The sequence below is a fragment of the Saccopteryx leptura genome, chromosome 4 (genome assembly GCF_036850995.1).
Source record: "Saccopteryx leptura isolate mSacLep1 chromosome 4, mSacLep1_pri_phased_curated, whole genome shotgun sequence".
Lineage (NCBI taxonomy): Eukaryota > Metazoa > Chordata > Mammalia > Chiroptera > Emballonuridae > Saccopteryx > Saccopteryx leptura.
The window spans coordinates 63,668,330-63,812,508 of record NC_089506.1 but is presented as its reverse complement, the minus strand read 5'-3'; the positions used below and the strand labels follow the sequence as shown (position 1 = coordinate 63,812,508).

The following is a 144,179-nucleotide window of genomic DNA, read 5'->3' as shown; positions in this document are numbered from 1 at the left end:
AGTGTTTTTTACGTTTGCTTGGTTGTATTTTGCATTGGCGCAGGGCAGCACCATGTGTGTGTGGTCTATGGAAGGCTTCAGGTCCTTCTCCTAGCGGCAGATTGCAAATTGCAGATTGCTTTCCTGCTTGGAAATGGGCATTGTTTGCTGGAGAAGGTATTTTTCCCCCCAGCTGGAGAGTCCAGAAAGAGAGTGCTGAGGTGTTTGGGAGCCCTGCTGAGGCTAGTAGGGGCCTGCAAGTCTGGAGTGACCCTGGAAGGAATCACAGCTTGGGAGTCCAGAAAGAAAAGCTGTTTTTCCTGCTTGTTGGCTCATCCGCCATTACAAGACTCTAAAAAACGGAATGGCCCACCATTTTCTGGCTCCACAGTTCCTTTACCATCTGCTCAAATCCAGTGAGAACCTACATGGCCATGGCAGTGACTCCTGGCTTTACAGGTGTGTTATGACTTACACCAAAAATCAGATTACATCACTGTCATAGGAATAGAATTGTGTCATAACCTGAGGATCCCCTGTGCATGTATTTATCCAAATATTCTCTTTTTCTTGTTATATGGACAAGCCATTATTTAAATATTATAGGTTTTCAAGCTGTGAAGTATTCCTAGCTTATTTTTTGCACAAATATATATTTAATGTCATTAAAGCATTATGACAATATTACAAGCGCTAATAAGAAAAAAAAAATCTCCTTTCTAAATGATTGACACTAAACCAAGAGTGATAACTTACCTTAAATATAGACTAAGAATCTCCTGAGATTTTTTTTAGCCTTCATATGTCTTTTCTTTCTCCAATAGAATTGTACTTTTCATACACTTGCCTGACAAATATTCCCTGTAGAATTATTTCCACTGGAATAAATAGCATATAATTCTTAGGTATGTTGAGCCATTAAAGGCTCAGAATCACTGTTCTATGCATAGTAATTGCAGAGGCCCTGAATATAAAAATAAAACAGGGATAGAGTTCAGTGGCCTAAGGCAAAGGCCACAGTGACTTTACTGACAAAAGTACTGAACACAGTACTGTGCTGAATATAGCACAATAGGGGTAGAAATAACAATTCCGATTAATCAATAGTTGGGAACATTTTAGCTACATTGCTTGCCCTTTAATCTACTCTAAAGAAGTTCCCCTTCCTGACTTCCTCATTCTCTTCTCCTCAGTCTCTTCTCTGTTTTTGACTTACTCATTCTTGTCCCGGCTTTGTATCAATAAATATCTATAAAGACTGGGAGTCAGGGCCGTCTTGTGAAACCTGTAAGGGGATTGTGTAGCGGCCTCCTCTAGCTCCCTCAGTGCATGCCATGTGGTCTCCAAAAGTCATTGTCTTCCTGACAGTAACCTTGCTTTATCTTTAAATTATTTAATTTTTAATTTTGATACTTTTATTTTAATTTTAAATTTACATATGCTTCATAATTAAAATTTATACATTATATAAACATTTACATAAGACTGATAAATTTAATTTAAATTTAAGAATTTAAGTAATAAATTATAAGTTCTTTAAATTATTTATTATTGGTTACTGGTAGCCATTAAAAATATTAAAATAATTATAATAATATTTAAATAATATTTTTGCCTCATGTGCAATAAATGAATATATAAATATAATACATACTAAGTCTATAGACCTCTTCTGAAAACTATCAGGTATTTTTATGATCATTTATGCAGCATATGACATTGCTATTTATTTTCAGCCAAATAGACCAGTTATTAGAGGGTTATCTAAGGGCACAACTAACTCTACACATGCTGGTGGTTAATGCAATGAATTAACCTGTTGAACAGTGTTGTCTATTATAAAAGAAAATGGATGTTTTTATTATATTCTTAGTATAGGCAATTTTGAAATATATGACAGAGAAAAAAAATTGTCAAGCATAGATGCACACTAAAGGAAGCTTGTAAGTAGAAACCACAATGCAATAGAAACCATGGACATGCTATCCTTACAAGGAAAACAGAAAGACAGTAAATCATATTTCAAAGACTATTTAGGAAAGATTTTGAAGTTGTTGCTGAGATACCTGCAACACAACATAATGTCTATTTTTTTTTTCTTTACATGGAAACATAATATTTTATCACCATTTTTCCTTAGAAATTAACCCATTGTCATTGGACATTTTTCCCCTAAGTAATAGTATCATATTAGAGAAGTTTGTTATGTCTGCATTTCCCAACTTAAAAATCCATTCTATACAAATTTAATTGGCTTATACTCCTTTATATTTGTATTCTGATAGATAGTTTAGTTGTGTCTATTGATTTGATACATTAGGCAAAAGGAAGTAGTAAAATGGATTTAACCAGAACCCAAAAGTTCTGTCCCAGGGACACACTTCCTCTTGCCAAAACGGTTGCCCAATCATTCTCGCTTGGGTTGTAGTGCAGATATGGGGCCAAGTTCTCTCTACCAGCTGTTCTCCAGTGACCCAGTTGGCAACTCCAGTTTGAGAACCTAGTCTCTCAGATTATTTGTACCTTGCACCATTTTGCAGAGCAGTAGAGGCATTGTATTTGGTATCAAATATTGTTTTGGTCATTATATTTAAGAGGGTTTAAAGACATTTTACTGGTCTCTGTTCCTTAATGTATTATAATTTTTCAAACACAGTAATTCTATATTTTTAATGCATATTGTAAATGAAATGTCAACTCCAATACTATCCTATGAATGTACTTATATTAATCAAATCTAGGAAAATAGTGCTCACATGAAACAGAAGTCAGAAGAGAGAAGATGTTGAAAATTATGTATTAAGTGTCTGTAATTTTGAAAGAAATTTAAAGTTTAAGATATGTTTGACAGATTGAAGATTTGAAATTTATAGGATAAAATGAAGGTATATTTTTAGGCTGGATTGACTTTATATAGTGAAAATTTTATATCTTTCCTTAACATATAAATTTTCAGGATAACTTTAAGTCAGTGTTTCTGGAATTTTATCTTCATTAAAATGGAATAATTAGGTAATTGAATGATTTAAATATAAATATTTTTAAAAAATATTTTAAAGATGAATGCAAATTGACCTTTGGAATTTCAGTTCTACAAAGTGGCATAAAATGATTTCATGATGGGATATTATTTTTTTAACTTTTAAAAATTATTTTCGGCCCTGGCCAGTTGCTTAGTGGATAGAGCATCAGCCTGGTGTATGGACATCCTCACCTTGTTTCCTAGTCATGGAACAGAGGAGAAATGACTGTCTTCTTCTCCCCTCCACCACTCCCTTTCCTCCCTCTTTTTTTCCTCCCTCAGTGACTTGATTGGTTTGAACATGGCCTCCGGCACTAAGAATAGCCCAGTTGGAGCTTAAGTTTCAGTCACTAAAAATATCTTGATACTTGAATATCAGCCCTTGATGGGTTGCAGGTGGATCCCAGTCAGGATGCATGTGGGAATCTGCCTCACTGTCTTCTCTCCTTTAACCTAAAAAAAAAAAAAAAAAAAAAAAAAAAAATCATTTCCTTGAAATTTCAGTGCTAACAAAATACTTCTCATCACATCCATTTTATAATCGTAAAAATTAGTGAGCAAGCTGTGCATTTCTTCTAATGTCTGAACTTAATTAGTAGATGTTAATTAAGATATATATCCTTCAGCCAAGGAAGAAAAGTTGTTACTTCAATGATTCATTACTAACAGGGACAAAACTGATTTTATGCCACTTCAGAATTTACTGTGAACTTTATTAGCATGGCTTATATTTAGTCTTTTTGATAATTGGTACAGCTTGGTGATGGTTTTATAAAACCAATTTAACTGTACATTTATATGATAATTTAACATTTTAGTGTTTAGACATTGGCAGATGTGAGTATAGCCAGAGAAAGACATTAAACTTTTATTTGGCACTATATTTACTTTCCTTAATAAGAAAATAGCTATTACAAAATGTTTTTAAAACCACCTTTGCAAAAGGTTTTATTATATAATATAAGTTTGAAAATGTGGTTACAGATTGAGAAATATTTTGCATGCTCTTTGATAATAAAACCTACAATAAAACAGGTGAAGCTAGTTTTACTTTTGTTTTTTGAATGATTTATTCTTTCTTATTTCTATTGAGTTTGTTTGCTGTTCTCTAGCCAATAATTCATCTCTACTGCATACAGAGAACTCATAATAATGAAAAGTTGCATAAAGAAAAAGCATACTAGTTAAATCTTAAGTAATTTGAGATGTTATGTAGGTTGATCAAACTACTTCCAAAGAGAAATATTACAGTAATAGTGACTGTCTTCATTTCACAGGTACTACATTAAGTGTGTCTGATGTGGAAAAAAAATGAAATCTCTTAGTTTGACTGTGTTGAAGGTGGAGGGATAAATAGTAATGGACAGAAGCTAGGATTTGGGAGTGAACACAGAATATAGTGTATTTTATTGTGTTGTAGAATTTTGCACCTGAAACCTGTAAAAAATAGTAAGTGCTTTATTTTTAAAACTACATATTGATTGATTTTAACAAGAGGAGAAGGGAGGGAGAAAGAGAGAGACAGGAATATCCATCTGTTTCTGAGTGTGCCCTGACCAGGGATGGCTCTGGCAACCTCTGCACTTCCTGACAATGCTCTAACCAACTGAGCTACCCAGCCAGGCCGATAAGTGCTTTCTTTTTTTTTTTTTTTTTTTTTTATAAAATGAGACTTGTGGAATAAAGTAGTTGAGAAACTTTTCTGTCCTTATAAATTCAGAAACAAAAGAAAAGTTAAAAATTAGAACTAATACTAATTCTTTGAACATATGTAGTACATAGAATGATAATACAATTCCTGGGCTATGAACAGGGCTTGGATAAGTTGGATAAGGGTTTAGGAATTTGATACAAGAATGTCTTTGAGATAACTAGAAGGAAGTCTGGAGAGTTATGAAAAAATATTTGTTCAATAAATTCAATAAATAATATGTAATTACCTATCTGTTTCCCAAGAACTGTTTTAGGTATATGTGTAAAGAATTATACAGAGTATGAGTTTGCAGGCATATATATTTCATTTTAGTTTACTCTGATTTCAAAAACAGAATAGCCCCGGGGCTCTAAAGATCATTCTTCACTGAGAGCTATTAAGAGATACACAGCATACGTGAGCAGTTACTCAAACAAGGAACTTAACCAGCCTGATCTTGTAATTGTAAAAAAAAAAAAAAAAAAAAAAAAATTTATTTTCACCACAGTTGGCAAATGGCATGCATTTTTGTTTATATTTTACTTAGAATGCACTTGTTTCTTCAAGTATTTCTATTAATTTATATCTTTCCTATGAAAGGGAATATTATATATGATATGTTAGTAGTATAGTGGGATGAATTAAATTCATTTATTGATGGTCTATCAGGGCTAAGGAAGTAAAAAAATATATATAATGTAAGCATTGATAGGGTAGAGAGGAAACAGGGATTATTTAAAAGCATGGAAAAAAACTGTGATTTTTGGACTCAAGCAGACTTGATTTTGAACACTTGCCCTTTATTTCCAGGGCTGTTTGTTACCCATAAACAAGTTACTTAGTATTTCTTAAATTTAACTCTATCATTTTTAAAGTGGAATTAATGTTTCTTTTTGATTAATAAATTTTAACATCTTGATACTGAATAAACTCAAAACTTAAAAGTGTTTTTTAAACATTAGATTATTATAATAATATTATTAAATTAAAAATGGCACCCTGGCCTGATAATTTGGTTGTTTGAAGTGTTGTTTCCATTTGCAAATGCTGTGGGTTCCTCCCTGGTCAGGGCACATACAAGAACAGATTGTGTTTCTGTTTGTCTCTCTCTCTTATCCTGTCTCTCTAAAGGTCAATAAATAAAACTTTTTAAAAAGCAATGGAGATATTTTTGCAGCAAATGAAAGGAGTTGAGGATGAGCAGGGAGGTTGAAAAAGGACAAATATGCAAAATGGGACACTACTAACAACTTTCTTTTGGCAAAAACAAAACAAAATCACATTTATTCTCCAAACAATGCTACAGTTTTGTCTTTGAATGTTTGTGATGCACTGCAAATTTGATCTCTTGGTACCTGTCACTGGACTCTAGTTGGGCTATTTTCACTGCTAAAATATGATATCATACCACCTGTATTCTTTCATCTTTTCTTCCACTTCCCCTAAAGTGATAAAACTTTGAAAAGGAGAGCACAGTAAGGCAGGAACATTCACACTGCTAATCTGCTGGTGGTGTGATTTGTCTTCCTTTGAATCATTCCACAGCTGTGACAGCTTAACCTGAACATTTCTGCAGAGCACAATGGTTTTCCTGAGCAGGCCTTAAGCACATCTTCTTCCTGGAGGTGGAGGCTGTTAGACTGCTTTTAACGTTATCTAGATCTAAGTTTTAGAGTGACCTAAAGTCCTTGTTATGTAAGATATTTGATCAAATAAGAACGTTAACAAACTAGTGGACCTTTGAAATGTTTATTTTCCCTGGTTTCTATTTCATTTTGCCAAATTGACATTCATCTCTTTGATGTGCCATTTTTAAATTCAGGTTCTATAAACCAAAAAAGAAACAATTCTTGTCTTTCTCTTTGCTTTTCTGTAGTGCTTTATCTTCTCTCATTGTGCTTCTTTGTCACTTCTCAGGTGGTGTTCTAAAGATTGCTTTGTGTTTGTTACATTATAGTTTTTATGTCTAATAATCTAAACTAATGTAATATTCTTGAAGTTTTTATTTGAAATATGTTTTTTGTTCTGACTCTTTCCCTGATAATCTTTTATTTTTATACTGCATTGCACATGTGGCAACTTATTTTCCTCTTAAGGATTAGTAGAGTTAAATACATGAATTCTGTGGCTTCTATACATTCAATTTAGAACAAACAGATGTTCTTCTGTCAATACACCCTCCCAATAAAGTTGTTAACCCTAAGTTGCATAACGCTGTATTTTTTATTTAATATTTTTTCTTGACCATTCTGTGAAAACAATAGATCTTAAAAAAAGCATTAAAATATTTTAATACATTAATAAATCCCCACAATAGTTTATTTTTAATTAACATAACTATAGTTTGATAATTGGTAAATTTCAAGTGATAGATACATTTATATTCCCTACAGATGGTTGTATTATTAGAATTAGAATATTTTTTTCCAAGGTTACACAGGAAGTGTAAGAGAACTTTAATATTAGCAGTGGATTTATACATCAGGTTTTTTTTCTAATTGAAACTATTTTGCTAATGAAACAAATAACCAAACTACAATAAATATATATGAGGATAAATCATATTATTGAGTTTGCCTTGTAATTATTATTCAGGACCTCAATTCATGGAGAGTAATGGGTTGTTATGAGAAAAAAATACTGTTCTTATGGAAACATCATTATTCCATTCTCACACCCTTTATTGCCAAGATTTTGAAAATTGAATCAGAAAATAAAGGCAAAAATGCTTACTCAGTATGATGTTTCAAAGTGAATTAGCAACTTTATGACCTTGAATGAAGGTCAGAATGATTGTAACCTCAGTGGATTATGAGACATTTCTTAGAGCTGACTGAAATATTCATCCATCATTGGGTATTTAAAAGGTTCCCATTCTGTGGCAAGCCTGGGGCTAGCTATATAAAAGTGAATGATGAACAATGTTATTGAATGTAAAGTTTACAAGAATATATATAAATATATATGTATATACACATATATAGTAGTTTAATATAATTTTTAGATGTCCGCTTTAAGCTTAACCAATTATTTAGTAATGAAAATAGTAATTTCCTCCTGTTTTATACATCTCTAGAACTAGCAAATGTGAATATATATTGAAATTGTAGGTTCTTTTTTAGGTTGTATCTCTACATTTTAGTTGTATTTCTTCAGATGAAAATGATAGTTACCATTTTTCAGAAGTTATATGTGTGTCTATTGCAGTATAATTCAAAGTTTTTATACTTAAGTTAAGATGGAAATAGTATCAATAGAAATAGGATCCAAAGCAAGAGTTTAAAATCACATTGGATTTTTGAAAATCTCTAATGAAAGACAAAACCCTTACTTCTGAGAGTTGATGTGTAAACAATTAGCTCAGAATTTATTATACTTCTAAAAATGTGTATCTTATTAGCTGTTATTTTTATACTAAAATTATACAAATATAATTATACAGTCTTGGTATTAAGAGTAGGCCCTGGCCAGCTAACTCAGTGGTAGAGCGTTCGGCCCAGTGTGTGGATGTCCCCAGATTGATTCCCGATTTTCTCTCTCTCTCTCTTCCCCTACTGCAGCCATGGCCCAATTGGTTTGAGTGAGTTGGCTTCCCACACTGAGGATGGCTTTCTGGCCTGTGCTTCAGGCGCTGAAAAAAAAAAATGGCTCAGTAGCTAAGCAATTGTGCAATGGCCCCAGATGGCAGAGCATCTCCTCTTACTGGGCTCTCCAGGTGGATCTCAATGGGGCATATGTGGGAATCTTATAGATCTCCCTTCCTTTCACTAAAGAGAGTAGAGATTTGTTTTTTAAATAGATTAATATTTGGAGAAATTTTAGACATAGAGAAAAATTGGGCAGAGGATAAAATTTCTCATATCCTTTCTTCTCTTTCCCCACACATTTATCTATTATTTACATATTACCTTAGTGTGATGCATTTGTTACAATTGCTACACCAATACTGATACCTGATTTTAATTTAAGTCTATAGTTGATATTAGGGTTTTCTCTTTGTATTGTAAAATTTTTGTTTTGACCAATACATTATGTCATTTATTCATCATTACAGTATAATACAGAATAATGTCAATGTCCTAAAAATGTCTCATGCACCAACTCTTTATCCTGAAACACTGGTGATCTTTGATCTTTTCACTGTCTTTACAGGCTTGCCTTTTCCATAATGTCATGTACTTGGAGCCATACAGTTTGTAACCTTTTCACACTGCCTTCTTTCTCTTAGTGGTATGCATTTAAGGTTCCTCCATGCCCTTTTCTGACTTAATAGTTAATGCTGAATAACTTTATTGCTGAATAATATTCATGTGTGCAGGGACTATAGTTTGTTAATCCATTCAGTTATTTACAGAAACCTTGTCTGCCTTCAATTTCTGTCAATTAAAAATGGAGTTTACAAATTTTATTTTATACCTGAGCAATGAAGAAAATTAACATATGTTCAATAAGTTATTATTGGTAATTTAAGTTCCTTATGGTTATGCCTTTTTAGATGGAGAAAACACTCATCTTTTTTCAGAAGCTGTATGTGTGTGCATTTGTGAATAAAGCTGCTGTAAACATTTATGCGGACATAAATTATCACTTCATTTGAATAAATATTAAAGAGCATGATTGCTGTATTGTACAGTAAGCTTATATTTAGCTTTTTATGAAACTGCCAAAATGTTATCTAAAGTGCTTCTACCATTTTTCTTTCTATCTGCAATGTATGAAAGTTTCTTTTGTTCCACATCCTCACTAGCATTTGGCACTGTTAGTGTTTGGGATTTCAGCCATAATAGGTTTATAGTGACATATCAATGTTGTTTTAATTTGCAAATTCCTAATATATGATGCTGAAAGTTTTTATATGCTTATTGGCATTTATATAGCTTTGGTAAAGTATTTGTTTAGAACTTTGTCCATTAATTTTTTTTTATTATTGTTGTTTTAAGAGTTAATTACATTATTCTGAATAAGTCCTTATCAGATATCTGTTTTGCAAGGATTTCTCTCAATCTGTGTCTTCTCTCTTTATTTTATTAACAATATCTTCTGCAATACAAAATATTTTAATTTCAGTGCAGTTTAGATTGTCGTTTTTTTCAAATGGATTGTGATGGTTTTAGTTTTGTGGGTTTTTTTTTTCATTTTTTCTGTTTTACTTGTGTTTTAATTACCAAACCCAAGATGACTGGAATTTTATTCTATCTTTCTTCTAGAAGTTTTATAGTTTTGCATTGTACATTTATGTCTATGATCCATTTTGAGTTTATTTGGTGAAGAGTGTAAAGTTTGTGCCTAGTATTTTACATTTGGATGCACCGTATTGTGGTTCCACGAGATTTGTTGAAAAGATGACCTCTTTTTATAGAATTACTTTTAGTCCTCTGTCAAACATAGTTGACTATGCTTGTGTGAATTATTTCTGGGTTCTACTGTCTCTTCAATTGGTTTGTTTTTACTCATTCTTTTATGAATACTACACTGTGGTTATGATTATTTTAACTTTATATCAAGTTTTGAGTCAATTAGTGTCAGTCCTATATTTTTTTAAAGGCTCATTTGTTTTTCTCTATACTTTAAAATTGTTGATAATCAACAAAATACCATATTTCCCCATGTATAAAATTCACCCTTTTTCAAAAAATTTGGGCTCTAAAAATTGGGTTCATCTTATACAGTGGTTGAAGATAGATTATTTCACTTGCATTTCCCATTTTTTTTGCACTTGTTTTTGTGCTCACTGTTGAAGACAGTGATTCGTCATCAGACACTGCTGAGGACAACTAATGGATGGAAATTTTGACAGTGATGAGAAGCTGTATGAATTTTATGATGAATAAAACTTGAGTTCAGTAATTTTCTGTAATACATTTTTTTTAATTTCAGGCCCTCAAATTAAGGTGTGTCTTATACTTACTGTTATTTTGATTTGGATTACATTAGATTGATATATCAGGTATAAAAATCTGACATATTAATGATATTGACTTTTCTTATCCATGTGTTTATTTAGGTTTAGTTTGACTACACTTTTTAGTTTTTCTTTTTCTTCATATAGGCTTGGCATATATATTGTTAAATTTATACTTAGGTATTTGTTTGCTTTTCTCCTTTTTTATGTTAATGTAAATTATGTTGTGTTTAATTTCAAATTTCTATTGTTCATTGTTTGTATACAAAAAGCAATTAACTTTGGTATGTTATCCTTAAATTCTTCAATCTTGCTGTAATTGCTAATTAGTTCCAGTAGATTTTTTGTGTGTTTGTTTTTGTTTTCATTTACTTGGAGTTTTCTAAAGAGACAAACATATCTTCTGTGAACAAAGAATTTTATTTATTTCTACATCTAGTATAAATATAATAAAAGCTGTAGGTTTAGTTGTTCTTATCAAGTTAGGATAGTTCTCATTCCTGGTTTTCTGAGAGTGTTTATCATAAATGGATGCTGGATCTTTTCAAATAATATATTTTTACTTTTTGATATGATCGTATGATTTTTTTTTCTTCTTTGGCTATTGATACGTTAGAGTTACTTTAATTGATTTCTGAACGGTTAACCAGCTGTGCATAGCTGAAAAAAAATTACACTTAGTAAAAAGTGGTTTTCCAAAAGTAATAAATACCATTATTATGATTTAAATTTTTTTATTGTTAGCTTATTATTTTTGATATTTAAAACATGTTAAAATTGTGTGTCTGTTTGTGCAGTGTGCGTTTATGTGTGTTTATAAATGCTCTCAATAAAATTTCTCACAATATTAAATGAAAGGGAAGTAGTGAGTAGTTAATCTGTAGTGTTTTTATGTGTAAAAAAAAAAGCATTCATACTGAATTTATTTCCCCCCAAAATTATTATTTAAATGCTGAAGACACTGTAATGAGTCACATACATGTAGCACCTCTCTAAAAATGAAAGTTAAAAATAATAGTGTTAATATATCACTGTCTTATAACATGTTAAGAAATCATTACCAAAGCAAAAATCTTGGAAGCTTCTGGAATGAAATGTTAAATGCTTTCCTTCATACTTATTTGTCAGATATTTACTTGCTTTTCTGCTTCACTTTCTTGAAAGTATGTTCCCACTCTTCACATGCATCTTGTAATCACAGAGGATCTGCCATTTATGTGAATAGTCTCTCTTCCAGGTGATTAATGAAAAGCCATAAATCCTCTTAGCGGCCTCTGATTAAGAGTAACAGATGTTTCACATCTTGTAACATCAGATCATTAGAGCAGATGTCTAGCTGAAAGAAACTGGACTTTTAACAAATGTGCGTGCACACAGAAACATGTATTATAAAATATACTGATCCTTAAGATGCTTAACTCTGAGATATATATTGTTATTCTTTAATGCTTCTATATTGATGAAATGCTTTTGAAGAAAACTGCACAGTAGAAAGTCAATAAAAATAAATAGAAGCCACATTTTTTTATGCTAGAAGTGGGAGACCTATAATTCAAGCATGTAGTTGTTGTATATAAAGCAGCACTCACCGTAGCTCAATGTGAAATGAGGATTCTAGACAAGGTGATGAGTCAATTAGGTGATATTTTGTGAGGTCCATCCAATGACCAAACATAATTTTGTGAAGCATTTGCCCTGGTTATTTTCAGACTGTTTCCTAGAAAGCCACGAGTCTGAATTTTAGCCTTCTAAAATATTCATTGAAAAGTAACAAAAAATAACAAGATGCTAGTTAGCAAGGATGAAAAGTTGGCAATCTCATTAGTTAATCTTTATCCTATAGGTGTCAGGTAAGTATTTCTAAATCAATTAAAAGACATTGTATTTTTAGAGGAATATATTAATATACTAGTAGATTTAATTTATTACTAGTGTGAGTGAGTTAAGGTGTCTTCTAATAGTCCAGTATGTGAATACATTGAATTGTGTGTAATACAAAGCAAGCATCCACTTCTGTGCCTTATTTTATCAACTTCAATTTCTTGTATAATAACTAATAATACACTGCTCACAAAAATTAGGGGATCAGCAAAAGTACTAGGATACTCCAGTACTTTTAGCATTTTGTATAGTGCATTTTCACCAATGAAATAAAAGTTGGTTTTGTATCTTATTTGCATAATCGAACAACTTTCTTTGACTTGTTTGCTTTTCTGATATTCTTGTTTAATAAAAAAAAAAATCAAATGTTTTTTTTTATTGTTTCATATTCATTTTGAAATGCCCCCTAATTTTTGTGAGCAGTATATATGACCAGTCTTTTTGATAGTGGTCACCTACTGAGGGTATTTTTTTTTACAAACAGGAAATACATTTAACTTATATAATTCTGAATAAATTGTGGAAAAGAATTTGATATTAAGAATTTAAGCTTATCAAATATGTATACAAAGAAACACATTGTTTATCTTACTCTTTATGTTAAAATAATTCACAGCATCTCATTTTATAAGGTACTTTTAGTAGACTGAATTCAAAGTGTCTAATAATATATCTATAATTGCTTTTAGTTATAGCTGTAGTTGCTAAAGGATCCCAGGTTCTAGTGACTTCCACTGATCACTGCTTCCAGTTATTGATACCCTATGCATTCTTCTTACATAATATATAGAGATAACTTGTGTAACTAATAGAGTGTTGAGATAATGACAGATTATGGTTTCTGAGGTTATAAAAGACACTGTAGTATAAACATTTCTTTCCTGGGTCACTATACTGGAGAATACAGCTGCCATGGCATGAGGACCATCTGATGGTGCCGGCAGGAGGTACAAGACCTCCTGCCCCTATCCAAAAGGGTGAGCCATGTAGGAAGCAGATGGTCTAGATGCAATCAGACCTTCAAAGCACTGCACACTAGTCAATATCTTGACTATGACCTAGTGAGAAACCCAGAGACAAAGCTGTTTTTGAATACTTGACCCATAGAAATGTTGAGTAATAAGTCATTATTATTTTAAACCTCTAAGTTTTGGGATAACTTGTTTTTCAACAATAAAAAAAAGAACCCTAATACCCCAAGACCTGCCATGTAAACCAGATAGTTACTGTTTTATTAATTTGTGTTGATTTGGGGGCGGCGGTGGTGAACATATAATGTAATTTTTAGATGATATATAATAGAATTGTACACCTGAAATCCATATAATTCTATTAACCATTGTCACACACAAAAAAAAAATCAATAAAAAATATACAGGTACAAAACCAAATATTTCAAGAGCATTTTTTCTTCATTTGAAATTGTCATCTTGATTCTGTGACAGAATAGACCCACTTTATATAAATATTTAATCATTTATAGATTTTCAGTTTTGTGATATGATTAAAGAAACAACCTCATGTTTTAGAAAGCAATAGGAAATATCCAGTAATCCATTAATTAGTGGAAACCACAATATACTGGTGTTTTTTTTTTTTCTCTCCTGGTAATATACTTCTATCTAGGGAAAGGTGAATGAGAGGCAATGTGCAAGTTAAGGGGGAAGATTTTAAGCAATCGTCTGTCTCTTTCTTAGTGAGAGAGAGAGAGACAGAGACAGACAGGGACAGACAGACAGAAAGGGAGAGAGATTAGAAAGCATCAACTCATATTTGCGGCACTTTAGTTGTTCACTGATTGCTATCTCCTATGTGCCTTGACTTGGGGGCTCTAGCTTAGCCAGGGACCCCTTGCTCAAGCCAACAACCTTGGGCTCAAGCCAGTGACCTTTGGTCTAGAGCCAATGACTATGGGGTCATTTCTATGCCCATACTCAGGCCAGTGACCTTGGAGTTTCAAACCTCGTTCCTCAGCATCTTAGGCCAACACTATATCACTGTGCCACTGCCTGGACAAGGTTAACCGATCTCCCAAAGAGAGTTTATGCCATCATAATGTAAATGCCAGAGGTAGATCATTGCAAATTAGAGCCATAGCTGACAGTGATTCAAACACTTACATGAATAAAAAATCAAGCCCTTAGAAAGAGAGTAAAGTGTTCCCTGTAGGAGTGTCTGTTTTCCTCTTCCTGCCATTGTCACAAATGTGGATAGCACCTTACCAGGTGAGACATGGAAAGAAGAGAAACCATTAATGCCTCTTGGAGTTATTTAGAATAAATCTAAATAATAAATACATGAGAAATAAGATAATTTAAGAACTTATCACCTAAATTCGTGACTACTGTACATTATACCAGTGATAATTATCTTTATAATTTAACTTTCCTTTCATGATCAGATGATAGTATAAACACTTCTGATCGTCCTCTATCCTGTTTGAGTAGTTAATGTCTAATACTTATAAAAGAGAAATTCCCGTAAGTATACGGCATGGTATTTGGGGATCTTTTTCTTACTCTGAAATGGTGAAAAAATATTTCTCTAATAAAATTTGCTTTAGTTTTCTGGCGTAAAAACATTTTTTTTGGTATGTGATTTTCCTAATAATACTGCACATCTCCATAAAGCTTTAATTATTTTTCAGTGTGTTTCACACACCTCGTTCCTCATGTGACCCTCATGACAGCTCTGTGAGGTAACCATGGCAGGCATCAGTACCCCACTTCACAGATAAATTTGAGAATCAGGAAGGTAGCTCAACTAAGGGTCACATGTCTGTTAGAAATTAAGAAAAGAACTAGAAACCATCCTAATCTTAAACTTTTTCCCACACTGAGGAGTGGGAATTGCTTCAATTAACTTGTGCACTTCAGTGTTGACATTTTTTTAAACTGTTTATGCTGACTATATATTTTTAGGATAATATAAAAAACATTAGATTTTATGTTCAGTTCTTGATAATAACATCTACATTGTTTACCATGGTGAAATGACATTTAGGCTCAGTTCATTTAACAACACTTTTTTTCCCCTCATAATTATTTCCTTAAAATACCTTTGTTTTACCTATGCATAGAATCCTGCTAATTTTTGGTACCTGAACCTACCTACCTATTTTACTCTTTAAAGAAAATATATGTGGTATTTATTCATTAAATTCTTTACTGACTCTCCATGATAGAGTAAAATAGGTTTATATTACTTTAAAAAAAAAACAGGTTTATATTATATTTATTTATAATTCTGTTCTTATTTAACAATTCATTAAAGTATATTTTTATCATTAAAGTAAAAATCAAGAGTTCATTATTATCCATATAACTTATGATTGACACTTGACTGATATTGATAACAATACTAAGTGCTATTAGTTAAGCTCTATACAGAGGACATGATGTTAAGTTCTTATGTACATTATCCATATAATAATCATAATAGCCTGCTTCTCAACAATGAGTATGTTTATTTAACCAATCTAAGAGATAAGAAAGCTAAAGTGTTTATCTAATAACCCATTACTCAGAATTAATTTTTCAACTAGTAAACAGGAAACATGAATTCATCTCAGCCATAAATTGTGTTCTAAAGCTACCTATTTAGAAATATAAAAAATTGGGTCTTTTTATTGGTGTATTTTGAAATTGGAACATCTTTTTTCTCTAAATTTTTATGCCTAATGAAAATCATTCTCTTAAAATTACAATTTCTGCCTGACCTGTGGTGGCGCAGTGGATAAAGCGTAGACCTGGAATGCTGAGGTCGCCGGTTCAAAACCTGCACTTGTCTGGTCAAGGCACACATGGGAGTTGATGCTTCCTGCTCTACCCCCCTTTCTCTCTCTCTCTCCTCTCTAAAATGAATAAATAAATAAAAAATTAAAATTTCATTTGTGTATTCATTCTTTACATGTTGACTTAGGGTCTATTATATCTCATAGTTTGTTTTGGCTTCTGGATATATAAGGTGAGAAAGAAAAGAAATGATCTGATGTCGAGCTCATAGTGAACTGGAGAAAAAAGGATTTAATCAAGCAACTGAATAGATAAGTATAAATATCTTAGTACTTAAAAAGAGGTATATGATATTATGTATAGATGATAGATAGATAGATAGATAGATAGATAGATAGATAGATAGATGATAGATAGATAGATAATGTTTAATAATTTTTGTCCAGGATGGAACATCATACAAGGCTAAACTTAAGAGTAATAAATGAGTTAGTACTTTCAAGTTATTTCTGACAGAAAGAGCATCATGTGTAAAATATCTGAAGATTATAGATCAAGATCTCTGGTGAGACTAAAAGGGAGGAGGAGGCTTTGTTTATTGTGATTCATTATACCTTGGAAAGAAATATTAGTTAACTTTTGGAGCCATTATTGTCAAACAAAATTTTTGAAAAGTTTACTGGCAATATTGTGTAGAAACACCAGTGATAGAGATAAAGCAATCAGGAGGCCTGTGTTATGGTACAGAAAAAAGCAGAAAGTAAAAACAGAACAAAACAAAACACAAGAAAATAGACATAATGGTTTTTCAAACAAAGTCCAACTCCAGAAATTCATCCTTGAGCATATTTAACAGCTTGTGCTAGAATACTAATGATGCCTTATTTTGATAGAATAATTGTTTTCAATAAAAAACCAAACATTTATTTAAGATGATTCATTTTAATACATTTCAAAGAAACTGTTTACAATTATATTTTAAAGGCAAATATTTTAGAGATTTTAATTGAGAATTTAAAAATTGTGCTGAATCTATGCTTCCATCGAAAATATAAGTAATTTGGAAACATCACAATTTTTTATTTAATAGCTTTTTAAACTGCTGTCAGTTTCATATATAAGGACTACCGAAAAGTTCTGTCCATTTTTGGAATAAAACAAAATACAAATTTTTCTTACCGTCAATAAACTTTATTAAATAATATAATGGCCATTATTATTAATGATTTCTTGCCAGCGTGAGGGAAATTTGTATATCCCATTTTTGAAAAATGTTTTTATCTTTTGATGCGAAAAATTGAACCAGTGCTTGTTTGATATCTTCTTCGTTTTTGAATTTTTTGCCCTTCAAAAAATTTTGTAAGGACAAAAACAAGTGATAGTCAGAGGGTGCTAAGTCCGGGGAATGTGGTGGATGCTACAGACATGCTTCTGTAGCATTTCTTCCTTGTTGAAATTTGTAAAAATTACAGTGGCGTAAATGAACTTTATCAGTAGCCATGGGTACACTATCGCTTCACACATAAGACTAACGTGAATCAACTTTGTTTTAGTTAATTTGCTACGTCAGTATGTATACATTAAGTGATAAAAATAGAGAGGCACACATACACCAAATAAACGTGCTTATGTGTCGAAACTTGTTGTGATAGAAACGGACATAACTTTCCGGTAGATTATATATATATATATATATATATATATATATATATATATATATATATCCATCCTATTCAAATCTTAAATGATCACTCATAAATGGTGAAAAGCCAGATATGAATTGTCAGTTTAATGTGCAAAAAAAACTAGAAATTATAAAAAGTCCAAATTTTAAATATTGAATACACTAAGAATTTAATCAAATAAATCTTGAAAATAGACTTCCTATGAAAGAACACAATTCACAGACAATGAACTACCACTATTAAAATTTTAATTTGAGAACTAAAAGCTACTCTGATTTTCTTTAAAGCCATTATTACCCTACTAGATCATTGATGATATTGCAAGATTGATATCAACACTGTTAATCTATGATGAAATAATAAATGCAAGTAACAGTTTTCATTTATCACTGAATATGGTCATTTTATTGGCTACTTAAGCAAAAAAGGAAATTGTGACAAGTTTAGCAGAAAACAGTAATAAACTTCAGAAAAAAGCACTAAGCTCATAAAGTAATTCTCATAATATTTATTGAGTAAAGTACTTCTTAGCATCTTTCTACACTCACTGTCACATTTGACAGTCTTACAAATATGTATATATATATATATATTTTGTGTGTGTGTGTGTGTGTCTGTGTGTGTATTTTTCCGAAGCTAGAAACGAGGAGAGACAGTCAGACAGACTCCCGCATGCGCCCGACCGGGATCCACCTGGCACGCCCACCAGGGGGTGATGCTCTGCCCACCAGAGGGCAATGCTCTGCCCCTCAGGGCGTCGCTCTGCCGCAACCAGAGCCACTCTAGCGGCTGGGGCAGAGGCCAAGGAGCCATCCCCAGCGTCCGGGGCCATCTTTGCTCCAATGGAGCCTCGGCTGCGGGAGGGGAAGAGAGAGACAGAGAGGAAGGAGAGGGGGAGGGGTGGAGAAGCAGATGGGTGCCTCTCCTGTGTGCCCTGGCTGGGAATCGAACCCAGGACTACTGCACGCCAGGCCAACGCTCTACCACTGAGCCAACCGGCCAGGGCCACAAATATGTATATTAATTCAAGTTACTTTATGAAGATTTTATATTTTATTATTTATTTATTTATTATTACATGAGAGGAGGGGAGGAAAAGAGACAGACTCTCATACGTGCCCCAACTGGGATCCACCTGGTAAAGCCCCAATGGGACAATGCTCTGCCCAGATCTAGGGTCATTGCTTTGCTAGACAACTGAGCAAAGTGGCTGAGGCAGACACCATGGAACCATCCTCAGAACCTGGGGCCAACTGTCGCAGAACAATCGAGCCATGGCTGTTGTGGGGGGTGGAAGAGAAAGAGAGAAAATAAAAATATGGGGAGCAGAGAAGAAGTAGATAGTCTCTTTTCCTCTGTGTCCCTACTGGGAATTGAACCTGGGACATCCACATGCTGCTCAACATTACATCTGAGCCATCCAACCAGGGCCAAAATTTTCTATTTTCTTTCTGACAGAACATATAACATTTATGTTTTAAAATGTTTTTATTAAAATTTTCAAATTTATTGTGTTAACAGTGGTTCAAGTGTCCCACTCAGTATAACACCCTCAATCCCCAACAATGTTCCCCCCATTACACCCCTCTGACCCTTTCCCTGTTCTTTCTTCCCGCTTATCTCCGCATCTTCTCTTGAACTTGCTGTCCTGTTATTTGTATCTATGTGCATCCCCCGTCCCTCTGACAGCTGTCCCTATGCTCCCAAGATCTCTAATTCTATTCTGTTCCTCAGTTCATTGTGTTCATAAGATTCCAAATGTAAGTGAGGTCATAAGATATTTTTTTCCCTCTGTCTGGCTTTTTTCACTTAGCATAATAATATCCAGGTCCATCTATGACATCACAAAAGATAAGATTTCCTTATTTTTTCATGTCCTCATAGTATTTCATTGTGTATTCATATCACAGCTTTTTTATCTACTCATCCACTGTGAGACACTTGGGCTGTGTCTACGTCTTGGCTATTGTAAAAAATGCTGCAGTAAACATAGGGGTGAATATCTTCCTTTGAATTTGTGTTTTGAGATTTTTAGGTTATATTCCCAAAAGTGGGATAGCTGGGTCAAAAGGCAATTAAATTTTTAATTTTTGGAAGACATGCCATACTGTTTTCCACAGTGGCTGCAGAAGTCTGCATTCCCACCAGCAGTGCAGGAAGGTTCCCTTTTCTCCAAACCATCAGCAGCACTTATGTGTTGATTTGTTAATGAGCACCATTCTGACTGGTGTGAGGTGGTATCTCTCATTATGGTTTAAATTTTCACTTATCTGATGATTAGTGATGTTGAACATTTTTTCATATGCCTAATGGTCATCTGCATGTCCTATTTGGAGAGGTGTCTATTCAATTCTTTTGCTCATTTTTAAATTAGATTGTTTATCTTCTTGGTGTTAAGTTTTAGAAGTTCTTCATAAATTTTGGTTATTAATCCCTTATCAGATATATTGGCGAATATATTCTACTATTGTATGGGTTGTCTTTTTATTTTGTTAGTGGTGTCTTCTCTGTGAAAAAGCTTTTCAGTTTGATATAGTTCCATTTGTTTATTTTGTCCTTTATTTCACTTGCCTATGGAGATATATCGGCAAAAATATTGCTACCAGAAATATTGGAGAAAAATTTATTGCCTATATCAGCGGTTCTCAACCTGTGGGCCGCGACCCTGGCGGGGGTCGAATGACCAAAACACAGGGGTCGCCTAAAGCCACGATGGTGTTTTGGTCGTTTGACCCCCGCCGCGGTCGCAACCCACAGGTTGAGAACCGCTGGCTTATGTTTTCTTCCAAGATTTTATGGTTCCATGCCTTACGTTTAAGTCGTATCCATTTTGAGTTTATTTTTGTGAATGGTGTAAGTTGGTGGTCTTGTTTCATTTTTTTTGCTTTTATTTGTCCAATTTTCCCTACACCTTTATTAAAGAGACTATCTTTTCTCCATTGTATGCTCTTACCTCCTTTGTCAAATATCATTTCACCATAAAGACATGGGTTTATTTCTGGTTTCTCTGTTCTGTTCCATTGATTTGTATACCTGTGCTTATGCCATTAACAAGTGATTTTGATTGCAAAAGCCTTGTAGTATAATATGATATCAGGAAGGATGATACTTCTCATTTTGTTGTTTATTTTCAAGATTGCTGAGACTATTTAACTTTTTTGGTTCCATATAAATTTTTGGAATATTTGTTCTAGAGTTGTAAACGATTTCATTAATATTTCTATAGGTATTGCATTGAATCTGTATGTTGCTTTGGGTGGAATGGACATTTCAATGAGCTTAATTCTTCCTATCCATGAACACGATATACGCTTCTACTTTTTTGTATCTTCCTTAATTTCTTTTTTCAGTGTCATATAATTTTCTAACCACAAGTCTTTTACCTCCTTAGTTAAATTTATTCATAGGTACTTTACTTTTTTGTTGCAATAGTGAATTGGATTGTTTCCTTAATTTGTTTCTGACAGTTTATTGTTGGTGTATAAAAATGCCACTGATTTCTGAGTATTAATTATATATCCTGCCACCTTGCCAAACTCATTTATCAGGTCTAGTAATTTTTTGAGTGAGACTTTATGATTTTCTATGTACAGTATTATGTCATCAGCAAATAATGACAGTTTTACTTCTTCTTTTCAAATTTGGATGTCTTTTATTTCTTCTGTCTGATTGTTGTGGCTAGTACTTCCAGAACTATGTTGAATAAGCCTGGTGAAAGAGAGCACTGCTCTCTTTTAGCTGATCATAAAAGGGTTGCTTTTACTTTTTGCCCATTGAATATAATATTGGATGTTGGTTTGTTATTATGTTGAGATATGTTTCCTGTATTTCCAATTTGCTGTGAATTTTCATTGTAATTGGGTGCTAGATTTTATCAAATGTTTTTCTGCTTCAATTAATATGATCATGTGATTTTTATCCTTCCTTTTGTTTATGTGATGAATCTTTATTGATTTGTGAATATTGTATCAGCTTTGCCTCTTTGGAATAAACCCCACTTGATCATGATATATGACCTTTTTAATGTATTGCTGGATCTGGTTTGCTAATATTTTGTTGATAATTTAAGCATTTATATTTATCTGAAACATTGGCCTATTTTTTTTTTTGTAGTCTTTACCTGATTTTGGAATGAGGACAATGCTTGCCTCATAAAATGAGTGTATGGCAAGTGGCCGCCACCATCGTGGCCAAGCAGGTTCACATTGGATTTGGGAAGGTGGTAAAGAAACTGGAGCCAAAAAATGTTTGGCCATTCCATTTAGTAAAGTCTCGCACCGGTGAGCAAGCAAACAGGGAAGACCACTTCCCCTTCATTCAGGGATCGAACAGCCCTGATGCATTCTCCGGTTTCTGCTGGAATCAGACCTCCAGGAGCCTCAGTAGAGCTCACCAAAGCCACATTAGCACTTTGCATCTGCACTCCTTCTACTCCTCTGCAAAATCTGACTGGGCAACCAAAACCACTCCTCCAACAAACATTAGTAAAACAATAGCCCTTCCCAAGCAAGAAGGTAATTTGCAATTTGCAATCTGCTGTAAATTTCACAGACTACATACACATGGCACTGCCCAGGCCAATGCAAAATATAAGAGAGCAAACTTGCCCTGGCTGGTTGGCTCAGTGGTAGAGTGTCGGCCTGGCGTGCAGGAGTTTCGGGTTCGATTCCCAGCCAGGGCACACAGGAGAGGCACCCATCTGCTTCTCCAGCCCTCCCCTTCTCCTTCCTCTCTGTCTCTCTCTTCCCCTCCCGTAGCCAGGGCTCCATTGGAGCAAAGTTGGCCCCGGGCGCTGGGGGTGGCTCTACAGCCTCTGCCTCAGGCACTAGAATGGCTCTGGTCACAGCAGAGCGATGCCCCAGTCAGGCACATGCGGGAATCTGTCTGACTGCCTCCCCCGTTTCCAACTTCAGAAAAATACCAAAAAAAGAAAAAAAAAAAGAGAGAGAGAGAGAGAGAGAGAGAGAGAAAGCAAACTTGAAAAAACATTTTTAAAAACTTATTTGCCAACAATAAGCTTGGAAGTTATATTTTTTCTTGAACTTTTTGGTATAGCTTGAGAAGGATAGATGTTAGTTTTTCTTTGAATGTTTGGTAAAATTTGCCTCTGATACCATCTATCTGGTCCAGGATTTGTTGTTTGCTGGGTTTTTTTTGTTTGTTTGTTTGTTTTTTGGGTTTTTTTTTATAATTTTCAATTTCATTCATTGTAATCAGTCTATTTAACTTATTATTCCAGATTTATTTTTGGAAGTTTGTATGTTTCTAGGAATTTATCCATTTCACTTAGGTTATCTAACTTTTTGGCATATAGACATTCATAGTATTTTCTTACCATCCTTTATATTTCTGTGATGCCAGTTGTTACTTCTCCACTTTCATTTTTAATTTTATTTATTTGTGTCCTCTATCTTTTTTTCTTAATGAGTCTGCTTTAAGGTACGTCAATGTTGTTTATCTTTCCAAAAATCCAGTTCTTGGTTTCATTGATCTTTGGTTATCTGCCTTTTAACCTCTATGTCCTTTATTCCACTCTGATCTTTATCATTTCTTCTCTTCTACTTCATCTGGGCTTTTTTGTAATTTTTTTTTTCTAGTTCTTTTAGGTGCAGGGTTAGGTTGTTTATTTGAGCTTTTAATGCTTCTTAATCATACCTATTTAAACATTCTAAATAAAGAATAAAATAATTACTATAATCTGGGGAGGGGACAAACAAACAAAACACCAAGCAGAAATAAACCAACAGGTAATCTGTAAAAGATAATTTGCTGATTAAAAATATGACATAATTATTTACTATAAGTTAGTACTTAGAAACATGCAAAATATTTATGTTCAGGTATAAAATTGAAATAGTTCATCTTTTTCAAAAAGAACATTTATCACAAAACAAATAGGTTAAAGTTAGGACTCTCTGTACTAACAGAAACAAAATCTAACAAGTTTAATAAAGATAAATACAATTCATACGTCGTAGTTTTTGAACTGAAATGTCCTTCAAATACAGAAAAGCTATATAATAAAATTATATGAAACTAAAACAATTGTATGTTTCTATGATTCAATAGCAAGGTAATTCAATTACTGTTAATAATATCATATTTTATAATATATTAGAATAGAATTAGTTTCATTTTTATTTATATAAATAACTTTGTAACTAAACCATTTATCAAATTAGATATTTCCCTTAGCATTTCTCTAATTGTGACCTGATTCAATTGGTTTATGATCACTGTATCAAAATGTCTATTCACTCTTTGCAATAGTTATTTTTTTTAAAAAAAAAGAACATTTAATGGTCTATTGTGCCTAACCCTATAATTTGCTTTCAGTAAAGTGAGTGGACATATTGAACTGATAAGCTCCAATTATATTTTGTGATCAAGTTTTAAAACAATTGGAAATGCTTAAATGTCAAGAAATGTCTATTCAAAAAAATAAGTTTAATTTTATAAACATTCTTTCAGTTTCCAGAATTTTTTTTCTCTAGTTACAGTCTATGATTGACAGAACTTATTGTTTTATAAAGACATGTGTTTTCCAAGGTAAATTGTTGCATTTGCTTTTATTATCTCAATTTAGTCATGATCTAGGAACATGTAAGAAGGTTCTCATGTTCTTCTTAATAGATTTCTGATCATTCAAGTTATAAAGATGTACTTGAATGGGTGTTGATGGTGAAAATCATGTCAGGAAATCCAACTCTTCCTGTGATGGCAATCCTTCCATAACCCAGGCTTCTCAGCAATGCTTCCCAGGCTTCCTTTTTACCCACATTGGACACATAAGGTTCTAAATCTCAGGAGAAAATAACTTCAGTATAGGTGTGAGGACTATCTCAATAAGTAAGGACATGCACAATCATTTATTAATACTATTAATGCCAATGATGCTATTTATTTGATGCCATCACAAGCCTGCATATTTTTAATTTTAATTTTTAAATTAATTTATTTTTATAGAAAGAGAGGAAAGGAGGGAGATAGAGATTGAGAGAGAAAGAGAGCAAGAGAGACATTGATTTGCTGTTCCACTTATTTATGCATTCATTGTTTGCTATGTGCCCTGACGGGAAGTGGAATCCAAAACCTCAGCGTATCTGCACCACACTCTAACCTACTGAACTACTCCATACGGGCAAAGCCTGCATTCTTAAATGCTCATAGTTCAGTCATTATTAACATAACCTGTCCAAGCAAGTACAAGAAATAATGAAGAAAATATTGCTTAAGGGAAATGAAAATAAGATTAGCATAGTTTGCACAAGAGGCATATATTACATAAGAGTTTTTCTTTGATTTCAAAATTTGAAAAAATAAAACAGAAGCAGCAAATTGTGTTGTTTACTACATTAGCAGTTATAGTCAAAATGGCAATTTCTTCATAAGCTTCCCTTCAATTAATGGTATTCTAATTTTTAATTTTTCTTTACTATTAAATCAGAATGTTTTTTCTTATTTTATGAAAATTTGTAGCATTTTTAAAGTTATATAAACAGTACAAATTATTTTTTATTTCAAAGAAGCATAACATATTTCTTGTATTTCATAAGTATAAATTCTCCTTAGATACATTACAAACTTTCCATTTTACCACTCTGTATTTCTAAATTCTGTTTTCTTAAACTAGCCAGATAGCTTGACAGAACTATTTAGAAAAAGATAATTCATTTAAAAATTGTTACAGGCAATTATCTGTATGTTTATTCTTCTTTTCTGCCAACATACTTTTATCTTTATAACACACTCAACTCTGGATAAGAGGAGAAATGAGAGGATAGCCAACATAAAACAGTCAATGGAAGTTTTATTAGCAGCTATGATTTTCCTGTGTTTATAAAATTGATGCAATGAACTAAAATTAACTTTGTGAAAATAGATTTGTTTAATCTAAAAATGTTATTTCTTGTCAAAATAATGAAAGATTAGAGTTTATTTATACCATAGATCAGTCCCCAACCCCTGGCCATGGACCGGTACCGGTCTGTGGGCCATTTGGTACTGGTCCACAGAGAAAGAATAAATAATTTACATTATTTCTGTTTTATTTATATTTAAGTCTGAACGATGTTTTATTTTTAAAAAATGACCAGATTCCCTCTGTTACATCCATCTAAGACTCACTCTTGACGCTTGTCTCGGTCATGTGATACATGTATCCATCCCACCCTAAAGGCCGGTCCATGAAAATATTTTCTGACATTAAACCGGTCCGTGACCCAAAAAAGGTTGGGACCACTGCTATAAATTACTTAACAATCAATTTGTGACGTTGCTGTATTACATTATTTAAATATTTAGTGAATTAGATTTTGGCTCCAAGACCTGACCTGGGGTGGTGTAATGGATCAAACGTCGACCTGGAATGCTGAGGTCTCCAGTTTGAAACCCGGGGCTTGACTGTTCAAGGCACATATGAAAGTTGATGCTTCCTGCTCTTCCATGCTTTCTCTTTCTCTTTCTTTCTGTCTCACTCTCTCTCCTCTCTAAAATGAATAAATTAAAAAAAAAAAATTTAAATTTTGGCTCCAAATGGTGATTTATGAAAAGTTAATGAAAAATATTTAATGTTCCATAGACCTCAGTGAAGAAAATTTTTAGTATCATATTTATGTTTTCTGAGTCTTTCTGTGCAATTTAAGCAATATATATTATCATCATTTTATTTCTTTTAATTTTTAAATTTCCCATCTCATATTAGTGTGGTCATACTGATGGAGAAAAAAAGTATTATTAAAAACCTATACCCTCTGTGAATTACATGCATGTCACTCTTCTCAGCCAAGACACTGGATTATATTTATTTAAACTTCTTTAACCAATAATAGTTCTCTGAATAAAATCTACAAATAAGATCATCATGACTTTACATATCAGTTAATAGTTTCTTTTATAACTAAGTCACAAAAGGTTGAGTCTTTGATAAATTTTGAGAGCTTCAGCAATTAAATGCTTTCATTTTTAGTCTGTTTGATGTTTTATTGTTGTAAGTATGTGTGACTAATGCAACCAGAAAAAGGGTAACAAAAAATGCTTTTGAAAAGACTAAATACCCTGGAATGAAACACTAGCCCTAGATCAATTCAAGTTCCCTTTGAATTTAATACCAATTACACAATTATGTGTCATTGCATTATTATTTTACAAAATTCCAAAGAAAAAAGACTGATTATCAAAAGTTAATTTTCAAGTGAAAAGGTCAAGGTCATTTGTAATTATTTTTCTTTAGAATTATATTACTCTGGACTTTAAAAAATGTATTATAGAAGGAAAAAAAATCAGCTAAAAGAACTTAAATATAGTGCGCCACTTTAAACTGGAACTTTGCAGAGAAGGGCGGAAGAAATAAAGAAAAGGCAGTGTTAACTTTAACAAAGACAATAGGAAATTGTTTAGTGAACTAAAACCCTATAGTAAAATTAAAGTCTTATTATCAGGATAAGTTATAAGATTTAAAGTCGGACAAAACCTCATCTTTAGCCACCAATGGTAATATGTTTAGGTGTTTTTGAACTGCATAAATATAATTTTGAAACTTTATCCTAAGATTATTTTACATATCTTTATACATTAACACATATATGCATGTGTATTATTACTGTATGCTCAATTTTTAAATATCTCTAGAAAATTTGAGGTTAGTATTTTGCCAAATATGGGCTCTGAGAATCTTTGCATTTCCTATTTTGATGAATTCTGTATTCCACAATTATGTAACAATATGAGAATTAAGAAAAAAATTATTTTTTGATAAAAAATAGTTATTTTTTATCTTTCTGGTATCACGTACAGAAACATCATATGACACTTTAACCATTTTCAGTGCTAGGCTCTTTCTATCAAAGAGCAAACACTTTCTAATTCACTACATATAGCATTCCTGAAGAGTGATTTTTTCTCTCATTATATTCACCTTATTCTCATATATTTCTTATATTTTTCCATATTTTGAATTTTTGTCTGAATTTATACAAAAAAACATGAATCATAAAGAAAGATATTTGTCATATGATCTAGAAAAAACAAAACTAAATTTTATATAAAATAATGTAATTTTAAAAGTTTATATACTAATTTAAAATTAGATGATAAATGGCAAAATTATGTTGTCTTTTTCTTCTGAGTAGAAAGGGAGTAATAATTGCATCATTGTCTTTTAATTTTTTATAAACTTTGTGTATTTTTTTTTACCTTACGTCCATTTCAGTATTTAAAACTTTATATATTTCATAAAGATATATCTGTTTAACACTAAATCTCACTGTTGTATGTGGTAGAGAATTTCATTTAATTTAAGTGTGTGGTGGTGCAGGGAATAAAGCATCAACCTGGAGGTTGCCGGTTCGAAACACCAGGCTTGCCCTGTCAAAACGCATAAGAGAAGGAACTACTAGGAGTTAATGCTTCCTGCTCCTCTCCCCTCTCTAAATCAGTCAATAATTTTTTTATAAAGTATGCCATTTAAAAAATGTACATACCAACTGAGTTGCAGATGATTAATTAAAAAATTTTGCAGTTATAAAATATCATTTGAAAAGTCTATTTCTTTAAATTATCCTTTAGTATTCTATTCAGTTAAATTGTAAAAAATATTTACTTTCTACCCTGCCGGGTAAATCAGTTGGTTAGATCATTGTCTAGATGCACAATGTTTGCAGGTTTCATCTCTGGTCGGAACACATACAAGAATCTATCAAAGAATGTATAAGCCAGTAGAAAAACTAATAGAAGTCTCTCTCTCAAATAAATTTAAAAATTATCTTTAAGAAAATATTTATCTTCTGATAACTCTATTTTCTACACATCATTGTCTTTTTTGCTTATATAACTCTTATGTATCTAAATCTTAATGCAACATAGAAAGATAATAGTATAAGCAAGACTCTCAAAACTGAAGTGTAAAAGAAATTATTTGTAAAAAACAAAATTTTAAAGCAGTTATATTATCACACTTTTAATGATACAAAAATATTATTCTTGGGTAGTTGATGTGTCACTCCCATTTCTGACTCTGTAGTTACATAGGGTTTCTCTTCTATCTCTGCGTGTCTATACATGGCCTTATTCTGAAGAAAGTAGTTCCTGGATTTTGGATTTACTGTAATTCAGTATGAACTCAACCAATTAACTCTGCAAATATCTTATTCCTAAAGATCAGATTCTGATGTTCTGGATGGGCATGAATTTTGGAGGACACTATTCAATTCACTAAAATAATCATACAAATAATTTATTAATAAAACAATGAAAATCAAATAATTTTATTTAAAATTATATATAAATTATTTAGCACAGTGGTGTATATAAATATTTACATATAAACATATGTTTTATGTAATTATATATTATAAAATTTTGGCTTTTTTATGATAGATTTATGAAAATAAAATGATAAAAATTTATTTTTATTTTTTGCATGATTTTTATTGTTATTTGAATGTTTTTCTAGTTGGTAATTGCCCAGTTAACCTAAGTTAGATTTTTTTTTCTGACCAAGAGTTGTATTTTATTTTTTTACTTTAACTATTTTTTTATTATTATTAGGTAATAGTTTCCCTGGCCAGATAGCTTGATTGGTTAGAGCATTGTCCTGAAGCACAGAGGTTGCCGGTTTCATCCCTAATCAGGGTACATACAAGGACAGATTTGTGTTTTTGTTTCTTTCTCTCTATCCCATCCCCTTTCACTAAAATTAATAACTAAAAAATTAAAAAGAAAAAGAAATAGTGAATTCTCTTGATTAAGAATAGAAATTCTTGAGCCCAATACATTTCAGGTGAAATCTAAGATTTATCACTTTCTAGAAGAACAAGTTTGTCTCAACATTTCTCAGTCTGCAAGATGGTACTACTAACATTTTTTTTCTTATTGGTTTTAGAGAGACAGAGAGAAAGTGAGCTGAGAGAGAGAAGAACATTCATTTGTTTTTTCTACTTAGTTGTGCATTCACTGGTCGCTTCCTGTCTGTTCCTTGAATGGGGATTGAACCGGAAACCTTGGTGTTTATAGACCATGCTCTGAGCTAACTGGCCAGGAATCTAAAATTAATTAATTCATAACATAATTGTATGGCTGAAATTACTTAACACATATAAGTCCTTAAAATGTTACCTGTAATCAAAAGTCCAAAAATGTTAACTGCTGTTATTACTGTTAATAAGAAATCTTACATCCAAGCTCCATTTATTGATTCATACTCCACAGATTAATTTTTAAATGTAGTAAAACAAAAAAAAATTGTGAAAAATACACAAAACCAATATAAAAACTGATGGCACACACCATGTTATTCTCAAATTATTTAAAGGAAAACAACAAGCAGATTTTTGCAACCAAAGCTATGTGTTTTTTTTTTAATCTAATACAAATGCAATGCTAATACACAGAAGAGTGATAAGATGTACTGCCACATGTTCTTCTAAACTTATCCATTGGTACTGAAAGGGTAGTACAATTCTGTTGAAGAAGGAATATTCCAATACTATATAAAAATAAGAGCATCAGCCTTGCAATATGAACTAAAATGTGACATTTCCCTGACAACGAATCAATGCCTAGTAAGTAGAAAAAGGTGTTTCAAACGATATGTGATAAACCAAAAAATTCATAATGTTTTTTGTCATATTTCATAAACTCTTAGTAATAAAAGGGTCTGTAGAACATATTCAACTTTATACTACCAATTAAATAGATGCTCTATAGTAGTTTGCCCTGTTGTTTACCAGTATTTGATTATTTCCAGCAAAGAGGAGCATTCTGTCAATTGCATGGTAGGAAATTATATATGATTATCAGACACTATATTGTTTTCAGGGATTTTGCCAATAATTATAGAATGTCCCCTGTGGTGGGAATCAGCAGGTTCACACTGGTTTGGCAAAAGTGATACCTAATTTTTTGTTGAGTTTGGCAAACCATTTGTTAACATAGCACTTGTAATCAGGGTTCTCTTTAAGGTGGGCACCTGGGCATCCATCCGCCCAATGTGGAAATCACAAATTTACATGCCTTACTCTTTTTTAATATTCATCTGCGCAACAGCGTATTTTAAGCACCCGTAGTAATGTTCATTCCATCCATATGTAAAAAATATTGCAAGTGACGACACCAATCAAGAAGCAAAATGGAGCCCTGTTCAGTTGGGGCTCAGTGGTTGATTGGCCTGTCATGTGGAAGTCTTGGGTGTGATTCCTGATCAGGCCACACAGGAGAAGTGACCATCTGCTCCTCCATTCTTCTCCCTCCCCTTGTTTCTCTCTCTCTCTCTCTTTCTCTCTCTTCTCTTTCCACAGCCATGGCACAAATTGTTTGAGTAAGTTGGCCCCAGGGGCTGAAGATAGTTCCACGGTCTGCCTCAGGTGCTAAAATAGCTCTGTTGCTGAACAGTGGAGCAGTGGCCACAGTAGGGGGCTTGCTGGGTGGATTCTGGACAGGATGCATGTGGAAATCTGTCTCTCTGCCTCCCCAATTCTTACTTTAAAAAAAAGAAGAAATAATGTGGAAATATCTTAAATTAACAGTTTTATTATGTTTTGTCAGGTATTATTTAATATTTTAAAACTCCTACACATTTTGTTACTCTTTTATTGTTCCTATTGAAATATTAAATACATGAAATAAACTACCTTTCAGTATATCATATTTTTATACTTACAATGGTCATTAGAGCAGAAAACAAGTTGTTAAAATATCTTAATCCCACCACTAAATGTCCCCTGAGCCCGTTATATTAAATATGTTAAGGTTAATACAAATTCTCTAATAAAAAGTCTTGCTTTCAGTTGAGTTACAAGTTTAGCAACTGATATGACATTTAACAAAAATAAACATACATTTTACCTTTTTTTTCATGTATGAGATTAAATAAATCAGACCTAGAATTTTTTGTTGTGGTTGTTGTTAAGAAGTATTTGAGAAATTTAAATGACTAGACATGATAAAAGTAAGTGAGCATATTTGATGTATTTGCAGAATCATAGCTTGCTAGTGAAGAGTACCTGTATTTGGCAATAACCAATTAAAAGTCAGAGTACATTGTTAATAGGTACATTTCAAGAAATACATTATCAAATTGCAGTATTTACAGAAAACAGCAGTATGAATCAGTAATACATGTATATATGAAATACACATATATCTATTATACCAATAATAAGTATATCTTGTGTAAGACAAAAAGTTGTCATTTTTATTAGGTAAATGAAACAATGTGGATAAGTAAAGACAGATAAAATGGTCTTCTTTAAAATATGAGCTACTATGTTGAAAACAAAATGAGTTAGATGTATTAAGGATAAATATTGGAGTTGAAAACAAGATAGGACTTTTTAATATTCAGAGCAATTGATTTCATAATAGGAGTTAATATTTATATGTTGCTGGAATATTTATAAAAGCTCTTCATATAGAATGTCTCAATTGTTCTTCAAAAATCTTAAAATTATTGAAAGATTTTTTTTATTTCAAAAGCAAGAGAATTTACACTAAATTTACCCAAATCACTTCTCTATTTCACTACTACAGTACAATATTATCTGTAAATTTTCCTGAAATGTACAAGCAGAGGAATTTATTTTATACAAGTTAATAAACCATAAAGTAAACTCTAAAAGTAAATTATAATTACCTTTATAAAACAACTGTGACTCACATAGTTTAAATAAATCTTTCAAGGTCACAGAGTAGACAGCAGAGATTAAATAGAAACTTATTTTGTTCTTATCTTGAAGCAGATATGTTTTTCATATAACCCAAGTATCAATCACATTATATAGTTGTATGGAGAGAAATAATTTACTTAGACAGTCAATTTGTTCTTTGAATGACCATTCACTCATACTTCCAGAAATATCATTTTTAAATTGTCTACAGTTTAGGAATACTGAATGGAATTACTGAGTTTATTGGATTATCATTGATCCAGACAAATGACAAAGGGAATCATTTTAGTTTATGGATCTTAGCAACAAATAGTTCTTTGATTGAAAATTGGTTGATGTAGTTAAGTACAAGAGCAGGATTCAGAAAGATTTCGATCTTTGATGGACCAAGGTCCTTTACTCTCTTTTAGGCTGTACAGGCACATGCTTCCTAAATGAATTATGTGAAAAAATATATTTTAAAAGACTATGCCAAGTGTGATTTAGAGATTGAGTTTATGATATGACTAAAAACAACCAATGGCATGTTCTTTCTGAAGTATCTTCTTTATCCTGCTAAAATGGCTCCTTAATTATTTAATATTACAGTCCATGTATTAAAGCTTCAGACCATTTTTCAATTGATAAACCTCCTAACATACACAGCTTAATATGGCCATAACCAAGAGAACTTTGGTTCTTTTTTGTTTGGTTTTATTGAAAAATTACAATAGCATTGTTAAGAGAGATAATCCAATTAAAGAGAAAATAAAAAGTAAGATTTATGACTCAAGTTTCTGCAGAGGAGGATTCATGTAGTATGATTGTGAGGGGCAGGTAAAAAAGATGAAAGAGTCAATAATATCAAGAGGCAGGAAATTAGAAATCATCTTTTTATTTTATAAATGGTTTCCTTTGCTGTGCAAAATCTTTTAATTTTAATGTAGTCCCATTTGTTTCTTGTTTCTTGTGTTTCACTTGCTTGAGGTGACATATCAGAAAAAATATGGCCTGACCTGTGGTGGCGCAGTGGATAAAGCGTCGACCTGGAAATGCTGAGGTCGCCAGTTCGAGACCCTGGGCTTGCCTGGTCAAGGCACATATGGGAGTTGATGCTTCCAGCTCCTCCCCACTGTCTCTCTCTCCTCTCTCTCCCCCTCTCTCTCCTCTCTAAAATGAATAAATAAAATAAAATTTAAAAAAACTGTAAAAAAAAAGAAAAAAAATATGGCTAAAAGAAATGTCTGAGAGTTTATTGCCTATGTTCTTCTAATAATTTTATGGTCTCCAGCCTAACACTTAATACTTTAATCTTTCTTAGTTTATTCTTATTTATGGTGTAAGAAGATGGTCTAGTTTCTTTCTTTTTTCTTTTTTTGCATGTGTCTGTTCAATTTTTCAAACACTATTTATTGGAAATATTATATTTGTCCAATTGTATGTTCTTTCATCCTTTATCAAATAATAATTGACTGTAAAGGTATGTGTTTCTTTCTGGGCTCTCTATTGTGTATTTGCCAATACATCTGATAGGGGTTTAATATCAAAAATTTATAAAGAATTTATAAAACTTAAAATAAAAAAACAATCTAATTAATAAATGGACCAACAATCTAAATAGACACTTTTCCAAAGAAGACATACAGATGCCAATAGATATATAAAATCATGCTTAACATCACTAATCATCAGAAAAATGTATATTAAAACAACAATGCAATAAATCAAAAAATAAAAGTGTTGTTGAGGATAATAAAAAAAATGAAACTCTCATGCACTTTTGTTTGGAATGCAAATTGGTATAGCCACTGTATATAGTTACCACAAAATAATTAAAAATAGAACTTCTTTATGATCCTACAATTTCACTTTTGAGAATTTATCTGAAAAACAAAACACTAATCCAAACAAATATATGCACCCCTTGTTCATTGCAATGTTATTAACAATTGCCAAGATTTAGAAGCAGCCCATGTGCCCATCAGTAAATGAGTGGATAAAAAAGTGGTGGTAGTTTACACAATAGAATACTACTCAACCATTAAAAAGAAGGGAATTTTACCTTTTTGTAAAATCTTGGATGGACCTGAAGAGTATTATGCTAAAGGAAATAAGCAAATCAGAGAAAGACAAATGCCACATGATTTCACTCATATGTGGAATCTAATGAACATAATAAACTAAAAAACAAAATAGAAACAGAATCATACACACAGAGAACAGACTGACAGCTGTCAGAGGGGATGACAGTTACGGGAGCTGGGTGAAAAAGGTGAAGGGATTAAGCAAAGAAAAAATCTTAAAGACACAGACAACAGGGTGGTGATTATCAGAAGGCAAGAGGGGTGGAGGAAGGTAGAAGAGCGTAAACGTGGGAGAAGTGATGATGAAATGGGACTGGACTTAAGATTGTGAACACACATTGCAATATACAGATGGCATAGAATTGTACACCTGAAACCTATATGCACACAGAAAACAGTGTGATGACTGCCTGGGGGAGAGGGGAAAGGTGAAGAAGGGTATAGGAACGATAAATGGTGATGGAAGGAGACTTGACTTGGGTTGGTAAACACACAGTATGTAGTAAGATACAGATTATATATCATATAATTATACACCTAAAACATATAATTTTATTAACCTATATCACTCCAATAAAATTAATTAAAAAGAGAGCATCTTTATTTACTAGCAACCTCCATCTTCTCATTTTCTAATTATAGCTTTTTTCTACTCCATATTTCTGGTTTTAATACCATTTAGAAATTGTTCCACAAAGATTGCTGAATCATTCATGAGAGAGTAAGCAGATATATTTTAACCTTTTTGTCTTCAAAGGCATATGAGAAATGAAAAAAATAAGCTTTAATGTAACAGAAAGTCTTTGTTTGCAGTTTGTGTGTGAGAAATGTGCAGGTGGAGATTGACCTGCATACCCTTATAATCAGCACCTGTGTTTGCATGACTTGCTTGCAATTGTGTGCCAAGCCACTCTATAAAAGACAGAATAATGCTGTAATTATTTGTATGCATAATGAGAGGCAGTCTGAGAAAAACCTGTCCTCCTTCTTAATGATGGTTCATAAGTATTGCCTAGTGTAGGATTTATCAATGTATTTCTGCATAAAAAGGGTACAGGCATCTGAGTTAAAAATCCAAAGAATTAAGAAAATAAATACTAAAAAGAAGCCCAAGCTGCTTATCATAAAGCAAACTACATTGATCAGATTTTAAAATTATTAAATTTACTACTTTGTTATTATTGATATATCTATCATCTATCTATCTATGTATCTATCTATCCACCTATCATTTTTCTACCTATCAATTATCTATCTATCATCTATCTATCTGGGTAATTAAAACAATATTTAAAGTTTATATTTGGAAGATAGTCATTATTGAAACACTTTACTATGTCTAAAATGCACGTTTCTCAATAAATATTTTTTAATAATGAATAAAGAATAAACAAATATATGAAGACACCAGACCTCCCAATTATTAAAGATTACTACTTATATTGTTGATACTTTAAAGGAATGACTAGAAGCTAAACAAACACATTAAAAACTATACCAATATGAGGAAAATAATAAAAAGTACAATGTTTGAAAATATAAGTGACACATGAGTAACTACAATAAAATAAAATAGTATCAGCACTTTAAAATATTTTTCTAAAATTATTATGAAATGAAACATAATAAGGTAGCTGAACAGGAATTTTCCAAGTCAGAGACATTTGAGCTCAAACACTATTTTGTGTGTGATTTTAGGCAACTTAATTTTTTTATTGTCATTGCCTTCTTAAGTAAAATAAGAATAATAGTAATATTTGAAGGTTTGACATAAGGATTAAATTGAGTGTATACAAAGAACCTGTAATTGATATAGGTGTTTGATATGCAAACACTAAATTTCAGTTATCTTTATATTTTATCTAAACTTGTAAATATAATGTAATCTTAATCAAAACCACAATTAAATAATCTTGCTAAGCTTAATGTTCTATTTACTTTCAACATTTTTGTGGCTTCAGGTAATTCAGACACAATGATACAAATATTTATAACTTTATATTTTTATATCACATATTATGCTTTCTTATATATGTAATAATACATAGTATTAATGGTAATCATGTATTAAATATAAAGACTAAAATGCAAAATATTATAAATAAGGAAAATCAATTTCAATTGGGTGTAATTTTTTTTAAAATTCATTATGTTATTGGTTTAACAAACTAATACTTTTATGGTAAAACATTAATATACTATATTTAGATCTTCTATCATTCACAAAAACTAACTAAAAATGGGTCTTAGGCTTAAGTATAATGTGCAAAAGTATAAAACTGCTACAAGATAACACAAAAGTAATTCTAGGTGACTTGGCATGACAAGTACTTTATAGATACCAGCAAAGGCATGATTTATAAAAGAAATGATTGATAAGCTGGGTTTCATTAAAATTAGAAACTTCTACTCTGTAAAATACACTGAGAAAATAATAGTCAAGACAAAGACTAGGATAAAATATTTATAAAGATATATCTAATGGAGGAATGTTATACAAAATATACAAAGAACTTTGAAAACTCAACAAAAAGAAAAAAAAACTTGTTAAAATGCCCATATTTTTTAATACTGACAATACCAAATGTTGACAAGAATGTAGAGCAACAAGAATTCTCTTTCATTGCCAATGGAAATAAAAAATAGTACAGCAACTTTAGAAGATAGCTTGGCAGTTTCTTACAAAACTAAATAAATCTTACCATATGACTTATCAGTTGCTCTTCTTAGTATTTACTTAAATGAGTTGAAAACTTATGTGCACATAAAATCTTGCACAGAAGTATTTATAGCAGCTTTGTTTATAATAGCTGAAACTTGGAAGCAACCATAATGTTCTTCAGTAGGGAAATTAATAAATAAATATGGTACCTTCAGACAGTAAAATAGTATTCAGTGATAAAAACAAATGAGTAATTGGGTCATAAAAAGGAATAGAGGATTTTTTTTTTAGAGAGAAAAGTAGGGTGACAAGAACATGAGTTGTTCTTTACTGGGGATCAAACCAGAAACCTCTGCATTTCGGACAACTGCCCAACCGAGATATACAACCATGGTGTGGCATAGAAGAATTTTAAATGCTTATTTGTAAGTAAAATAAACCAATTCGAAGAAGCTACATGTTGTATATTTCAACTAATGATATTCTGGAAAAGGCAAAGCAATTGATACTGTAAAGAAATCAATGGTTGTTAAAGGGTTGAATTACACAAAGTATGGAGAATTTTTAGTGAAGTGAGACTGTGCTGTATAATAAAATTACCATGTTGAATACATATCATTATACTTTTGTCAAAACCCATAGCATGTAAAGCATCCACAGTCAATTCTAATGTAAACTATAAACTTATGTTGATGATATGTATTAATAAAAGTATTAATGTATTATTCATCAATTATAATAACCATACCACTACAGTGGGGATAGGGGTAATGGAAGTGTCTGGATTTGTTGGGGCCAGCAGATTATATGGGTAGTCTATATTCTGCCTATTTTTGCTGTGAACCGAAAACTATTTTAAAAGTAAAGTTTAGTTAAAAAGAAAAAAAAATCTCTTCTTTTATAATACTGAGTTTTTAGGATCAAAATGATATATTTACAGGCCCTGGCCGGTTGGTTCAGTGGTAGAGCATCGGCCTGGCGTGCGGGAGTCCCGGGTTCGATTCCCGGCCAGGGCACACAGGAGAGGCGCCTATCTGCTTCTCCACCCTTCCCCCTCTCCTTCCTCTCTGTCTCTCTCTTCCCCTCCCGTCCCGCAGCTGAGGCTCCACTGAAGCAAAGTTTGCCCTGGTGCCGAGGATGGCTCTGTGGCCTCTGCCTCAGGTGTTGGAATGGCTCTGATTGCGGCAGAGCGATGCCCCAGATGGTCAGGGCATGCCGGGTGGATCCGGGTCGGGTGCATGCGGGAGTCTGTCTGACTGCATCCCCGTTTCCAACTTCGGAAGGATACCAAAAAAAAAAAAAAAGATATATTTACAAAAATAATGATTTTTATTTTAGCTAACAAGCAATACTATGGACATAAAGTTACTTTAGAGAAAGGTTTTAAAAAGTGAAGTATTGACAGTATCTGATATCACAATCTATATGTATGCTAATTCTAACAATGCTTAAATTACATATTGCTTCTAAAATAAATTTGAAATCAGTGCAATTTCATGAGAATTATCTGTACTGTATTTTCTTTGCTGATGTTTGATTATATGATTAGATTCTTAATAGATTGTGTTTGTAATTAAATTCTTAATAAATTATGTTTGAAAAATATAGAGTATTGATAAGTAATACCTAATTAATTATTCTGGCTGATTTAAAAACCCTGCACAATGAGTTTCTGTCTGCCATATGTTTATGTTCCCCAATACACTAAGTCAGTCAACATTTTTTCTAGCTGGATCAACAATGTGCTTATATATAATTTTGAGTAAGCTAGAATTATGTAATCCATGTCTAAAGTAACTCAAATGTCTGATTCTTTTTTCCAGAGAAATAATAAAAGCAGAGCCTTTTACTAAAATACAGAAGCAAAGTATAGTAACAGCAAAACATACATTTTCCTGTGCTTATTTGACTTGATCATATTTATGGTTATGACAAGAGGTCTGGTAATGAAAAGAAAAAAGAATAAAACTCAACAAAATAAAACAACAACAATAAAACAGGATCCAATTCTGGTTTTGTTCCTCTCACTAGTTATATAAGGCAGATCTCTTAACTAATTTTTTTGTAAACTGAGAAATCAGAGTGTATAAACTCTAGAAAATTATGATGTGCAGATATATGAAATTGTGTTTGCTGTACTGGAAAATTTTCAAATATATATTTTCTAAGCCAAAGTACTTTAGAATGCTAGAAATAGGCCTCAAATTGTCTAGGAAACCCTCAATTGATGAAATCATATGTAGCATTCTAGAATTATGATTCCTCTAACTATCATTATTTTTCCAATTTTACCATGCATTGCTATATTCTCATTTGACAGTATAAATCATAAGAACATAGTAACAGAAGCTTATGTGTTTGGATTACTCACAGCACCAAGAGTATGGAAATACATTTAACATGCATTCACTAACTGTAATTTCATTACTGATAACATTAATAATTTAAAGTTAAGAGTTTTTTGGCCACCAAAATGATTCATTTTGTATGTAGCACTATTCAAGACCTCTATTACACCAAATATGATGACATACAGTTAAATGCCCAGAAATTTTATAAGAAGGCTAGAAGTTAAAAATGCCTTAATCATTCTTAGTCAATTTTGTCACTAGTATAACCAAAGAGATGTAAGAAGCAAAATGTTACTTGTGAAAGTTCAGACATTCTGTTTCTATGTTTTTAAATTATAAAATAAAAGTAATTTATTTAAAAGTCCAACAATTTGAAATCATTTTCACTGGGAATGAAAATGCTTGTGTGTATGTGTGTGTGAATTTTGTTGTTTTGAACTGTTTCCTTTCTTCATTCACTATTCTGCTGAAAGACATTTACTAACAGAAGAGTGTCTGTTTGATTATGCTTTCAAAGACGCTAGAAGAGGTTTTAACATCTGTCTGTCTCCTCCACGTTACATATACATAAGTATATATATATATGTAAACAATATAAATTCATCTTGAAAAAAACTAAATAATTTAATCTTCTATCATAGTTAGTAGAAAAGTTTTTGCTGTTAATAAAACTTTAGAAAAAAAAATATTTCAGATTCATAGCTCACCACTAGTGCTATCATATAAAATCTTAGAGTTGTCTAGTCACCTTCACTTACAAGCTATGCAATTTGAACAAAATTCCACAAAGTATACACTTAAAAAAATACTTATGTTTAATAAAACAAACAATGATTATTTTTGAGACAAAATCTGGTAAACAATATAATTTTTATAATATATTAATCTGATAATTCAATAATAAATAGCTATTCTATTTTATTTTATATTTGAGACATCAATATTATTATAAACCTCAGGTAATATTTGAGAAAATATGTTCCAGGATATATGGAATTAAGGAGGCCAAATATATTTTATTTTTGATCACTTGTCTATTCCTTATTGATCATTTTTATATGTCTGCTAAGATATAAGATTATTCCACCTGAGGACTTGTAATTATCTCCTTTTGTATCAGAAAACAGTGTCCTTTTTTATGATACCCCAGCTTCTCAAAAAAAAAAAAAAAACTCCAGCCATTTATATGTATATTATAAAAGTAGGAAAAGAAATAGAAAACTTCAAACTCATTGTAAAATCATTTTCTAATTCCCAGTAGATCCAAGCTTCTCAAATTTTCAGCGTTTCTATGCACATAGATAATTTTCTATGTAGAGAACAGTCTCCAATTAGAAGTTAGTAGTAAGTCTTATATTTGTTGGACATTGAGGAGCTTTCTTTATATATTTGTGTGTATGTTTATATTCAGAAAATAAGTTTACTCTCAAATAATTCTGCAAGTTAGAGGCCAATTTCCTTCTTTTAAAAGTGACTTTGATTATACAACTATTAGTTATTAATGAAAAATAATACAAAAAAATTACATGTTATTAAGACTATACCTAGCTATTTATCTCATCTTTATTAGTTCTCTCCTACAAAAATATGTACATTTATTTATTTGGGAGTTCTCCAAATGTGTGTGTGTATGTTTCTGTCCTCCATGATATGAAATTAATTAAATAAGAACCATAATTATTGTTATAATCCTTTTATATAAGATTGTAATATTTCTACCCAGTAAAGAAATCAATGGAAGATATCTAAAAAACACTCAAAAATTTATAGTAGGTATTCTCATGGTTATTTAGTACAAAATTATTTATTACATTGAGATTAACACAATCTATGACTAACAGATTAACAGAATTTAATAAATCTAATCTAATATGATTATACACTAGTATACCTATGTAACAAAATTTTTAAATTGCGGCATAAATGAAAACTTACACTGATGTGCAATGAGCAAATTACAAATTCTGTTTAAATCAAGAAAAACACAGGATGATTAAAAGTCTAATTTATTTTTAGAATGCCAAGATATGTAAATAAGGTTGAGGATACTGAATTAGAATTTAAGACTCTATCAATTATGGAAGAAACAAATCACATTGATTGCTTAAATAAGTAATCAGGTAATATAACACACAAGCTTTCTCAACTCTCAACTACTTGTAGGGAACCAAATCACATAAGAAAAATACCATTATGAATGAAACTAACCCTTTAAAATATCTTACCTTTTGGAAATCATAATGATTTGTACATTATTATAAGATATATTCTGACTCCACAGGCTTTTAATCTTGGGATTGTATTAAATTTAGGGAATAAATATATATAAATTTTTAAACAACTTTGTTCTGTCCTAATTATAAATTGAAGAATGAACATTACTACTAAAGGTAATTAACAAAAAATAAAGATTTTTTCAAAAACATACTTTCCCCACCCAGAAGGAACAATGTTCTGGAAGACATGTCTCTGTCTGCATTCAGGGAATACTTACAAGGCTGCTCCAGGCATGGGAAATTAAGTCTTCCTAATACCTTGATGCACTTGATTGGAATCAGAAAAAATTGGCACAACCTCCAACTGGGTAGAAGTGCAAAAACATGAAGCTGCTATTACTTTGTTTTTCTCCGTATAGTGTAACTTTTAAAATCATACTTTGGACAGTTTACTATTCTTTTCTGTGCTGAATATTTTTTAGTGAATAAAATCTATCAAGCATTTCATATGCACATGGATTTCTCCTTGGTGTTATTTACAAAAAGAATTTTCATCAATGTCCTTTCCAAGCTAGTTATTTAATGGAGAAATTTAGGTTTACAATAAACCTTTTAACACATAATTCTTGATAGTTTTCTATTAAAAATTAAATGATTTAAAAGAAAGCCTCAATGATATGACATTGTAATAGCTTTATAGTCAGTCTTCATACCTTGCAGCAAAGGCTCCTGCTGTTTTCATCAACAAGAAGTCTTCTCACTTAAAATCAAATAAATAATGTATGTTCTTCTAGTAGAGCAAACATTTGAGTGTTAGAACCCAAAACATTTAATAGGATATTCAAAAATTACTAAAATAGAGCTAACTAAATGAAATAAACATTTTTTCTTAGTAAGAAATAGTTTCCTTTCTAACCTTTTGCATGGATTGGCATGGTATTCAAAAGACAGAAGTAGATTACCTTGATTAACCTCATTTTGCTTTGTGAAAATCTGCTGCATGGCTGATTGTATAATCACAAAAAATAAAAATAAATCATTTCCATTTGTGTCGAGTGGGAATGTGGTTGGCTGGAAAAGGAGAACTACTGGTCAGACTTTAAGTCTGGCTCTGTGTCAATCACACCCAGATATTGAAGATCCTTTTGCAGATGGTGAACAACATGGTTCTGTGTGTGTAACAAGCAGAAATCCTGTTTTACATTTGTATGTGTGCATATGTGAGTGTATGTGTTAATCCTGACTTGATTAAACTACAGATCAGACTAATTGAAGAAAGTACATGTAAAAAGAGAGTTTTCATTTTAGTTTTATTGTAGTGAGTGGTATTTTTAATTTTTTTAAAAGGCACCCAAGAATAATTACCTTTGTGAACCAAAAATATACAAAACTGTACAGAATAAATAGTTCATAGAAATCTAGCTATAATTTCTTGTAAAATAAAGCTACATTGTGCCACTCTTGAGACAACTTAAACCACTTACCTTCAGAAGTGCCTTTAGCTACTAATTTATGGCAACTATCATTATACAGCAATAAAAATATAACATTTTTTTCTATTTGTTTTACACTTGTGTATATTTTGCCACAAAACAAAACAAAACATATTTCTATAGTGGTCATTCACATTTACAAAGGAATAATGCTATGAAAAATCAAACAATAGATGTACTATCATATTTACAATTGAATATCAGTAGCATTTTTAAAATATTCCCCAAAATAAGAATTAAACTTTGAGCACAAGTAACATACTTTAGTTTACAGCAGCATTGACAATAAGAGTGTCCACAGAAAATGTGCAGAAAACCCACAAAATTTTCTTATTTATTCCACTTGAACTACTAACCATTCTTAATTTTAAACTCAGAAAGCATAGCAGGAACATTTATTTTAATTCTTAAAAGTTCAGAGTTTTGGCTCACTCATATCCTATGTATTTCAATCTTTCATTTCTTCCTTACTATTATTATTTGTAATTTTAAAGGTCCAGTTCATTTCACTCTTACTGTAAGAAAATTAGATGCATTTGAGTATGTACATTATTTCAGTACATATACTGGTTATATAAGTGATATATTTCTTACATATTATAACTACATATACAGTTATAATTTTTAAATTACAAAATCCAATTCTATTTAATCCATAGGTAAAGTAATTCAAGAAAAAATAGGGCTAAATAGTCAACCCTTTTAGATGTGCAAGAGGACTTCTGTGAAACACTTTTATGTATATGGAGAAATATTACTATCATCCTTGAATTATTTATATGCAAGGATTTATCTTATTGGGGCAAAGTTGCCAAAAGAAATGCAATGGCTTCTCCCAGTGATCCCTGAGTTTCTTTCCTTTTACCCATAGGAATACTGCTGTGCTTAAATTCTGATTGATGACACACTCATGTAAGGCACTTATTTACAAGATTTTGACTTAAGACGGAATCACAGCATTTCTGCAAATGCCCTCAAATTCTCTCTATGTTTGCTGCTCCAGGACTTCTAAATAGTCAGGTTCAGCATGTAAATTAGCTTTGAGTTCAAAATATTCATTTTTAGTCTGTTCCACTAGTACTTTCCTTGGCCTTGTGTACATTAATGTCTCCATTAATTTTAACTCTTCGTGGGCTCGTGGATAATGTACCTCCATATCAGGCTTGAGTTGAGCAATATTTTTCTTTAGGTATTCTGTGATTCCCAGCTGCTGAAGTTCTCTTTCTTTCTCTAAAATGTTCCTATATAATGAACTGGCATCTTGGAATGATAAAAATTCAGTTGATTGGTCTGTGGTTTTGTACTTCATATTTGACCCTGTGAGGGGTGAATGATTTTCTCGTTCTAAAAGACTTCTTTGGAGATGTTTTGCATCACTTCCTTCTTTCTCATTATTTTCTTCTTCCTTTTCCAAATGCTTTGGGCCAAAGGATGGACTTCTATAGACATGAACCATGGGGCTCACCATGTGCTTGTCATAGAGTGATGCAGTGGGTCTTTCAGTGGTGTGGTGAGTTGTTTTATGGCCATACATACTATATTGAAGATGGACAGGACTGCTGTCTCTGATCTGCTCATCTGCTTGTTTCTTTTTGTATCTTCTTCTGCGATGAAGAACAAGAACCACTATCCCTGCAGCACAGAATACAATGGTTATGAACACAATCAACAGTCCTAATATTAAAACAGATAGTGGTACAGCATCAGTAAGTGATCTTAAAATAGTATCGGCTGTAGTTGTGGTTGTAGGAGTATTGACAATTATGTAACTTGTCTGAGTTGGCAGGGATGGGTTATTGACCAAACCTGGGCAAAGAGCTTCACTAGTTAATGCTTTTAATTCTTTCTTGTCCAGGTGCTCTGGAGAAGTGCAGAGGATGTCATCTGTCACTGTGTTCTTATTTAATTTTTGTATCCATTGTTGCAATCCAACCAGGTCACAGGAGCAATCCCAGGGGTTATCCTCAAGGTCAATCTGGGTCAATAAATCAAGGCCTTCTAAGATATTACTTACAGGTAGATGAGTAAACTGGTTTGTTTTAAGGTTTATCCTTGTTAGTGGAACTCCTGAAAAAATATGTGGTGGTAAAACTTGTAACAAATTATTATTTAAATACAGAATTCTAAGTTTAGGCATTGGGTTAAAAGTTCCTGGTAATATTTCCTTAATTGAATTATATTCAAGATATAAGTACTCAAGATTGTGGAGACCAAGGAACATGGCTCTACTTAATTTGGTCAGATGGTTACCATTTAAATAGAGCTTCTGTAATCTTGTTAGATTCATAAATGATCCTTCTTCAAGAACCTCAATATGATTGTTTCCCAAGTGCAGCATTTCCAAAGTGAAGTATTCCACTAAATCAGATTTCATTAGCGTGTGAATAATATTTCCTGCTAGAATAAGTTTTCTAGGATTTGGAGGAGGAGGTTTTAGATCTGATAAGCTTTCAATATTGCATTCTTGACAATGTATTAGAAGTCCTGATGGGGATAGTACTTTGCAGGTACAAGGAATAGGACAGTAGTGTCCAGGAAGTTGAGTGGATGGCTTTGTAATATAAGGTGTCAAACCTGGTGTTTTGGTGGGTGATTTTAAAGGGGAAATAGTCTTGATTGACATGCGACTATCACTTATTGAAGATGTTACTGCCAGATGTAATGACCCTGAAGGATCTTCATGTTCTTCATACACTGGTGGAGTGGGGCAAATTGATTCTTTTTTCAGTCGGCTTAGTATGCTTCCTTTGAAAACTGGAGGGCTGTTGCATACAACATCACCAATTATAGACTGTGGAGGCATGTTTTCTAACCAAATTTTTAGCTGTAGTAAGTCACAATTGCAGGCCCATTTATTGTCTTCCAGCTGAAGATCCAATATTCTGCCAATGTGTTCTAAAAAACCAACATAAGGCAATGTTTGCAACTGATTTCCACGAAGATCTAGATGAGTTAAAGGAACAAATCGAAATATGTTTGGAGGAAGACTCTCAATAGCATTGTCATTTAAAATTAGCACTTTAAGTCTGTGGAGCCTGCTAAAGGCACTTGGTTCAATCACTGTAATAAAATTGTTATCTGCTTGTAGGAATTCCAGGTTTTCCAGTCCATGAAAGGTATCCTCTTTAAGAATTTCTAAAGAATTATGATTGATTTGAAGTTGTTTTAAAAGACCAAGGCCATTAAATGCACCAGACTCAATATCTGCAATGTTGTTAAATCCAAGGTGTATTGAGATAGCATTGCTAAGCTCAGAAAAGTCATTTGTGTGAAGTGTTGTTAAGCCATTATTTAATAAACTTAAGTGGAAAGGTCGTGACGGTGGCACACTTATTTGTGATAATGTCTTGATACCTTTTTCTTCACAGTTTATTAGAATTGTGCCGTCTTTATCCTCACAACTGCAGAGAGAATCGCAGGAACTTCTGCCTGAGGATGTTGGAGACAGAGACTGTGAGGATATACAGGCAAGGAGAGATGAGTAGAAGAGATGAATCCACAGCTTCATGTTGTCAAGTGATGGAATCTGATCCTACAAAATAGAATGCAATAACAGTGAGCTTTAGTGGGCAGGAGCAGGGAGGAAATGAATCTAATGTTTTCAAAATGAAAGGTTTTTCCTTTGCAAAGAAAAACATTGATTTCTGTGAAAATAGGAATACTTTGCTACATCTACAGCAAAGGTAGATAAAAGGTATGTTTTTAAAATATATTTTTATTGATTGATTGATTGATGATTATAGAGAGACAGAGAGAAAAAGGAAGAGAGAGAGAAAAAGAGAGAGGTATTTACCTGTTGCTCACTTAGTTGTGCATTCATTGGTCACTTTCTGTCTATGCCCTGACCAGGAATTGAACACACAACCTTGGTGTTTTGGGATGACACTCTAACCAACTAATCGGTCAGACCTGACAGGTGTGTTTGATTTACTTTTAACTTGCATTTTGATTAAATTATAAATTTAGGTCAAAGAGATTTTAAATTATTATATCATTAATGTGTTCACATCTGCCAAATAAACTGCATTTCAGTAGATGAAGACAGAGGTGTTGGCTAAATGGACCATTAATTCTTTGATATGATGTAAAGGTGTATATCTGAAATGACCCTAATAATTTTTTAACCACAAAGTACATGAATCTAAGACTGAAGAAGTGAAATGTATGACAAATATTTAAGTATTAACCAGAAGCAGAGAGAACTGTAGGAAATAAAAAAAATAATAGGAAAAAAAGTGTATGTATGCAGGTGTATGCATGCATTATGCATTTCTTTATATTTTTTAAGTTGATGTCATAATATAATATCTCGTAATGTGTTCGTGTTTTAACCTGGTTTGATTTTGGCTCAATATACTTATTAATTATATTATTTATTTAAAATCTTGAGGAAAATGTCTCAGACTATATAATAAAAACAGTATAAAAAGAATTTTGTTTTAACTGTACTGTCTAAGGTACTTTGTATCAGCCTAATAGTATGAGATATATAGGACTAAGAGTGCCCATTCAAATTTTACTCGTTAAATTTTACATTGAATTTCTACATGTATGGTACTGTCTAGTAATTTTAAATTATTTTAAGAATAAGATTAATATCATAAAATTAAAGGAGAAAAACTGATCTTTAACACACACTTCTGGCTATTATAAAAGAATAAACAATGCCTTATAGAAACTTCCAACCAAAATCTTCTTAATGAGGTCCTGAAACAGGCTTTAGGGCACTGAATATCATCCAGTAATTAAGCCCTTGATCTCTTTTATTATAAGTGTATAAGTCACAAACAAAGAACTCTGCAACACTCTGCACTATGCTAAAACATTTGAGAATACCTCTAATTATTTTTTAAATACAGTAGGACAGTTCAGGAAAGCAACATCACACATTCTAGATCCATAAATTTTAGACATGTATCCAAAACAGCAATTTTTAATAAAGATTCTAACTCTGAAATGACACTAGTGGCAAGGAAAATGCACAAATCTAATAGTATTTAATTTAATTTAATTTCTTTACATATTATACCATAAATTTATATAAATTAAATTGAAAGGTAAACAAATACCACAACTTATAACTATCCAAATTTTCAAAAGGTTAACTACTTTATTTTTCTGGATGAAATGTATACAGTGACTTTGAATCTAATTACAATTCACAATCAGATAAAACATCCCAGAACCCAATCAATAAGCCTGAAAACAGACTTTTATTCATGAAAATGCATTGTTTTATTGCAAACATGTATGTTAGGAAGTTTCTGAAAGATAAATTGTAGCCAAAGAAATAAATCAACAAAGTGCCTTTCCACACAAAAGAAAAGTTAGCAGACTCAATTCCATTGGGAAATAGTTTAATTTTAAGCAATTCTGAGAACTGTGTTTAGAATCAAGCAGCTTGCAGTTGGAGTCTTTAACTTGTGGACTGGCTTTTACAAACACTAAAAGTACTTCTCCACAGATTACCATGAAATAATGTTATTCCTTTCACTAAGCACAGCATCTTGAGAAAATAAGAAATAATTTCCAGATGATCATCTCTCATGATGTTTTAAACTTACATGCATTTTATGCTTTTCAAAATATCCTAGAAAACAAATTCTAATCTTTTCTGAATACCTACAGATTTGATGAGTGGCTCTATATTGACAATATCTGATTCAATGGTAAAGTAGTCAAAAATCTCCATTCGCATATTTTTAGAAGACACTGTCAAGAAATAATAAAAGTAGTATACTAAATACAAGGAATCCTTTAATATTCTGCTTATGTTTTAAGTTTAACACTGGCATTTGGAAGCGATTTTTTTCCAGAAAGCACATATTTAATTTCCAATAACAAACTACACACTGTAAAATTATAGTGGCATATTATTTTATTTGTTCTCCTCTACAGCCAGCTGTTGGACTAAATGCTGCTCGGAGAAAATAGGCATCTGCTACAGCATTAGTTGTGCCAATGAGCAAGATTGAAACTGGATATCCTTTAATTCCAAGATTTTTTTTAAGTGGCAAACATATATTCAATCATTGTAGGACAATGTAAAAATAGATATCACAAAAGCCTAGAAACATTCATCTTACCTGTAAAGCAGAGACTCTTCCTGATGTTATCTGCAATGCACAGCTGGAAGAGATGGTCAAAGTAAATTCAGTTTCCTTATTAAAAAAGAAAACACTAACCACCGTGTGCTTTCTTCTCAAATATCACTTTTTGTCAAGTCCCATCACTTTATAAAGTAAAACCCTCTGGTAAAAGACCAAGTGCTGAGCCTTTCATTGAAAATATTTCGAGCAGGGTGCTTGCTAGATTATCTTGAAGCAGTTGTCTTTTTCTTCCCCAATTAAAATTCATGGCGTACTTCACAGCTATGCTGACTTTTTTGCATATAGTTAACCATTTGCAAGCTGCTGAATGCAGTCAATAAACAAGATGTTTCACAGAGCTGGGACTGATCACTCTTGCTTTCTGAGGTTGTAGATGCAAGCTGCAGCAGTGTTCTCTTTCCTCCCTTTCTAGTCTTTCTTGTTAGCTCAGTTTGTTATTAGTCAGCTTGCCAAGGGCTGGGAGGTAGGCGTAAATAAAGAGACTTCTTGGCTTTTGATTCAGCCTTTAAGCCCTTCCCCATCAGAGCGCTTTAATCTGCCAGTGTCATGTAACACAAGACACAGCTCCACCTTGGGACTGCTCAACTCCTCCTCTTTCTGCAAATGGTCTTTTCACTCCCTTTTCATACTAAATATAGTACAAGGAAATTTTGATGCAAATAATTAAATGTCATTTTGAATGTTTAAATTGGTTTTGTGTTATATAGAAAGCTACATAATACATTATGTTAAATTACATCTGGTACAGTATTGTGCTGTTTGCACACACGTGTGCAGAAAACCTAAATGCATGCTGCCTGGAGAATAGTGGCTTCAGTTTTATTTTGAAATTGTGCATGAAATAAATTTTCAAATATTCTCATAAACAGCTTTTCTGCAATATTTGCATTTTTGTACTATCCTTTTAACATTTTTTAAAAGCCTCATGCCAGAGACGCTAAGTTTTATACTTATTATTTCTTTCCCTACAGCTAAAATTCAATGATGAGACTAGAAATGAGGTTTGCAGTTAAGATAATATTTATGTTGAATGGAAATATGATTCTTATACATTACATTCAAGACTCTTCATTACAAATGGTTGTCATTAATCAAACACTGCTATTCTGCTCAGAAATATAAAATTATATCTTTTTGGATAATATTGAACAAGTTAAATGAGTACATAGAAATGAAAATGTCTTAATTTTTTATGGTAGTAGATCAGAGAGCATTTTTTTCCTTAAATGTTTATATTTTAAAAGTTACTTATTTTCTCAACTCCTAAAACATTTCTGAATCATCACTAATAAAACTCTCAACTGCCAAATTCTTTATTTCCCCCAAATTCTTGTATTTTAAAAATCATTCCACTTTACCATCATGCCAAGTACCTGAACATTTTTCATCTAAAATGAATATACTGAATGCTATGATTCATTTTGAAACATTCTATGTTTATAAACACTCTGTATATAGGAGGTGGAGCTACCTATATAATATTAGATCTTGTTGTAGAAAAAAAGCACTTTTAAGAAAGAAGATTTATGCAGGTTAAATCAACAAAATGAGAGAAAATTAGCTTTAATTATTATATAGTGATAGTTTATACATATGTATGCATTCAAATTCACAAAGTTTTCACATCCTTAGTCTGAAATAGTTGTTTTAAAATAGAATTTTAAGGCAATTTTTAACATTTCATCTTTCCCTTATATATATTGTCACTCATTAACTTTTCATTTGTTTTAAAGACATTGTGTGCTCTAAAATGGAATAGCAATTAAAACACAGATGATGTAGAAAATAAAATAAAGACGAGGAATAAAAGAATAAAGGGAATAAGAAAGAATAAAGGCAAAGAATCAATCTTAGGCACAGTTGCTGCCAACTGATGACCATGTCAACTAAAACTAACCTATTAAGTCAGGTACGTGGTGACAAAAGAGAATCAATGAAAAAATAAGAAACTAGAATAAGTTTCTTTCCAACAGTGTTTCCTCTCCAAATGTATTTCTTTAGGTTTCAAAGGCAAAGTCACAGGAGAAATGTTCTTGAATGATAGTTTTGGGTGGTATGCTGTTCAAAGAGAAATGTTGGTGAAAAGAAACTACACACCTTATAGATTTATGCAATTTCTTTCAATTTCTCCAATTTGAGCATATGTCCATTTTATCCATGATTTACACCTAGCAGGTGTTTAAAGTTATTTATCTTGAATCCCTTGCTTATATATTGTGTGTTGTCTCTTTGGGCATAAATTACACAATGGGAAGGGAAAGAACTGACTAACAAGCAATTTCTTTTATTCCTAATGTTTCTGTTAGTTTTGAATGGGAACATAAAAAAAGAGTAGGTGCAGAATCAAAATTATTATGACTACATCTACTATTCTTCATGTTTTGTTACCTATATATTTTTTTATTTGCTCTATTAAATCAATAATGCCACCATTCTTTCCAAATGCTTATAGCATAAAGATAAAGATTTGGATTATTAAATAACATTTATTGTAACATTGTTTTTAATTTTCAATTATTATATTAAAATATATCTCCTTTGTAGCATTCTCAAAGTTTTGATAATAAATTTAATAAGCTACTATAATAAATACTACTATCCACATAATTTACCTCCAATGACTCCGTATTTGATGTTAAAAATCAATCAATTATTTTTAATCACACCCACTAATTATGTTATTATAACTTTTCCCTTTTTGGGGGAGTGTGCATCTTAAAGGGAAAACATTAAAATATTCTAATTATATTGAAGAATAGCAAGCAGTCAGAAGAAATAAACCTTTCTCTGTTAGTCATTTTATAGGAGCAGCATACTAAAGGAAGCATATCTCCAAACTCCTCAGATAGGATTTAGGAAGATTTAGGAGACTGTCATCCCTTTCCCTGCTTATGTAGATGAGGGGAAGGCAATCATTACCTATCCAATGGCAACAAAGTGCTGGATGGAATACTGTTTTATGCACCTTGTTTTACTTATAATGCATATGTAACAAATAGTACAAAAAGATCAAGACTAAGCATAGAAAAAAGAAAAACAGAACAAAATAAAACAATAAAATGGCCCTGGGGCAGGTAGCTCAGTTTGTTAGAGCATCATCTTAATGCATCAAGGTTGTGGGTTGAACCCCCCTGTTAGGGTAAACACAAGATCCAACCAATAAAGGTGTGAATGAGTGGAATAACAAATTGATGTTTCTCCATTTTTCCTTCTCTAAAAAATCAATCAATACATTAAAAAAGTTATACTGAGAGATTTGTTTATTCTCTGTAGAGCAAGTTTTACGTCAAAGCATCAACCCAACTTTTTCAATGCCACATTTAGGTGGGAAATTGAAGACATATGTCGGATTGCTTTTAATTTAAGAATCTGAAAGGCTTGAAGAGAGAAGTTTTTGTGGCATCTGTTGTATATAGACTGAGGAATATTTAAATACTCTGAAAATAGAAAGTATAACATAGTGACCCTCTAGGATCATCATAGTACTGTAGATGGATTTGAAATATTCACTGGTGATTTTATTCTTTGAAAAAAAATTTAAACAGAAAAAATCCAAAAATCAATATCACTTTTTCAGTGTTTATCTAATTATTTAAAATCAATACTCAATGCAAATCATTGGGAACTAACTATTATTATGGGCTCTGTCTCCTCCATAATGTTAAGGGATTACAATGAAATGCATGATTATACTATTCAAATTGAATATCACAGATATCTGAAAATAATGTCTAAATTTACAATTACATAGAGACCTTGTGTACTATTTGTTTAAACATTACTATAGGTATATTTCATTTTCTTATTTCAAACTAAAAGTTTTCTTTAAAATTATATATACTTATTAAAAAGTATATGTTTCATTATAAATTTCTAAATAGAATTGAAAAATATATAAGAAAAATAAAATTCACACACAATCCCACAGCTTAAATTCAACTCAAATATTTATTTTGTTTTCCCATCTTGTCATATACAAAAGTAATAACTCATATAAAATACTTTAAAAAAAATATTTGAACAAATAATGGAATAAAATCTGATTGTAATACATTATTTGATTTCCATAAATTTCTTACATAGACAATGATAATAAAATAATGCTTTTTTTAATCTTTCAAAATTCCATACTAAACAATAAATTTTAAATTTGATCCTCAAATCTGGAATGTAGGGTTATCATTCATGTTTCACTGGGAGAGGAGCCCAAATCACTTTATTACCACTTCCTTTTTGGGGGGTGTTGGGGAAGTATGGGTATTTTATTTTTTATTTTTTCCTTTTTATTGAATTTATTGAAGTGATTCTGGTTAACAAAAATACACAGGTTTCGAATGCACAATTCTACAACATGTCACCTGTACACAGTATTGTGTGTTCTCCACCTCAAGTCAAATCTCTTTTCATCACCATTTATTTTCCCTATATGCTCCTCCACTTTCCCTCTAACCCCCCAGTTCTCCTAGAGTCAGAAAATAATCATTATGATTAACTTGACTTCTGACAATAACATGCAACTTAATAAGGGATCTTTACTTGTCTATGTGGAAGAAAGGAAGATGTTCTAACCTTTTAACAATAACATCTCTGTACATGAGAACATCTGAACATGTTCATCATGAATAACTTTCATTGAAGTTTTTGCATCTTAAAAGGAATTTATATGGCAGATATATTTTATAAAGTCACACATGAATGGGTGTTTAAGAAACTTGTCTTTTACATTGAACCTTTAATGAAATGGTTGTATTTAAATCTTAAGTTTTATTCATGCTTAATTTGATCTCAGATCAAAGGTATAAAGCCTTATTCTGAAAGTGATCTTGCAATAAAACTTTCTGTTTTAATTTAAAAATCTGTTGACAAAGAAATTCTTTGATACCATTGTTTGTCCTGGCAAACCCTAAAACAAAACAAAACAAAAACTTTCACCTGGAAGGCTAGATTATGAACTGTCTGTCTTCATATAAAACATATTTGAAATTTTATAAAATCTTCTACTTCAAATAGATGCTTAAGAAAACTCTTAAAAATTACAAAAAAGGCCTGACCTGTGGTGGCGCAGTGGGATAAAGCGTCGAGGTCGCCGGGTCAAAACCCTGGGCTTGCCTGGTCAAGGCACATATGGGAGTTGATGCTTCCAGCTCCTCCCCCTTCTCTCTCTCTGTCTCTTCTCTCTCTCTCTCTCTCTCTGTCTCCCCCTCTCCTCTCTAAAAAAAAAAATGAATAAAAAAAAGTTAGCCTTTTAAATAAAAAAAAAATTACAAAAAAAACCCTATCTACAAAATGTTGATGAATATTTTTATAGTGAATAATTAGAATGTGCAAGACAACAAGGTCAAGTAGAATAATGTTAGACTAAGTTATTTTGATTGTAAAAGGACTCCTTGAGCGAAAGCTCTTATCTACTTTGCATTTCCCCCCCCCCTATAGGACAACATAGTGAGTTGCCCATGGAAACATTAAATAAGTAATTATTTAGGATGAGTGGTTTCTTTGTATATTCGCACTACCATGTAAACTTAAGACATTTACTTACTAACTCTTAGTAATGTATAGAGATTTATTTAAAAATAAGATTCATAGTGCTAAAAACCAATATTAAAACTAAAAATTAAATACTGATCCCGCAGGACCATTTCAAATGTTATTATTTAAGAGTTATTATAACACCATCTGTGCCACTGAATTATTTTGTATAGACATAATTAACAATAGTGATAAGAAAATGCTATTGAATTAAACATCAGGTTGGTGGATCATCTGCAGGCGATTTTAAGTCCCTGATTCCTTCCTATTGTTAATCACAATTTGAACATCCCTGCCTCTGCCTATCACTAAAGCTGTGTCACTGAGAGATATAACCTTTATTTTAAAATAGTGTTAATCTTCTGATTGGGATATTTAGTCATTCTTACAAAACGTCAGTTGAATTAAATATATTGTTTTGATGAGATAAAGTTGGAAATATCATGACCAAACTATTATATATGTGTGTATGTAGACATATGAACATATATAATATTTTTAAAGTCATTTATATGGAGATAATCTCCACATAGCGAAATGAAAGCAATAACTGTTCAAGCTAACATTGATTAGTGGCATAGAAATGGAAGTACTAAACACCCATTTAGATAAATATAAAATTATTTGGTAACATTGGATCTATATTCTGTAAATAAAAAAATAATAATAATTAGCAAGGTACACATATTTGTTGAGAAATATAAGTGAATTGCTCAACAGAAAATTCAGTTATTTCTCATTTTGCATTTTTGAATTGAAAATAATAGGGTTAATATAAAAATTCATGTATTGAATTGTATTACTGTCAACACTAAAATATTAATATTAACCAAAAAAATGAATAAATTTTAGCGACAAATTTCACTTAGTGATGTTGGCTTTTTTGTTAATAGTAATCTTGCTAAAAATCTCCAAAATAAAATAAGAAATACTACATTTTGGAATATAATATTTTAAAGTGTTATGTTTTGAGTTGTGAATAATCACTTACATACCCAGAAAAAGATATTCCTTGAGAATTAATTTGTATACAACATGCAAAAATTCATTTATACCTTACCTATACACCATTGATTTAAATATTTTTGTAATGTAATCTGCACTTTGATACTTTTACTCTAAGCGTCTTATCTATATTATTTTCCAATAACTTTTCTGGAGCAAGTAAGCTTCTTTATGACATATTTCAAAAATGTATATTACCCACATATTATTTTGTATATTGTGTGTTTAAAAAAATAAAGAATATATAATCTATATTTTTTTATGTCTCCTAATATTGAAATAGGACACAGGTCATTGTAATATAAAATAAATAATAAATACTAATAAAATACTAACAAAAATTTTCTAACAAAAACTACCATGATGGCAATAAGTTATTCTTGTTTAAATGGACAGATGTCCTTTGTTAACATTTTCTGGAGGGTAGAGAAAGGGAAGTCCATAGGAGGAAGTATCAAATTATGAATACCATATCAGATTTTACTGGGCAATAAAAAATACAATTAAATCCTCATAAAATACCTATTTGAACTAAAAAGTACTTGTAATATCTTCATCCTCAAACAGTATTAAATTTAAAGTTACATGACTACAGTCAAACAAATACTCCTCAAACCATTTTTCATTTTTTTTTAATAATTGTATGTAATGAAGTATTTCTAAAAAGCAGTTTGTCATTGTTATTTGTAACTCAAAGTAAAATAAAGAAACATTGATTCTTAGGAATTTCACAAATTTAAATAATTATTTAACAGTTAAATAAATAACAGCTCATCTGTCTTAAAATACAAAATAATCAAAATTTATCTTACCTGCTTTTTCTTCTATACAGATACACATGGTTTCTACAAAAATTGCAAATTGTTGCTACTAGTATAAATTATTGTTTAACAGTTAACATTTTGGGGGTAATAAAAAATAAAAAAAGAATTTTCAATCTAAAACTATCCTTGAATATTAGTATAATATTAATAAGAGAATCACTCCCTAAAACCATCCTTCATTTAAAGCTTTTTCACGCTTTTACCACCCTCTAGTGGATATTTTATAAAGTTCTTCCCAACTGAAAAAGCTGTGGGGTTTGCGAAGTGCCCAAATTTTGATCTAAATATGTAGATTATGTGTGTTGTTTTACCACTGACATAATTATTTTTACGGTTTGTTAAAAGTTTATTTTGAGAAGAAACTAACCAAATTTGAACATGATTATAAGCAAAGTATTTCAGATTATGTTACATATTTGTAAGAATAACTGAAAATATCCACTATTATTATCTATAATGTTCTTTCAAAGGATTATAAAGACTTTTCCAATTCAAAAAGAGCATTCTGAAGTTATTCATTAGAATAAATCAATTTTAGGTTTTTTTTTAATTTATCTTAGATGTTTATTTAATAATATTAATAAAAAGTAAATGTTTATATATAACTGTTAGCATTCTGATGTTTATGACTACTATAATCACTCTAGACATAGTAACACATTTATTTTTGAAACACACCTATGCAACAAGAACTATAACATTCAGAAAATTGAAGCATAAATATAATATATCTTTTCTGACCAGGCAGCTCATTTATAAAGGGCATCGTCTTTATATGTCAAGGTTGCTAGTTCGATCCCCAGTCAGGGCACATACAAAAATCAACCAGTGAATGTATAAATAAGTGAAACAACAAATCTCTGTTTCTCTTTCTCTCTCTCCCTCCCTCTCTCTAAAATCAATAAATTAAAAAATATAGTATAACCAATATTACAAAACTAATACTGAATTGAATAATTCTGGCTTTAGAATTTGTTTATTGAGCAGATAAAATTGTCACTCAGAACAAATATTTTAATAAATGAACAGAATTTATAATATACCAGATTTCAGTTCTAGATAAAGAGGAATATATTTAAAACATAACTTTTGGTTGTCTTTTTGTAAAAAATATGCTTTCTTAAAACATATTTCATTCAATATGTAGCCATTAATAAAAATTGTTGGAAAATCATTGAATCACTTGATAACACGAAAGTAAATTATTTATATTTATGCACACATAAAATTACATAAAATACAGGTTTCCCCCAATATCTGAAAGTAGAGTTTTCTTAGGAAATCTTTCATAAGCCAAAATGTATAAAGCAAAAAAGTGATTATCTTTATTTATATGGAAAACTTTTGTACATTCTCAAAACAAAAAACAAACAAAAAAACACCTCTACTAAGCTTTTCTTATACCTTAGGACACATCTTGCAAATTTACACACAAAATAAATTGAGATAAAGCACAGGTTCTCACATACACAGTTCAAAGCTATGGTGCTTGGTTCTTAGATACTTTGTGTAGTTCTAGGGAAGGATCTGGGCAAGGCTTTTAGGGATACACACTGCCTTTATGAAGACCTGCTGCAAAACAAATGCTGAATGTTCTTTCTTTTAGTTAGAAAGAATACAAATATCTAATACATTTTGTTTAAAAATAACTTGGAAATACATCACCCCTTTGGTGTGATTTTGTGGGTTATGTTAGTGATGTTTTAATAGATAGAACATTTGAAATAAAAGAGTAACATTCAAATGTTGCCTTTAGCTTTGTAATTGAAATATGTGTGGACAAGTCCTGCCAGGGATGAGGACGATGGAGACACAAAGACCGGACTCCGGGAACCAGGTTCAGTGACGCAGATCCACTTTTTTCAGGAAATAAGCTACCTTATATACATGGGTTCAGCCAGTAGGATGTTAGAGCGTGTCCTTTGTAGCCAATGGATGAACAGATCAGGGAGCTGTCTGGTTGACGCTAAGTCATTTCCTTATAGTGGTTGAGCTTCCTTCCTGGGTATGGCCAGGAGGCTTCTGGGAACTGGAGTATTCTCACAGCATTGCATTAGCCACAGCTGCTAGGAATGTGCTCTGCACTCCACCCACAATATGCATCTTTACAAATATTTATGCATGTGTTCAGAAAGAAACCCATCATCATCTTCCAGAAGACTGCTCATTATCTGATGTTCCTGTGTTGTCACTGGCAATCAGACTATCTTCTCAGTAACCTCAATCTCAATCCTTAGAATCTCTGTATATTGCACAACTACAATATTCAACTGTTTACAAATCTTATTGTTTTCACCTAAATATTTATTCTTTGTCACACTAGTTTTGTATTTTAACAGAATTGCTTATTCAGTAGTCTTAATATTTCTACTTGCATATCCTCGCTGCTATATTTCTTAATCAAAATTTTTTCCACTAATAGATGCTACACATTGCTACATTTAAAAAAAAATGTTCTGCCAGGCCTGTGGTGGCACTGTGGATAAAGGATCGACCTGGAACGCTGAGGTCACCAGTACGGGACCCTGGGCTTGCCTGGTCAAGGCACATATGGAAGTTGATGCTTTCTACTCCTCCCCCTTTCTCTCTCTCTCTCCTCTCTAAAAAATGAATAAAGAATTTAAAAAATACTTTAATAAAAACATTTTTATGAGCTCATTTATCTATTGCTCACAAATTTCCAATTGAAGAATTGAATTCTTTTTTTTTAAGTCTTGACTCTTATTGTTCAGAAACAAACTTTCTATAACACTTATTTCTTCATTTCCTTCAATCTTGCTATGATAATACTCACCTATCTAGGCATTAAATATAGCCTCTAGGAAGCATCTCTGTAAATCCTCAGAAAATATCAATTTCTCTTTCTTCCCTATCCTATAGCTTTTATACAATTATGCTTACTATTCTAGTCTTCTATCATATTATACGCTTCTGTTGTTCAGAGATTGTCTTCTCTTTTAGGTTGTTCAGGTAAATTTACTTCTAACATTTCTTACTTGTCTACTCTCCAGTAGAATTTTGAAATACTTATAGTAAATTCAAAGGAAAAAAAGAAAAGAAAGGAAAAAAAAAGAAGCTATTGGAACATTGGTAAGTTGAAGCTTACAAAAGAGTGTTTTAATTAAATGTTTAGATATAGTGGAATTCACATGTCTTTGTGACATTAATTCACATTTGATTACAGATTGGCTAATGAGAATGTGTGCAGAAGATTGATACCCAAGTAGAATTAAAAATGGGTTTATATTTTCCAATAATCTCTTGCAAAAATTAAATATACTATGAGTTTGAATAAATGTTCAATAAAGTATAAAATATGTCTGATTTTTTCCTTTTATTAAAATATATCACAATGACTTATCAAAAGTGAAAGTTATACTTTTCATTTTTCTTCTTTAAAGGCATGTAATATAGGCAAATGAGTCATAGATTGACTATTCATCAAGCCCTTTATCAGCACAGAAAATGGATATGTGATTTACATTCATAACACATTGTTTTTTTCTAACATGTTGGTCATAGTTCTGTTATTGCAAAATATGATAAGATGTACCAGAAAGTTCTAATATAATTCTATCTACCTACTTCTTTATAAATATTGTTGGTACATGATTCTAAATAATAAACTTTGATTTCTAAGTATTGTGTAATATAATAAATACATATGGATTAAACCTCATGCATATGTTGATGTGATCAATTTTTCATTTACTTTAGTGTTCAAAAGTCTATCGAAAATACCTTTAGTTATTTTGACCTTCACTTTCAGGACTTCATTCTCAGGTTTTCTTGCCTCAGATAATCTCTATATCATCAAATGCTCAGCCCTCTGATAGTGACTAACTTTCCTCTCAAGATTTGTCTTATCATCCTTAGATTTACCAGCTAACATTTGGCAAGTTAATGCATGACTCTTCTTAGTGACTGAAAAGACATTTCTATCCCTTTATTACTCTAGTATTTAATATGTCTTTCAACATTCTACATAATCTGACCCCTAGTTAAATTCTAGTGTATTTGTTACATGCCTTCACATCACATATTAGTAGAAGATAATACCTACAATTAATTCCCTAATATCCTCTGTCTCTTTCATTCCTTAAACAGCCTTGCATAAGTTGTTTTCTCTCGCTGAAATATGTATTACTTTTTGTTTCTCATCTTACCTATCAAACTCTTATCTGTTCATATAGATCAATTTCAAATCCAACATTTACCAAGAATATTTTGATTCTTATTTACCTATATCACTTGAATTAAATGGTAAAAATGGTAGAGCCTGTTAGTAGAGAAATAGTGTTCAATATTGGTAGCTTGGTAGAATTTTTTATTATTTATATAGCAACATAATAAAAGAAGTCATAAAATGGGTTACTCAATTTAGCAAGAGCCAATGTTTAATTGTTCTATATAGAATAATGTTCTGTCTTAGTTAAAGCAATAGCAGCTTTCAAATGATACAAACTCAAAAGAAAACCACAGCTGTTACTAATTTTAATATAATTAAATTCAGTGTGATATTTTTATTGGAAGTCATTAAAGAAACATTTTTCTGAGATTATAGCTATGTGTATAACTATTCTTTCATTTTTTGCCTTTTATTTTTTAATACCATCTTAAAGAAATTTATATAATTGGCATGGAATACATTCTGATGAACTTTATTAAAATTTTAAAATAATCAGCTAGAATAAAAAATCTAAAACATAATAGAGAAATTTAATATTTCTAGTTATACTAAGATGATTATATTGTACAGGACAGAAATAAATAATTGCATATTTACCATTTAAAGTGATGCCTGACCAGGTGGTGGCGCTGTGGATAGAGTGTCAGAGTGGGATGCCCAGGACTCAGGTTAGAAACTCGGAGGTTGCAGGCTTGAGCGTGGATTCATCTGGTTTGAGCAAGGCTCATCAGCTTGAGCCCAAGCTCACTGGCTTGAGCAAGGGGTCTCTCAGTCTGCTGAAGGCCTGCGGTCAAGGCACATATGAGAAAGCAATCAATGAACAACTAAGGAGCTGCAACTAACAATTGATGCTCTCATCTCTTTCTCTTCCTGCCTGTCTGTCCCTATCTATCCCTCTGTCTCTGTCTCTGTCATACACACACAAAAAAGTCATATCAGATGTATTTTATTCTATCATTCACAAAGTATTACAATGTACAATGTATAATATCAGTATTGTGTTATATAATCTAAATTATATATGGCTAGTAATTGAATATGCATGTATTTTTTAAGTATTCAATCATTCAATAATTATTTATTTAAATCTACAAGTAGTAATAATATTAAAAGCATTAATAAATATACAGTAACAATTTTAATCGGAAATTAGTATGCTAGGCAATTACTGTATTTCAATTTTAAAAATTTTACCAACAAATCTGTAAAGAACATATTACTGTTATCTTCATTTTATAGAACTAAAGTGAAAATTAAGAAAAACATCTTGACCCTGGTTGTTGGCTCAGTGGTAGAGCATCAGCCCAGCATATGGAAGTCCTGGGTTCGATTTCTGACCAGGGCACACAGGAGAAGTAAACATCTGTTTCTCCACCCCTTTCTGTCCATAGCCATAGCTCAAAAGAGCAAGTTGGCTCTGGGAACTGAAGTTGGTTCCATGGCCTCTACTCAGGTGCTGAAATGGCTTGTTTGCCTAGCAAAAGAGCAGCAGCCCCAAATGGGCAGAACAGCCCCAGATGGGAGTTACCAGGTGGATCCCAGTTAGGATGCATACAGGAGTCTGTCTCTCCACCTCCCTGCTTCTCACTTGATTATAAAAAGGAAAGAAAGGAATACATCATATGACATATTAACACAATGTAAATACATTAATTTTCAGATAACACATCTTGCTGGTTGTAAAATATACGTTGAAAAAATACTTTTTATAAAGCACTCCTTTAGAAAGTGTACTTTAAAAAAATAACTTCAAAATCAAAAGTCTAGTTAACTAAAAACCATTCTCCAATAGTTGTGTACTGAAAAATGTTTAATTTCTAGTTCAATATCTCCCTCTGCTGTTAGAAAACACTAATGAAAATTGTCTAAGATATGTGTTACATGATAGAAAGTCTATACATTAAAACACAAAAATATATTAAAATTTTTACCATCTTTTTTCTTGTTTTTTAATTTATCAACTCTGTATTATATTTAAGAAAATATTCTATATTCTGGAAACATGTAAAAAAGTAACTTGTACTTATTAAACTTAAAGTGAATAAGATATAATTAATTAACTCCCCTAAATATTATTTGTCATATAGTTGTTTCAGTTATTTATTCTATATAGTATTACAAATAAAATTATACACAAAAACTTTTTCTATGTTATCCCAAATAATGAATATTTATATGACCTATTAATTATTACAGGAATATTGACTATTTTTTATGAAACTTAAATATAAGAAAACATATTTCCAAGAAATAACAATGTAATTAAATCTATAATTTTTTAAGAGCTACATTAGTCAATTCATAGAACCTAAATACAGTAAAACAACCTCCTAATAATAAAGATTAAAAACCACAAACACAGTCATATATCATGTAAATAGAAAATTACAAACAACTTTTTTTTAAAACATAGCATGACTATTAAAAATAATATAACATTTTTGTATTTGGTAAGAGGAGTAAAGGGTGTATAAGCTATCTCCTAAAATTATATTTAGGTAGTAGTACTCAAAAAAATTTAATAATCTCTTGTTTATGAAAAGAGAAATAGAAACTTGAAGATTAAAATAAGTTGAAAATAAGTACTTTGGTAAAAGAAAGAGACTCACAGAGTTAAATTAATTTAAACAAACCTGGGGTAAGGGAAGCAATAAAAAATTTCACAATGAAATTAATACCTTACTTATAGGAATATCAAGTTTAATGGTTTAACAAAATACAGACTGAAACTTCCAGTCTTTGCTCCTGTTTTTACACTTGGTTATTTCATTCCTGACCTGTTTGTAAAAACATTTTTTTCCTTGAGGCAAAAGGCCAATGTTGGGCAGATAAAATATATTATGCTCACTTTGTTAAAGATGGCGCTGCCCACGTGGAGGCCGTCACCCAGGTGACATTAATGTGTGTCTCTGTGGGCTGTGGGCAGGCAGAATCCTTGTAGCCTGGGGCTTGTTTTTGCGACTAAGCCTTTCTCACCCTTTTTAATGTGGGATAGTACAATCCCATCATGCCCCAGATAAGTGACTTTGTATTAGAGACTTCCCTATTTTGTATATTGGATTAAAGGTCTGGATTTCTACACTATAAAATGGGGGCAGAACGGGATCTTGCTCTCTCGGTTCCTGAGATTATCATTAGAGGAGAGAGCAGAGAGTAGAGGGGAGACAGGCCCAGTGGAGGAGGCCAGAAAAGCAGCCAAGATGGCGGAGTGTTAAAACATAGCATGACTATTAAAAAAATATAACATTTTTGTATTTGGTAAGAGGAGTAAAGGGTGTATAAGCTATCTCCTAAAATTATATTTAGGTAGTAGTACTCAAAAAAATTTAATAATCTCTTGTTTATGAAAAGAAAGAAATAGAAACTTGAAGATTAAAATAAGTTGAAAATAAGTACTTTGGAAAAAGAAAGAGACAGGAGAGTTTGTGCAGAGTTTGTGCAGGGAGAAGGAAGGAGATGGGGAACAGAGGTGAATAAATCTGTTGAGCTAGAAACCTTTGATTCTAGGAAACTCAGATAAGTCAGTAGCTTTGTGAGCACTGAATGTGAGTGGGTTTTGAAGCCTAGTGTGTGTTTTTACTTGCCCGCCTGGTGCAAGCTACGATTAAAAATGATGGCTCATCTGTTTTTGGCTCCATTGTTTCTTTACTGACTGTCTGAATCCAATGGGAACCTGCATGGGCCAGGCTGCTGTGATGTTGGCCCTGGCTACTGGCTTTACAGCCAATAACTAAACAAGCTCTTTCTTAAATCTTTTCAGCATTGTAACTATCTCTCAGGAATTCACCGTGGTTTTCTTTTTCACTTCAAATCAATATTCTGATGTCTATTGCTATCATTCCAAAATGCTGACTTCTAATGCTTTTCTGTAATTGATCCTTCAGTTTTTACCTCCCTGATCACATTTTGTTTGTATGTCATAATGTCCAAATCTTCCATCTTTGATTAATAAATTCAAATTCAATAGTTTTCAGTGGTTTGATGGTAAATGTTTAACACTCAGATTCCTGAGATGTAAAAAAAAAAAAAAAAAAAAAAAAAAAAATTACTATATGTCTGTTGGTCAAATAAGTTTTTAAATATGATATATGTTTGCTCGCTTATATTTTGTGTTGTGTGTGGGGGACAGGCTCTAAGCAGGGCCGGTTGTTATAGCCTCTAAGGCTTAGTTTTAAGACTAAGCTTTTCCCCACACTCTTGACTGGTTGCATGATGCGGGGTGGTGCACTCTCATGAGGAATCCCATTATGCCTCAGATAAGTGACTTTGTATCAGACACTTCATTGTTTGTATATTGGATTAAAGGTTTTGATTTCTACACTATAAAGTGGGGCAGACCTGGAGCTTGCTCTATCTCCGTTCCTGAGATTAGCATTAGAGAGGAGAGGTTCCTGCAATTAGCATTAGAAGCTGAGAAAAGCCACGTGGAGGAGACCAGGAGAAGCAGCCAAGATGGTGGAGTGCTGAGAGAGCTGCAGGCAGGAGATGGAAAACAGGTGAATAAGGCTAGTGAGCTAGAAACCTTTGATTCTAGGAAATTCAGATATGTCAGTAGCTTTGTGAGCACTGAATGAGTGGATTTTGGAGCCCAGTGTATGTTTTTACTTGCCCACTGGGTGCGAGCTAGGATTAAAGATGATGACCCACCAGGTCTTGGCTCCGTTCTTTTATTACCAACTGTCCAAATTAAATGCAAACGTTCATGGGCCATGTGGCAGTGATGATGGCCATGGCTACTGGCTTTACATTGTCATTTGCTAGTTTCTGTAGTGTAAATACTCTCACAACCGCAAATTGCAAAAAGATAATGTATTATAATATCATGTAGCATAGAGTTGTGAAAAGAAGCACACAGACCAGCTCCAGCACAAGACTGATCCCTCTGACCACAATTATAATCCAAGCTCCCTGTTTCTTCAAATATTCTCACTATGTGTAAAGCCAGTAGCCAGGGCTACCATCACAGCCACCTGGCCCATGCAGGTTCGCATTGGATTCGGACAGTCGGTAAAGAAACAATGGAGCCAAAAACTGGTGGGCCATCATCTTTAATCCTAGCTTGCACCTGGAGGGCAAGTAAAAGCACACACTGGGCTCCAAAACCCACTCACATTCAGTGCTCACAAAGCTACTGACTTATCCGAGTTTCCTAGAATCAAAGGTTTCTAGCTCACCAGACTTATTCACCTCTGTTCTCCATCTCCTTCCTTCTCCCTGCACAAACTCTGCACATCTCACTCAATACTCCGCCATCTTGGCTGCTTCTCCTGGCCTCTTCCACGTGGCCTCTCTCTGCTCTCTGCTCTCTACTCTCTAATATTAATCTCAGGAACCGAGAGAGAGCAAGCTCCCATTCTGCCCCCATTTTATAGTGTAGAAATCCAGACCTTTAATCCAATATACAAAATAGGGAAGTTTCTAATACAAAGTCACTTCTCTGAGACATGATTGGATTGTACCACCCCACATCAAAAAGGGTAGGAAAGGCTTAGTCCCAAAACCAAGCCCCAGGCTACAAGGATTCTGCCTGCCCACAGCCTGCCCCGAACACACATTAATATCATCTGGGTGAAGGCCTCCACGTGGGCAGCGCCATCTTTAACAAAGTGAGTGTAATATATTTTATCTGCCCAACATTATGACTATTTGTTCACTTTATATAAATTTCTAGTTAATTTTAATAGTCTCATTTATCTTAGCTTCATACAGCAAACATGGATTCCTTGCTTGCAAATACTCCAGTGCAGTTATTTCTGGTGAGGAATCTGTCTTCTTCTCAGAGTTTAGAGTCCCATTTCTTAACACTTGTCATGCTCACAAAATTTAGAGCCTTCAAGTCTTATATTTTTAGTTTTTAGTTATAATGATGAAGGAAAAAAGAGGTATGAAGGTGTGTGCCAGACCATTATAAGTCTAGACATACAAGTGCTGTATTCTCTTTTTACTACATTAAGTTGGAGTGCTGGATGAACAAGATACTGATAAAAAGTAAAGTCTCTAGTACCCTTTCTTTGTTGTATTTGCCTCTAATCAATTCTTAAATGGCAACAGTTTCAACATTGTGTATTATCCTTGATTACTAAGCATGTTTTAGGTTCCTTTTTGGTAAACTATGTCATGTTCCTATTTCACTTCTATTTGAAAAATGATAAGGTTAAATAATTTGTCTTTTTTTTTTTTGTGAAGAAGTATCGGAAGAGAAAAATAGGACAAAAAGCTGGAAATTAAGATTATAGGTATCTGTTACCTTACTCCTCTCTGCTTAATCCTTATCTTAACTTTGAAGAAGGTTATAGTATATACCAAATTGGTAAAAGTAACATGAGAACATGAACTCAAATAGTGATATGCTTCAATGGATGTGACCTGGAAGAGGTCACAAATGACTAAGACTCATATTGTGGTAAGGTGCCAGAGCACTGTAAAACTTTGTATTGGCAACGCCATTTTAAAGAGCAAAAGTCAGGCTTTCTGTCCCGTCTTTCCTTTGGAAAATGGAGGTAGAAAGATATGAAAGTCTCCTGACATACAAGGAGAACTGGGTCATTTTAGTTTTAGTTCTCTGAAAGGATTAAGGTTATCTGAGGAACTTTCATTCCCTTTCAATAAGAGACAAATTTTACATACCACCATACAATGATTTTAGCTATCCTTCCCTACCTGGAATCCTGAGATTAACGTGAAATTCTAGGCAAAGGAGGAAAGATAGACACTAAAACGTTCATGAATGTATTTTAACATGTAAAATGACATCACCATTGTGTTACCTTGAAAGTTTAACTTTTAAATCCCCTAGAAAAATGTTATAAGCTTGTCAATGATTATGTCATGCTGTCATGCCCCCCTGTAAAGCCAGTAGCCATGGCCACAATCACAGCCACTTGGCCCATGCAAGTTTGCATTTGATTTGGACAGACGGTAATGAAACAATGGAGCCAAGAATTGGTGGGCCATAAGCTATAATGCTAGCTTGCCCCCGGTGGGCAAGAAATACACACAGTGGAAAAACACTTCCCTTTCCATTCAGGGCTCCCAAAGCCACTGACTTATTCGAGTTTACTAGAATCAAAGGAATCTGCCTCACAAGCCTTATTGACCACTGTTCCCCATCTCCTTTTCTCTGCACAAACTCTGAACATTCTGGCTTCTCCTTCAGCACTCCGCCATCTTGGCTGCTTCTCCTCTCTTCCACATGGCCTTTCTCTGCTGTCCTTTCTCTGCTCTCTCCTCTAATGCTGTCAGTTAAATAAGTTTATAAATAATGATATATAAATATATGTTTGCTCAGTTATAATTTGCATCAGATGTGGGGGGATAAGCTGTAAGCAGGCAGGATTCTTATAGCCTAAGGCTTAGTTTTAAGACTAAGCCTTTTGTACCCTTTTTGATGTAGGGTGGTGCACTCTCATGAGGAATCTCATTATGCCTCAGATAAGTGACTTTGTATCAGAGACTTTCTTGTTTGTGTATTGAATTAAAGGTTTGATTTCTATACTATAAAGTGGGGAGACCGAGAGCTTGCTCTCTCTTGTTCCTGAGATTAGTATTAGAAGAGAGAACAGAGAAAGGCAACACGGAGGAGAGGAGAGCTGAGAAAGGTCATGTGGAGGAGGCCAGGAGAAACAGCTAAGATGGTGGAGTGCTGAGGGAGGAGCCAGTTTGTGTAGAGAGAAGAGATGGGGAACAGAGGTGAATAAGTCTGGTGAGCTAGGAACCTTTGATTCTAGGAAACTCGGACAAGTCACTAGCTTTGTGAGCACTGAATGAGTGGGTTTTGGAGCTCAGTGCGTGTTTTTACTTGCCCACTGGGTGTAAGCTAGGATTAAATCTATGGCCCACCAGTACTTGGCTCCATTGTTTCATTACCGACTGTCCAAATCAAATGCAAACCTGTATGGGCCATTTGGCTGTGATTGTGGCCATGGATACTGGCTTGACAAATGCTAATCTCAGGAATCAAGAGAGAGAAAGCTCCTGGTCTTCCTCTTTTTATAGTGTAGAAATCAAAACCTTTAATCCAATGTACAAACAAGGAAGTCTCTCATACAAAGTCACTTAGGTTGGGAGAGGCTTAGTCTTAAAACTAAGCCTTAGGGTATAACAACCCTGCCTGCTTACAGCCTGCCCCCACACCCAATGCAAACCTATATATGTCATATGTAAAAACTTATTTGACCAACACCCCCCAACCTGTATGTGGTCAAAATGTATATAACCAGCTTCTGAGATATATTTGGGCTGCACGATATGGGTCAGACATGCCCCGTGTTAGTCATATGTAGCCAGCATATTATTAAATCTCCTCCTTTTAAAAAAACCCTTCAAAATTTATCTGGACTTGGTTTCTCTATGTAAACCTGTGGAAGTGAGGTATGGATATTTTACAACAATATCTTTACAAGTAACTATGTCCATCTCTTTGGGATTGTAATAGATATATGAGACTACATAAATGCTCATGTCTGCACACTTGCTTGTGATTTTTAGGAGATACTAAAGTTCTCATGAAACCTTGGGAATTAATTCATATATGTAAGTCCAGTAGCCACTGCCGCCATCACAGCCGCCTGGTCCATGCAGGTTCGCATTTGATTCGGACAAACGGTAATGAAACAACAGAGCCAAGAACTGATGGGCCATTAGCTTTAATCCTAGCTTGCACCTGACAGGCAAGAAATACACACAGTGGGAAACACTTCCCTTTCCATTCAGGGCCCCTAAAGCCACTGAATTATCTCAGTTTTCCTAGGATAAAAGGTTTCTACCTCACCAGCCTTATTCACTTCTGTTCCCCATATCCTTCTCTCTGCACAAACTCTGCACAAACTGGCTTTTCACTCAGCACTCCGCTATCTTGGCTACTTCTCCTCTCCTCCACGTGGCCTTTCTCTGCTCTCCTCCAGCATGGACTCCTCTGCCCCATTTTATATTGTAGAAATCAAAACCTTTAATCTAATATACAAACTAGAAAGTCTCTGATACAAAGTCACAGGGTGGGAAAAGCTTAGTCTTAAAAGTAAGCCTTAGGGTATAATGACCTTACAGCCTGTCCCCAACACCCAATGCAAACTATAAACGAGCAAACCTGTATATCATATTTACAAACTTATTTGACCAACAATGACAATAATTTTTTTTTTTTGTGACAGAGTCAGAGAAAGACAGAGAGAGGAACAGATAGGAACAGACAGACCAGAAGGGAGAGAGATGAGAAGCATCAATTCCTCCTCGTTGCAACTTTAATTTCTCATTGACTGCCTTTGCTCATGTGCACTGATGGGGGGGGGCACAGCAGATTTAGTGACCCCCTGCTCAAGCCAGCAACCTTGGGTTCAAGCTGGTGAGACTTGCTCAAACCGAATGAGCTTGTGCTCACACTGGCAACCCTGGGGCCTTGAACCTGGGTCCTTCACACCCCAGTCCAACACTCTGTTCACTGCGCCACCACCTGGCCAGGCTATGACCATCATTTCTGAAGAACTAACTGCCAACTAACTTTCTTTTTTATATCTATACATGTGTAAAAATTAACATTAAAGCATCTGTAATTAGATAAATACTAACTGATTTAATATGTTCAACAAAAGGCATCTTTGGAAGAGACATATGCTGTATTAGCGATAATGGGAAGATCAAAAACATATTTAGTATTCTGCCCTTCACATATGCAAAACAGTCAATTTAGTTTATTCAAAGGAAATCAGGTTACTGAAAAACATAACAATTTGTCCATCTGTTTCTTTATTTAATGGAGAGTTTTATCAAAATCTCCCAGATAGATAAGTCTGAGTAATTTTAAGTAATTCTAGCTTAGTGGCTTATTCCAACACTTGAATGAATTTATCCATAAGGCAGTGATAAATAAAGCTTCCTTGGTTAAAAAAAATTTCTTTCGCAAGCTAAGCAATGTCTAAATTAACATAATCTCTGAACAATTTTGCAATCGTAAACAGGAGTAGCAAATAAACTCAAACATTTTTTGTCTAAATATTTAAGAATAAATAACAGAATAAAATTTTGTAATAGTGGTTCAAAGTCAATGTAAAAATTATTTAGTGTTCAACATCTGTAGGGCCAGGGGCCAGCACTGTCCTGGCCATGCATTTGCAGTTTCTCATTGAATTCGGGCAGATGGTGAAGAAACAGTGGAACCAAAAATAGTGGCCCATTCATTTATTAAAGTCTCGTGCCGGCTGACAAAGCAACACACAGGAAAAACAGTTTCCTTTCACTCATTCAGAGCTATCAAAGCCCTGATACATTCTGTGGTTCCACAACCAGAAGAATCTTCTCCGGTTTCTCCTAGAATCAAAGGCATCACCAGTCTCAGTAGGGCTCCCAAAGCCACTCAGCTCTCGTTCCCTATCTGCACACCTTCTCTTTACCTGCCAACATGGCTTCTGCTTCAGCACTCTGCATTTCTTCTTCTCTCTCTGCAAACATGGCTTCTTTCTCCTCCTTCTGCTCTCTCTTTTCAAAACTTTCTGGTGGCCTGACCAGGCAGTGTCACAGTGGGTAGAGCATCAAACTGGGATGCAGAGGACCCAGGTTTGAGACCCCAAGGTCGCCAGCTTGAGCGCGGGCTCATCTGTTTTGAGCAAAAGCTCACCAGCTTGGACCCTAGGTTGCTGGCTCGATGTTGGGCAGATAAAATATATTATGCTCACTTTGTTAAAGATGGTGCTGCCCACCTGATGCCATTGCCCAGGTGATGTTAATGTGTGTCACTGTGGGCTGTGGGCAGGCTGGATCCTTGTAGCATGGGGCTTGGTTTTGGGATTAAGCCTTTCCCACCCTTTTTGATGTGGGGTGGTACAATCCTATCATGCCCCAGATAAGTGACTTTGTATTAGACTTCTCTATTTTGTATATTGGATTAAAGGTTATGAATCTACACTGTAAAGGGGCAGAAAGGGAGCTTGCACTCTCGGTTCCTGAGATTAGCATTAGAGAGCAGAGAGCAGAGAGAGGCCACGTGAAGGAGGCCAGGAGAAGCAGCCAAGGTGGCGGAGTGTTGAGTGAAAAGCCAGTTTGTGCAGAGTTTGTGCAGGGAGAAGTAAGGAGATGGGGAACTGAGGTGAGTAAGTCTGGTGAGAAAGAAACCTTTGATTCTAGCAAACTCGGATAAGTCAGTAGCTTTATGAGCACTGAATATGAGTGGGTTTTGGAGCCCAGAGTGTGTTTTTACTTGCCCGCCGGGTGCAAGCTAGGATTAAAGATGATGGCCCACCAGTTTTTGGTTCCATTGTTTCTTTCCTGACTGTCCGAATCCAATGCGAACCTTCATGGGCCAGGCTACTGTGATGGTAGCGCTGGCTACTGGCTTCACACTCGAGCAAGTGGTTACTCGGTCTGCTGAAGGCCTGCGGTCAAGGCACATATGAGAAAGCAATCAATGAACAACTAAGGTGTCGCAACAAAAAACTGATGATTGATGCTACTCATCTCTCTCTGTTTCTGTCTGTCCGTCCCTGTTTATCCCTCTCTCTGACTCTTTATCCTTTTAATAAAAAAAAAAAAATCTAGCCTGAAATAAAAAATAAAAAAAAATTCTGGCATAAAAACCTCTCCTTCAACAAACATTAGCAAAACAATAACCTTTCATAAGCAGGAAGGTAATTTGCAATTTCACAGACCACATATTGATAGGGTTGCAGGTGGGGGCCATGATCACCTCCTCCCTTAAGTGGACGAAGGGACATTGACAAACTGGATGTTCCAGATCAGCTTCCCCCAGGCATCCCGGTGACTAATCCAGGTGTGGAAGGTCCCTTAGCTTACTTATGGTTAATCTTACATAAATCACTGAAAGCTACATTTTTCCTTAATGACTACCAGCTCCCACCCTCAAATCCCCTATTTAACCCTACCTGTTAGAGAACCGGGGCTGCTCTCCATTACAAGACAGCCCGGCAGGTTTCCTTTCATTTAAGCCCCTTACACTGGTCTTTCAGACTTCGATTGATTCTATCATTTGTTGCAGAAACCTGGGACGGGGCTCTGATTGCCTGGACGATCCCCCAGTTCTCACCCAAGCTTACTACCAGGGAAGCAGAGGACAGCAGCTGCTTTTTCCAGGCTTACTCCCTGATTCTTCTTGGTCCTGGGAGCTGGGATAGATTGGCCAGCTCCATGACCTTGTTTCGAACCCCTGCCAGACCAGGATTAGGGATCTTTCTCCACCTTCCCTTTTTCTGGTAGGCACTCTTCCAAATTATTTACCACTAAAAATCTGGGGAGGTAGACCCCGGGGTTTCTTGTTTATTCTGACTACAGTTTCAGAAGGCTCCGTGGCTCCTGGCCAAGAAACCTCCTACTCCTACTTACTGGGACTAAGGTCTCATGGGTGATGAGGCTGACAATTCTTCCCTTTAATTACTATGGTTGGAAGAGATGGTCCTCCTTCCTCCCCAACTCCTCTATACCTCCTTTACCTATCATGGGGCCCTACCACACGGGCGCGATGCGTGCTCTGTACTCAATAAAGCCTTTTCTTATTCCACACTTCGTGGCTATGGCCCCTTCCTTCATTCTCAGCGGGAACAAATACCTTACAGGTCTGTGATTTTGGGACATATTGGTGGATGTTATCATGCTCTCTGGAGCAGAAATGAGAATGCTGACTGCCATTGCCACGTGCTCTCAATAATTTTTGCCACCAGACAGGGAAGGTCTCAGAAATTCCCTATGTACAGTGTTGGTCAAATAAGTTTGTAAATAATAATACATATGTTTTCTCGCTTATAGTTTGCTTTGGATGTGGTGGGACAGGCTGTAAGCAGGCAGGATTCTTATAGCCTAAAGCGTAGTTTTAAGACTAAACCTTTCCCACCCTTTTTGATGTAGGGTGGTGCACTCTTATGAGGAATCCCATTATGCCTCAGATAAATGACTTTGTATCAGAAACTTCCTTGTTTGTATATTGGATTAAAGGTTTTGGTTTCTACACTATAAAATAGGGCAGACCAGGAGCTTGCTCTCTTGGTTCCTGAGATTAGCATTAGAAGAGAGAGCAGAGAAAGGGGAGCAGAGAGAGACCACGTGGAAAAGACCAGGAGAAGCAGCCAAGATGGTGGAGTGCAAAGGAAGAAGCCAGTTTATGCAGAGTTTGTGCAGAGAGAAGGAGATGGGGAACAGAGGTGAATAAGGCTAGTGAGGAGGGAAACTTTGATTCTAGGAAACTCGGATAAATCAGTAGCTTTGTGAGCACTGAATGAGTGGGTTTTGGAGCCCAGTGTGTGTTTTCCTTGCCCACCAGGTGCAAGCTAGGATTAAAGATGATGGCCCACCAGTTCTTGGCTCCATTGTTTCATTACTGTCTGTCTGAATCTAATGTGAACCTGCACTGGCCAGGTGGCTGTGATGGTGGCTGTGGCTACTGGTCTCACATTTGGCGTAGTCTGTGGCAGGATTCAATATAGATAAGTATGGAGCCACCACCACCTTTGAGTGGTGGAGTATAGGACTGGCTGCTGTTACGGTTTCCCATGGCTGTCCTTTTGGGGACCGTAGGCTGGCTGACTTTTACAGCCATGCATAAAGAAACCTAGAGCTCTGTGAAAGAGGCTGCCTGGGACCTGCATATTGAGCAGTGCAAGGAGCTGGAGCAAATGTGGGAGAAACAGATGCTGACCCTGGATCTGGAGGAAGCACTAGAAGAGGAGGCCAACCGGTTTGCAAGATTTGTTTGGAAATGGAGCAGATGCTGGAGAAGGAATCACATGTTCATGATTTGCAGCTTGCCCTGGATGTTGTGGAGAGCCAGCAGTGGAAGAGGCTGGGGCTGAGGCTGAGGCTGAGGCCAGGTCCGGAGCTGCAAGGTCTGCAGAGCAGAAGGCGGCGGCAGCCTGAGACTCGAGCCCGGCAGCAGAAGCTGGTGTTTTCAGTTCCTCTTTGAAGGATGAGCAGAATCTGTCTGGGGTTCTAATCCACAGTCTCCAGATGGTGAGAGCCCAGCAGCAAGGAGTTCTTACTATGCCACTGGTAGGCCTTGTAAGGTCAGTGGATAATGGGAAAGGTCGGATCCGTGAACTTTGGCTAGAATCACCCACAACCAAGCACGCCAAAAGAAACTTCCCAGGAACCCTTTGGAAAACAGTGACCGTTTGCCAGCCAGTGAGATTTCACCACGTCATATTAGCTCGACCACCCTAGGGACCCTTTAAAAATCTCCCACGCAGTTTAATCCTTGCGACTTCCCTGGCCTCCATTTTTCCTTGGGGCCACGGAACCTCGCCAGGGGCAATGCGTGCTCTGTACTCAATAAAGCCTTTTCTTATTCCACACTTCATGGCTACGGCCCCTGTAAAGCCAGGAGCCACGGCCAGGGCCACCATCAGAGCAGCCCAGCCCTTGCAGGTTCGCATTGGATTCGGACAGTCGGTAAAGAAACAACGGAGCCACAAACTGATGGGCCATAGTCTTTAATCCTAGCTTGCACCCAGCAGGCAAGTAAAAACACACACTGGGCTCCAAAACCCAATCACATTCAGTGCTCACAAAGCTACTGATTTATCTGAGTTTCCTAGAATCAAAGGTTTCTAGCTCACCAGCCTTATTCACCTCTGTTCCCCATCTCCTTCCTTATCCCAGATACAAACTCTACACAAACTGGCATCTCACTCAGCACTCCACCATCTTGGCTGCTTCTCCTGGCCTCCTCCACGTGGCCTTTCTCTGCTCTCCTCTGTTCTCTCATGCTAATCTCAGGAACCAAGAGTGTATTCCCGTTCTGCTCCCACTTTATATTGTAGCTTCACAACCTCTAATCCAATATACAAAATAGGGAATTCTCTAATACAAAGTCACTTCTCTGAGGCATGATTGGATTGTACCACCCCACATCAAAAAGGGTGGGAAAGGCTTAATCCCAAAACCAAGCCCCAGGCTACAAGGATTCTCAACACACATTAATATCACCTGGGCAATGGCCTCACGTGGGCAGCGGAGCCATCTTTAACAAAGTGAGCATAATACATTTTATCTGCCCAACAGCCCCTTCCTTCTCAGCGGGGACAAGTACCTTACAGGTCTGTGATTTGGGGACATATTGGTGGATGTTATCATGCTCTCTGGAGCAGAGATGGGAATGTTGACTGCCATTGCCACATGCTCCCCTTTGGGACAGTGTAAGACCTGCCAGGACAGCAGGAATGAGGGGGGTGGCTGAGGACCCATGTGTGTGGACTAATTCCTGAACTATGACTAGAGTGAGCACTGGCTCCTTTGCTGAATGGAGTTATGGATTTTGGACAATGTGAAATACCTTGATTTGGGTGGGGGGCAGCTTTGCTGGAGGCCCTTCCCCTGCCCCGGAAAGCCTTCCAAATGTCTAGAAAGAAGGCTGAGGACTTTTTATTTTGTGCTTTTGGCAAAGTGCTCAGAGACTGGTGAAATGTACCTTTGTAATTGTTTAAATTGTATAATTTGTCATGATGTAATTTGTGTAATGTGCCTAATTTCCTTTCACAGGGATGCTGGTGGTGTAGATTGTGGGTAGTAGAGTGAGCATAGGGGTGGATTTTTGGGCAGATAAAATATATTATGCTCACTTTGTTAAAGATGGTACTGCCCATGTGGAAGCCCGTTGCCCAGGTGATGGTATTGGTTGTCCCTCTTGCTTGGGATGGGCGTGTGTTGGGGGCGGGCTGTGGGCAGACAGGATCCTTGTAGCCTAGGGCTTGTTTTTGGGATTAAGCCTTTCCCACCCTTTTTGGGTGGTGCACTCTCATGAGAAATCCCATTATGCCTCAGATAAGTGACCTTGTATCAGAGACTTCCTTGTTTATATATTGGATTAAAGATTTTGGTTTTTACTCTATAAAGTGGGGCAGACCAGGAGCTTGCTTTCTTCCTGTTCCTGAGATTAGCATTAGAGGAGAGAGCAGAGAAAGGAGAGCAGAGAAAGGCCACATGGAGAAAGCCAGGAGAAGCTGCCAAGATGGTGGAGTGCTGAATGAGAAGCCAATTTGCGCAGAGTTTGTGCAGAGAGAAGGAGATGGGGAACAGAGGTGAATAATGCTGGTGAGCTAGTGTTGGGCAGATAAAATGTATTATGCTCACTTTGTAAAAGATAACGTTGCCCATGTGGAGGCCATTGCCCAGGTGATATTAATGTGTGTTGAGGGCAGGCAGGATCATTGTAGCCTGGGGCTTGGTTTTGGCATTAAGCCTTTCCCACCCTTTTTGATGTGGGGCGGTACAATCCAATCATGCCTCAGAGAAGTGACTTTGTATTAGAGACTTCCCTATTTTGTATATTGGATTAAAGGTTTGGATTTCTATACTATAAAATAGGGGCAGAATGGGGGTGTTGGGCAGATAAAATGTATTATGCTCACTTTGTTAAAGAGGCCGTTGCCCAGGTGATATTAATGTGTGTTGAGAATTGTAGCCTGGGGCTTGGTTTTGGGATTAAGCCTTTCCCACCCTTTTTTGATGTAGGGTGGTACAATCCAATCATGCCTCAGAGGTGACTTTGTATTAGAGACTTCCCTACTTTGTATATTGGATTAGAGGTTGTGAAGCTACAGTATAAAGTGGGGGCAAAACCGGAGTTTGCGCTCTGGGTTCCTGAGATTATCATTAGAAGAGAGAGCAGAGGAGAGCGGAAGGAGGCCACGTGGAGGAGGCCAGGAAAAGCAGCCAAGATGGCGGAGTGCTGAGTGAGATGCCAGTTTGTGTAGAGTTTGTATCTGGGATAAGGAAGGAGATGGGGAACTGAGGAGAATAAGGCTGGTGAGCTAGAAACCTTTGATTCTAGGAAACTCGGATAAGTCAGTGGCTTTGTGAGCACTGAATGTGACTGAGTTTTGGAGCCCAGTGTGTATTTTTACTTGCCCGCTGGGTGCAAGCTAGAATTAAAGAAAATGGCCCACCAGTTTTTGGCTCCTTTGTTTCTTTACCGACTGTCCGAATCCAATGCGAACCTACATGGGCTGGGCTGCTTTGATGGTGGCCCTGGCTGTGCCTCCTGGCTTTACATTTGGCGTAGTCTGTGGCAGGATTCGATACAGATCGGCAAGGAGCCTTTGAGCGGTGGAGTAGAGGACTGGCTAGTGTTAGGGTTCCCCATGGCTGTCCTTTTGGGGATCGTAGGCTGGCTGACTTTTACAGCCATGCGTGAGGAAACCGAGAGCTCTGTGGAAGAGGCTGCCTGGGACCTGCAAACTGAGCAGCAGAAGGAGCTGGAGCAAATGCAGGAGAAACCGATGCTGACCCTGGAGCTGGAGGAAATGCTGGAGGAGGAGGCCGACCAGGTTTGCGAGATTCGCCTGGAAATGGAGCAGCTGCTGGAGGAGGATTCAGAGGTTCGTGAGTTGCAGCTTGCCCTGGATGTTGCGGAGAGCCAGCAGCGGCAGGAGGCCGGGGCTGAGGCTGAGGCTGAAGCCAAGTCCGGAGCTGCAAGGTCTGCGGAGCAGAAGGCGGCAGTGGACGGAGGCTCGAGCCCGGCAGCCGGAGCTGGTGTTTTCAGTCCCACTTTGGAGGATGAGGAGAATCGGGCTGGAGTTGCAATCTCCAGTCTCCATAAATTGAAAGCCAAGCTGGAAGGAGCACCTACTGCGGCCCCGGTAGGTCTGCGATTTGGGGACATAGGGCTGGACATGCTTTCCGGAGCAGAGATGGATATGCTGACTGCCATTGCCACGTGCCCCTCTTTGGGACAGTGTAAGACCAGCCAGGATGGCAGGGATGAAGGGGGTGGCTGATGCCCCGTGTGTGTGGACTGATTTCCTGGACTACGACTGGAGTGGGCATTGGCTCCTTTGTTGGATGGATTTACGGATTACGGATTTTGGACAATGTAAAATACCCTGATGGGGGTGGGGGGTGGCTTTGCTGGAAGCACTCCCCTGCCCCAGGAAGCTTTTCCCATGGCTAGAAAGAAGGCCGAGGACATTTTGCGCTTTTGGCAAAGTGCTCAGATATTGGTGAAATGTACCTTTGTAATTGTTGAAACTGTATGATTTGTGCTGTTGTAACTTGTGTAATGTGCTAGTTTTCTTGCACGGGGATGCTGGTGATGTAAATTGGTGGATAGTAAAGTGAGCATAGCGGTAGATTGTTGGGCAGATAAAATGTATTATGCTCACTTTGTTAAAGAGGCCGTTGCCCAGGTGATATTAATGTGTGTTGAGAATTGTAGCCTGGGGCTTGGTTTTGGGATTAAGCCTTTCCCACCCTTTTTTGATGTAGGGTGGTACAATCCAATCATGCCTCAGAGGTGACTTTGTATTAGAGACTTCCCTACTTTGTATATTGGATTAGAGGTTGTGAAGCTACAGTATAAAGTGGGGGCAAAACCGGAGTTTGCGCTCTGGGTTCCTGAGATTATCATTAGAAGAGAGAGCAGAGGAGAGCGGAAGGAGGCCACATGGAGGAGGCCAGGAAAAGCAGCCAAGATGGCGGAGTGCTGAGTGAGATGCCAGTTTGTGTAGAGTTTGTATCTGGGATAAGGAAGGAGATGGGGAACTGAGGAGAATAAGGCTGGTGAGCTAGAAACCTTTGATTCTAGGAAACTCGGATAAGTCAGTGGCTTTGTGAGCACTGAATGTGACTGAGTTTTGGAGCCCAGTGTGTATTTTTACTTGCCCGCTGGGTGCAAGCTAGAATTAAAGAAAATGGCCCACCAGTTTTTGGCTCCTTTGTTTCTTTACCGACTGTCCGAATCCAATGCGAACCTACATGGGCTGGGCTGCTTTGATGGTGGCCCTGGCTGTGCCTCCTGGCTTTATAGGGGGCTTGCCCGCTCTTGGTTCCTGAGGTTAGCATGAGAGAGCAGAGAGAGTAGAGCCAGCAGCAGAAGGAGGCCACGTGGAGGAGGCCAGGAAAAGCAGCCAAGATGGCGGAGTGCTGAGTGAGATGCCAGTTTGTACAGAGTTTGTATCTGGGATAGAGAAGGAGATGGGGAACTGAGGACAATAAGGCTGGTGAGCTAGAAACCTTTGATTCTAGGAAACTCGGATAAGTCAGTGGCTTTGTGAGCACTGAATGTGATTGGGTTTTGGAGCCCAGTGTGTGTTTTTACTTGCCCGCCGGGTGCAAGCTAGGATTAAAGACTATGGCCCACCAGTTTGTGGCTCCATTGTTTCTTTACCAACTGTCCAAATCCAATGCGAACCTGCATGGGCTAGGCTGCTCTGATGGTGGCCCTGGCCGTGGCTTCTGGCTTTACAGCTAGAAACTTTTGATTCTAGGAAACTTGGATAAGTCAGTAGCTTTGTGAGCACTGAATGTGAGTGGGTTTTGGAGCCCAGTGTGTGTTTTACTTGCCCGCCTTGTGCAAGCTAGGATTAAAGATGATGCCCCCCCCCCCCCCCAGTTCTTGGCTTCATTGTTTCATTACCTTCTGTTAGAATCTAATGCGAACCTGCTCTGGCCAGGCGGCTATGATGGTGGTCGCGGCTATTGTCCTTACACCTACCAAATATAAATACTTTTAGCAAAAACCCCTTCTCCCCCATCCTCCTCCAACTCTCCTCTAAGCTCTGACCGTTTTGACCCCTCTGAGCACGTGGTGCCACCACGAGCACCTTAACCTCTTCCTGCAGATTCTGACCCTCCTTCTTTTCATCCAACTGACCACACTGTCCATCCTTTTGCTTCCTCTCTTCCTCCCCTCTTTGCTGACAACTTCCTGCCATCTAGAGATTAAACAAGCTCAGAGTCAGACACTGACATCCCCCAGACCCCCCTCTTCCCCCTCTGGGAGGTAACCAGGGCCAAGGGAATTATGAGAATCCATTGTCCTGTTCTTGCTCTTGGATCTATCCCAAACAGAAAAGAGACTAGGCTTCTTCTACACAGACCCAGACTCTTACAGAAAGAAATTCAGATATCTAACCCAGGCATACAATCTGACCTGGCAGGGACCTTCGTAATCATATGGTCACATGCTTAATAGTAAACTGCAAAAGGCCACTCAATAGGCAGTTAATTATGAAAAACACTGAGAAATTTCACAACGAGCGGACAAAAATCTGGCCCAATTCCTGTCCTGCCTACCAGAGGCACTCCAAATATATACTAAAATTAACCCCTGTTCAGTTGAGGGTCCAGAGTTCTTAACACTCATTTCATCTCCCAATCAGCCCTCAATATACATAAAAAGCTTAAAAAGGCAGAGAAGGGCCCTCAAACCCTTCAACGAGATCTCCTGAGCATAGCTTTTAAGGTCCATATTATAGACTCCATAGTAACTGAGAGGAACAGGAGAAGGCACGCAGAGCCCAAAGAGATCAGGCAAAATACCAGCTGCTGGCAGCTGCCCTTAAGAGCTCCATGAAAACAAAGTTTTGTGTGGTTAGTTTACAGGTAGTACTGATTTGTTTTCATGTCTGTTAATATGTGACAATATATATGGCAGAAGGGGAAAATACACATTTTTTCAACAGGATATATAAAAATCTATCAGAGCTTAGATAGCAAAGACATATTCAGCATGAGAAGAAGCACACCTCCCGACCATGATTTCATTACCTCAAAGCAATATAGTGGGCAATGAAAACAATAAGCCACAAAAATAAATAAATTGAAGACTCAAGGACTAACATTATCAGGTTTGTTTCTGAGCATCAGAGATAAGGGAAACTAGATGACTTGTCTTAATCCATAGGTTAGTTTAATTTAGGAATATTTAAATAGCATTATATATCATTGGGTTATAGGGACTTTTAATAATGGATTTTTATTCTACTAGTTGTTATAATAGTAAACAAGCAAAAATAAAGGTGTTCAGTTCAACCATCTAATCATCAGATTGCATTTTGTTTTACTAATATAAATGCTTGCCCTGCCTAAATGGTATGCTAATTTGGGAAAATGTATGCATATGTAAACATAATCTTATTTAAAATGAGCAAAACACTTAAAGTACATATATATGGGTTTTTAACATGGCAAGTTTCATTCATACAAAAATTATTTTGGACCCTGGTCCTTGGCCTTCCCCGTACAGCTTTTTCTTCCTGCGGTTCTGGTTCTAGGGCCGCTCTCTCATCAGCCAGCTGCGAATCCCCATGCACCATCCAGGGTGGCCCCCCTCTCCCCCCCCACCCCCCCCTCCCCCCCTCCCCCCCACCCCCCTCCCCCCCTCCCCCCCCCCTCCCCCCCCCCCACCCCACCCCTCCCCGCCAGCCCTGTCCGCCATGTTGTAGCTCTGCCTCTGGCCCCAGGCGCACCCCGGCAGCACAACCTGCACCACCTGCCCTCCTGCAGCCTCGTGTTGCTGGTGCTTCTGCTCGGAGGCTGCCTGGGGGTCTTCCGGGGTGGGGGGGTGGCTCTCGAAGGCCCCATGTGGTGCTGCTGCTCACCAACGACCAGGACGAAGTGCTCAGCGGCATGACACCACTAAAGAAAACCTAGGCTCTCATCAGAGAGATGGGGATCACTTTTTCCAGCGCTTATGTGCTAAGTGCTCTTTGTTGCCCTAGCCAGGCCAGTATCCTGACAGGGAAGTATTCACATAATCATTACGTTGTTAACAACACATTGGAGGGAAACTGCAGTAGTAAATCTTGGGAGAAGATCCAAGAACTTTCCCAACAATTCTCAGATCAATGTGTGGTTATCAAATCTTTTTTGCAGGGAAGTACTTAAATGAGTATGGAGCCCCAGACACAGGTGGATTAGAACACGTCCCTCTGGAATAGAGTTATTGGTATGCCTTGGCAAAGAATTCTAAATACTATAACTATACCCTCTCTATCAATGGGAAGGCCCAGAAGCATGGTGAAAACTACAGTGTGGACTACCTGACAGATGTTTTGCCTAATGTCTCCTTGGACTTTCTGGAATACAAGTCCAACTTTGAACTATTCTTCATGATGATCTCCACTCCAGCGCCTCACTCACCTTGGATAGTCACACCTCAGTACCAGAAGACCTTCCAGAATGTCTTTGCTCCAAGGAACAAGAACTTCAACATCCATGGAATGAACAAGCACTGGTTGATTAGGCAAGCCAAGACCCCAATGACGAATTCTTCAATACAGTTTTTAGATAATGCATTTAGGAAAAGGTGGCAAGCTCTATTCTCAGTTGATGACCTTGTGGAGAAACTGGTTAAAAGATTGGAATTCAATGGGGAGCTCAACAACACTTACATCTTTTATATCTCTGACAATGGCTATCACACAGGACAGTTTTCTTTGCCGATAGACAAAAGGCAGCTGTATTAATTTGATATCAAAGTTCCACTGTTGGTTCGAGGGCCTGGGATTAAACCAAATCAGACAAACAAGATGCTTGTTGCCAACATTGACTTGGGTCCTACTATTTTGGACATCGCTGGCTACAACATGAATAAGACACAGATGGATGGAATGTCTTTGCTGCCCATTTTGAGAGGTGCCAGTAATGTGACTTGGCAATCAGCTGTCTTGGTGGAATATCAAGGAGATGGTCATAATGTCACCGACCCAACATGTCCTTCCCTGAGTCCTGGAGTATCACAGTGTTTCCCAGACTATGTGTATGAAGATGCTTATAACAACATGTATGCCTGTGTGAGGACCATGTCGGCGCTGTGGGATTTACAGTACTGCCAGTTTGATGACCAGGAGGTATTTGTAGAAGTCTATAACCTGACTGCAGACCCACACCAAATCAGTAACATTGCTAAAAGTATAGACCCAGAGCTTTTAGGAAAGATGAACTATCGGCTAATGACGTTTCAGTCCTGTTCTGGGCCAATCTGTCGCACTCCGGGGGTGTTTGAGCCAGGATACAGCTTTGACCCTTGTCTCATGTTCAACAATTATGATGGTGGCAGGACTTGAAGGTTTTCCAAACATCTGTAGCGACCTCTGCAGCTAGGTCCCGCACACCTCTTTCTGATGAAGTGATTGTAGTAGGTGTCTGTAGCTCGTCTTCAAGACCACCCCTGGAAGAGTTTCTGGACTGGCTTTGTTTTAAGTCCTCTTTTAAAATGCAACCCACTCAGCTGACCTCCTTGTGCAATGTGCTAAACTGTGAACTCTACCCGTGTGTCGGGAGTGGCTGGCCCTGGTCCCTCCCTTCAGCAATCAGGACCGTTCCTGAGCTCTGTTCTTACCAGGCCCAGTGTGTCCTGGAGCTACAGTTCTGGATGACTCCCCATGTGGTCAAAGTCTCAATGGGTATCACTGTGCAGATAAATGACTAGGCTGTGGGTGGGGGTGGAGGAATGTTTTTGGTATACAGCTTGACCTAAAATCAAAGGACCTACATAACATTTCAGATTGAACACTTCACTATCAAAAAATATACTAACATCACATGACTGGAAGAATAATTGTCAGAGCTAAATCATCTGATTAAGAACAAGTACCATTGTTTTTACGCAGAAATATGTTATTTGTAATGTCCATCACAATGTGATAAGTTTCCAAATTCAAAACATGTCAGCCAAGCTCTGTTCTTTCTTTTGGTGTGGGGAGGGGGAATTCTGGGCTGGTACTAACTACAGTGAAATAGAACAGTAAGCTTTTGGTAAAGGCTAATTCCAGGTAGTTCTTGAAGGTGATAGCCATCTCTTTCCAGTGGCTGCTAACCACATGGAGGACCAGTTAACACCAGGGTATCCAGGGAATGTCTCCTCTCAATACTTTTCCCTCTGAGCTCTGAAGAATCAAGCAGCTCCAGTATCTCAGAGAAAAAGAACTTCTGAGTCTTGGTGAAAGTTGTGTTTTCTGAGGGCTTTCTGTGGGTGGGGCCTGGGGTTGACAGGGTGAAGGGCTCTGGTTGGGATGCATTAAGTGCCTCTCCAGCGGGCAGTTTGGCTTTCAGCCCCACGTGTGAAGTTGTCTTGCCTCTCTCTGCCTTTGGTTGACATTCTGTTCATTTAAGACATAAAAATTTATTACAGTTGATGTAAGGTATCAGCTACATTATCACCCTGCCTTCCCTTTCAGAGTAGTTCTTCCTGACTTTTTGGAGTTTTATGTAACTTGGGCCCCATTCACTATTCTCATCAAAGCCATGTCTTGTGGTTTCCTCACTGTTTAGAACACCTATATTTTTATGTTTCTTGGCTTGAAGATCAATGCCATTTTCACCATTTTCTTCACAAGAAGGCTGTCGGTGGTAGGACAACAGGGAAGGAGGAAGAGCTGTGATTTATAACCTGTTCAACTCAGGCGATAGTGAATTTAGCTTTATTTAAGGTCTGAGCTTGAGCTTTAAGCACTTTGTAAGACAGGGCTGTAAGCAGCTTTTCTATCAGAATTCCAGGCAGCCATGGTGGGTTAATAGCCACTGACTTTATTCCTTTACCTCATTCAAGCCCATTAACTGGTGGTATTTGGAGGTGAAATAGGCAAATGAAATGAACACCTCTGCTGTGAATGTTTTAGGGAAGGAAATAATAAAAATTTGTAACTACAGAAAAAGCAAACTACAATGTTGAATATGGGTATCAGCTTTATTCTACATTTTTGATTCTTAACATTACTCAGTCAACTTTCACATTAATAAAAGTTGACCCTAGTTATTCCTGAATAAAGAGAAAACTCTTAAAAAAAAGAAAGAATAAAAAGAAAAGAAAATAAATAAAAAATATATTTTATGTGAGTCATTCCAAATGAGATTAGCAAAGCTTTATTCTGTTAATTAATGTATACTGATAAATAAATACTTTTATTTAAAATATTTGAAGAGCTGCAATTTTGTAATCACATTAGCTAACCAAATGGTCTAGCAAGATATTGCATAAAATGTGATAGATCCTTTGAGGCAATAAACAAACAAGTAATAGGTTATTTTTGCTTTAAATACAGTACAAAAATTATTCTGAACTTGATGAACATAACTAAATTTTATTTAGTTCTGTGATTTATTAGGGTAAATTTTATATATTACATGCAATATTTGTCAAAAATAATTTATCTTATATATTTCAATAACATGTATTATAAATTATTTTCATAAGCTTCATATTATTCAGTTCATAAACACCTCATATAATACCAATGTAAAACTGAGTTCAATAATTTAAAAATTAACCATTTACTGTTTTTCTCCTGTCATAATATTGCAAGTGCTGCCATCTGCTGTAGAGAGTTGTCATAGGTGTGTAATGGCACGGGAATAGATCAGAGGTCGGGACCCTGTGGCTTCCGAGCCAGATGTGGCTCTTTTGATGGCTGTTTCAGGCTCGCAGACAAATCTTTAATAAAAAAAATAATGTAAAAATATAAAACATTCTCATGTATTACAATCCATTCATTTCCTACCGCTCATGTTCATGGTTGCAGGTGGCTGGAGCCAATCACAGCTGTCCTCCGGGACAACACCAAATTTTTATTGAATAATGCGTAATGTACACGGGTCGTTGTATGGCTCTGATGAAATTACATTTAAAAATATGTGGTGTTCATGTTCATGGCTCTCTCAGCCAAAAAGGATCCCGACCCCTGGAATAGATGGTTCTCTATTTGATTAAAAAGAATATTGTATAAGAATTCCAAATTATGCTGGTCATCTAAGCCCTGATACATAATAAAAATAAAATCAATTTGCACAAAAAAATTAAAGTTATTCCAAACTTATATAAATTCATGAAATAAACTTTTAAAAGATAGAATAATATTTTTAAATATTTCACTTACTTAATTTGTAAAATATGTAAATTCCTTAATAGTTTTTGTGAAAGTTATCAGTTTCTAAAAACCTTTAATATTGCACTGTGGCTTTTAAAGAATTAAAGAACAGCCTCAGTTCTTTTACATCATCAGATTAAGAACAGGTGTTTTATCATTAAGCCTGATGTTACTAATTTTGGTTGTTTCACAGGCTACAGGCAACTGAAAATATTATTTAAAAATTATGTCCCCAGTTGTAAAATTTTATTCATCTAAAATACACAAACCTCAAGATACATGTGTGTGTGTATACACGTGTATTATGAGAAAAAAATAGATCTGTCAAAATAGATCACTAATAAAGTACAGGTATGAGAAACAGGAGCATTGAGCTGTTCCTGTATGTGCCCTGACCAGGGAATCAAACTGGCAACCTCCCAAGAATGATGCTTCAACAACCAAGCTGGCCAAGGGCTTAATTGTTATTGATTTTTAGAGAGACAGAGAAAGGAAGACAGAGAGAAGAGAGGGTGATGGGAAGTATTTATTGTTCTCCTCAGTTTCTCATTCTTTGGTTGCTTTCTGTGTGTGCCCTGACTGGGGATCGAACTTGCAACCTTGTTATTTTGGGACGATGCTCTCTTAACAGACTAAGCTAACTAGCCAGGGACATAATTGTTCTATTTTACAGTCATTATAATGAGAATTTCATGGAAATATTTGAGATAAATTATGGTTTTTATTTTTGTTTTATAACATTAACTATTTAACTTTTCTGACTTATTTTCTTTACATAATATTTGAGATGATACTTTTTATAAGATTCTAATTAAAAAACATACATCAACATGATAGCACAATATCTCTCCAGCAGATGGCAGCATTGAAAATCTTTAAAATCTATAAAAATCTTAAAGGATTCAAATAGTTATAAAAAATGTAATGTGCTATCAAATTAATTTTAAAAATAGCACAAATAAAAAGTTACTGTATATCTTACCTCAGTTAGTTGACAAACTGTGATCATTTTTAATTCTAGAAGCTGTGACCAGTAAAACCTCATTAAATTCATCAGATAAACTACTAAAAATTGAACACTTTACTTATTAAATAATAATAGATTATTTGACATTCCCATGCCATGACAATGAAATAAACTATAATAAAGGGTAGAAACTGATTAACAATTAAAACAGAGGAAGAAACATTTCTTAAAATATAGCAAAATAAAACAGGATAAAAAGATTACCATAAGTACAATAAACTGTCTCAAATCAAAATCAGACCACTAGAAATGTAAATAGCTTAATGGTTGCAACCAAAAGCTTAACTAAATGAATAAGAAAATATGATCTTTTATATATACAAGATAACCAACTCATACCAAAAGATATATATTAAAAACAAAAAGATACAGACTAAAAACAAATGGATGGAAAAAAGGTATTTCACGCAAATAGAAATAAAAAAAGCTGGAGTAGCAATACTTTTATCAACCAAAATATACTAAAAACAAATGCACTCGTAAGAGACAAAGAACAACACTACATAATGATAAAGAGATCAAAATAACAAGAAGGTACAACCTTTGTAAACATATATGCACCCAGCATATAAGCACCTAAAAATATAAATCATTCTTGATGGACACAAAGGGAAAGGTAGAAAGTAATAGAGTTGTTGTAAGGGATTTTAACACCCCACTGACATCAAAGGATAGATATTCCAGACAGAAAATCAACAAGGAAAGAGTGGCCTTAAATAACACACTAAATCAGAGAGATTTAATTGATATCTTCAGAGCATTTTACCCTTAAACAACAAAATATACAATTTTCAAGTACACATGGAACAATTTCTAGGATAGATCACAGGTTAGGACACAAAATATATCTCAATAAATCTAAGTAGATTGCAATCATATACCAATCACAAGAAAAACTGAAAAACACATAAACACATAGAGGCTAAATAACATGTTATTAAAAAACAAATAGGTTAACAAGAAAAACAAGAAAAAAATCAAAAGATACCTGGAAACAAATGATGTGAAGAAAAAGAAACCCTCATTCACTGTCAGCTGGAATGCAGATTGGTTCAGGCATTGTAAAAAATAGTCTGGATCTTTTTCAAAAAATTAAAAATGGAACCTCATTATGACCCAGAGATTCCACTGCTGGGTATATATTCAAAGAAATGCAAAACATTAATTTTAAAGAATTTAGGGGCCCTGGCCCATTGGCTCAGAGATAGAACATTGGCCTGTTAATGGAAGTTCCAAGTTTGATTCCCTGTCAGGGCACACAGGAGAAGCGATCATCTGCTTCTCCACGCTTCCCCTGCCTTCTCTCTCTCTCTCTCTCTCTCTCTCTCTCTCTCTCTCTCCATCTTTCCTGTTGTCAGAAGTTAATGGGTTCAGTGAGTTGGTCCCAGGCGCTGAGGATGCCTCTGTGGAACATCTGCCTTCGAGGCTAAAATTAGTTCTGTTGTGAGCAACAGAACAAGGCCCCAGATAGAGCATTAGCCCATAGGGGGTTTGCTGGGTGGATCCTGGTCTGGGCATATGCAAGAGTCTGTCTCTCTGCTTCCCCTCCCTTCACTTAATAACGTAATTATTAAAAGAAAAGAGGATATATGTACCTCTGTGTTCATTGAAGCATTATTTACAATAGCCAAGATACGAAAGTAACCCAAATGCCCATCAATAGACAAGTGAATAAAAAGTGGTGGTAAATATATGCAATGACATATTACTTGAGCATAAGATAAAATATATTCTTATTATTTGTGACAGCATTGATGGACCTACAGGCTATTAAGCTAAGTGAAGAAAGAGAAAGCCAGACAGAGAAAGACAAATATCATTTGATTTCACTTATATATGGAAAAAAATAAAAATAAACTAACAAACAAAATAGAAACACAAATACAGAGAAGATACTGAGAGCTGTCAGAGAGGAAGGGGATTGGGAGGCCAGGCGAAATAGGTGAAAAGATTTAACAAAAGAAAGAAAATCATAGACACAGACAACAAGATCATTACCAGAGGGAAAGTGGAGTGGGAGACAGGTAGAAAGGGGTAAAGGGTGGATAAATGATGATAAAAGGAAGCTTCACTTGTGGTGGTAAATACAATATACAGATGATAGAATTGTCCACTTGAAACCGATAAAATTTTCTTAACTGATGCCACTCTAATAAATTCAATAAATATTAAAATATTATTTTAAAAAGAGAACAATCTTATTTTAAAATATTAATAAGAAACCATACACTAATCTTTTGTAGAGGCAACTGATAAAATTAATAGGTAATATGGGCAAGAACTGGGTCTTAGAAACACTTTTTCAAATAAATGTAGTCATTGAAACTGTAAAGTCAATGCAAATTGTAAACTGTAATGTATAAGACAATATGCTATAGAGAAGTTGCATTTTGAAAAACAAAAATGAATATAACTCTTTCCATCTATTGATAAATCTTAGAATTTAATAGGATAGTTTTACAAAGAAAATTGAGGTAAGGTTACATAAAAGAAATGATAAAAGAGATTCATCTCTAATAAATTTAAGGAGGAATTTAGAATTATTGCAGAAATGCCTTGGAAGCTTTCATAGTCTGTATGACCTAAAAAACCCTTCAGAAAATCTGCAACCATATATGAAATAAAGAAATATCAATAAAGAGGTACAGCACAGAAAAACATAAGTAATAAATGTAAAATAATTTTATTATATGAATTACTAGGTTTATTATATGGATTATTATATTTTATTTAAATCACTTTTTTTTAAGGAGAGGTACACAGGTTGTACATACTTCTAGGATATTAAGAGTACAGTATTAATATAGAAGAATTAAATTAGATATTATTTGGGTTAAGTGAGTATCGCTGGCAGTGTGAGTTGCGTGTTGCTCTGCAGTGCTTGAATAAGTTTGCAGCAATGTGCTGTAACAAACAACATGAAGACTTTAGCAATTTAGAATGGAAAAGTTGTTGACAAGGCAGTGGGTTAGAGATTAAGGTTCTATTTCAATCTAAAGTTAATAAGACCTTAAACCAGATTTATGGTGATAAAATAGAATGGAAAATTGGATAAAATATATTGATCCATGTAGTTATATATCAGTGTAGAAACCAGTGAGATATTTAAGTAGAGGCACCAGATGAAGCTATCACATCTACAATTCATAGCTTTAAATCTATTATATTTGCTCACCTTGAAAGTTTGTAATTGATGGCATTAACAAAAGATAATGAGAAAAAAACGTATTGGAGAAGATCCATAAGTGTCATGAACATGTAAAGTTAGCCTGACTGCTTCATTCTCCTTAAAATTAAAAAAGGGATTAGACAGTGGCATTAGGAATATGTGGTTTTCAGTGTGAAATACTACAGAGAAGTGCACTAGTGAACAGGAAGGCAATGTAAATAGGAAAGGAGAAATAACGACTTAAGAAACATAGGCCCTAAGATATAAACTGTCAATTAGGTGTGAACTGTCAGTTAAGACTGCCTCTTCAGAAAGCCTAAATACGTCCTTAGGAATTTAGGGGGACAGAGTATCTGAAAGCATCAGCCTGAGTTCTCTAGAGAAAAACAAAACTCTTAGATATTTAAAAGAGAAAAGGATGTAATATAAAGAATGAGGTGCTTTAAAATGGTTTCAAAGACTGAAAGAGTGAAAATCAGGAATCGCCACTGAAGAACTAGATGAAAGACAATGAATTATAGCTGTGCCTCTGGTTCTGTTATCCCACAGTTGCAGATTCTGTGGGAAGAATCTGGATGCCTCAGCTGTTTCTGAACATTAATGTCTCAACCTCATTTGATAACCAAATCAGCAGTAGAAATACGGTTTTTGTGACGATAATCCAAATCTCCTTTCAGCAGATATCATTAGAATTTACTTCATATCCAGAATCCTGGCTGCAAGGGAGTATGTTTAGTTTCTCATATTCTGTGGTTCAAAGGACATAAGGAGATTCCAAGTGACTTTTGCCAAACCCAGAAATGAGAAGAAGAAGCAATAGATGATTTTGGCTAATGGAATAAATATGTCAGTATGTCAGTGGGAATTTAGGGTTAGATATGCATAAGCTAATTATAACGTTGATGTCTCAGGCTACTTTTGGGTCTCAAGCAACACCAAGTGAAAATATTACAACAAGGCTAAGAAATGAGAGGACTGTACACCAGAACATTTGGAGATTGTTCAAAAGCTACAGCTTCTTTTATTACTAGAAGCATACTGTTCAGCATTTTACAAATGATAATATTTGGCATATGTCCAATGACCTCAAACACATTACCTTTGGCATAAGAATAGAAAAAAATTGTATGTACTCTTTGATAATACAGTTTATAAAGGAAAGGGAATAATTTTTTCCTTTAAAGCATTTTAAGCAAATAGAAAATATAGATGAAAAGATTAAAATATTCCAAGTCTTGAATATCTAGGTATATTTACAAAATTTTTCAAAGCATTGTTGAAATAAAACCAAATTGACCTAAAGACCAACAGAAATTTATTTTACTCTTTTAAGAAAATTACTGTGTACTTGTGAATATTACATTCCATATACCTAAGCCTTGTTTGTTATTTTAAAAATATATGTTTATAATAATAATATTAATAGGAGTTCAAGCTCATTCAGGACTTACTATGTGATAGGCGCTATAATAAAAATGTTATATATATATATATCAATATATTTTTAATTTCTTCCTCAAAAATATATGGATATGCAACATAATTAAATGTCAAAATAACCAGGAGATGTTTTCTCTGAACATATGTACCCTGATTTATTAATGTCACCCCACTAAAATTAATAAATATATATATGGGTACTATAGAATTTCTAGAATCATTTACAAGAGAAGTGACCTTTTTAAAGTTTACATAAATATACAGTTGAAGAGTTGAGAAGCAAATCCAGGACTGTCTCATCTCAAAATCTCTACTTTCATAACTTCCATGTTAGACTGTCTCTGAAAAATGACTAAGAATAGAGTTTTGCCCAAGACTGATGGGGTTCTTGGCATGGGAGTCTTAGACAAACCAATAACAAAGTAGGATATAGATTTCAGAATAAATTTTAAAGTACATACTGCTACATAACTACAACACAGTATGGTGCAGTGGTTAAAAAATGAACTATAAATTCATCGATAGGAGCCAGTGATAGCCTCAGAATCCAGAGTCTGGTGGTAAACTCTATGTAACCTGGAAAACTAATCACTGCCTCAGTTTTCTTATCTATAAATAAGATTAATATATCTACTTCTTGAATTGTTGTGAAGATTTAATTAGAGTTAATATTAACTGGACTAAATATAGGTTATATTACAGAGCCTGACTCTGATAATACTTACTAGATTTTTAATTATTGTTATAGAATACTTACTTTCTGGTAGGAAAGTTAGAACTATATCCACATTTTTAAAAAGTTGGGTTGGGTTAGATATCATCACATACCTTCCCTTCTCTTTATCAAAAAAAAAAAAAAGTAAGTTAACATTTTTTTTTTTTCATTTTTCTGAAGCTGGAAACAGGGAGAGACAGTCAGACAGACTTCCGCATGCGCCCGACCGGGATCCACCCGGCACGCCCACCATGGGGCGAAGCTCTGCCCACCAGGGGGCGATGCTCTGCCCATCCTGGGCGTCGCCATGTTGCGACCTGAGCCACTCCCAGTGCCTGAGGCAGAGGCCACAGAGCCATCCCCAGAGCCCGGGCCATCTTTGCTCCAATGGAGCCTTGGCTGCGGGAGGGGAAGAGAGAGACAGAGAAGAAAGCGTGGCGGAGGGGTGGAGAAGCAAATGGGCGCTTCTCCTGTGTGCCCTGGCCGGGAATCGAACCCGGGTCCTCCGCACGCTAGGCCAACGCTCTACCACTGAGCCAACCGGCCAGGGCAACATTTATTTTTTTAACCAATAGTACAATACTGAAATACTCTGAGGAGGACTCTAAATTTCTAATGATTTTTTCCATGAAGAATTCCTAGCTCGGTGAAAGAGCACATTACAATTAAAATTATGCTTCTATTTGCATGACGTGTTTACACATTAATTTTGATATACCTTACATTTGGTGTTCTCAGATTTTTTTGTTTTTGATTTTTTATATCAAAACTCACATATTTAACTGAAAAAAGTAATAAAAATATTAAATATTATCATTGGTGATAACATAAAATTTAGAGGGTTTTTTTTTTTTTGGATATATAACACAGTTCTACAGTTTTTCAAAAAGGGAACATTATCACTAAGCATTAAATTTCTGATTGACTCATTCTAAGCCCTTCTACAACCTTCAGCAGAATGAGGTCCTTGTCATGAAACACCTTTGTGGTTATCAGAGTTATATTTCACATGCAACTTTTACTTCTATGCTGACCTCTGGACCCTTGGGACGCTGCCTACCAAACAAGAGATGCTGAAGTTCCAATTATTTTCTTGGCTTTGGCTATGCCCAGATTGCTCACCCCTGACAATTATATATTATAGATCCATGCTAAAAATACTTTGACTTTCTGTGAACTGTGGTTTTTAAAAAGCTTGTAAGTTTGAGTTCTTCATTTGAATGGCAAAAGTTTAGATTACCACATCACAGATCCATGTGGACAGAAGGGTCAGGTAGAAGTGACTTTTAAGTCTTAGAAGGTTCTGAAGTTCTGGTAAGAGCTGCAGGAAATGGGTGGGAACAGGGCTGAATGAGCAAGGAAGGACAATCAGTGTCTAAGCGAAACAAAACAAAAATTAAGTGTTTATTCAATTGATCAAAGAATCTGATTATTAATATATTAAGATGTTTTATGTACTCTATTCAATTAGGGGAGAAAAAAAACAGGAGAATGAGGTAGAATAAGTAAAGTGCAGAAGTTTTTAGTGGGAATATTTGTAGTCACTGACAACACTGCCTTTTCTTTGTTTTTGTTTTAATTATATAGTCCTTTCTCAGTTTACTGGACTGGGACTTAGATAAGGAAGTTGTACCCTGACCAGGCGGTGGTGCAGTGGATAGAGTGTCGGACTGGAATGCAGTGGACCCAGGTTCAAGACCCCGAGGTCGCCAACTTGAGCACGGGCTCATCTGGTTTGAGCAAGGCTCACCAGCTTGGACCCAAGGTCGCTGGCTTGAACAAGGGGTTACTCGGTCTGCTGAAGGCCCACAGTCAAGGCACATGTGAGAAAACAATCAATGAACAACTAAGGTGCCACAATGAAAAACTGATAATTGATGCTTCTCATCCCTCTCCATTCCTGTCTGTCTGTCCCTACCTATCCCTCTCTCTGATTCTCTCTCTGTCTCTGTAAAAAAAAAAAAAAAAGGGAAGTTGTAAAGCCAGTAGCCATGGTCACCATCACAGTCGCCTGGCCCATGCAGGTTTGCATTTGATTCAGACAGATGGTAATGAAATAACGGAACCAAGAACTAGTGGGCCATTAGCTTAATCCTAGCTTGCACGCAGCAAGCAAGAAATACACACACACAGAAAACACTTCCCTTTCCATTCAGGGCTCCCAAAGCAATTAACTTATCCAAGTTTCCTAGAATCAAAGTTTCTACCTCATCAGTCTTATTGACCTCTGTTCCCCATCTCCTTCTCTCTGCACAAACTCTGCACAAACTGTCTTCTCCTTTAGCACTCCACCATCTTGGCTGCTTCTCCTCTCTTGCATGTAGCCTTTCTCTGCTCTCCTCCAGCATGGGCTACTCTGCCCCATTTTATAGTGTAGAAATCAAAACCTTTAATCCAATATACAAACAAGAAAGTTTCTGATACAAAGTCACTTATCTGAGGCATAATGGAATTTCTCATGAGAGTGCACCACCCCACATCATGCAATAGTTAAGGGTGTGGGGAAAAGCTTAGTCTTAAAACTAAGTCTTAGGCTATAATGACGCTGCCCGCTTCCAGCCTACCCCCACACCCAATGCAAAGTATAAGCGAGCAAACATATATTTTATATTTACAAACTTATTTAACCAACAGAAGTTCTTCAGGACTTTGTGTTCTAATATTTTGTAACTTCATGTGTATGGGAGGTGGGGTGGGGGTCTCTCTCCTTAAAAAAACTTGGGTAACACACACATCTGGTATACAGTCCTTCTTGACATAATGTAAGTACACAATTTCTTACTATACTTAATTTAAATTCAGAGAAATATGTGAACATTAAAAAATCCAGTATTAATTTTTAGTGTATTTGAAGCAGAAAAAAGCAGTGGCTGCTTTGATGCATGCATTCACAATTCACTGACTCTCTGTTATGGGATTTGATTTTAAAGAGATTAGTTTAGTGGATTTTAATCATGTGAAATTCTATAACATGATTTTGCTATAAACACAATATTTAAAAATATATTAGAAAAGGAAGTGACATTTAAAAAACAGCTTATATTAGTCAGAAGAAATGCAATACAAAAAATTTATTTAGGTTTTTATGTGTCACCATACTAGCTTTAAAATATTAATACTAAATATTTTTTCAAAGAGATGAACAAATTAATGTACAGAAACTATAGTATAAAAAGAAAAACACTCATTGCTATTTCCGTTTTGTTTAGCACTGAATTGATCAAACTTGTGATTTTAAAATATTAATACTTATGTTGGACCAGGTGCTGGTGCAGTGGATAGAGCATCAGACTGGGAAGCAGAGGACCCAGGTTTGAAACCCTGAGATCGCCGGCTTGAACAGATTCATCTAGCTTGAAGATGGACTCACCAGCTTGAGCACGGGTCGCTGGCTTGAGTGTGAGATCATAGCCATGATCCCATGGTCACTGGCTTGATCCCAAAGGTTGCTGGCTTGAGCCCAAGGTAACTGGCTCAAGCAAGGGGTCACTTGGTTTGCTGTACCCTTTCTGTCAAGGCACATATGAGAAAGCAGTCAACAAATAACTAAGATGTCGTAACAAAGAATTGATGCTTCTCATCTCTTTCCCTTCCTGTCTGTCTGTCCCTATCTGTCCCTCTTTGTCCTTCTCTCTCTCTCTCTCTCTCTCTCTCTCTCTCTGTGTCAAAAAAATAAATAATAAAATACTAATACTTGTATACATTCAAGATAACTTAAATCTTCCTAAAAACTAAAATGTACACTTATTAAATAAAAATTATTGATTAAATGTACTATTTTCTTTTCTTACTGATTCTCAGAAAAAAAGAAAGGAAGGGAGAGATTGAGAGGAAAGAAAAAGAAACATCAATTTGTTGTTCCTCTTATCCATGCCTTCATTGGTTGATTCGTGTATGTGTCCCAACCAGAGATCAAACCCACAACCTTGGCATATTGGGACAACACTCTAAACAACTGAGCTACCCCACCAGGACCTAAATGTACTATTTTCAAACACTTAGGCATTGACGAATGTAGAGGTCCTGAATAAGAACATGAAGCAGGGACAGAGTCCAGTGCCTTGAGTCAAAAACCACATGTGCTTTACTGGCTAACATACTGAACACAGTACTGTGCTGAACTCAGTACAATAGGGATAGAATTAGCAATTCTGATTAATCAATAGGTGTGGACATTTAAGCTACTTCACTTTCCCTTTAATGTGCTCTAAAGAAGTTCCCCTTCCTGACTTTCTCATTGTCTTCTCTGCTTTCTGGCTTCCCCATTCTTGCCCCTGCTTCTCTTTTGTGTGTATCAATAAATACCTGTAAGAACTGGGGGTCAGGGCCCTCTCATGAAACTGTACAGGGGCGTGTGAGGCGGACTCCCCTAGATCCCTCAGTGCATGCCATGTGGTCTCCGAGAAGAGTAGTCATAGTCTCTGTGACCGGTGAAAAAATTATTTACCAAATGTTCTGTATCATTAATTAACATTTTGAAGCAAATTAATTTAATTCTCTTAAGTGCTATACGCAAATGTATGAACGTTGGAAGTTCATGCATACATAAAGCAATAATGGTTAATAGAAGAACTTAGCTGATTTTGTACTTCTCATTATTTTCATAACTTCTATAAGCTATATGTAAAGCCAGTAGTCAGGGCCACCATCACAGCCGCCTGGCCCATGTAGGTTTGCATTGGATTCGGACAGTCGGTAAAGAAACAATGGAGCCAAAAACTGGTGGGCCATCATCTTTAATCCTAGCTCGCACCTGGCGGGCAAGTAAAAACACACACTGGGCCCCAAAACCCACTCACATTCAGTGCTCACAAAGCTACTGACTTATCCGAGTTTCCTAGAATCAAAGGTTTCTAGCTCACCAGACTTATTTACCTTTGTTCCCCATCTCCTTCCTTCTCCCTGCACAAACTGGCTGCTCACTTAGCACTCCACCATCTTGGCTGCTTCTCCTGGCCTCCTCCACGTGGCCTTTTCCTGCTCTCTTCTCTGAGTTCTTCTCTAATGCTAATCTCAAGAACCAAGAGTACAAGCTCCTGTTCTGCCCCCATTTTATAGTATAGAAATCAAAACCTTAATCCAAACAAACAAGAAAATCTCTGATACAAAGTCACTTATCTGAGACATAATGGGATTCCTCATGAGACTGCACCATCCTACATCATAAAGGGTGGGAAAGGCTTAGTCTTAAAACTAAGCCTTAGGTTATAAGAATCCTGCCTGCTTACAGCCTGTCCCCCACACCCAATGCAAACTATAAGCGAGCAAACATATATATCATATTTAAAAACTTATTTGACCAACACTATAATTTTTATATTTTTAGGCTTTCAGTAATTCTATTAAGAGTCTGATTTTACAGACTCTTAATATTATAGCATTTTATTAATCCAATAGCATCAAAAGGAAAATAAAATTTTATAAAAAAGCTAAAGTTCAAAGTTATTGGTAATGAGCCATTTATTACTGATTAATATGAATCAACTATTTTGTAATTTACATCTATCAATAGAATGTAAATATGTACATTTCACACAGGTTTGGATGTATGTAATTTAGTGTCTTTGCAACTGGGCTTTAAATTATTTCACTAGTTCCACTTCTTTGAAGCTCTCATGCCATGTCTATTCAATCCAGATTCCCTAGATCATCATACTGGATCCCAAGATGTGTGTAATGTAAACATAGGTGAGTAGTCTGGGACATTTAGAATGATTATAGAGCATATGTATGCAACTCTTTTTCTTTCTTTGTAAGAAGGAAATTGAGAGTCATAAATAAACTGAGGAATGCTGGGAAAAGTGGATAACACTGAGAACAGGAGGAAAAGTTATGCAAATAGAAACTTTACCCCAAATCCAGGAATGCTTTATAAGATACTGAATTACTTAAATTTACTTAAATTTACTTAAATTACTTAAATTACTAAATTACTTAAATTCCTCTGTTACTCAGAGGAAACAATAATTTATATTGATACATAGATTTATGAAATAAATTTGAAAACTTTTAAACCTAAACTGATAACTGCAACATATTTAAAACAGATAAACACACACACTGGATATCTAATATATCTGTAATAGTTGGTTAGAAAATATTTGAAAAAATGACTTCAGTCAACATGAAAACATATCAAATAATGACATTGGACATAATAAAATAATTGTATAATATTTGTTAAAAATCAACCAGTAAAACTGTATTAAAAGGCAGAAAAGAACCTGTGCATTAATTTAAAACATATTCTGTTTCTTAAACTATATTGAGAAATGTCAGTTCTATCCAAATATAACCCATGATTTCCACCTGGATATAAAGTAGTTGAGTTGATAATATGTTTTACTTGGGTGAAAATACACTACATAGCAAATAAATTTAGGGACAAAAGGAAAAAGCCTACTGACAAAAATAAATTTAGACTTGAATAAAAAAATGTCAAATAGAGATAAGAAACAAAATCAAAAGCCCATAAAAAATAACCATGAATATTTGTGAATTCATGAATAAAATTAGCTAGTTTATTTCTTTTTTCTATTGAATACTGATCTCTATTTATATGTTATTTATATTTCATATATTAAGTCAATTATATAAATAATATAAAATGGCAAGAACTATTTTTGCCATTTTTAATTGAAGAAATTGAAGCACAGAGATGGTAAATAACTTGACTAAATATACTTAGCAAACATGTATCAAGATAATGCCAAGAAAATCTAGTTTCAAAGATTCAGCTCATCATAGCACTATATCATCTTTCATGTATAATAAATATTATATTTCTTATTATTGGGTAAATGACAGGCTACATACTAAATTGTTTATAAGAATTATTTAATTAGTTTTACAAAAACAAAAAGAAAAATAACTAAAATTTAAAACATTAAATAAAAAAGTAACGATAATAACATTACATTTGTGCATCATATTATATACCCAATAAATTCAGTTGGCTTAAAAAGATGGATTTTTTTTTTCAGAGACAGAGAGAGTCAGAGAGAGGGATAGATAGGGAAAGACAGACAGGAACAGAGAGAGATGAGAAACATCAATCATCAATTCTTCATTGCTGCACCTTAGCTGTTAATTGATTACTTTCTCATATGTGCCTTGACCATGGGGCTACAGCAGACTGAGTAACCCCTTGCTCAAGCCAGCGACATTGGGTCCAAGTTGGTGAGCTTTGCGCAAACTAGATGAACCCCCACTCAAGCTGGCAACCTCGGTGTCTCAAACCTGGGTCCTCCGAATCCCAGTCCAACGCTCTATCCATTGTGCCACTGCCTGGTCAGGCAACAGATAGATTTAAAACTAATTAGAAATTTATCCAGCCACAATAATTTTATAATCTTAAAATAGGTAAGGACTTTTCTACAAGGCACAGCATTTAAGACCCTAAATAAGAGATTTCTGGCACTTGGTAGGTACTTAGAACTCATTTTTTAAAAATAAAAGTATGATTTAATAAGTGAATGAGTGAATAAGAAAAACTGAATTGAATAAGATACTTGTTATATGACTTTCTGCATATGTTTTTAAGGGAGGATTTATGACATTTTTGTCCTTAAACAGTCTTTTCTTATTCATGCAACACTGTTCTTAAAAAAGGTAACTAGTAGCTTAATATGTTTCTAAAATCTCTGCATGTATTTTTGGTAGAAATACTGTGCTCTAGATTTTATTTGGTCATAGGATTATAAATTAAATTTTGTGTACTATAAGGTAGGTGATATATTTAAGTTACCAGGTAAGTGTATCAAAAACTATTTTGTAAATTCAATCATGACAAGAAAAAACAGTTAAGATTGAAGGAGGCAAAATTTGATTTTCTTATCAGAATGATTTTAGCGATAAGGGAAATCCTGACATGACCACAGTGCTTATATGTACTGGCTCCATTCAGGAAATAGTTTTTTGTTTTTGTTTTTTTGTTGTTGTTGTTGTTTTGTTTTGTTTTGTTTTTTGTATTTTTCTGAAGCTGGAAACGGGGAGAGACAGTCAGACAGACTCCCGCATGCGCCCGACCGGGATCCAGGGGCGACGCTCTGCCCACCAGGGGGCGATGCTCTGCCATGACCAGAGCCACTCTAGCACCTGGGACAGAGGCCAAGGAGCCATCCCCAGCGCCCGGGCCATCTTTGATCCAATGGAGCCTTGGCTGCGGGAGGGGAAGAGAGAGACAGAGAGGAAGGAGGGGGGGTGAAGAAGCAAGTGGGCGCTTCTCCTATGTGCCCTGACCGGGAATCGAACCCGGGTCCCCCACATGCCAGGCCAATGCTCTACCGCTGAGCCAACCAACCAGGGCCAGGAAATAGTTTTGATGGTATTTAAAATTTACATTTTGTGAGGAAAATTTAAATGGGTATCATTTATTGGCATTCTACTGTATATGAAAGCTCTTATGGAAGACATGAATAAGAATGATCATATGAGGAATTGATTGAATTTTATTCAAATATTGTAAAGATTAGGGACTTGCCTTTAAACTTTATCTCAATCCTTAATCTGCTATAAACAGATTCTAGTGAATTTTTGTGGACTTTATTGTCCTAAAATTCTCTATTATCCTGTTGATCCAGCTCTACACAAACACAGACAAGTGTTTGCATAAGATAAACAACAAAATGATGTACATGAATGTAAAGCCAGTAGCCGCAGCCACCATTACAGCCGCCCGGCCCATGCAGGTTAGCATTTGATTCGGACAGAGGGTAATGAAACAATGGAGCCAATAACTGGTGGGCCATTAACTTGAATCCTAGCTTGCACCAGGCGGGCAAGAAATACACACAGTGGGAAAACACTTCCCTTTCCATTCAGGGCTCCCTAAGCCATTGACTTATCTGAGTTTCCTAGAATCAAAGGTTTCTAGCTCACCAGCCTTATTCACCTCTGTTCCCCATCTCCTTCTCTCTGCACAAACTGGCTTCTCCTTTAGCACTCAGCCATTTTGGCTGCTTCTTCTCTCCTCCACGTGGCCTTTCTCTGCACTCCTCCAGCATGGGCTCCTCTGCCTCATTTTATATTGCAGAAATCAAAACCTTTAATCCAATATACAAACAAGAAAGTCTCTGATACAAAGTCACTCAACTGAGGCATAATGGGATTCCTCATGAGAGTGCACCACCCCCCATCATGCAACAGTCTAGGGTGTGGGGAAAAGCTTAGTCTTAAAACTAAGCCTTAGGCTATAATGACCCTGACTGCTTCCAGCCTGTCCCCCACACCCAATGGGAACTATAAGTGAGCAAACATATATATCATATGTACAAACGTATTTGACCAATAATGAATGTTTGTAAGAATTAAATGCATCTTTGACTTCATATTTTTTCTAGTACTAGGTGATCCAAATTTTAATAGTCATAATGCAGATATTTTAAAATATAAGAGAAATCTCCCAAAACATTTAAACTAAGTTACCATATTCTTCTAAAATTACATATGGAACTATTCAATGATGTGTGGGGCCATAATCATACAAATGTGCACACACACATATGCACATATTGACATCATAAATTCTAAAACATCGATGGATTGCTTTGACTTTATTTTACCATTGTATAAGACAGATACTATACTGAGTTAGAAAAAAAACAAAACTGGTCTCTATTGAGATAGTCATTTAAAACCTTTTGCTTTATATAATAACATACAAATAACTCTACAAAATATTTTATAATAATTTCAAATGACACTTTGGTTTTTTTTTGTTTCCTTAAAAGTAATAATTTTTCTGAAATATACTCATTAATATATTAAATTAAAAAAGGTAAAATAAAATGAAATACCTATCAATATAGAATTTCACTGCTTTCACATTTTCTTAATTTTGGGAAGAAAAGATACTCAGAATTTTATAAACTACTTTTTGTTTGTTTTTCTCCTTTTTCTCATCACTCAAGCCAGTAGTTTTTAATTCTTCTCTATTGTACTTTTACTTGTTCTGCGCCAGCATATTTTATAAACTCAGCCTTTCCGATATGTAATAGAGTATCATGTGTTTAACTGTGTTTAGATTTAAAAATATACCACCCTATATTTCCTATCACTCTTATTTCTAGATAAATTAGAGTACTCTCTTCAGGTTTTCCTAAATTAATTCATATTAAATGTTGTAAAATAAGCTCTTAATTTTATTTCATATTTATTTTCATGTTCAATTTTACAATCTCTATAAAAAAACGTCAAGTCATTTCTGCTAAGCAGTCTACCTCTTAGATTGGAAAACGTGTAAAAATGATTAAGTTATAGATATCATTAAAAAGGTGGAAAGCAAAATTAAAGTGTGAATAAAATTTAATTTACCTAACATGCATATTGCTTTATATAACCTTCAGTAACTTTGCATATCCATAATGTGTAGTACATTTGCACAGATAAAAGTGATAAATCTATTTCCCATTAAGGTTGTTAACTCAAAAGATAGCTAAATATTTTTGTTTTGGCAGGATAATAAAAATGGCAAGCATTAGGATAGAAAAGTCAGTCTTTTCTGTTGTAATGGTTTTTAGTCTAATGTCCTTCCTTTTGTTTCTTAAACTTTTGTAAAAGTAGCAATGACACTATAAGGAGTATCATTATAAATAATGAGGAAGTATATGTATTGGCTAAGTGACATAATAGTTTCTTGTACTTCTGCTATTTATGTATAACATTATAAATAAATTGTTCTTTCTTTATAAATCCAAAACTAAAAGCAAGTATAAAATATAAAAATGTCTTCGCCATCATTGATACCCATTTGTATCTATGACTCTCCATTTTAAGCTGAGTTTCAGATGAAATACTGCAGCTGTTACTATCTCCAAAAAAATCCCCATAATATTGCTTCAGTGTTACTGTGCAAAAGGCTGACATTTTCTTTCACAATGACACTAGAATTACTGACGAATATCACTTAAGATTGTCTGAAACTGCATTTCAAAGCTGGAAATTTCCTTTTCTCATTTTATATCCTTTACAGACTGTCTTCATTTTAGGAGTTAATAATTCAGAAATATATCTATTACAATATTCACTGGAATGATTCATTAGTATTATCAGAATCTGAGACATTGAAAGTAACACAGAGAGCATTTTGGAAGCTTTTTTATTTTAGACATTTTCTAGAAGATTTTTAAAAATTGTGTTTTTATTTAAAATACATAGAAATATATAGTCAATAGAATAATTATATGCAGTCAAGAATTATGTAAAATTTAATATATATTTAAAATAATTATAAAATATGAGTCATAACTTATCACCATTAACTTTATAATATTCTTGTATTTTCTTATAGAAGAATTTGTCAAAGACAAAAAATGCACCTCGAAACTATAAAACACAGGCCCTGACCGGTTGGCTCAGCGGTAGAGCATCGGCCTGGCATGCAGGAGTCCTGGGTTCGATTCCCGGCCAGGGCACACAGGAGAAGCGCCCATCTGCTTCTCCACCCCTCCCCCTCTCCTTCCTCTCTGTCTCTCTCTTCCCCTCCCACAGCCAAGGCTCCATTGGAGCAAAGATGGCCTGGGCGCTGGAGATGGCTCTGTGGCCTCTGCCTCAGGCGCTAGAATGGCTCTGGATGCAACAGTGATGCCCCAGATGGGCAGAACATCGCCCCCTGGTGGGCGTGCCAGGTGGATCCCGGTCGGGCGCATGCGGGAGTCTGTCTGACTGCCTCCCGGTTTCCAGCTTCGGAAAAAATAAATAAATAAATAAAATAAAAGAAAAGAAAAGAAAAAAAAGAAACTATAAAACACAAAATTCTAATATATGAATTATATTTCTATAATTCTGAAGAGTTATGCAAAACATTAGTAAATTTGGAATATTATGATATAATTTGAAAGGTGTTTTAAAGAGTTACTATTATTCAAATAAACTCTATCTATCCAGAATCCAAATAATCCAGATAGTCTTACTATGTTTGAAAACAGTATAAAAAGTTATTTTCCAGCAGTTTTAGCTTAAGTCATTCATTCTGCTTTTGACAACTGAAGATGATAAAATGATCATCAACAAAGTTTTTCAGATTTCATAATTCAGTGAGAATAATTATTTTTTCAAGTCTTCATTAATGTACAAGGAAACATTCACTTTGTGAATGAGAAAAAACAACCCAATTCTGTACTTAGAAATATATAACCCATTGGTCTTTCACAGTAACCTACTTCAATAACAAGTTTCAGCTTTTTGTTTATTTTGAAAGAATATAAATTAGGTTTCTATGCAATACTATTGTTTGAAAAATAAGATTAAGCTAACAATAGACTACTTTACTTACAAGACCTTCAGTTCTTAAGAGTCAAAAAGTCATACTGAATTGAAACATTTGCTCATTCTGAAAATTGAATTATACCAGTAGTCAGAAAAAAAGCAAACAAAAAAAACCCCAAAATATTTACTAGCTCATCAAAACATTAGCTGAGCAGATCTCTAAATATATTATTAGCATGGTGGCCCTAGCCAGTTGGCTCAGTTGTAGAGCGTAAGACCGGCGTGGGGAAGTCCCTGATTGATTCCTAGTCAAGACATACAAGAGAAGCAGCCATCTGCTTCTACATCCTTCTCCTTTTACTTCTCTCTCTCTTCTCCTCACACAGCCATGCCTCAAAGTGGTTTAAGCAAGTTGGCCCTGGGCTTTGAGAATGGATCCATAGCTTTGCCTTAAGTGCTAAAATAGCTTGGTTGCTGAGCAACAGAGCAGTGGTCCCAGATAGGCAAAACATCCCTAGGTAGGGGGTTTGCCAGGTAGATCCAGGTCAGGACACCTGTGGGAGTCTGCCTCTTTCTCCCCACCTCTCACTTAATAATAATAATAAAATTATATATATACACACACACATTAGCATGGCATGTATGGAAAAGAAAAGAAATGTTAATAAATTAACTTTGAGCCTGACCTGTGGTGGTGCAGTGGATAAAGCATCAACCTGGAAATGCTGACGTCGCTGGTTCGAAACCCTGAGCTTGCCTAGTCAAGGCACATATGGGAGTTGATGCTTCCAGCTCCTCCCCACCTTCTCTTTCTGTCTCTCTCTCCTCTCTGTCTCTCTCTCTCCCTTTCTCTCTTCTCTCTAAAATGAATAAATAAAATTTTTAAAAAAAAATTAAAAAAAAACTTTAAAAAATTAACTTTGATGCTCTCATCCATATTTTCCCTTAACTTTCTCACCTATAAAGGATTTACTTATAATAACTATGTTGTTTATAATAGCTATGTTGCCTGACTTTGACTCATGATGGCCAATAAGTCCCATTGCAATATTCTACATCTCACTGCTTTTCATCATTTCATCATTTTTCTCTATATGCCCTTTCCTTCAGTATAATATAAATTTTCTGAGTCTATTTCCTTTTGAACCTGATTATCTTTCAGGAATTAAAAAATTATATCATGTTGGGGACAGTATATAATGTTAATTAGTTCATATATCATTCTACCATTATTCTTTTTTATTCCCTTATTAAAATTCATTATATTATTTGCATGAAGTGCAAAGATCTAAATTCTTCAATTTGATGAGTTTTAGCAAATGTATACACATGGGTATACATTTCTGGGCTTACTGGAATATCCAGAAACTCAGGACTAGTAATGTAGGTAGATGAAGGAACAGATATAGATATATGAATAGCTAGGAAGGGATTCATTATGAATGATTTTCCCATGTTATTATGGAGGCTGAGAAGTCCCACAATTGATATCCATATGCTGGAGACCCAGAAAAACTGTGGTGTAATTTCAGTCCAAACCAGAATGGAACTAATGGTATAAGCGCCAGTCTGAACACAAAGGCACAAGGAACAGGAGTGCCGATGTCCAAGGGCAGGAGAACATGGATGTCTCAGCTCAAGTGGAATGGATTTGTGCTTCCTTTACATTTTTGTTCTCTTCAAGCCTTCAAAATATTGAACAATGCCCACCTGCATAGGTGAAAGAAATCTCCTTTGTCTAGTCTACCATGTCAAATGTAATTTATTCTGGAAACACTAGCACAGACCCACTCAGAAATCATGTTTTGCCAGCTATCTGGTCATCTCTTAGCCTAGTCAAGTTGACACATATAATTAACCATCACATAGTCAACACGCTGCTATTTATCCTACTTTAGTTTTCCTAAGCTTCTTAAATTGTAGTGCATATCTTTCCTCTATTTTGGAAGGTTTCAGTTATGATGTCTTTATTTCTTCTGCACATTCTTTTTCTTTTTAGGCAAGTTGATTATATGATATATGTGCTAAGCCATTTCATGCTGTACTACAGATCTCAAACTGTTTTTGTTTCTTAGTCTTTATTTTACCAAATTTTTAAATATAGATATTTTATTGACTTCAAGTTCATTTCTACTGTGCAGTACATTTTAAAAATTAACAGTGAATGCTTTTTTATTATATTTTAGTTTTAATTTTATATATCATTCCAGTTTATTCTTTATTTGTGTCTTTATCTCTGATGGTTTTCTCTATATTTTACTACATGATGTTCATAATTTTCAATATTTTTAGCAGTTTTATAATAATTACTTTAAAGTAACTTTGTAATAATTTAGCTTTAGGGAAATCTTTGTGTCTGCTTCTAGTGACAATTTCTCTTACAACTTTTTGTCATTATATGCATATTTTGTTACTTTTAATGTGTATTGTAATACTAGTGTAATATTGTCAACAAATGTATTGCCAGATAACTTGAGTCAAGAGCTGAATCAATCTGACTGATAATTGAACAAGATCTGCATGTTTTTAAATGTTTGCTTTGATTAAGTTTAACACCAAGACACCAAGTTCAAATACATTTTTTAAGATTAGAAATTTTTCTTTCCTTTTTTTGGGGGGGAATTGGGATCAGAGGAAATGTGAGATTCAATGGATATTTTTTGTTTTACAGTTTAGCTTCCACCTACCACACCATAACACCATAAATTTCTCTGTGCTTTATCTCCACTGTCAGCTTCTAGTTCAGTGGATAATTCTTTTTTCTCTTGGTCTTGACTAATGTTTTCTGTACCTAGTGACATCTCTTTGATAGATCATGTAGGAGGGGTTTCTCTCAGCTTTTCTATCATTTCTTGTCCCTCCCTTACCTCATTTATAGAGAATTTTCTTCCCCTGAAAATACTTTTTATAATGAGAGGAGCCATAGGTCTCTATACTCTTGCAAAATGTGGATCACTTTCTTTAAGTGCTAGGTTTCTTTGTGTGCTAGGTTCTGTGATGGTTTTAAGAAAGCTATGATGTTTTATTAGGTTTAGCTTGTTGTTTTGTTAGTATGAAAGCAACAATCTGTTGTAACTATTGACAACACAAGGGAAACAAAAGTCTCTCTTTTACTCTCATTCTCACATACACAGACACACAACCTCATTTGTGTTGTTGTGGTTGGTAACTTAATATCTTAGCAAGACCTTCCACCAACTATTAAGACATTCTGCAGCACTATGGCTAAGAGCCAATGTTTATATAAAGCCACTTACTCCTTCCTATACGACTTGGTTATATTGCAAATAACCTAGTTTGAACATCTTCAGGAAAAAAAAATCATGTCATTTCAGGTAAAGTTATTCAATATTAAATCATCATTGCAATCTGGACATTTCTTCATTTGTGACTTTTATAATGCTATTTAAAGGTGTTTAAATTAGTTTTTAAATTTTTTCCATGAACTTAAATACTATTATTAGGTTTCTCATATTATTTTTTATTCATTTTACTTTAAACTGTCATAGACAATTTTTTTATTTTATTGCAATCTAATTCTTGGTTGATCTTTACCAAAAAACAAGAGTCATACTGAAATTTATTTTTCTTTTTATACTTTTAGTTTTCAAGAAAATAATAATTAGGATGCACAAATGCCAGTCTGGTATCAAATTTAAAATCCATTAACCAACATAACGGCTATGAACATATGCAGTTTAGAGAGCGATTTAAAAATATACAATTTAGCCTGACATGTGGTGACTCAGTGGATAGAGTGTAAATCTGGAATGCTGAGATTGCTGTTTCAAAACCCTGTGCTTGCCCTTCAAGGAACATAGGAGAAGCGACTACTATGAGTTGATGGTTCCCGCTCCTCTCCCCTTGCCCCAATCACTTGATCACTTTCTCTCTCTTCTCTCTAAAACCAATAAATAAAATCTTTATTTTTTTCCCAAAACTTGACTTTGGCTCATGATCTTCCATTTTCTAATATTGCCAGAAGAATTAAAAAAAAATTATTTGTAATGAAAAACCTAAGAAGCAATTTAGACATCATTCTTTATATCATACCTCTTTATTAAAAAAAGAATTTGCTATTGGTTGGTTTCAATTTGGACAATCTTATACAGTTAATTTTTTAACTTAACCGGCTTAAATAGAATTTTATTTTACACTCTGCAATATGCTGAGGACTATAGTCTTTAAAGTGCTGAAATATTCATTTTTGTGATCCATTGCAGTCATTCCCTTGTGCCTTCTGGGTTTTGCAAGAACAAAACAGAGGAGTTATGTAAGTATCAGCAGTATTGGGGCCTTTCAAAATAAACTTTATAAATGGAATATTTTAGGTCATTTTATGTTTGCCAAAGAAACTACTGAAAGTAAACAAACTTCTTGGTGATGTCTTAGGAATTGTAGAACACACACATAAATGTTATGATTTTAATATTTGTTGCCAGATAACAACATAAATATTGAGGTACAAATTAAAACACTAGGCTAGTAAAAACTAACAGCATCTGGATATATCATTTTCAGACAGATTGGAACAAGATGAGAATAGTAGGAGATAAAAAAATAAAGAAGGCTCTAAACTGCACACCTTCACACATATGGTATTCACATTTTACTAACAAGGAAGTTGGGATTTGTAGTATTTAAATACCTTACCAATGACACAGAAAATGAAAATTAACACATTTGAGTCTTATATTCTTTGTCCTAAATGATGAAGAAAGAAATGTATTTAATATCTTTTTTCCCCAAATCATTGACTATAATGGCTAATTTCTAAAAATATTTGAGTGATGCCATCTCAGAGATAAATAGAACAAATTATTGTGTGTCTCTCTCTGTGTGTGTAGTGTAGTGTATGTGTTTGAATATATATGCCTGTGTTTGTGATAATTATTTATAAATGTTGAATCTAAAAAAAAAATCATTTCTATGTGTATGTAGGTGTGGCAGTAGTATTTTCAGTAGATTGGACTGTTGTTCTTGACTTTGACTCCCTCCTGCAGGAAAACTTTGTTGTGTCCTCCCTGTGGGAGACTGCAAGCTGGCAAAGCCCTCCCGGTTTAAGGCTTAGCCAAAGGTTAAGCTCTTCCCCTGCACCTCCATATTGGCTATGAAGCTATTTGCATTTGTCCCACCCCCCCCCACCTCACTTGCTTGATTAAGTTTCTAGAAGAAATTTACATACTCTTCTTCTCACCCTTTGTTTGTTCTAATGTTAATTGATTTAAGTTATGCTGGGTGGAGGGTTTTCTGCACTTGGGAGAATTCTTGGGTTGCTTGGAAATGTAACTTTGTATCAGAGACTTCCTTATTTGCATATGGCTCTGCACTATATAATAAAGCAGACTGGGGGCTTTGCATTAGCTCTTGCAAGCTAAAGGTTACAGAGGCCTCCAAATGCCATCCTTTTTTCTATTTAGTTTATTTCTTCATTCTGCACTGTTCTCACTCAGGACCTGGACAATTACTAGCCACATTGGTCTGTGGCATCTCCCTTTCTGGGCAATGTATATCCACTTTATGAAATGGATAATGGCCTTCACATGTGACTTATATCACTTATTTATGTATAATACAGTGATAGTGGTGCGTAAAGAGACACACTGGATAAAAGAGATATACAGGTAGTCCCTGGGTTACAGATGAGATAGATTCTATAAGTTTTTTTTTTAAGTTCAATTTGTATATAAGCTGGAACAGGTACATTTACTTATTAAATGGAATCTAGATACTTGTTTTATAATAGTAATTATTTTCACCTTTCTGTGCATATAAATACTTAAACATTTTCAAACCTACAAAACCTATTTTATTTATAACCCAGGGACTGCCTGTATACATTCATTATTATCTTCTTTTTTTCTTTCACCATTTCTTTTTTCTGTTCTTTACTTTCATTTAATATTAGTCTATCTTGAACTTCTTTACCATATCAAGTACTTGCACTCTATAAATACCTGGAAAAGAAAGGTTAATATATCTCCTCATCCATTATGTAATGATGAGGGGAGGAGTTTAATGGCTGTAGAAAAAATGAGATAAAGTTTCTAATTCACTACACTGCAATGTAAAGATTTGAGACATTCAAAGGTCAAGAAGACCATGTAAAATAAAACAATAATTTTTACTTTTTGAAATCAAGAAAAGCTTCTTAGAAAGGATGACATCCATAGATTCTTAATGTTTATTATATCTGTAACAACAGTATCAAAAGATACCTATATTGTGGGAACATGCTGTGAAAACATTCAGAATTAGAATAACAATTAGAGATAGTGAGGCACCGTAGGGCAAAGCCCTGACCAGACAAGAGTCCAGGGGCCTCTCTGACCCCTTGCTGGAAACATTACATGCTGAAAACAGCAAAACAATAGGATAATATTTAGCAACAGAAAATATTTAGGCTCTCAGAAAAGAGATTAGGAGTCAGCATGTTCTTTGCTCTTTACTTCACTCTCTGAGAACTTTTTCTTTCGGCTTCCTTGACTTATTTCTACTTACTAGTAAATATCTGAGTAAGGCTGGGGATGGGGCTTCAGTGCTTTGACCTGCTAATCAGGACTTCTATCTCCCGTTGGCCGTTTGGTGCATTTCATCAGGTCTCTGAGTAGTTTTTGTTAGATTCAGGGAGATGTGCTGTGGCTGGCTGCCAGAGTGTGACTATCGAAGGAGCAGGAACAGGGAGTGCTGGCAGGAACAGGGAGTGCTGATAGGGCCCCTGTGAGGCTGAGAACAAAGAGATTTCTGTTTGAAATTGGCCACTAAGCTAAACCTGGCCCCTGTTGCTATGCCGGCCCTTGCTGCTATGCTGCGTGCAACCTCCCTAGTGAATAGCTAACTGCCACATCTGCTTCTTTATAATGCTTGCTCACTTAGGATATATAAAGACCTAGCTGTAAGCGCCAGGGGCGACTCTCATTTGCAGCTCCTTGTGAGCACGGTGTCTCTGGACATCTTGGGAGTTCACCCCTGTGCAGGTTAAACTGGCCAATAAAGTAACATCTAAACTCCTGAAAGTCTCCGACGTTTGTTCTCGTACCCGGTGGATGCAACATTTTGGGGGCTCGTCCGGGATTCTCCCTTGGCAGAGTTTTGGGTCGGAGACCGGAAGGACAGCTCGAGCTGAGTAAGTATTCACTGAGGATCCTATTTGGTTTGGTTTTTGGGCTCCGGAGCACACAATCCTGAGGTAGTAGGTGGGATGCTGCTGGTAACCTACCCAGGGCTTTCAGAAGCGGGATGCTGCTCTCTGAAATTTGGATAATTGGATTTGTTAACTTTAGAGTGACCGGTCACATTAGGAATTCATTTTGTGCCGCACTGTGCTGTGTTTTGTCTGAGCTCAAATGACTGAGTTGAGTGTGAGAGAGACAAGTGTGTTCCTTGTGTTAATAGTGTGTGTTGCCTGTATCCTACCCTTTCTCATTATTCCTGAGTCATCTAGGATGGGACAACAGGAGTCTATGCCAGGATCCCCACTTGAGTACCTGTTGAAGAATTTTTCTGATTTCCAGAAGAGGGCTCAGGGGTACAGAGGTCCGCAGCCGAGTTCAGGTTTCCTTCTGACCTTGAGCCAGCTGGAATGATCTACATTTACTGTGGGATGGCCCACAGAGGGCACTTTTGACCTTCCAACTTTGTTTGCTGTCAGAGCCACGGTCTATAGGGCTCCCCACCCAGACCAATACCTGTAGACCAATACCTGTATATGGATGTGTGGGTAGATACAGCCATTTTGCCTCCTTCTCCAGGAGGCGCAGCCATTTTGCCTCCTCCTCCGGGAGGCACAGCCATTTTGCCTCCTCCTCTGGGAAGCAGAGCCATTTTGCCTCTCTGGGAGGCACCACCGACACCAGATGCTGGCCCACGGGAACCTCTTCACCTCATCTATATGCCTTTTTCCACTAGTGATTTATACAATTGGAAACATCAGAATCCCCCATTTTCCGAGAAACCTCAGGGACTAATATCTCTTCTTGAGACCATTTTTAGGACCCATCAGCCCACATGGGATGATTGTCAGCAGATTTTACAAACCCTCTTCACTTCTGAAAAAAGGGATAGAATAGTGAGAGAAGCTGCTAAGGCGGTAATAGGAGAAGAAAGGGGAACTCGGGAGGGAGGAAGGGAAATAGAAGATGTTCTCCCATCTCAAACTCCTACCTAGGACTCTAATACCGCTGGGGGAAGGGACGCGCTACTGCAGTATCGCTGGGCTCTGTTGAGGGGGCCCAAGGCAGCAGCTAGAAAGCCAACCAACTTCAGCAAGATTAGTGAAGTCATCCAGGGAAGAGCGGAATCCCCAGCAGCCTTTCTGGAAAGAATCATGGAGGCTTATAGAATATATACCCCTCCAGATCCTGAGGCAGAAGAGAACCAAAGACTAGTAAATATAGCCTTTGTGACTCAGGCCGCTTCTGATATTAGGAAAAAGCTTCAGAAGATTGAGGGGTTCGAGGGAGAGAATACAAGCAAGCTATTAGAGATAGCCCAGAAGGTGTATGTCAATAGGGATGATTTGGAGGTTGGCAGGATGAAGGAAGTTGCCAAAATTCTGATTGCTGCCCAGAAACCTCCCCCTAAAGGAAAGGGGGACAGCAAAAGGGCCAGGGACGGTGAATAGCAAAAGATCAATGTGCCTATTGTAAGGAAAAAGGGCACTAGAAAAGAGAGTGTCCAAGGTTGAAGGCCAACAGCCAAGGGCTAAGACAGGGCCCAGATGTCTTGCTCCAAACCTTAGACTGACGGGGCCAGGGCTCCATTCCCACCAGCTCCCAGGAACCCATGATCACCTTAACAGTCGAAAGAAAGCCAATAGACTTTCTAGTCAACACGGGAGCCACCTACTCAGTCCTAAAGAAACCACAGGGCCAGATGCAGAAGACAACTACTAAGATAATAGGGGCAATGGGCAAAGCAGAAGCCTACTCATGGGCCACCGCAAGAATTACTGACTTAGGTCGAGGCACCATCACCCACTCTTTCCTAGTCATTCCAGACTGCCCTTACCCACTGCTTGGAAGGGACTTATTGCAGAAGCTTCAGGCCACCATAACCTTCCGACAGGAGGAAAGCCCTATGGGGAACAAAGAGGCAGAGGTCAGCATGGAAGTAACTGTCCCACTGTCTGAAGAACACTTACTTGCCACCATCCTAGAAGGTAAGGAGGCCGAGGAAGGGGTTCCAGATGCCCTGCGTGCCTGGGCACCTGAGGTTTGGGCGGAAACCAACCCCCCAGGTATGGCCGCTCACCAACCGCCTGTCCTGGTGCAAATGCTTAGCACTGCTAGACCAGTTAGGATCAGGCAGTACCCGGTCCCAGCCCAAGCTAGACAGGGAATCGCCCGGCACTTGCAACGCCTGCTGGAGGCAGGCATCCTTCGAAGGTGCCAATCAGCCTGGAACACCCCGCTGCTTCCTGTCCAGAAACCAGGGAGCCAAGACTATCATCCTGTCCAGGACTTGCGGGAAGTGAATGTACAGGTAGAGACTATTCATCCCATGGTGCCCAACCCGTATACCTTACTGAGCTCATTGCCCCCAACCCATACCTATTATTCTGTCCTGGATTTGAAGGATGCCTTCTTTTGTATTCCCCTAGTGCCTCAGAGCCAAGAGATCTTTGCCTTTGAATGGAATGACCCAGATACTGGACTGGTGGGGCAGTTCACTTGGACCAGACTACCACAAGGGTTTAAGAATTCCACCACCATTTTTAATGAAGCTCTCAGGAAAGATTTGCAGGCTTTCTGCTCCTCCCATCTGTCGGTCGTACTGCTCCAGTATGTGGATGACATCCTCATAGCTGCCAAGGTCAAAGGAGAGTGTGAGGAAGCTACCTCGAACCTGCTACAAGATCTCGGGCGAATAGGGTATTGAGTCTCCGCCAAGAAGGCCCAGATTGTTACAAAACTGTAAGTTATTTGGGGTATAACTTACAGGGAGGGCAAAGGACATTGTCCAGCCAGCGAGTTCAGATGGTCTTGCAGACCCCCGAGCCTACTAACAAGAAACAGGTACGAGAATTCCTGGGTGCAGTAGGATACTGCCGACTATAGATATTAGGATTTGCAGAACTAGCTAAACCCCTGCACGAACTAACCAGGGGTAAGAAAGAGCAGTTCACATGGACAGATAAGGAGAAGCAAGCATTCCAAGCGCTTAAAGAGGCCCTGGTGGCTGCCCCAGCTTTGGCCCTGCCAGATCTGGTGAAAACTGGGTTGAGCTCCTCCCTTTCGCCCTTTTTAAAACCAGATGTACCCCCTATCTCAATAAATGGACCCCTTATGAAATCTTATTTGGGCAACCTGTGCCCCTTGTACCTCGATTAACCAGAGGGGAACTAGAGATTTCTAATCATAATTTCCTCAAGTCCTTGCAGGCCCTGCAACACATCAGAAGTGAGGTGCAGGCCCTCCAGAGATCAGCCCAATTGAATGCGAAACACAGCTCCCGACAACCGGAGCCACCGGAGCCTGGACAGTGGGTATGGATTCTCAACCACAGACGGGGCAACCTTGAGCTGCGGTAGAATGGACTGTTCCAGGTAATTCTAAATACACCCACAGCTATTAAGGTAGCTGAAAAGCCCTAGTAGATCCACCTCTCCTATGTGAAGCCAGCCCAACCACCCGACGAAGGATCTCGAAGATGGCAAGTCAAGCAGACCCCTGGAGAGCCTCTAAAGCTCACCTTCTCCTCCACTTAGGACTGATGACTTTTTATTGTTTACCCAGTAAGGGACTAGAGTTGCAGGAATAGGTTTTAATCAGGACAGCAGATGGCACAGTTATAGCACAGAATAAACACCTAGGAAAAGAACTTGCTACCACCTAGCAAATTTCACCTTAGGTAATTTCAATTACAGTGACTATTGCCTTAACCAAGAAACCCTACCTGCCACCCTAGAGGGCCCAAAAGTAATGAAGGCACCTGAAGAACTATAGTTTGTGTGCACTCAAGGTATCTTCAAGTGTATAGTCCCCACTCATCCTGAACTTTGTGTAAGTGCTTATATTATTCCACAGGTATATCTGTATAGTGGAAACCCCAAATTCCTTGTTGCTCCCCCGAGGTGGGCAAAACGAGCTCCACTCCTTATCCCTATCATAGCTACCATAGGAATTGTAGGGTCAGCAGCAGTAGGGACAGCATCCCTCATTCAGTGGAACTTACCCTCAGACAGCTATCCAAGACATTCTCCAAAGATATTGCACTTCTCCAAAACCAGGTAATATACCTCAAGAAGCAAATAGACTCCCTAGCCGAGGTAGCCATTCAGAATAGGAGAGGAGACCTCCTCCTCCTTGAGCAAGGAGGACTGTATGCTGCCTTAAGAGAAGAATGTTGTTTTTACGCTAACCACTCTAGAGTAATTAGAGAGAATATCAAGATACTTGCAAACAGATTAAAGAATAGGAACCTAGAAGAAGACAGCCCTAGCTGGTATGCCTCTATGTTCAAGACTTCTCCTTGGTTAACTACCCTCATATCTGCAATTGCTGGACCCCTCCTATTATTATTATTGGCTCTTACCTTTGGAACAATAATCCTTAATAAGTTCCTTGCGTTCGTAAAGGAGAGGGTAGATGTAGTAAAGTTAATAGTTCTGTCCCAACCTTATACCATTCTCCCCACTGATGAAGAATCAAGGGTTTGATTTATGCCCAAAAGAGATGGGGGAATGTTAGATTCAGGGAGATGTGCTGTAGCTGGCTGCCAGAGTGTGACTATTGAAGGAGCAGGAACAGGGAGTGCTGATAGGGCCCCTGTGAGGTTGAGAACAAAGAGATTTATGTTTGAAATTTGCCACTAAGCTAAACCCGGCCCCTGTTGCTATGCCGGCCCCTGTTGCTATGCTGCATGCGACCTCCCTAGCGAATAGCTAACTGCCACATCTGCTTCTGTGTAAATGCTTGCTCACTTAGGATATATAAAGACCTAGCTGTAAGCACCAGGCGTGGCTCCCATTTGCAGTCCTTGTGAGCACAGTGTCTCTGGATATCTTGGGAGTTCACCCCTGTGCACGTTAAACTGGCCAATAAAGTAACATCTAAACTCCTGAAAATCTCCGACGTTTGTTCTCGTACCCGGTGGATGCAACAGTTTTTTGTCATGACTCTATATAATTTATTTTATTTTATTATTCAAAGAATTACACATTTTAAATACCCTTTCTATACCAGTATTAATATTCAACCTACAACAATAAAATAGAAAGTTGAAAATCAGATCATTGAAATTTTTTAATTGGTTTGTTGTTCTAGTCTCATTTGTTCTCTCATCATGTAGCACTATCTATGTATATTTTCATGGTTATTAATTCTATTAACCTTGAGGTAATGTTAGAGTATGAAGGGGAAATCAATTGCTTATAATGTTTATAAATATGACAGTAAAGTAGTCAGCATATGTCACTAACAGTTCTGATCCAGTAGCTATTTAAAAAAAGTTTTCTAATATACTAGAGTGTCAGGATTAAGTGACAATTTATTCTCTCTAATTGGTAAAGGCTAAACAGAGATTAATAACTGATATTTATTGACATACTTACTAAATGATAATAGCAGGATACATATAGAAAGATCGACCTTCCAATGTAATTAAATATGTAATCAGGTTAACTAGTTAAATATTCTATGACATTACTTTTTATCAGAAGTTGACAAATCATGCTAAGAAGCTCACCTTGTCATATCAGAAATATGTTAGATCTATGCTTACATCTTTGAAAGATAGCAGGCACCACCAGTGAATTATTTAAAAGTCAGGTTTTTGCTTTAAACTTTGCTGTGTGTATCTCCTAAAAACACAGAATGGTACCACCAAACAAAATCATTGAAATTTGATACAAGAGTGTGATTTTTGTACTCTAAGGCATTTCTTTGCAATGGCTTTTCAAGTAACTTTGTCAATTTTATATTAAATTGTTAGACAAAATATAGTTGTCATCTCTTCATAGTTTAATATTCAATCCCTGCCAATTCTACTTTTTTATTACTAAACATTTGACAAACAAAATTATAGTAGTTGAAGACATTTTATTCTGGATTTTCTCCTTTTGCTGTTTGTCTTTTCTGTATCCTTGAATATATACATCTAAACTTAATACAATTAATTACCTTTTTATATAGAATTAATTTTTAAGTGAAGAACATCATTTTTTATTTTCTTAACACCTAACACATTCTCTTATCTCAAAGTCTGTTTGATATATTATTAAAGTTTCTAAAACCATCCTCACTATTCTATATCAATAGCCACCAATTTAATCCAAACCTCATACTATGATAGAAGTTTCCATTGATCATCCTGCTCCCATTTCCGGGTTTTTAAAACACCATTCTTCAAAGCAGAAACAGAAGGGATCTTTAAAAAACAAAACAAACTTTCTCTTGATCATAACCCTTCCCTGCACAAAATTTCTTAATGAATTTCTTTGCTCTCAGGATGAAAGGCAAATATTTTTTTTTATGTGTTACAAGACCATCTTGGTTTTTGCCTTTTCTTTTGTTACATTATTCTGCTTTCCAAATTCTTCATGTCTACAGCATACACACAGTATTTTCCCCCCTTTTCTTCAATGTTTGGAAGATAATTTCCTCAAAGATACCTTCCCAACCCTTGACTATAATAACTGCCTTATAACCCTCCTTAGCTCATTGTCCTCATAAAATGTGTCAAAATATATTTTATATAATTTTTTTGCTAGTTTTAAATTATATCTCTTCAAGATATCAGAGACTTTATATGTATTGTTAAATGTTACAATCCCAGTGACAAATTCGTTATAAATATTAGGCATGCATAATTTAAAAGTCAATTTATGCTATTAAGTTTATTAAATGATATATTACTACTTATAAAGTGCATTGCTTTGTGTAAAATTTGTAGAAATTGAATTATATTGTATAAATATTCTAAGATATCCCTCCCTGTCAATGACTCCTACCCTTCCTTATCTCCATGAGTTTATGATAGGAGTTTATGGTTAGGTTATGTTCTATGACAATGGTGATGGAATTTTTCAGTATATAATTAAGAAAATCAGTTGACTTTTAGTTAATAAAAATTTAGATTATCCTGGTGGACCTGACTATTCATTAAGATGAATCTTTAAATGAGCCTAGAAGCAACAGCTGAAGCTCTCCTGTTAGCTTTGCCTTGTTGTTGGAGAGTGCTATGTTGCAGTGAAAAGCAGGTTGGCTCCTGAGATCTAAGGGCTGAAGTCCTACAGCTGTAAGGAATTAAATTCTGCCATTAACCAGTGAGCTTGATAAAAGGCATTGAGTCCAGTGGTGGGATTCAGCTGGTTTTCACTGGTTCGGCAGACTTTATACCTAATTTTTGTTCATTTTGGCGAATCAGTTACTAAAATGGCAATTGTTATCAGGGTTTTCTTTAAGGTGGGTGCTTGGGCAGCCACCGAATGTGGAAATCACAAATTTACATCACTTACTCTTTTTTAACACTCATCTGTGCAATAGCATATTCTAATTGTGCACAGTAATATTCATTCTGTCCATAGGTGAAAAAAATGCAAATGAGGACATCAACCAAAAATCAATATGAAAATTTCTTAAGAGTTATATTCTTTTTTGTCAGGTATTATTTAATATTTTTATTAATACTTCAAAACTCTTTCTCATAACATAGTATAGTTTTATGCACTTCTTTTATTGTTTTTTATTTACCTAAGTATTAAGTGCATGAATCAATAAAATACCTTTTGGTATATCACATTTTTATACTTAAAATGGTCATTAGAGCAAAGAACTGGTTATTAAATTATTTCAATCCCACCACTGATTGAGTCTCAGATAGACTACATCTCCAGGTGACACTTTGATTATAGTCTGGTATGATGTTGACCATTCAGCAAGACTCAGACTCCTGACCCACAATAACTGAGAAAATAAATGTATGTCATTCTTAGCAGCTATATGGGTTGCAATTTGTTGCACAGAAATATAAAACAAATGCAATAGATGATGAATTACTATGACAAATGCTATTTATTTACAGCCAAGGAACATATAGATTTATGCATTCTGATTAGGTAGAGATGAGGAAAAAGATCACATATGTACACAAAAGATCACACCATTAAAAGCATTCACAACTTCTTTCTCAGTTACCTTATTAATATAGATAATAAGTATTATAGAGGCTAGGAAGATAATTCTTTTTTTTTTTTTTTTTAATTCCTCTACCTCTTTTTTAAGCATGGCTCTGCGATAGAGCACAGATCCCTGCACATGGCTTTCCTTTTGGAATAAAATGACAGTCTTCTAAAAAAATATGTTCTTAACCTGGTCACCTTTGCAATATTCCTTCACCTTGCTTGGCGTCAGTTCGTAAAGAGCTTGAGTAATGTGATCACAAAGGAAATCAGCATTCCTAGAATGGCAGAAAAAAATGTTTAAAAAATCTTCAATCCTTGATGATGTATTTGACCAGATCATGTGCACTGTTCTGGGCTATATATTCCTGTACTAGATGGTCGGGCTACCATGACAAGGCACCACTGACTAAGAAGCAAAAGCATCTAAAATTATTAAATTACAATGATGAAGTCTGGACATACAAGTTAAAGGTGTTGACAGAGTTAATTTCTTCTGGCAGCTATGAGAAACCATCATTTTTATTTCTTTTTCATAGTATCTTTTGGCATTTGTTGCTTATAAAACTGTCATGCTAATTTCTGCCTTTATCTTCACATGGCTTTCTCCTTTGTGCATGCATGCTTTCAGTTTTTCTCTTTTTATAAGAATACCTTTTAAATTGGATTAAGAGCCCACCCTAACCCAGTATAATTGTATCTTTATCTTTATTTAATTATGTCTGCAATCATTTTATTTTTATTATTTATTTTTATTTTTTATTTTTTATTTTTTTGTGGCAGAAACAGAGAAAGTCAGAAAGAGGAACAGATAGAAACACACAGACAGGAAAAGAGAGAGATGAGAAACATCAATTCTTTATTGCAGCACCTTAGCTGTTCATTGATTGCCTTCTCATTCGTGCCTTGACTGAGGGCCTTCAGCAGACCGAGTAACCCCTTGCTCAAACCAGTGACCTTGGGCTCAAGCTGATGAGCCTTGCTCAAACCAGATAAGCCTGTACTCAAGCTGATGACCTCGGGGTCTCGAACCTGGGTTCTCCATGTCCCAGTCCGAGGCTGTATCCACTTTGTCACTGCCTGGTCAGGCTGCAATCATTTTATTTTTAAATCAGGTCATATTCTGAGGAACTGGGCATTAGAACTTCAACTTATGAATTTGGGAGGATATAATTTAACACATTACACTACCCTTGGATTTCTTGTTCTTTGAGGGGGAAAAAGGTGCTGCAGTCTTTTTAAGCTAGCAGTAGATTCTTCTCAAAAAATGTAGAACACCAACTTCTTGGAACATATTTATACTATCCCAACAAAAGATAAAAGAATAAAAAAATTTGTGAGATAACAAATCTTTGTGATGAGTATAAAAATAAGCATTATGCTGGGTGCTTCATTAGAGAGTATTTGAAGAAGGTGACATTTTTTTTTTTACAGACCTGGAGAAACAAGAACAAAATAGAGATTAGGTTTAGGGCAAGGAGAAAATGAATTTACATGTATCACATGCAAAAACTGAGAGATCTAAAAGAGTATGATACAATTAGATAAAAGATAGAGATAAAATATTACCTTTCTTTAACTTGTTTTATCTATTGATATTTTTATTATTAAAATTTAGCACACAGTAATGAAGAAAAACCAATAAGCACCTACAATCCAAATATTTCAGATATTTTATCTTGACATAGTTTCTTCAAATTTCTTCTTGTAAGATATAAATAAAATAGTACTTACATAGTTTAAGACTCTTATCCACATATGCTAACTTACACTCTGCTCACAGTTGACCACCTGATGGGCAAATAAGTTTGAAAAATGTGATTTTAATGCTCACTTTGTTAAAAATGGCTCTGCCAGGTGAAACTGCTAATACCTTCCTGCTTGGGAAGGGCCACTGTTATGCTAATGTGTGCAGGAGGAGGGGTTTTTGTGGGCACAGTTAGTTTTTTAGAAGAGAAGAAGAAGGACGCCATGTTTTTGCAGAGTGAGAGCAGGGATAAAGTATAATGAGGAGAAGAAGCAGCTAAATGGCAGGGTGCTGAAGGAGAAGCCAGTTTTTGTGGAGAGTAAGAAGCCATGTTAGCGGATGGGGAACCAGAGGTGATTTGGACTGGTAGGGGGACTTTGAATCTAGGAAAAGTTGGAAAAGATTCTCCTGTTTGTGGAACCAGAGTATGTGTGAGTGGGTTTTGGTGCCCCATGTCTTTGTTTTTACTTGCTAGCTGGTTGCAAGGCTAGATAGAATAAAGGGATGGCCCACCAGTTTTTGACTCTGCTGTGTCTTTACCCTCTGTTCCAATCAAACGAGAACCTGCATGTGAATGGCCGTGAGGGCTGCGACTACTGACCATACACCACCCTTCTGAAATTGATGTTTACTTCATCTTAAAGACTTTACTGTCTACTCATTGACATTTCTTTAGCACAATTTTCCTTATAATTTTTGGTAATTTTAGTATCTACTAGCAGACTCTTGTGGCCCCTCAATTCCTTGACCTCTCTTTAATGATGTGATCAGACACCTTACCTCATCCTTATATTTCTGAAACTGTGTCCTTAGAAAGAATGATATTATCTCAATAGTTTCCATTTTATGTACCTTACTTTTCATTCAATACCTCTCATATTTACAGCTCATATTGCTTGTGATCCTGACAATTCTCATACCTCATCAAGACCAGTATGCTACAGATTCTTCCACTTTACCTTACCACTTGAATTGACTCACACTCTTAACTCTAAATTAAATTTTGCAATGGTTTATAATTATCATTTGTATACATCTTCAACCTACTTAAATCATTCTATCTCTTATTGTTATTTTCCATTACCACAATTCTAACTAATAAAGTTTCTACCATAGTGCCTCTCTCTGGTGTCTGTTTCTTTGTAGTTGAGTAGAGGTGGGAGAAACTGTTAGGGTTAAATTAGCCCCTGAAAAACTCAAATTCCCCTCAACTTCTTCACTGGACTCAAAACAGAACACTCCCATTCCTCATTGTAAGGCTGTGGTTAATTTGCTTGCTATTCCCTCACATTAATGGCTTCTTGGCCTTCACCTTGTAATATAGCAAAAAGTTTACCTTCACAGGAATGTCTGAGAAAGCTTGCATTGGAAAAGAACCTGACCATTAGGGGAGTTTAAATAACAATAGCTGTTTGTGAAAGCCCAGTCATAGACTCCCATCCCAGCTATTCCTGGAAGACTGGTCTCTTGGCTGTCTTCAGAATTTACCAAGGACACCAAGCCTGTGCTACATCAAATAACTTGTATCTCTGCAACAGGATCCCCCCTCCTGCTTATCATGAATTGAGTGATCAAGGCCACAAACCCTGATATGCTACTCTGAGTATGCCCAGGTGCAAGCGACTGCATGTCAACAAATTCTTGCAACAACCCTTATATCTAATGCTCGCTCCCATACCTCAGGGCTAACACCATTTTTGCTGGTCTCAGCCTGCTTGTATCTAGTGTCCAGGTGCTTTTAATATAAACTTTCTTTTTGGAACATACCAGCCTCATGTTTTCAGTGCATCCCACAGTTTCTGCCTTTGAAAAATACACATGCTGACTAGTCTTATACTACACTTATGTCACTAAATTTAAGTAGGGTTCTTATGATGCCTAGTATTCTTTCCTTATCTATTTATCTGTTACTCTTCTCTATAATTTACTTCACTGCTAAAATCTTTTTTATCTTTAGTTTAATATAATATTTTAAGGTGGTGATTTCATCCATTCTAGCAAGTTGTTCACTTTTACCGTGTCCCTTTCTTGTATACCAGAGGTATACATGTTATTAAACTTTTGTTTTTCACTTGATATTCTGTCTTTTATTATAGGGGTGTCTTGTCCAAGAACTCAGAAGAATAAAAAAAAAATTACTTTTTCTCCTCAAGAAAATAGTCTTTACCTTGTAGACAAGATATAATTAGCTATATATACCATCTAGGTTTGTGTATACTCTATAATGTTCACTTAACAGAAAAATAGCCCAATGACACATTCTCAAGATGTATTCTTTTGTTTCACTTCACATAATGATTTGATATTCTTCCATAAGGTAGCTCTTTTGTTTTTATTGCTAAATAATTTTCCATGGTATGCATATATCATAATTTCTAACCATTTACCGATTGGTGGAAAGTTAGGTTGTTCTCATTTTTTGTTACAGTGAATAATGGTCTTATGACTATTTATGTGTTACCAGCAAGATGACGATAGAGGAAGCAAGTCTAAGAAAAGAGCATCTTAGAGACTGGTTCGGGTGATTATCCTACAATGAACTGTTGCTGCCCACTGTTCTCTTGTTGCAAGTCTTGTGGAGTCCTTTAGAGCTTAAGAGAATCGGAGGGGTGAAAGAAACATGCCTGGGGAAAAGAATAGTAAAGGAAGAGGGGGAGGAGGGCATGGGTGTTCTCCCAGAATGGACAGCCCTATGAGTCCTCTGGCCTAAGGTCTTTTAAGTGTGGTGATCTTGGGGAGGTCCCAGGGGAGGATTTCAATAGAATATTCATCAGCTTTCCACTTGTATTTTTTAGAGTCCTGGTCTTCACTGATTGGTTAATGCCAGAGCAGGAGGTCATTAGTCAATGCAGCTGGTCTTGAGGTCAGCTCTGGCTTCTCTTCATTTACTTTTGCTGCTTTTTTTGGTCCTGGAGCTGAGACCTAGTTGTTATCACTAGTGGTTAATGTTCAAGCACTATTTTCTAGCCCCTTTGTTTGTTCCCCCTCTAAGGGGTCCAACTCACATGACAGACAACATGCCTGGAGAGTTATCCTAGGAGGTCAGCTTTTTCCCCCTGGTTGTTTCCATTGCTTGGCAGCTGCAGTTTCCAGCCTTGTTGACATTCTGTGTTTGGCCTGTGGTCCTTGCTCTCTGCTTATGTCTGTCTAACTGCCTAGCACATATACTGTATACAAGGCTGTAGGTATATATGTTTTCATTTCTCTTAGGCTTAGAGCTAGATTTGTGATTTCTTTGTTGTATGGCTTTTTTAGGTTTGATTCTTCAGGAAGCAACATTTTGCAAAGTGGCTGCACCTTTTTGCTTTCTTAGCAGCAATGTATTGGATTTCTGTTACTCTATTTCTTCATTGACATTTGCCTTTTATTTCTGATAATCATTCCAGTAGGTAAAAAATGGAATCTTATTGTAGTTCTGATTTGCATTTCTCTATTGATTAATGATATCGAATGTTTTCTCATATCCTCATTAACCATTTGTATATTTACATCATTGAAACGTCTCCATAATTTTTGCCCATTTCTGATTATGCTGTTTATTTTATTGATTTGTAAGAGATTCTTTTTTCTTTATCATATATGTGTTTTATAAATATTTTTTTCAGTCTATATTTTTTATTGTTTTTCATTTCATCTTTTAAGAGAGCCTTACATGCTGTGAAATTTTCAACTGAAACCAGCCTCCAAGTGTCTATTACAGTGGCTTTCCTTTTTTTTTTTTTTTTTTGTACTTTTGTATTTTTCTGAAGTTGGATACTGGGAGGCAGTCAGACAGACTCCCGCATGCACCCAACCTGGATCCACCCAGCATGCCTACCAGGGGGCGATGCTCTGCTCATCTGGGGCATTGCTCTGTTTCAACCAGGGCCATTCTAGCGCATGAGGCAGAGGCCCCGGAGTCATCCCCAGTGCCTGGGCCAACTTTGCTCCAGTGGAGCCTTGGATGTAGGAGGGGAAGAGAGAGACAGAGAGGAAGGAGAGGGGGAGGGGTGGAGAAGCAGATTGGCGCTTCTCCTGTGTGACCTGGCTGGGAATCGAACCCGGGACTCCTGCACGCCAGGCTGACGCTCTACCACTGAGCCAACCAATATATAAATATTTTTTATTTATATATCATATCATTATCTAACATAGTATTGGTTTTACTTATTTAATTAGTTTAATGTCTTTGCTTCTCTACTAGAATTTAAAGTCTATGAGGAAAACACTTGTTACCTATGTTTCCTTTTTTATTTTTTTGTCACTACTTTTTATTTAACATTTCTTAGCCTCTCAATATAATTCATTAGAGGAAAGGGGCAACTATATATAAGAAATATATGCAAAATAAATGAACAGTTATTCCTTTTTTTGTATTGTAAAATAATACTGTCAGGTTTCATTGGATATTTGTGTGTATTTCCTTCTAAAAGAATTGAGCATTATAACTAAAATACATATAGGTATACCCTGCTTTTCAACAGTTTGCATAATACTACTTTCCTTTTATGAAAGAGCCACATTAAACCTTTCTTGTTTAACCAAAAGAAATCTGCAGAGAAATTTCACTTTTATGAAGGAAAGTGAGAGTAACTTTCAGTATTTGTTTTGCAGCAAGCTCTGACAGAAGCAGCACACACCACAAAGAGCAACAGTGGTACCAGAAACATCCTTCTCAGGGTCACTACACTCAGCATCTCAGTGTCAAGCGCCATAGCACTGCACTGTGCCTGTGAGCATTTACACCCTATATCAATTTATTTTGTGTATTCCTGCTTTCATTCTATGTTAGTGTTTTATGTTGTATGTTTTATTTTTTTATGATCTGGTAGGTTATTTTGGGGGATCTGGGATGTCCAAAAATTTTTCCATTTACATTAATAGTAAATGTTTTATTTGTTTGTTTGTTTTGTGCCATTTTGGCTTATGAATGGTTTCATAGAAATATCCTACTTTTATATAGCACAAAAAACCTGTAGTAGCAAATTGTTTTTATAAGTATGATTCATAACAGAAAGTTAGAATTTAAAACAATGAATAAGGGCATATTGTTTACCAGTATGATCATTTTTTCAGTCCAAGTAATTTTAGTATAATTTTGCTTCTTAAACTGTCTTCTTATAAACAGATAAAAATCACTCAGTATTCAGTAATGTATAAAATACCTATAACCTTTGCCAAGCTTTAGGAAATTAGTATTATTGTCTTGTTTTTATTTTGCAGCTAGTTTAACAACTAAATTAATCTTGAGTTTGTTTTTAACTTTCTGCCTAGTTCAGTTTAGAACCAATCCATTATGAGCTATCTGAGGTTCTTTCTAAACCTTAAAGTAATCTCATCTCTCATGCTTTTGTACAGTAGCTATTTAATCTTCTTCATGAAGTAAACAGAATAACCTTACACTTCACTTTCTAATAAAATGTCTCTTGGATAAGAATTTCAAGTGGGAGAAGACTTGGGCTACCTCATTCAGGCATACCTAAAATACATTTAAATCATCTAGATCATATATAAAATAAACAATATTTACATTTCCTGTTTTTATGTAATAAATATAAAAAAATCTGTATGTATTAAATATCAGGTTTTCTTTCCATCAAAAAACAGGAGAAATAATTTTTATTTTCTCTGTAAAGAAGTTGAGGAAGGTATGTGGAATTTTCTTCATTTATTTATTTTTTTTACTTCTGATAAATGTGAATAAGTCACTAGACTTTTTTTTTTTTAATAATTTTATTTTTTTAATGGGGTGACATCAATAAATCAGGATACATATATTCAAAGATAACAAGTCCAGGTTATCTTGTCGTTCAATTATGCTGCATACCCATCACCCAAAGTCAGATTGTCCTCTGTCACCTTCTATCTAGTTTTCTTTGTGCCCCTCCCCCTCCCCCTTTCCCTCTCCCTTCCCCCTCCCCCCCCCCCCCCGTAACCACCACACTCTTATCAATGTCTCTTAGTTTCACTTTTATGTCCCACCTACGTATGGAATAATGCAGTTCCTGGTTTTTTCTGATTTACTTATTTCGCTTCGTATCATGTTATCAAGATCCCACCATTTTGCTGTAAATGATCCGATGTCATCATTTCTTATGGCTGAGTAGTATTCCATAGTGTATATGTGCCACATCTTCTTTATCCAGTCATCTATTGACGGGCTTTTTGGTTGTTTCCATGTCCTGGCCACTGTGAACAATGCTGCAATGAACATGGGGCTGCATGTAGTCACTAGACTTTTAATGTCTCAGTACCAGTCCCTAGAAAATGGATCAGACAATAATATCTAGCTCACACGTTACTGGGGAAATAAAATGAGTAATTTATACATGATGTATTATAAATTCTAAATTGTTAAACAATTAATTACATTATAGATTTCAAAAACACTTATTAGAATATTTTGAAACTAGCAAATTATTGTACCATTGTTTTCTCAAAACACAGCTATACATCGATGTGGAATGACCAAGGCTACACTAAATTTTATAGAGAACATTTAGTGTTCTAATAGCAGTGTTTGGTATGTATAATAAAGAGAGAAAGAGAGAAAGAGAGAAAGAAATTAAGGAAAAGGAGAGGGAGAACTTAATAAAGAGACAGAGAGAGAGAGAGAACACTTATTATGTGGCTTTATGATAACATATTTAAGTGAAAACAACATTTTATAATAAATTAATACCTTTATTTTACCTTTTCCTCATGTTTTGTTTGGTCTCTATAATATATTTTTTTATTAAACTTAGATGCTTAAGTGTTGTTATAAAGTTTAAGCCCACTAAATTACCTATGATACCATTTTTAACTTTGCCCCTCCACACACACATGCACGCACACATGGAAGATGATAAAATTGAGTCAAGTTTAAATCACTTAACATATAGTTTCTGTACAAAATTTCCAAACTGCTTCTATTTGTTTTACCAAGTTATGAATGTAAGTTTTACAAGTTGGGATAGATAACATTGATAAGGTAAGATTTTATTCTAGAAAAAATATCCAAATATAATTACTTGGTAAATAATGAAAATGTTTTTTTCTCACTTAAGTTTTTAAATTATTATGTGTTGTGTACCACATTCATGACAAATTTAACAAAATATCATACATTTCACTTAACAGTTCCTTTGAATTAGTAAAATTTTTAAAAAGGTGTTATTTTAATAAGTATTTAGGCAGCCAATATACATTTCACTGTGGATATGCACATTAATTGTTTCATAATTCAGTTTGTCTGTGAATTAATTTAAAAGTCCTCATTTCTGTGCTATAATAGACATAATGATGGCACTACTTAACCAGTCCCCTAAATCTATAGTTTGTTATATACTTTGTGAATATTTATTGTATATTTAAAATTTCTCATTATCAGTTTAAATATTTTAATAATAATTTTTCAAAAGTTGAAAAAATATCCATTTTTTTGAAACAAGATTTTAAAGTAAATAAAAATTGTCATTTTTGTTATAAATATCTACTAAAATTTATCCCAGAATTTAAAGAGTGTGCATTGTAATTGATCAGAGCACATACTGTTATATATCAAATTAAGAAAAATATTTTTGGAAACTAACATTTTCAAAAACATAGAATAGAATTATTTTCTTTTAGATTAATCACAGTTTTCCTAAAGCAATTTTTTGTAAAATTTGCTAAGGCAGTTTTAACTCAGTATCATATCATCCAAATTAAACTGCTGAAAAATAATTTTTAAATAATGAATAAAGATAGTACTATATATTCACTTTAATTCCAAAAAATATTTAAATAAATTATCTTTCAGGAAATTTTATCTATTTTTATAACATACATAATTGATGTTGTTTTCAAAAATAGCTATGTTAGAAAATATGCAAGACATTTTAAATGCATACATATATCTAGTATATCTAAGAATTATAAAGCCTGACCAGGCAGTGGTGCAGTGGATAGAGCATCAGACTAGGACAAGTACGACCCAGGTTTGAAACCCCAAGATACTAGCTTGAGCACAAGTTCATCTGGTTTGAGCAAGGCTCACCAACTTGAGTCCAAGTTCGCTGACTTGAGCAAGGGGTCATTCGATTTGCTGTAGCCCCCTGGTCAAGGCAAATATGAGAAAGCAATCAATGAACAACTGAGGTGCCGCAACAAAGAATTGATGCTTCTCATCTCTCTCCCTTCCTGTCTGTCTCTATCTGTCCTCTCTCTGTCTCTCTCTGTCTCTGTCACAAAAAATAAGAAATTATGAATATTAATGATTCACATAATTTGTTTTTCAAAAAACATTTTTTACTATTTTATATTGTATAAAATAAAATATTTATTCTGCTAACACAAAATTATTTTTAGCAACATATTTTTAACATATCAATACTGATTTTTATTCATTGATAATTTCCAAAAATATATAATCTTATTTATAATTATAAGACTACATTCAAAGATAAAAAATGACCAGTTTATATATAGAAAAGCACTGTCAATTTGCAAAACTGATTTCCAGTTGAAAATAATTTGAGATCATCTTTAGGGGGCAGCACCTAACTAAGGAAAGAAGTATTTCAGGTTAAAGAAGGAGTTGAGAGTATATATTAGAACTGTTATATCTGGCAGTTAAAACTTGATAAGTTATTAAAATATCATTTATTTACAATTTCAATATCAGAAGATGTTAAAGAACAGCATCTGGTAACAACTTAAATTTATAACCCAATTGAAAAATGCACTTCATTAAACATCATCAGTTGTTAAAGTCATGTATATATATTTATCAACTATTATTAAAGCTACATGAAACAAATTTTCTTACTCACAGCTTGGTGATACAGAGCAACAGTAGTCCATGCTTTAATAACTATGTTTTATGAAAACAACAAAGGAAGAATGCATTTCAATATTTAATTTTGATCATAGAATAAGAGTTAATAGAAGATAAAATAGAGAAGTAAAACAAATGAGGCTCTGTCTATAAATTTTTACAATCAAATGATACTATAATTTTAAAACATGGGTCAGATAGATTTTCTTTCAAATTACTTGCTTTAAAAGTAGAAAAAAATGACAAAAGTTATACAGTAAAATATTTTGAATAATTATTAAGCATATCCATATTAGTGAAACAATTATTTCATCATTTTATTATTGTGAAAGGAAAAAAATTCTAGCTACATGTAATCATTATTTGGGATGACAATCTTCTTAAATTTTTCATAGTCAATCATATTCGTTCTGTATGGTTAAGTCTGTCAACTATTAAGGGCAACCAAGACATTTTAGGAATTATGTAAACTAGACTATAATAATCTTAATGCTTAACATTAGACACTGGGTGTGTTATTACTTTTTTAAAAATGAATTATTTATATACATTTAATAAATAATATAATACTTCACCAGTGGATTTTTAACTCACCACATAAAGCAAACCGTCTATCCATTTGCCCATTAGAAAAATATGTATTGAACATCTAATTATGTTAAGCATTCATGCTCAAGTGTTCACAATATAAGCTTCTTTCTACTACAACTTACAAAAATTACCAGTATTCTCATTTACCCATAGACAGAACATGTGTGGGTGAGGGGGGGGAAAAAATTGTTCTGAATGAGTTTTAGCACCATCAAGATTAAGCTTTTTTTTTTTTTCAGAACAATGTGGTCAATTATAATCATGTATTTTTCTCTAATCTTTAATATTTTAACTAATTTGGGGTAGTGAAAAAGGTATTTTCTACAGCAATCTGTGCTGCTTGCCACTACCTATAAAACCACTTAAAAGAATTTAGTATTTTAAAACGTGGGTGAATTTAAAAGCTTTCAATATGTCTACAAGATTTCAATCACTAACCTTATTGCACATTTTAATTGGTTATGGTATATTTAGAAAGTGAAGATATATAATTAGCACAATTACTTAAGATAATCTATATTGAACTAATTTTTTTCTTTTGTCCAGCCCTTTAATTTAATTTTAAAACATGTAGTTTTATGGGCATTACTTAATTATTACTAGTTAAATAAAAAAACCTCAATATAAAGATTTGAGATAGCTGCCTTTATAGCACTAGTTATTAGTATTAGGCAGAGTTTTGCAGTAAAATGAGGTACCAGCCATGCATGTAAAACTAAGATGAAGGTAGAAGAAAGTTCTATTAAGATATTTATCTCTTTGAAATAGGTAAAATCTTGGCTTTGCCAAATTTTCAAAGTTCTATTAAGTGACTATAAAATATAGGTAAGCCCTTATATTGTCAAAATATCAATTTCAATGGAATATATGGAAGACCCACTGTGAAGTTTAAATTTGAATTGATCTACTAGAAACTTATTAAAAAAGAACTGAGGTATCCTTTAAGTATATTTTATCTTAGGTAAATATCCCCACAAATTATAATGTATTGAATAGTTACTTTTTTGTTGTTGATGAAATTTCAATAAGAGAATAATGTGCTTGTTTGTGCTTTTATATCTATGTGCAAAACCAATTATTTTGTTCATTATTAAATTATGTTGCTACCTTGAATGATTTATCTTGTCATTAACTTTTGAGTTGCAATGTTTATCTTTTGGAATTATTTCCCTAAGTTTCTAAATGTTGTATATGATTTATCTGAATTTAAAAAAAAAGTAAAAAGCTTTTCTTTGTTAAAAATAAAACACAGTGCCAGGAAGGAAATGAAAATTGATATTTGATAAATAAATACATAAGTATCTAAAAAAAATACATAAATGCCTAAGTAAATACCATGATAAAAAACAGTTGAATTATTTTAAGTATAAAAACAATATTTTCATTAGATAGTGGAACATTTGTTTCATTTTTAACTTATTCCCCTTAGTTCATCAATAGCGTTTGAATTGTTTTTATACCAGACTTTGCTGTATGCCCTTGTCATCACTCCTACTGTCAACAAATATGTTTCCAGGAAAAGGGGGTACAATGAATAAAGATACTATTTATAATTAAAAAACAAAGCTAAACCTGTTTTTTTTATTATTTCTCTCCCATGTCTTATTTTTTCTAATGATAATTTCACTATTTATGGCATAGGAAAGGTAAGAGTGTTGAGATTAACTTTTGTCAACGCAGAATGGAAGATGAAAGCAGAAGTAAAAGGGGCCATTTTCTTAAAGAGTACAGGATGAGAAATAATGAGAAGGGTTTGTGGAAGCAACCTGTGACATACATGCATCCTGGCTTTACCCTTCTGTGCAAAATCCAGTAATGCAACGTTTACACAGACTCATCAGAAAGAAGGTCAGTAAAGAAGAGGCTTGTGCTTTGGTTTTCAATGGAAAATCTCAGTGAAAACCACCACACAGATGCTTCCCTTTATCAAACAGGGGGAGATCCACAAAAGGAAGGTTATGTGATGGCTCAAGGGAGTTGCTGAGTTCTGGTTTAGACTTTTGGCAGATATGTGAACCAGAAAGCATGTGTAAGTTTTTATTGACCATGATAGATGTGGAAATTGGCTGTTTTTACTGAGTGGTAGGCTGTTCAGGTGACCATAGTGACATTAATCGTTAAGGGCGAGGAATTCGGTCATTGTCTTGATGAATTGAGAATTACATTCAAACTTCACTGGTATTGAGCTGGGAAAACCCATAGACACTGGCTAATCTAAAAGAATATAATAGCCCACACATTTGATCTGTGGGCACATGTATTCAGACAACAAATTAGCCACACACAGTGGAAGTCAGTAAAGATATACAGGTCAGTATGCAACACTGAGGGTTTTTATCATCTATTATTACAGTAAGGATCTCCCACCATCATAATGGTCTACAAATTGTCCCTAACATGGTTCTGTATAATTTTATGTGTATTTATAGATAATTGAATTATACCTTTGAAATTACTTTCCTTTTTACTTTTCTATATCACAGTTTTTCTATAAAAAGTCTCAGAATTAGCTATTTTCAAATACAAATTTATTCAAAGGTGTTACAATATATAAGAAATAACTACTCATTAGATTTTAAGCAATGTATATCTATGGCAACCCATGTTAACAACTCAGAAATTATTCTCCAAAGGGATCTAACATCCAACAAGGCAATCCGAAACATACTGAAAGCCACTGATTTAATTGATAAATGGTGATCTAATAATCAGCTATATACTTAAATGTATATTTAAATTAATTATAATTTCTTGAAAATATTGCACAGATTTATAGAAAACCTTTTAAAATCTGAAAAGGGAAACTATTTAAGATAAGTATGGGGAAAAAGGATTAAAGAGTAGTCGAACACAATGAAAGAATATTCTGCAGTGAACAGACACTTAGTGTTCATCAGTAATTACTGGGGTTAAATGAAAAGTATTATGTTTTGCCTATAATATTTACTTTTTTATTGTAAATACCCACTTTATGTCAAAATGGCCATGTAATAAATTGTTGGTAAGGTTTAAATAAACACAAGAAAATTTTGTAGTCTTATAAAATATTATATTTTATCTTTATAATTTTTTTTCTTTTTTTTTCAAGTGAGAGAAGGGGAGGTAGAGAGGTTCCCACATGCACCCCTACTGGAATTCACCCAGCAACTCCTTTTTTAGGGCTGATGCTCTGGCCATCCGGGGTCATGCTCGCAACTGAGCTGTTTTTAGTGTCTGAGGCAGAGGCTCCAGCCATTCTCTACGCCTGGGCCAATCAAACCATGGCTGCAGGAGGGGAAAAGAGAGAGAGAGAGATAAAGAGAGAATGGTGAGGGGGCGTAGAGAGAAGCAGATAGTCATTTCTCTTGTATGCCCTAACCGGGAATCAAACCTAGGACACCCACATACCAAGCCAATGTTCTACCACTGAGCCAACCGGCCAAGGCCTTTATAAAATTTAAAATCCTTGCAAATCTTGGAATTAAAATTAATATCCAAAATAATGACATTTTTAATATTTGGACTCTGCTTAATTAAACAGTATTTTTAGCCATATAAGTCATATGTCCCCATGATTTTAAAATTCTCTTAAAACTGCCAACTTACATTTTGTTCACATTCTATGTGGCATCATATTAAACAACTCCTAAATTCACCTTGAAAATTATTTTTCTTATATTCTCATTGTATTCTACTGATGATATTAAATTTTGGCCTTAGAAACTGTGATTCCATAATATGATTAAGATTCTTTTCATTAATTTACTTCTTGCAGACAGAATATGTACATGGGAGATTTTGACAGTTCCATTATAGGCAGTGTCATAATCTTCGCATTTAGACACTTCATGTTCATCCACAAAGCCCTACAAGGAAACCATTTTTGTTTTTTGTTCGTTTGCTTATTTTTTTTAATGTTTTAATGGGCTAATCATATGTCACATAACAATTAATAGTATAAATCTGTGAACTCAACTCTTAGCACCATATATTGGTATTGAGGATGATTTCTTATAATTTGACTTATTTCTTTCATTAAATGGTACAATAGACTTTGTACAGAAAAACACAGATGATGAACAGACTGAAGCCTTATGTTGTAAATTGATACATAAAGCCATGAACTCTTTCACCTAGTGGCTAGGCCCTGAGGAACAAAACCTATTCCAAAGTTTGTTTTCATTTTCTTTGAAGTTGATGATGGTAAAAAAGACTTAGGTACATCTACTTTTTAGATTATTTGGTTGGACTTCATGATTTCAGGGCTCTTTATTGCTATCCTTAAATTACCAAGTTATTGATCATTGACTTTTTGCTGGTACCTTTTTTTTTTTTTTAAAGCCCAAACTTGAAGCTATTGCTTCCTTTTTAACTTCACCCTAAGACATTTATTTGTGTTGAAGTTGAATCCACAAAGAATGAGCTAATGTTGTTGTATACACTCTAGTGTGATGACAAGTCTAGTGTAAGCACCAAATGGCAAGGGTCCGCTCCAGTTCGGGGGAAACAGGTTTGGCAGAGGAGAGAAGAGACTGAGCTGCAACGATAGTTGACTGTGCTATCATTGCTTACACTGCTTACACACATTCTTGGCCTTGTAACTTTGGTTTCTTTGTAACCCTACTTGTTTCATAATGCTCTTGCCCCTTTTGAAAAAATTTTATGCCACTTTTCTTACACCAATATTGAAATTTTTTCTAGATTTAGCTTTAGTGTCTCTTTATCTAGGCAATGTTAAATATTTTCATGTCTTTAAATTCCATTTATAATCCTCCCATTGATCATTATCAATGCTAATTCAAGTTATTTTTTAAATTTATTTTCTTTTATATTGAATTGATTAGGGTGACACTGGTTTACAACATTATACAGGTTTTCTCAACACATCATCTGTACATTTTATTGTGTGTTTTGCACCCAGGTCAAGTCTCCTTCCATCACCATATAACCCCACTATACCTCCTTTCAATTCTCCCCAAACTCCCTCCTCCAGTTAATCATTACACTGTTATCTATGTCTGTTAGCTTTTTTATTTTGCTCAATTCCTCCATCCTCCAGCCCAGCTCTTCACCACTGTAGTCCATCTGCAAGACAGTTGTCCGTCTGCCCTTTATGAGTCTGCTTCTATTTTGCTTGTTAGTTCATTTTGTTCATTAGATTCTACATAAGATTGAAATCATATGGTACCTGTCTTTCTCTGACTGGCTTTCTTCACTTAGCATAATGCTTTCCCGGTCTATTCATGCAGTCACAAAAGAAAAGATTTTCTTCTTTTCTACAGCCATCTAGTATTCTATTATGTAAATGTACAACAGCTTTTTATCCAGTTATCTATTGATGTACACTTGGGCTGCTTCCCAATCTTTACTATTATAAATAACACTGCTATGAACATAGAGATGAATATATTATTTTGAATTAGTGTTTTAGCTTCTTCAGATAAATTACTAGAAATGGAATTACTATGGCATTTTTAATTTTTTGAGGTGACTTCACACTTCTTTCCACAGTAGCTATACCAATCTGTGCTTCCACTGAAGTGCCCAAGAGTTCCTTTTTCTCCACATTCTTGCCAACACTTGTGTTTTGTCGATTTATGGATGATAGTCATTCTGAAGGTGTGAAGTTTTGGCTCATTGTGGTTTCAATTTGCAGTTCTCTGATGATTAGTGATGTTGTGGGTCTATTCATATATCTATTGGCCACCTGTCTGTACTTTGAAGTAAAAATTGGCCTCATTTTAATCCAACTAAATTTTTATTAACAGTCCCTGACTGGGGATTATTGCAGTATTATTAACAGAGCTCCTTATGCCACTCTTTTTTTTTTTTTTTTTTTTTTTGTATTTTTCTGAAGCTGGAAACGGGGAGAGACAGTCAGACAGACTCCCGCATGCGCCCGACCAGGATCCACCCGGCACGCCCACCAGGGGCGACGCTCTGCCCACCAGGAGGCGATGCTCTGCCCCTCCGGGGCGTTGCTCTGCCATGACCAGAGCTACTCTAGCGCCTGGGGCAGAGGCCAAGGAGCCATCCCCAGCGCCGGGGCCATCTTTGCTCCAATGGAGCCTTGGCTGCGGGAGGGGAAGAGAGAGACAGAGAGGAAGGAGGTGGGGGAGGGAGGGAGAAGCAAATGGGCGCTTCTCCTATGTGCCCTGGCTGGGAATCGAACCTGGGTCCCCCGCACGCCAGGCCGACGCTCTACCGCTGAGCCAACCGGCCAGGGCCATTATGCCACTCTTAAATCCAGTAAATCACCAGTTCCTTTCTACTCTTTCCTTTTAGGCATCTATTTTTATTTATTTCCACTCCACTAGTCCAAACTTTTATTATATATTTTCCTTGTACTAATACAATATCCAACCAACTTATGCATTTCCATATATCTATTTTTTTCAACTTTAATAAAGTTTTATAAAGCAATCAATGTACAATTTTTGAAATATGAGACAAAATTGCCAATTCTCTGTTTTACAATATTCTCCAGCTACTTTTAAATCTTGATAAATTTCAAAAAACCTTAATATAGCCTAAAAATCTTCACATCATCTGGTTTGTGTCTACTTCATGAACATCACATTATTGTATTGTGAAATTAGGGGTACTCTTCTGTTTTAAAACAGATGAGTAAGCAACAAATTTCCTCTAGACTCAGTGGTTTTTGCACAAATTTATTTTTTTCCATGACTATTGTTCCCTAGTTTTAACTTTAATAACTAACCCTTGCTCATTAAGGGTACAGATTAAAAGTCACTTTGTCACAAATATTTTCTCTGACATCTCCTGATGCTAAGAAAGTTCCATAATGTATGCTCTTATTTCAAACTGTTTCTTTCCTTTCTTTTCACATAAAAGATACCTATAATAAGCTTTTTTTGGTAATTATTGATTTAACATATCTATTCTCTAATATACTTTAATTTTATAATAAATATCTTATTATTAGTGTCAATGTATAGCAACTTCTCAAAATATATTTAGAAAATCAATAACTATATTATTAATTTTACCTATTCTGCTTCTATATCAAATTTCAGTAAAATCAATATAAATGTGCTTTGATTCATATTATTTAGAAAAAAATTCTGTAATGCTTACAATAATATTGTATACTGCTTTTAAAATTAAAAATAACATGAGAGCCTGACCAAGCTGTAGTGCAGTGGATAGTGACACTAGGACACTGAGGACACTAGTTTGAAACTCCAAGGTCACTGGCTTAAGCATGAGTTCACTAGCTTGAGTGAGAAGTTACCTGCTTGAACATGGAATCATAAATATGACCTCATGGTCACTGGCTTAAAGCCCAAAGTCGGCCTGAGCCCACGTTTTCTGGCTTGAGCAAGGGGTCACTGACTTGGTTAGAGGACCCCTACTCCCTGTCAATGCACATATGAGGAAAGCAATCAATGAACAACTAAGGTGTTACAAAGAATTGATGCTTCTCATTTCTCTCCCTTCCTGCCTGTTCCTGACTGTCTGTCTCTCTTTCTTGCCAAAAAACAACAACAACAAAAATGACATGAGAAACTCATGGACACAGATAGCAGTATGGTAATTACCAGAGGGAAGAGGTCATATGGAGGAGAGTAAACAGGGGATAAATGATAATAAAAGAAGGCTCAATTTTGGATGGTGAGCACACAATGAAATTGCAGATAATATATTGTAGAATTGTACACTTGAAACCTATACAATTATATTGGCCAATGTAACTCCAATAAATTCAATAAAAATAAATAAATAAGAATGATATAAGAAGGACTTATTAGTAAATTATTTTTATTCTAACAACTAATGTTTAGGTGTGACAAGAGAGCATGAATTCAATTCAATTTTTAAAACTCAAGCAAAAAATATAACTGGTCTTTGATCTGCTGGGAGTCAGTACTGTCTCTATCAGTGAAATTTAGACTCCTCAAAGTGAAGTTTTCTTTGCTTATGCCAGCATTTAAAATGGTGGATAGCATATTGATAAATGTTTAATAAGTAATTATTAAACAAATTGATAACTCTATAAAGCATTAAAGCATATTTTAAATAAAGTATATTTGTTCTGAAATAGAAAAATTGTTGTTTCAGAGAGAAAATAATGATTAGGCATAAGATTTTTTTTTGCTGTCAAAACACTTAATTACCTACAGTTGATTTTTCTCCAGTATACCTGAATAATATTATATTAAAAATTATTTATAGGCCTGACCTGTGGTGGCGCAGTGGATAAAGCGTCGACCTGGAAGTGCTGAGGTCGCCGGTTCGAAACCCTGGGCTTGCCTGGTCAAGGCACATATGGGAGTTGATGCATCCAGCTCCTCCCCCCTTCTCTCTGTCTCTCTCTCCTCTCTCTCCTCCCTCTCTCTCTCTCTCTCTCTCTCTCTCTCCTCTCTAAAAAGGAATAAATAAAATAAATAAATAAATAAATAAAATAAAGTATTTAAAAAAAAAAATTATTTATAGCCTGACCTGTGGTGGCACAGTAAATAAAAAAGCGTCGACCTGGAAATGCTGAGGTCGCCGGTTCGAAACCCTGGGCTTGCCTGGTCAAGGCACATATGGGAGTTGATGCTTCCAGCTCCTCCCTCCTTCTCTCTCTATCTCTCTCTCCTCTCTCTCCCTCTCTGTCTCTTTTTCTTTCCCTCTCTCTCTCCTCTCTAAAAGTGAATAAATAAAATTTAAAAAATTATTTATAATTTTAAATAAAACATAAATAACAAACCATTTTAAATATCAGAATATTTTATTGTTAAATTACTTCCATGCAAATACCAAGGACAAAAACTTGTGCATATATGTAGCTCAAGCTTCATTTCTCAACATATATACATAGAAACTTCTAAAATAATGTTATAGTGTAAATGATCAAAGTGTTTAATTATAAAATTTGTATTCTTTTTTAGGATATTTGAAACCTTTGATTTATTGACTTTTGATAGCATCATTATGTGATTTCATTTTCATTATATCAAACACAGACCCTCAATGTCAGAGTGTCTTTTCCAGAGGGAGAAAAAGGTTAAATGAAGGGAATATTTGTTTCTGTTTACTTTTCAATTGAATTTTATTGTGATGACACAGGTTAACATAAATATACAGGTTTCAGAAGCCCAATTCTACAATAAATCTTTATACATCATATTGTGTGTTTATACCCTAAGTCAAGTCTTTGTCCATCCCCAGAAAGAATTTTTTAAAGAACTATTTAAGTAAAAATTTAATATGCACTGTCAATATATTTTAGTCACAATATTTAAAAATGTATACATGTAACATAACTTTTCTTTTTATTTTATTTATTGACGATTAATAAAAATTGGGACTTTTTTTACTCAGTTTCTCTTCTCTTTCTTTCTTTCTTTTTTTTTTTTTTTGTATTTTTCTGAAGCTGAAAACGGGGAGAGACAGTCAGACAGACTCTCGCATGTGCCGGACTGGGATCCACCCGGCACGCCCACCAGGGGGCGATGCTCTGCCCACCAGGGGGTGATGCTCTGCCTCTCGGGGCGTTGCTCTGTTGCGACCAGAGCCACTCCAGCGCCTGGGGCCCAGGCCAAGGAGCCATCCCCAGCGCCCGGGCCATCTTTGCTCCAATGGAGCCTCGCTGCGAGAGGGGAAGAGAGAGACAGAGAGGAAGGAGAGGGGGAGGGGTGGAGAAGCAGATGGGTGCTTCTCTTGTGTGCCCTGGCCGGGAATTGAACCCGGGATTTCTGCACGCCAGGCCGACGCTCTACCACTTAGCCAACTGGCCAGGGCTCTCTTCTCTTTCCTTACCTTCTACTTTCCTTTCAATCTTATTGATGGCAGATAATTGATATTGTTTGTTTCTTAAAAACTGACCAGGATTCTGGAATGGGAATTAATTTCTAAGTTTTAATTATCAGGTTTCTTTTTTACACATAATGCATTATTTTGAATTCTATGATCTGAGGATATGGTAGCATAAAGTTAAGAAGACATATTACTAAACTACCTGTCTTCAAACCACCAGGCATCATTAGCCACAAATTTTGAATAACAATGATGTGGATTTTTTTTTTTTTTAGCACACACACGTGAAAGAGAGAGAGAGAGAGGAAGGGAGAGAGATGATAAGCATCAACACACAGTTGCGGCACCTTAGTTGTTCATTGATTGCTTTCTCATATGTGCCTTAACCAAGGGGCTCCAGCTGAGCCAGTGACCATTTGCTCATGTCAGCAACCTTGGGCTCAAGCCAGAGACCATGGTTTCATGCATAAGATTTCACACTCAAACTGGTGAGTCCATGCTCAAGCTGGATGAGCCAGCATTCAGGCTGGCGACATTGGATTTTTGAACCTGGGTCTTCAGCATCCCAGGCCGTGCTCTATCAACTGTGCCACTGCCAGGTCAGTCTATTTTCTTTTATATAATTTACAAAGTGTATTAAAGTAAACAAAAACAAAAATATGTCTCCCATTGATTTCGTTTTTATCGTCTTGATGGAACTGGAAAGAGAGCTTGCAGTGATGTTTGGATAAGTCTGTGTAGCTCACTCCACTTCATTTTTCTACTTCTTTCTTTATGTAATTTTTATTCTACAAATATTTAAACAATAGCAATTCTGCATAATATTTCTTTTATTTTAAACCACTTGCTTCTTAGCTGTTTCCTACTCACTTTGAAATAATTCCTGTTCTAATGACTAGAAAAATTTTATTAATATCCAGTTTCTTAAATTATTTTTCTGGTTCTGAAATTCTCAAGTTGCATTAGAAGACATTTTGGTCTAGGTACCAAATAGCTGTATCCATATTCAAAAGAATATTCACTGCCCACTTTCTTCATAATTAGGGAACAATACTGAAAGTTTTTATGAATGAGATAAAGTAATTTATGAGAAGCTTGTGGGCTCAGGAACAGTTTCATGATTTACGAATATATATTGTCATTGTTAGTACTTTCCAGTTCATATTAAATTAATATTTATTCTCATATTTGTTTGCTATTTCTGTAATACTTGTTTATACACACCTGTAAAAAACTAGTAACCTAGTTGTTGAGAAAAACTGAAATGATACCTAATTACATTCCTGTCCAGCTTGAATGTTAAAAAGTTGTAGTTAATTCTTCTTAAGATAAAAGAAAATTGAGAGAGTCATTACCATTTGGAAATAAAACCAGAATGTCGATTTATAGCAGAAAAAAAACCCCATTAAGTAGATGAGATCAATAGATGTCAAGCACATGCAGAATTCTTGTGACACCTTAAGAAAAGAAGTGACTTTTAGCTATAGACATAAGGATTTATTAGTGTAATCTAGAAAGCTTCCCATTTAATTGACAAAGAAAATCTAAAAGTCTGGAATTAAATTAGTATTAGATCATGAATTACCAAATGCTATACGTTATCTTTAAAATGTCTAATTCCTAAGTATATCTTTGATTAAACCAATATTGAATGTCTCTCCTAAAAAATATACCACAGTTTTTTAAAACAGTTTTAAAATTATTATTTATTCTATATGTTATATAAAAAAACAATCACATGTCTAATTTTTGACTGCATATATTTATACACATTCTTCAATTAATGTGTAAATATTAACAGTATACTTTCCTCATTTTAAGCTTATTTAAATTTACTCTTATTACACTAATTCTTATAACCTATATTATTGTTTTCAAGTCATTAGTTCTAGTCTGGAAATGATAAGATAAACTAAAATTAGTATAAACTATGGAATAATAATTAATATATCTTTTCTCTCTGAGTTTGAATCTCCTAATTTGCAAACAAGGAAAATGGGTTACATTATAGCTAAAACTTCTGGTTTTACAATCATTTCAATTTATAACATATCCTTGCTGTTAGAGATTATAAATTTGTAGGAAATAGATTTTCTGAATAAGTCAGTTTTTTTCTTAGATATATTGATATTCATTGTATTACACCTTAACAATCATAAAAAGAATTTTAAAAAGCATGATGACTTCATTGAAATAATTTTTAGTGTTGTTTTCTGTAAAAGAGTAATAAAAAGTAGTTAAATACAATAGTTATTTGTAAAAGACACTAATATAAGAAGTATATTTTCAAATATTGGTATGTTATTATGATATTAGATAAAAAATAAAATGCAAAAAAGCTAAATAGTATACTCTTTGTATTCCCTTCTGCTTAGGATTTCAGAGAGATGAACTGATACAGAGAAATAGAGAAATGCTATCAGTGGAGATTGCTCTTGATGTTGTGTGAAGACTTGAACCCCACAAAGACAGATTCTTTAAGATATACAGGGGGAAATATTTCTTAGAACATGTCCTTTTTGACTAAATATGTATAGCTGTGTCCTTTACATTGTGATTCACATACCAGAAAATAATCAAAAGGATTCTTACCTAGATTAGACCTGGGTTTCATTGATTTATTTGAATCCACTGACTTCTTGATTCCCCACACTTCCTTATCTACATGAAAAAAGTCTCTATCAGCTGCAAAATATTACCATACAAACCTTGAAATTTTGAGTAGTGTGTGTTTACTCATGCTAATTAAAGTACAATCTTGACGATTCATCTTGAATATAACTACTTGGGTAAATAATGAGATACCATTTCATTCTGATTTTGAGGAATAGCAGTCAGTCTTTTATAATCAAGTATGATGATTTCTCTAACTTTTTCTTTGATCCCCTTTACCTGATTTGACATCTCCCTTCTGATTTGCTGAGAATATTGTGACTGTTTAATTTTCTTATATGCTATTTGCACCTGGGAGTAGAACAACTGTGTGCATGTGTTTTAAGTCTGTTCATATAATAAATTACATGAACAAATTTTCAAAAGTTGAACCATCTCATATTCCTTA

General features: G+C 35.0%; 1 protein-coding gene and 1 pseudogene across 1 annotated transcript; one reads left to right on the top strand and one right to left on the bottom strand.

Moving 5' to 3' along the window:
• Positions 1–41,559: 41,559 nt before the first annotated feature.
• SLITRK6 (SLIT and NTRK like family member 6) lies at positions 41,560–49,952 on the bottom strand. The gene is made up of 2 exons (XM_066380692.1): positions 49,431–49,952; positions 41,560–46,876 (listed from the first exon to the last, which is right to left on the bottom strand). The coding sequence occupies exon 2, from the start codon at positions 46,850–46,852 to the stop codon at positions 44,330–44,332; it is 2,523 nt and encodes an 840-aa protein (XP_066236789.1). The 5' UTR covers positions 46,853–46,876; positions 49,431–49,952; the 3' UTR covers positions 41,560–44,329.
• A 24,990-nt stretch (positions 49,953–74,942) lies between these two features.
• Positions 74,943–84,449, top strand: LOC136404167 (N-acetylglucosamine-6-sulfatase pseudogene; annotated as a pseudogene).
• The last annotated feature ends 59,730 nt before the right edge of the window (positions 84,450–144,179 follow it).

Coding starts and splice junctions, on each gene's coding strand:
- SLITRK6 (XM_066380692.1), bottom strand. CDS start 46,852: ATGAAGCTGTGGATTCATCTCTTCTACTCATCTCTCCTTGCCTGTATA.